Raw genomic sequence first — 142,782 nt, 5'->3', positions numbered from 1 at the left:
CAACTTTGCCTTCCCCCTGTGAGCCGTCCTGGGGCTCTGTGGGTGGTTCTCCCCTTCCACAGTGAGCAATAAACTCAGCCTTGTCTTATCAACGCATTGTTTTGGTAATTTGGGGGAGAGGATACTCAACAGAAAAGAAAAGTATTTAGAGGCAACTGTGTATGGGAGCCTGAATTATTCAGGAAGGTTGTCCCCTGCTCAAACTCAGTAGAATGATGGCGTAATTATTCTTTCTTTTTCGTATGTCGATACAAAATCTAGAGTTTGGGGGACTGGCCAGCATCCAGGAGATGACATAATACCTTCCCTCCTTGAAGGATGAGGTCACTGGGGCCCACAGAGGTAGGTCAGCAGGGGGCCATGATCTGAATGCGAGTCCTGCAGCTCCAGGCCAGATGTCCAGCATGCATCCCTCCTCTCGCTCATTCACTTTGAACAATCATTTACTGCAGGATGGGCACTCGACCGCCGAGGAGTGCTCAGAAGCAGGGTCACATTTTTGGCAAATTTGCCTCCTTTGCCCATTTCCCTTTTTAAAGCAGATTCATATTCTTTTCCTCTAGAAACTAGGAAAAGGGCAAAAAGCTGGGAACAGTCTGTGAGAACTGCCAGCTTCCAATCCCTGAAGTCTAAATACTTGGAAGGAACAGAGAAGACTACACATAGGTAAAGACTGAAAAATCTAGGAAAGGCTTTCCCTGGGCTGGTGTTGGATGGGGGGAAGATGAGGACAAAACAGGGTGTGGGTCCCAATGGGGGCAGCCTGTGCCCTGCTCTGCAAAGCCCACAGCAGACACCCTCCCTCCACAGGGAACGCCTCTGTGGACGGGCCCCAGAGAGGCTCCCAGTCTGTGTGTCACAAAACAGCAAAGAGCCCCCCATCCCTCCAGGGCCACGTGGAAAAGACTGAGGGACCTCTCAGGAGTGACCTGTGGGGCCCATCACCAGGACCCCATGCCCAGGAACCATCAGGGGCTTAGCAGCATTAAGACCCTGAAACTAAAACTAAATAAATAACATGTGGAATTGGTGCTGTGGGTAGACGGGCAGACACTCAGAGCCAAGGAGGCTGCAGGGTTTCTCCCCAAAACTGGCTCAAGAGGACCGTGTCCCCTCCTTCTAGACTCAGACCAATGAAACTCCCAACCAGCACTGGAGTAGCCACTCCACAGGAGAAAGAATAAAATGCTTCCTGCATTGGGGTTGTCAGGAACTCCTCAACAAAGAGAGGTCCTGAGCACAGCGATGCTGGGATGATGGAGGCCAGGATTGCTTCTTAAATAAGCCCTGATCTCAGTGTTTTCTGAGAGTTACCTAAATCTGGGAACAGGTGAGGGGGGGAGATCTTTCTGAAAGGGAGGGACAGGGAAGCACATGCAGCCTCGCTTCCTCTCTGTCAGAGCAGCGGATATAACCCTGGTGTGACCCCACAGGTGTTCTCCCTCCCCTGCTGGCTACCAGCCAGATCTCAGATTCCAGTCTTTTCTACCGCCCAAGAGGACTTTCAAAAGGGGAAAGAAAGGAAGGCAAGAAGGAGAGGAAAAGAAAGGATAATAAGAGAATGGAGATGAGGAAGGGGTGAGGGCTTGCCATCTCACGTTGGGGGATGACGGTCTCAGTGCCAGCCCTGGTATCTTCCCACACCCTCATCCAGAGAGGGAAATATTTCCTAGATGTCACTCAGGAGAACTTTCCTTCTCTCTTGGTGGCTGGAACTGGGTCACAAGGCTGAGAAGGCGAGTATTTGGCATTTTCCTCTCTTCCCATGAGAAATAAGCTCATGGCAGGAGGGAGTGAGAGAAAGGCTGTTGAGTAGGCCTTTCCCTGACTCCCTTTTGCCATTGACGGGGAAGCAAAAATCCAATAGAAGGAGAAAAACAAGTAACTCATTGTGAAATTGTGGCACCTGAGGCCTCGGGCCCATTTGGTCAATTCTTGCCATGGAGCCTTTCACAGGAGGCTCAGAGAGTTGTGTGCTGGGCCTCACCTTCAGGAAGCACCTCAAATTTAGATTTGCAAAGACCTCTAAATGAAATACTGAGAGGCACAGGCCTACATTTTACAAAGACGATGCTCAGCCTTCCCCTGAAGCTTGTCCCTGTCCTGGGTCACTCCAACAGCAACACACCAAGAGGCAGTTTTGTTCACAGATGCAGTGATCACTGTGTCCAGTTGTATTACAATGTTTCCTTTGTATTTAACAGGCTGCTCTGTTGGAGGCAAACTTTTCAAATAAATCCCGAAGTGTGTAATGCTGTAAGGGTTCTACTCTTCCTTTTCTAATTTACAAGACACCCTTAAAATCAGAGGGGACCCAAGTCTCCCTCAATCCCAGAGAGGTCCTGATACCACCTCCCACGGCCCAAGGCTTCTATGGGGCCAGAGTTTCTCCTGGAGGACACCCACACATAGAAGGAAAGCCCCACCAAATGCTCAGGAAGGAAGCAGTCACGGCATCATAACTGTTACAGAAAAAAATTATTCTGGCACTTATTCAAACAGTAGGGAAGACTTTATTCAGGACTATTATTGTGATAATTAAAACTATTGCAATATGGGAGAGAGATGTAGCTTAATTCTAAATACAGCAAGAATGAATGGGGATTTATAGCCCAGAAGCAGGTTTGGTGTACAGGTTGGTGAATGGAAAATTACTAAAAGGAAACATCACGAGTAGAGGGATTCTTGCTAAACAAGATTCCTGCTGAAGCAGCCAGGGTGGTCAGATATCAAGGGTGAAGTGAGTCTCTCTGACCTAACGCAGCAGGATTCTCGCGATAAGTGGGCTATGCAGACCCAGCAACGATGGGGCCTCGTCGAGAAGAGGGCTCAGAGGAACCTGACTCAAGTTCATTCAAGGAGAGTCTTTGTCAGTCGGAGCCACTTTATCCCAGAGGGTCCTGCAGCTCTCGTGACACCATAAGAATCAGTTCTCCTTCATGAAGAACTAAGAGGAGGAGAGAAGGAAGACTATCTGTATACCAACTCAGGGAATATTTTTAGCCCTGGCACTGTGCCCTAATTTGTTGGTGGCCCACCCAAAAGCCTTTCCCTGGCTCCCTCCTGCCATGAGCTTGTTTCTCATGGGAAGAGATGAAACTGCCAAATACTCACCTTCTCAGCCTTGTGACCCAGTTCCAGCCACCAAGAGAGAAGGAAAATTCTCCTGAGTGACATCTAGGAAATATTTCCCTCTCTGGATGGGGGGGTGGGAAGATACCATGTCTGGCACTGAGGCCATCATCCCCCAACATGAGATGGCAAGCCCGAGGACAGGACGCCTGCTGAAGATAAAGGAGGGAAGGAACCGGGGTCCTTGGTAACATTGCTGAGCTGTCGCACCGACCCCAGAACTGTCTACACCCACACTTCCCAATTACGAGTGAGCTAATCAAGTGGCCTTTTGGTTTAAGCTGCTCTCATGCAGGGGCCCTACAATTTGCCCAAACCATCTCTAATCCCAGGGCTGTGCCAGGATTTATAAATGATAAAGAGGCATCCAAGCCTTGATCGCTTCCTCCTAGTCTAGAAGTTTGTAGTTAAGGTGGGGAACCTAGATACATGTACGAGTTCAGTGTCCTTTAAAATTAAATCACTTAGAGTAGAATCAAGTTTTAAACTAAAAGTAACAGCAATTCCACTCCCAGGAATTTTCCCCTAAAAGAGTGTTCAAAGATAGCCACTGAATCGTAACACATGATAGGGAAAATGTGGTCATAGCCCAAACATTCAACAACAGGAGTTGAAATTACAGCCCATACATGGATATTATGAAGTCATTAAGATGACAGTATTGATCTATACTTGATAGGAATTCTCCACACAATAATCAGAAAAAAATTAACATATAATTATTATATAAATCCACTGTTAGGCAGAGAAACATCTGAGTCTAGATTAAATGTGAAGCTGTCAGCCGTGAGTATTACAGGGTGGAATTATGATTTTTATTTTCTTTACACTTTTCTGTGCTTCTGCATTTGTTGCAATGAACACATATATTTTTATAATAGTTCCACTAAGAATGTTTAGAGATGCGATTGATTAGTAAGACTATATGCGCTAATAGAATACAGTAAAGAGTTTTAAAAAGCATCTGTCATTTGCAGAACAACATGGCACATGAGGAGGAGAGTGGAGAATACCAAAAATAGATCCGCAGCCCCACATGCAGTCCAGGCTTCAAAGGGAAAATGATTCCATCCAGTTTTATGAGCTGTAAAGTATTCGTGACATATCCCACCCTCCCCAATGATATGACATATATTTAAGCAAAACATTGGATTATAAGTATTTGGCTTTATGAAAAAAAATTTTAAACAAAACTTTTTGTATCGTATACAGTTTTGACAGAGTATGTAATTCAAGCATTGTGAATAGCTTCTAGGAAATGCTTTGAAGCCTTTTAACTTGTGCCTAGGAATTGTTTGAAAAGTCTATATTTGACTTTTTGACACCTTGTCTATAATATAGAAAAATAATTCACACCAAAGCCCTTTGTATTTCTTAGAAGCAAAAACACATGAAAAGATCTCTCAATTTCTAGAATACTTCCAAATCATAAATAGTATTATCCGCTGAAACTCTGTGATATTCCGATAGACTTATCATTTACTTTGTGGGACTCTGACGCTGCCAGCAGCTTAGCTTAATTCCTGAGTTTGACCCTTTGTCCCAGCTTCCCAGTATATTGTAGCAGAATGTATAACATTCCAATATTCCTTAGCCTAGAACAGTATTAAAACAATTGTGATTACAGTTAACATTTGAGTACCGAAAAAGATAATGAAGGGGAGCAGATTGTGTCACCCCAAAATATGCCATCTTGGCATAAAGACTATTTTGAGCTAAAGACACCTGAAGAAGCCGATGTAAGAATGTCATTCTGACCTCCCCTTTTTTTTCCTGAAAGCAGGAGTGAATACTCACATGTGAAAGACACCTCCCTACACCAGGAGGAAAGAAACCTCATCATCACCAAAGCCAAGATAAATCTGTATAAACACACCTTAAGGTAACTTACCTTCCTTTCCTCTCCCCATATATCTTAGTTACTTTTCCACAACTGCTACTCTCTGTTCAACCTAGTATATAAGCATTTGGCCCGATCTGCTTTTTACGTCTTCATTTTCCTACGGCGGCTCCCATGTACATACGAAAATCTGTCAGCTTTTCTCCTGTTAATCTGTCTTATGTCAGTTTAACTCTCAGGACCAGCCAGAGACCCTAAAAGGGTAGAAGTTATGCCTCCCTTACAATGGTCTACATTTATTTACTAAAACTGTTGGCTGGGCTTACTGAGCCACCGAAGATCTGGATAATATTGATTCATTCCACATTCTTGGGGTCACTTCCAGTTCTGAGCTTTTGTTAAATTACTTAACTTTAGGAATCATCTCGCCAACCCCTCATGTAGCCATTGCTCCTTATACCATGGACCCAGGCATCAGACTCAAACCACTCCCACAATTTGCACAGGGGCAAATGTGCTCCTGTGTGTGTGTGCGTGCACGTGTGTGTGTGTGTGTGTGTGTGTGTGTGTTGCTTTACTAAAACCCAGTGCATCGCCCTCTCGCCTCTTTCCTCCCACCCCTCAAATACAGGAATTTGTCTCTCTTTTGTTGCTTAGGCACTGCTGGCCAGTGCCTTCAGTATCTCAACCTCTTCTTTATTCATCCAGTCAACAGATATTTAGTGAAGGCCTACTATGTGCCAGGCACTGTGCTAGATGCCAGGGGGAAAGTAATCATGGTCCCTAACTTCAGAGTTTACAGTATTGTGTTAAAGGCAAACCTTATTCAAAGAATCACACAATAAAATATAGTTCTTCTGAGTGCTTTTCCTTAACTTCTTATTTTGAAATAACTTTGGACTCACATAGAAACATCACAGAATTCCTGTGTACGCTTTGCCCAACTCCCTGCTACAACATCCCACATAATCACAGTACAATTATCAAAACCATGAACAAAATACTATTAACTAAGGTGTGGCCCTTTTTGGATTTCTCTAAGTGCTTTTTATGACACTAATTCTGTAGTAATTACAACAAGTATGGGAATAAATATTATCATGACCTCCATTTGACAGATGCAGAAACTGAGATTCAGAACAGTTCTATAACTTGCCAAAGATTCCAGCTTGCAAGAGGCAGAGCGAGGATTGCAAACCCAGGGAATCCAGCTGTAAGGCATCCACTCCTCACCACTGAACACACAGCCTTTCAACAGTAGCCAAGCTAGCCAGAGCAGGCTTTCTTGTTCAAACCCAAAAAACCCTACAATAGCACGACAATAAATGGCCAGGGACCTATTAGAAGAATTTATAACGCTTGGATGCCATCTTTAAAGCCAAAATATTTGCTTCCAAAATCAAAATTTGTTTCAATGGCCAAAGGCTTCCCAAAGGAAATTACTATTTCAATCACTGTCGAGGAAACGACGTCCTTTGGGTTAACAAAGGCTGAACTTTTAAACAGTTCCCTCTGGTTGAAAATAACTTTAGCTGAAACATTTTGACTCAAAAGGAAGTTTCTCTGTAAGAAACTATAAGAAATGCAGGTGCAGTTAAGGCACAGCCAAAACAAAGGCTTCAGCACACAGTGGCTTCCTGTCAAAATCATGCCGTTTCCAGTGGTCTCACTCCTACATAACTCAAAGCCAGATGAAATCTGCAAGAACAGATGTGCTTTGATCTGCTTTGCAGTAGAGAATGTCAATCCCACGGGGAGAGAGAAAAAAATTTGAATAAAAAAATCAACTTAATTAATTAATTAATTAATTAATTGCCTTATTATGCATCTGTGACATGTATACTTGTTACCAAAATGTAAAATTACTTAAATGACCGCCAAGCCCCACTTCTCTGATGCAGCACCACTGAGTTGTCCCAAAGGCAACTCACTTACTACAGGGAAGATTCTCGCTTTTTAAGGTATCACCACCAGCATTAACATTTCATGATTCCACCTACAGCAGAATCATTTGAGGCTATAATTTTGGTTTTCTCTCTGCTGTATTCATCCTTTCTGTGATTTTGAGCAGGTAGCCAGGCCTTTTGGGATTGCTTACTACCTGGATTTTGCAGAGCAGACAGCAAAAGAGGTTCAAATCAATGCCTCTTTTGCTTTTGGTTGGCGGGGAAACACAAGAACTAAAGAAATGCAGTGAAGAGATGTGTCTTTACAGGGTAATAAAGCAAAGGGCAGAAAAGAGAACCCCCCACCTGCAGTGGGGAGCCACGCATCTCTTTCTGGAAAGATCTGAAGGGACAGGTGGCTACTGGTGCACATAGGGGTGCTCGGTCCTAGGCACCAAGGCTCCAGGTCTTTTCAAGAGTCCCGTTCCCCAAATGTGGCATAGATGCAGCAGGAGCCTAAAGGAAACATGCAACTGAAACACAGGGGTCCCAGAGTGGCCAGTGGGACTTGGGACTGGTAGAGTATTTCAGAGGAGACTTTAGTGCTTCAAGTTTTAAGATTTTTGCATAACCTGGAGAAGGTAGGGTACTATTGGAGAGACCCAGTAATCACTGAAATGTAACTTCCCACCAATTCAACAGGTGGGATAAACCCAAGGTGACTTAAAGAATACAAAGAAATGTAATATTCTTGAGCATCTGAGTTTGTGGACTATCACTTACACCAACTGTACATTCATCCATCTGTTCACTTGAGAAATAATTACTGAGCTTCCACCATGCGCCACACACTGAGATGAGACCTGAGGACCGTGGTTCCCAGGCTCCCTGTGATCACACGGGCAGAGACGTCCATCCTAACACAAGGAGTGGCCGCTGCAGGACATCATATGGGTATCATAATAAATGACTCCTGTGGCACATATACTCTTCCACTGTTAAACTATGCATAATGTTATCAAGCTTCAAAATTATATGTGTGCAGCTCGGAATTTACTGCAAGGAAACAATCATGGATGCATGCAATGGTTTTGCTGGAAGAATGTTCATCTTCCTGTCATGTATAATAGCAAAACCCTGCACACGGCAAACAGAGGAGGTTAGTTAAATACATTACAATATCACCACTCTTTGGAACACTGTGCAGGTGTGAAGAGTGTGTCATATATGCTACTTTTCTAATTAAAAATAAAACATTAAACAAAAATACTTTAGGACATTTGATAACATGGAAAGGCATGAACAATGTATTAGTTTAAAAATTATAAAACTCTGAGCAAATAGGATCACATTTCTGTAAAACCATTATAAATATGTGTATGTGTAAGCACATGTGTTATGTATACAGGATACAAAGGAATAGGAGGACATACAACAATATAGTAAAAGTGGTTATTTCTGCCAGAGTTGCGTTATGACTTTTGTGAGTCTTAGGAGCTTTTGCCTTCGTGGAACCCTTCCTCCATTAAAAAAAAAAAAAAAAAAAAGTGTTGGAAATTATATATTAAGATGGCATTGGTGTAAAGACGAATACAATCTAGAATAAATTTATCCTTATATAGTCATAATAATTATATTTAGTTTTTCTTATTTTAAGAGAAATTAAAGTTAAAACATTCATGGTCCCTAGGCTCTGTGCCTCCTGGACCTATTAGATAAGTTAGACCTGATTGCTGCATGATGAAATTATTGGAAATTTATTTCCTTCTTTTTACCTCTCTTTATTTTCTAAATTTTCCATACCAAAGATTTATTCTTTTATTATAATGAAAAACCACTTGAACAAAGAAATTGGTGAACATAAATAAATGGCCCATGTTATGCAATGCTAACACAGAAAAGTGGCAAATGCAGCCTCTAGCGGCAATACCCTCCAGGGACTTTAAAGCATCCCCATTGGGTACAGCTTGGCATCCATGGTGCTCTAGCCCATCAGATGACTTCCTGCTACAACCAACCAACAACACAAAACCTCTGGTTTTCAGAACAAAGTAGCTCTCAGGCTTACCAAAGAGAAGGGGTCCATGCCCCATCCTTCACACACAAAGACGTACACTGCCAACCCACATTGGCTTTATTTCTCCAGGGGATGGAGATGGTTTGCCAAATTCCAGCACGCTCTCTGGCCCAGTCTGGCAAGTATTTAGACCAGAAGAGCAGGCTTTGATAATTATTGAAAGACACTAACCAACCCTTTTAGTTTCACTCATGGCACCAATGCATCATAAACTGCTGATCCTTGCCAAACCGTGAAGTTTGTCAAGACTTAACAGGTTTGATTTTACAAAGTCAGCCTTTCAAGTATGACTTTTAATTTATACTTTCACTTATCTATTTGTGTGTTGAATGACTATCGATTAAGTATCTACTCTGTGCCAGTCACTGTTCTAGGAGCAGGAGACACAGCAGTGAACAAGACAGACACAATCCCTGTTCTCATGCTGAAAGGAGAGATACTGAACAAAGGTGCAGAGCATTTTGAAAAGGGAGAAGCAATGGATGCATGGAGTATGTGTGGCAAGGGGAGTGTCCCCAGTCTAAGAAGTCAAGGATCCAGTTTCCCCAAGGAACGAAAGTTTAAACCCAGACATGGAAGGTAAGTAGGAGTGGGCCAAACAGGGAAGGGGGAGAATCAGGAAGGAGAATATGCCAGACAGAAGAATGTGCTGATGCCAGAATCTAACACTAGAGTCAGTGAGTCACTAAGAACTAAGGATGTCCAAAGGGGTTAGTGAGTACAGCAGAAGTAAGATTAGAAAGGCAGAGAGGGGCCAGAACATGAATGGCTACATGTCCAGTTAAGGGGCTTGGACTGCTGTCCTTTCTCCAATGGGAAGCCACTGCAGTCTTAAGCAAAGGGATGCTTTGTTCCTGTGTAGAGAATGGGTTGCCTGAAACTCCAATAATGGTCCTCGAGTCACTGGTGATGGTTGTCATGTAGCATAAACCCTATAAGACTTCAGCCTTGTTTAAACAACTGAAAGAAAGCAGGGATGGGCACTGGGACCTCTGTGCTTCCCATACTCTCCATCCAGCCTTCAGAACCATACAAACAAGTAGAACAGAATGGGGCAGAGAGAAGAATGCCATCCAATTTATTATACATCTTGATTCTTCTGGAATACGCGTATATCTTCCAGCTTTCTTTTTCTTCTTCCAAATTATCTTTGCTTTTCTTGGCTCTTAGAATTTCCATATGAATTTTAGAGTCAGCTCATCAATTTTCACAAAATAAAATCTGCTAGTATTTTGACTTGGATGGCACCGAATCTACAGATTAATTTGAAGTGAACTGACACCTTTGCAGTATTGAATCTTTCAACCTACGAATGTGGTCTAGCCCTCCATTTATTTAGGTTTTCCTTCATTTCTTTCAATAATGATACACTGTTTTCAGTGAAGAGATCTTGCATATGTTTTGTTAAATTTTTCCTAGATATGTGATTTTTTTAGGTGATTATAATAGGCAAATACTAACGATATCAATTAAATGAAATAACATCTGAGAAAAGTACTTTGCAACATATAAAACTTTACACAATTTTGAGATATTCTTTTTCACCAACAACTGAACACATCATTTTGGAAAACCAGGCTGTACATTCTTAAGGCATCTTTCCCAGTAGCTATTAATTAACCACCATGCTGAACTTATACAATCAGAACAGCCAAAAAGTGACATCAGAGGTCAATAGAATTACTGGCTTGGATTAAACTCTAAGAAAAAACAAGTTCTCAATCTGAGTTTGAATTTTACCCAACAGCCACCAGATGGCCTCAGGGGGAAAAAAAATCTCAAAGAACACATCATGTATCAACCCAAGGACTTAATACACTTGATGCAAGTTCTCATTCAACCCATGAGCTCCTGAACCCATTGCTAAAAATTAGCCTACACCAGCCCTCGGTGTAACTTCTCTGCCCTCCTCCCATCTTCACAGGAATTCTCATCTGTAGAACAAATTAAGGCCAGACCTGGCTTCTTCCTGGGAACACTCCCTAGCAATGCTGAGGCTCTCACTTTCAGCTGTCTGAGTCTGAATCAGTGACTCACACCCCCTTCTCTGAGCCCAGCCTCACAGGCAGGCTCTTGCACCTGCCAAACCCTGCTTGCCAAGACACAGCTCTGGTTCTCACTTCCTTCCTCTTTCCCCAGTTTGGATGAGAAAAAGGACAAGAATGAAGTCTTTGGAACATTAAGATTACTTATAAAACACAAAAAAGGAGAAAGACTTTGTGGTTACTTACCCCCACATAACTCTATTCCAATCTCTTGGATCCCTCCTTGATCAATATAGCAATAATCATTATTCACCAAATCAACAAATATTTGCCATGTGCCAGGCAGTGTTATAAGCACCCAAAATACAGCAATGAGCAACACAACAAAGTCCCATCCTTCTTGCAGCTCACATTTGTTGGGAGAGGTGACCATGCCCCTGGGGAAAATGGAGAGAGGCAGGAAACAGGACCACCAGTTGCAAATCAAAAAATTTTAGAGGGAGATCCAAGATGGCAGAGTAGATAAACACTGGGCCTGCTTCCTTCCACGAACAAATTAAAATTACAACTAAATTATAAAATAATCAACCTGGAGAACCATCTGAAGTCTGGCTGAACCAAAGTTTTATAACTAAGCATATAAAGAAGACACGTCGAGACTGGTAGGAGGGGCAGAGACGCAGAACTGGCTAACCCCAAACCTCCGGGTAGCAGCTGAGAACCAGGAGGGATATCTCAACCGCAGAGGTTCCCCCCAGAAGAGCGAAGGGCCCCAGCTCCACATGGGCCTCCCCAGCCCAGAGTACCAGTACCAGAAAAGGAGCCCCCACGAACTCTGCCTGTGAAAAAACAGTGGGGATTCCGACCATCCAGATGGGATGGAAGGCAGCAGGAAAGCTTGTGTCCTCTTAACCATCCCACACACAGACTTTCTTACTCCCAGGCACTCACCTTGAGCTCCAGCAGAGTGACAGTAACTTGCGGGGGTGTTGGAGGCCTAAAGGTGGCAGATGAGTTGTGTGGCTTCAGGAAGAGGTCTGGAGGACAGTGGGCATTTTCCCTGTGTGAGGTCTTTCTCTCTTGTAGCTGGCAGGCTGACGCCATCTTTCCTATGTTGAGCCCACCCCCTATGCTTACAACCAAATCTGAATCTGATTGGTCTGATGAGCTCCACAGCTCCACCATGCTGACTCACCAGGAACCCACCCCACTGAATTCCCCCAACGCCAGAGGCACTTTCTCCAAAAGCAGTCAGTCCTGCCCACATTGCTTTTTTTCTTGGAAAACTCTCAGAGCCCGACAGACCACAGGCAGGTGGCCTCAGTGTGCTGAGATTTTTGCTGAGTAGCTTGAGGCTCAGCACTGGCACTAAACCAGAGTCTACATTAACCTGGTGACCACAAGTCTTCCCACTCTAGTGATTCCCTGAGACCCTGCTTCACCCAATTTGCATACCAAACGAGGCTTTACCAGTGGCTGAACCTTAAGGGAGCCAGCAGGTGGCAGCAGGCCTCAGGCTGTCCCAGCATTTTGTGGAACTACCCCAGGCCTGGTACTGGTGGCAGACATCCTCGGTTTGCAGAGTGGCCTCTCCCACGTGTATCCAGGGTTAGCACTGGCAGCGAACAACTGCAATCACTGTATACCTCCTACCAGGTAGTCCTCAGTTGGTCACATGTAGTGTGTGACCTGAGCCTCCACTGGAACCCCTTGCAAGAGGCCCCAGAACCAACATACTTGCAGGTTGGCTTCATACCACAGCAGAGCACTGCCTAATTAACCCCACAAGAGACACACAAAGGGCAGTCTCAACAGGTATAAGGGCTCACTGGGGTGAAACCCACTCAGTGAGGTAAGCCCGCCACACAGCAGCCCATAGCTGTGGATGTGGCCAAACCGCACAGCCAATCAGTCTGAGGGTCAATCACCCACTGATGTGTCAATAGCAACCAAGGCCCAACTATAACAGGAAGGCACACACAACCCATACAAGGGACACTCCTGGAGCACCCAGTGCCGGTGACCAGGGAGACTGTGTCACTGGGCCCCACAGGGTACCTACTACAAAGGTCACCTGGCCAAGACTAGGGGACACAGCAGATCTACCTCATACATAGAAACAAACAGGGAGGCAGCCAAAATGAGAAAACAAAGAAATACATCCCAAATGAAAGAACAGAAGAAAACTCCAGAAAAAGACCTAAACAAAATGGAGAGAAGCAACCTACCGGATACAGAGGTCAAAACAATGGTTATAAGGATGCTCTAGGAACTTAGTGAGAACTTCAATAAAGAGATAGCAAGCATAAAAAAGGACACATAAACCATAAAAATGAACCAGTCAGAAGTGAAGAATACAATAACTGAAATGAAGAATGTGCTAGAAGGAATCACCAGCAGACTCAGACTAGACGAAGCAGAGGAGTGAATCAACAATTTGGAAGATAGGGTAACATAAAACACCAAATTGGAACAGCAGAAATAAAAAAGAATAAAAAAAAATGAGGATACTTTAAGGGGCATTTGGGACAACATCAAGCATAACAATATTCACATCATAGGGGAACCAGAAGGAGAAGAGAGAAAACAAGGGATTGAGAACCTATTTGAAGAAACAACAACTGAAAACTTTCCTAACCTGGTGAAGGAAATAGACATACAAGCCCAGGAAGCGCAGAGAGTCCCAAAGATGAACCTAAACAAGCCCACACCAAGACACATTATAATTAAAATGGCACAGGTTAAAGACAAAGAGAGAATCCTAAAAGCAGCAAGAGAAAAGCAGTTAGTTACCTACAAGGGAGGTCCCATAAGACTGTCAGCTGATTTCTCAACAGAAACTTTGCAGGCCAGAAGGGATTGGCACAAAATATTCCATGTGATGAAAAGCAAGGGTCTACAACCAAGATTACTCTACTCAGCAAGGCTGTCATTTAGAATCAAAGGACAGATAAAAAGCTTCCCAGACAAGAAAAAGCTAAAGGAACTCATCACCAGCAAACCAGTATTACAAGGAATGTTAGAGGGACTTCTTTAAGATGGGAGAAAAAAAAAAGTCAAAATTATGAATAAGAAAATGGCAATAGCTACATATCTATCAACAATTACTTTCAATGTAAATGGATTAAATGCTCCACTCAAAAGACACAGGAGGGCTGAATGGATAAGAAAACAAGACCCTTATATATGCTGCCTACAAGAGACTCACCTCAGGTTGAAAGACACACACAGACTAGAAGTAAAGGATGGAAAAAGATATTTCAGGAAAATGGACATGAAAAAACAAAAACAGAAAAATCTGGGGTAGCAATACTTATACCGAACAAAATAGACTTTAAAACAAAGGCTATAACAAAAGACAAAGAAAGACTCAGTAATCCCACTTTAGGGTATTTATCTGAAGAAACCCAAATGATACTTCGAGGGGACGTGTGTAACCATATGTTCACTGAAGTGTTGTTTACAATGGCCAAGATGTGGGGGCAGCCGAAAGGATAAAGAGGGGGTGGTACATATATACCATGGAATATTACTTGGTCATGGAAGGGAGTGGGTTCTTGCTACCTGCAGCAGCATGAATGGACCTGGAGGGAATTGTGCTGAGTGGAGTGTCAGACAGAGAAAGATAGATACAATGAAATTTCACTTATATGTGGAATCTAAAGAACAAAATAAACAAACAAAACAGAAACTCATAGATATAGAGAACATTTTGATGGTTGCCAGATGGGATGGGGTTTGGGGATGAGTGAAAAAGTTGAAAGGATTAAGAAGTACAAACTGGTTGTTACACAGTAGTCATGGGGATGTAGGGTATTTCATAAGGAATATAGCCAATAATATTGTAATAACTACCGTGTTTTCCCAAAAATAAGACCTAGCTAGACAATCAGCTCTAATGCGTCTTTTGGAGCAAAATTATTATAAGACCCTTATATTGTAGCAAAATATAAAAATATTTTGCTATAAAATAATTTACTAAAAAAATAATAATGTAATATAAAATCTTATATCATAGTAAAATAAGACCAGGTCTTATATTAATTATATTATAGTAAAATAAGACCGGGTCTTGTTAATTTTTGCTCCAAAAGACACATTAGAGCTGATTGTCTGGCTAGATCTTATTTTCAGGGAAACACAGTAGGTATGGTGTCAGATGGGTACTAGATTTGTTGGGGTGGTAGATGGCGGGGTTGGGGAACAGGGTGTAAAAGTGAAGGGAGTAAGAAGTACAAACTGATAGTTACAAAATAGTCATGGAGACATAAAGTAAAGCATAGGAAATATAGTCAATAATATGGTAATATATATGTATAGTGCCAGGTGAGTACTAGTCAAGGGGATCATTTCTTAAATTATATAAATGTCTAACCACTATGCTGTACACCTGAAATTTATATAAAATAATACTGAATGTCAACTGTAGTTGAAAAAAATTTTTAAGGGGAAAGGTGAAGGGGCATAAGAGGTTCAAATCTCCTGGTATAAAACAAATAAGTCAGGGGGACGTAATGTACAGCACAAGGAACATAGTCAAAAACATCGTGCTAGTGTGGTAGGTGTCAGACGGTTGCTGGACTTATCACTGTGATCACTTCTCTGGTCGATAAATGTTGAATAGCTATGGTATACACCTGAAACTAATATAATGTGGTTAGTTAGCTATATTTTAATAAACATCTTTTTAAAAATAAAATAAATTTAAAATGAGAAGCCAAGGGCCATCTTAGTTTGAGTTCCCCCAAAAGCAGACCCTAGCAGAAGGATTTGGGAGTTCAGTTGCTTATTGAGGAAGTGATCCCAGGAAGCAGAAGTGAGCAAGTGTTGAAGTGACGGAAGAAGAAATGTCATCGATAGTTCATTAACCAGAAGGTTACCACTGTGGGCAACTGAGGCTCAGTCCTTGGGGGACCCACATACAGACTTATGGAATGTGCCTCAAAAGTAATCCACTGAAGGGCTAGGAAGCTCAGGGGTTTCCCCACCAACTCCCATCCCTCGTTAATGGAGAGTCGCTCCTAGGGTCTTCACTCCCTGACACCGCAGGCAGAGAGCGGCAGGCGGCCACGATCACGTACAGGGATTGTCTGCAGGTAACCTCTGGGATGTGTTACGGGGAAGCGGACGGCACTGGCAGCAACTGCTAGTCCCAATCATCATGTTCCCTGTTATATGTCCCACGCCTAGTGGGGTTTCAGGCACATAGTAGGCACTCAATAACATTTGTTGAGTAATTGGATGTTTTATCATCTAAAGATGTCTTTAAAGCTATTCCAGAGTCAGCAGGGCAAAGGGCCCTGCACTTGGACTTGGAAATAAGTGGATTTGAAAGACATTAAGCTGTGTGACCTTGGACAAGTCGCTTTCCCTTCCTGATCTCTATCTTCACAGTCATAAAATGGAGACTCTAACACCTGCCTTGCCTGCCTCAGTGGATTGTGATGAGTCAATGAGAGAAACACCATGAAAGTGCTTTGGAACACTGGAACTATTTTCTTGTGACAAAGCCTGGAATATGGAATGAGATCTGAAAAAGCAGATTCTTGGTCAAGTAAATTCTGAGTCTGTTTCCTCACTTATAAAACAGGCACAATGATAATCAGGCCACAGCATGTCTCGGGGTGCTGTTCTGGGGCTCAAGAGGCAAGATAATGGATGTAGTGCGCTCCAATCCTTCTGAAACTCTACTGAAATGACAATAAAGGGATGTGGGTTTTTAAAGAGGGGATCTAAACCCATGATGACAAAGCAACAAGAAAGGAAATGAGAGCAACAAAATACTGGAAGCCAGTAAGTAGATGGTCAATTAGCAAATGCTTAGCTAAAAGAGAAAGTTAAACACTAAAATAATGCTGGGGATTGCCAAGAAGGAAGGTAGGGTGCCCCAAACATGGTCACCAGACACCTCTGGAAGTCAGAGTGAAGGTGAACTAAAGAACAGGAAGATGGTTGAAAGCCTTTTAAAAAAAATTAGAGCTCCAAATACCCGCCTCATCCTTGGCAGAAACTCTGGGGGTGGGACCCAGGAATCTGTGTTTTACAAGCCTTCCAAATGACCCAGGGGCCCTCTGGGGATTACCTGATTCCAAAGGCATGCACACTTACGGCTGTCATTCTATGGACTAGGCTATTTTACAACCCTGTAAGGATAGAAGTTCAGTTGTAGAAAAACTGAAAGTCACGCAATTTTTTCCTGTCCATAGAAATGCAAATGAATTTTGTTCCATAGAGATGCATCTGTTTTCAGATAAGATAACCATTCCTGTTTATTGCCCTATAGGATATTAAGTAGCTTTATATTTATTGGCAGATTCATTTCATCAGTATTACTGACTATATGTCTGTGCAAATTTTCCCCTTAATTGGTTTTAATAACTTAAGAAGCTAAATAAACACAATCTTTAACACAAATTCGTTGTATACATGTATAAGAGCCTTAATTTTACCTTTTTGAAAAGTACACTTTAGCACAGTGATTCTCAAAGTGAAGTTCCAGACCCGCTGCACCTCACCTGGGAGCTTGTTGGAGATGCAGATTCTCAGACCTCGTTCAGACCTGCAGAATTGGGAACTCTGGAGGTGGGTCCCGGCCCTTCGTGCTGTAAGGAGCACCCTGGGTTCTAATGCGCACTTTCAGAAGCATTGCTTTAGCACACTCATCAAATGCTGTCAAGATGCTGCTTTATTCTTGACGTTGTTGAAACCTTGGAACTTGACCATCTATGTGGTCTCTAACACAGCCTGTCTGTGACAGATGAGAACAAGCCAGGCCCCCCTTCTTTCTCATCTCCAGGGACGCCTGTCCCATCACCCATTCCCCGTGTCTCCCTGCAGCATGCAGTGATGGAACAAGGGTCTTTTGTAAGCCGGACAGACCATGAATGTCAAGATATCCTTGAGGGGGTTCATCTAGGGCCTGCTTGCACCTGCTGGTCTGACTGTAGCAGCTAAAACCCCCAAGCTTCAGAACTAATGGTCCCAAAGGGGCCATGACTGCAGAGAGAAGGGAGGAAGACAGAGAAAAAAATGATCTCAGAACCCAGCCCCAAATATTGTGTTTATTTATTCTCTGCCTCCTGCAATAATAGAGTGTTGTTTCATTGCTGACAGATGGAAAATAACAAGCCCATTGTGTGCAGCTCTGGAGCACATATGTCACCCATTTGTCTTGTGGCCTGACTGGGCGCTCTGCCCTGCGCACAGGAAGCCCTCCCTGACAGCAGCACACCACACAAGCCTGATAATTGCCCTCCACAGGGGAGGATCCGCCAGAAACACTGCCTTCCCTTCCTCCACACCACTGATAGGATGGGCAGAGCATTCTAGCTTCTCCTCACTCCCACAGTCCTAACAGCCCTTCACCGCACCCCAAGCCAGCTGCTGCCCATTGCTCTACTGGGAACTCACAGCAGGGGTACATAAAGCCCAGGGGGAAGCACCCTTGGGAGGCAGTAGAGCACAGTGATTAAGAGACAAGACTCTCAGTGAGGTCTGCGTTCAAATGCTGCCTCTACCACTTAGCAGAGGAGTGACCTTGCTTCCCCTCTTCTAGGCCCCATTTCCCCCATAGAATAGGGATGGTAACAACACCTTCCTCTAGAGGTGCTGTGAGGACTACATGAGTTGGTGATTTTAATAATAGCCCTTAACACAGAGCCACTCCCCCAGTAAGTTCTGGGTGTGTGTACTTGGTGGTGGTGGCTGATGATGAAATAGATTCACGAAAAGCCCCTGGAAAGGGAATAGGGGCCAGAGGCCAAAAATGGGCATCAAGTGGGGACTGAACTAATAGGCCAGAAAGGAGCTGGAAGGAGCTGGAACCTCACAATCAATGAGAAGCCCCCAGCGGGCACTACAGTCCCATGGCAATTTCATGTGGGTTGTCCTTGACCTTGTATGCTGACATAAGCCAGCCGCAGGGCCCGTGGGAAGACCAAATTGGAAAAATTAAGTGGAAGTTCTTTGTCAAGTAATCAAATGGTTTTCTTCATCCTTTCTTCGATTGCCTAAATCCTTGTCTTATCTACAAGATCCGCATAGGCCCAGGTGGAAGACCACCTTGTATCTGAAACCAGTGGTTTGCAACGGCAACTGATTGTCACAGCGGGGACCTTCCTGCTGGCCTTTAGTGGGCAGAGCCCCTGGATGCTGCTAAATGTCCTACAGTGCACAGGACAGACTCCACAACAAAGATTGTGTGGCCCCAAATATCAATAGTGCCTAAAGCCAAACATTGTTGCCTGGATTAAAACAGATCTCTCCCTCCTGTGTACTCTTCAGACACCTTGTTTGAGCCTGTGTTGGGGCACTGGCCTGCCTCTACCCAGTGTTGTAGGTAGCTGGTGGCCTCCTGGGACAGCAGAAAGGGCACAGGGTCTAAATCCTGGCTCAGTCATCCACTGGCTAGGACCCAGAAACAGTTATTTAGCTTCTCTGAGACCATCTCCTCATCTGAAAAATGGAAGTTAGAATCCCTATTTGCAAGGATATGGTAAGGATTGCATAAACCTGGCACATGTGCTCTAAATAAGTTACAGGGACATGTCTTACTAGCTACAGCCCAGGAGGCCGTAGCAATGTCTTGCTTATTTCTGCAGCGCCTGCAGCATTGTCGGCTGTTCCAGGCACATAGTAGACACTCAGAAATTGATATTAAACTAAAGTGTAGTCTTTCATGGAAGCCAAGTCTCCAGAAATAAATCCAGCCCACCTCATGGACCTAGAGTCCTACAAATGCAAGTGGTTTTGATTAGTGTTGAGGATGCACCAACATCTCAGCCTGTTTCTCCCTGTCTCCAAGTCTCGGGCCCTTCCCTTCAACAGGGAGGCTGAGATTGGCATGGTGATTCTTTGTGGGACCGCCCGAAGCCCTGGCCACTGCTTGGGAGCAACTACTGCAGCTTGGCCATTCCTGACTGACTGGCTCGATAACCCGCCACTAGCCAAACATCTGCTACTGTGCGTGGAGATAAAAATCAAAGGAAATGCCAGTTTCCTAATAAGAGGGATGCAAGTCTGCATGAGTATAATCTGCCTGGAAAATGAGAGGGGACATGACCAGATTGAACAGCGCCTTCCTAAATACACACCCTGTCCACACCCACTAATACAGCTCAGCCCCACCCTGAAACTAATACTGGAAGACCACCTCTACCCCTTGCACTTCAAAGCTTTCAGGGGCTCATCTACTGCCAGCTTCTCCCCTGCTAGAAAAGACATCAGGGACGGCACACTGGGCCAGGAGGGAGACCTGAGTGCAAATGTGGTCCCTGCCTCCAACTGGGTGTGCAATTTTAAGCAAGTCCCGTCACCTCTCTGAGCCTTAGTTTCCCATCTGTGAAATGAAACATGGACAAGAAGGATCCTTCCATCTGTGACTTTCCATGCTCTTTCTGTGGCCAGTCACAGCTTCACTCCCACATAGGCCTGCGCAATGTCATACCGACAAACCCCGATCTATTCCAAACCCAGCCCTTACTGCTCCTCCACGCCTGGATCTCCTATTACTGTAGGAGGTGGCCCCCAGAGAATGGCAGGGTAGGGCTACCTCCTTGACTGTCAAAGTTCTCTGGAATAAACACAATGAGTCCTGCCCCTTCCCAGCCCGCTGAGGCCAGGCCAGGCTGCCCAGGAAATATCAGGTGGGGACTCAGATTGCAAAGATACATGGCGACACAGACACTCTGCCAGCCCACAGGAATCCAGGCCAAGAATAGATAAGCTTCTACCAAGCATGCACCATAATTGCTAGGTGTCTAAGAGCTAATAGCTCCAGGTACAATACTGCTCGTAGCTGCTTCCTCCAAATCCCTTAATAAAAGTGATCCAGGCACAACCATTGAATGAAAAGAACTCCACTTAAGATTCCCTCAGCTGTCTTATGCCTGAATCCCCCTTCCCTCCAGGCCCCCAGCACTCTCACTGGGCAGTGCCCAGGTCACATCCGCTGCAGGGCTTGCCCTGACACTCAAAGGGCTGCATCTCACCTGCACAGGGCTTTCTTTCCTATGCGATCTAGAGCACAATGCTGCTATCAGCCAGCAGCCCTGCACTCTCGGCTAAGAGCTAGGCACAAAGTGGCTAAGAGGAAAGAACATAAACTCTACGGTTGGAATCCCAGCTGTACCAACACGGGCAAGTTATAATCCTTAACCTCTTTGCATCTCAGTTTGTTCATTTGTAAACTGGTGGCAGCAAAACTCACCTTGTAAGAGTGTTCTGAGGGGTTCAAAGAAACTGTATGTGAAGTGCCTGACCTACAGTAGGTGCTCAGGAAAGGGTACTATTTTTATAGGCATTTCACCCACTTGGCTGTATAATGCAGTTTCAGGCATGAAACACACGAAGAGCTTGAGAAAGAAACAATTTAAAACTAGAAGTTCTTTTGGCACTTTATTCTTAGTGAATTGGATTCCCTTTGGATTCAGGAAGAATAGACTTATTCTCCTCTAGGAATGTTGCATTTGATTCAGACAGGTGCAAAATCCATGGAGAACTCTGGTTTTGTCCTGAGAACCCCAGAGTGGAGGTCAGCCCCACGTGGATTTAGGTTTTCAGGTTACGTGAAGCAAGTCAGTTCACTGGTCAGACCGGATCATAGTGGTTCTCAAGCCCAGCTGCACATTAGCACCACCTGGGAGCTTTTCCAACCATAGGCGTGCAAGCCCCACCCCAAAGCAATTTCGCCAGAATCTCTGCTGGGTGAGGCCCGGGTATCACTACTTTTAAGAGCTCCCCGGATGATTCTAATGTGAGGTGCACAGGACAGGAACTCTCTAAGATCCCTCCCAGGCATCCTAGAGCCTACGGCAACGTATGATTCAAAATAGACACTTAGTATGTGTGTGTTGAATAAATGAATAAAGATTCTGACTCATCTCTTTGCTATTTCCATATTCACAATGTATGAGATAAAAGAAGAGAGTTGAATTCCAAGAATCAGTGCTATCCAATAGAAATTTCTGCAATGATGGAAATGATGGAAATGTTCTATAATCTATGCTGTTCAATACAGTAGCCATATGTCGTATGTGGCTACTGAGAACTTAAAATGTGGATAGTGTGAGAAAGGAACTGAATTTTTTATTTTATTTAATGTTAATTAAATAGCCACATATGACTTCTGGCGGCCATTTTTGACAGTGCAGACATAAGAGTGTACCTTTTATAAACACATCTATATCTGTGCACCCCCACATCCCTCCTTTACTAACAGTACCCCATTTTTACTTAGGGCAGCCCCCTGACCCCACTGCCTACAGTCTTTGGGGTCAGCTAGTGAAGTTGCCCTGCCCTTCTCCAGCCAAGAGGTAGGCCCAGGATCCAAGCTAAGACAACCCGACTCTCCTCTCAGGGAACTTGACTCTAGCTTCAGTGTCACAGAATAGAAAACTGGAGCAGATCAATACCAATGCTGATGTCCCGAAACACTGCATTCGTTTCCAGAACATTAGTCCAGAGTGTGACAATAACAACAGTGAGAGCCAATGGGAGCTAGGCATCATTAAAGTCACCTGTACCGAACAGCTCAGCTCTGATGTGCCAGCTCCTGAACTAGGTGCTTGAGTTGCCTAGCTTCCCTATGCATCATTTCCTCATCTGTAAAATGGTAATTTACTCACTCTACCTTTGTCCAGAGTTTTTGTGAAGACAGAAAACGATCACAAGAGCTTTGAGCCCAAGTAAGGAGTTACCCAAGTGTCTGTGAGAAGTGCTGTTCTCTCGGTGTAAGGGTGGGGGAATCATGGGAGGGTTCGATGCAGAACCCAGTATCTGGGCCCAGTTCATGACCTGTGGAACACCAGGCAAGACACACATACTCTCTGGGTTTTCAGCGTAAATGGGATTGAGTTAGACATATCCCTTGCCAGTTTCACTATTTTCTAATCTATTTGCATGCCTGTCCCACCTTGCCTGACACTTATCCGCTCCCACTTCTGTGAAAACATCCTAGAAAACTCTCTAGACTAGAGCATGCTGGACTTGAACTCAACTCATTTCTTCTTCCCCTAGCAACCAGGGAGTTGCCCTGGGTAAGCATTCCCATAGCTTTGTGTACTAAGCCTCTGACAAAGCACTTTATTGGACTCATGTTTAACCATCTTCTCCACTAGCTGACCACAGGTCTAGTAGGGCAAAAGCCCTCTTAGCCACCACTGTATTCCCCAGTGCCTAGTACAGAGCCAGCCACATGGAAGGTGCTCAATAAGTACTTACTGTCTGAATGAATACCCCAAGTCTATCTTATTGTTTGTCATTTCAGGAAATCCACAGTATTAGTTATCTAATGCTGTATAACAAAGTACCCCAAAACTTACTGGCTTAAAACAACAATGATCATTTATCTCTCATTTTCCGTGGGAAATTCAGACAGGGCACAGCAAGGTTGGCATGTCTCTGCTCCATGTCCAGGACCTCAGCTGGAAGATTCAAAGGCTGGGGCTGGATTGTCTCAGTTCCCCACCTATGGTATCTGGTGATTGCTGCTGGCTGTGACCTGAGAGCCTAGCTGGAGATATCAGCCAGAATACCCCATGTCGCCAAATTGTGAGGTGGCTTAGGCTTCCTCACAATATGGTGGCTGGGTTCTGAGGGTGGGTGTCCTGAGGAAGTAAAAGTGACAGGAGGAATGTCTCTTTTTCATGACCTACGCTTACCTTACCGGGTACACTACATCACTTCCACCACATTCTGTTCATTAGAAGCCACTAAGTCCAGCCCACGCTCCAGGGGAGGGGAAATAGACTCTTTCGAAAGGAAAAGTGGTAAAGAACTTGCAAACAGATTTTAAACTACCACAACCATTTCAGGCAAAGTGCAGGGTAAAAGCTAAGTGTCTGAAGAAGTAAGACTTCAGTTCAAATTATTAGCTGTGTGATCTAGGGAAATCCCTCTCTGAGACTCGGTTTCCCCACCTGTACAATGTACAGGTTTCAGTTGCTGCTGGTTTTTACATGCTTGGAGTCTTCTTGCCTCAGTGAGCATAAGAATCCCTCTTAACTAGCTTTCTTGAAGTCCTGTGACCCTTCCCATCACGGATCATCCTTGGTTTCTGACCATGGAAGCAGCAAGAGATTGTTATTGGAGCTCTGGGGACCGAGAAAGTTCGGACACCAGGGATAACTTTAAGAAACAGATGGGGAACCACTGAGAACCTCAAATTTTCCAAGGCCTTCCCAGTCCCAGCCCAAAATGGAAACCTCAGCTTGTCAGAGAAGTGGATGGTGAGAAACTCCGAAACCACAGACCTAAGGAAGCGGAATCTGCACGCCGGGGCCCAGGAATCTGCATTTACCCCCACGAAACTTATTCACACGAACTCCTGGTGGGAGAGAGGGGAGGAGTCTTAAAGCACACATGGCTGTCTGTCTCAGTTTAGTGAAGTTCCTCATTTATGCTCCCTGTTGGTGCCTTTTCCGCGTTACAGTTCCGAGGAGGGGGAGGGGACGTTGGGTCTCCGCCATCCTGGGCCCGCGCACAATGGGCCGAACTTGCACCTTCTTCTGGGCGGGCTGACCGTCGCCAACCATAGCGTCCCACTCCCATAGGTTCCAGTCCCAAGACCCTAGGGTGCAGCCTGCCCTCTGCCAGGGGCGCGGGGTCGCACAGAGCCGTGTCCAGGGAGGCGGATTGGGTGCGAACCCTGCGCACCCTGCTCCCACTGGTGCAGGTCTTGGGGTGGAAGCGAGTGGCTTGCAACACTTTCACTTCCAGAGGCAGTGACCCTAAGCTCCACACTTCTACCTTTAAGGAACTCGCGCGCCTGGAGGGCTCTATGCTCACTCGGCTGACAGAAGGGGAGGCTGAGGCCCACAGAGGGAAGTGACCTATTAAATGACCCACAGGAAAACAGACGCTGAATCCGGTCTAGAACCCCGGTCTTCCAGGCCATGCTCTCGCTGAGAGTCTCTGCGAGGTACTCCCCTTACGAAATTCCCGACCGCGGGCCTTCCGAGCCCGGAATCTCCCTGGAGTCTGCACACCGTTTGGTTCATTGTAAACTTCCTCCGCAGCTTTGCAGCATCTTCACGGTGCCGGGAGAGAAGGGTGAGAGAGTGAACGCCCCCCTCCATCCTAGACGTAACTTGGAGCGGAGGGATGGCCGCGACAGGCGGAGGACCGGGCGGGAACACACTGGCCCTTTAAGGGGGGGACCGAGCGCATGCGCGGCGCGGACTGGAGCCGAGCCGGGTGGGCGGCGGGCGGGCAGGGATTGCGGCCCGCGGCAGCCGGGCCCTGGGGCGACCCGGACTGTGGCGGCTCGAGCTTTGCCTAGCCGCGGAGCGGCGACCTGTGCGTGTTCCCTCGCTCTGCGGGATGCTCTCCCGGGACTCATGCAGCTAGCGCTCGCCGAGGCTTTATCACTTGCGTCCAGCTTGGTCCGCGGGCCGGGGCTGCGCGAGCCCCCGGACTTCCCCTCCCCGCCCCGCCGATCCTTCCTCCACCCCCTTAGCGGGGCCGCAGGATCCCTAGTTTACAGCTGCGGAGCATCCTTCGCCTGCCCCTGCCGCGCCACCGCCCATGCTGCAGCCAGTGCAGGGCGGCGACCCGGCAGCTGGAGCCCGCCGCCCGGTGACTTCAGCCTGGTCCCTGCGAGCCTCCCGGGGTGATCCCGCTGAGCCCCGGATCCCGAAGCGGGGGCCGCGCCCCGCGATGGCTCGGCTGGCGCCGCGCCGCACTAGGTGCCCGCCTTCTGCGCTCTGAGACGCGCCCGGCTGGGGACCGGCGGAACCTTGGCGCTCTCTCCCCATTCTGGGGGCTCCGCTGCAGCTTCCCGGGAGCTAGGGAACAGGGAGCCGAGACAAAGCCCACTTTGTGCGAGGAGTTGGCCCGGGGCGTGGAATGTGCGCGTCAGCGCGTGCCCCTTCCCCACGCCCCTCCAGCTGCGAGTCTTGGCTCCCGGACACGTCGCAGGGAAGAAATCGCGTCCCCTCGCCGCTCTCCGGTCGGAGGGTCCCGTTTCTGAGCTGATGCGGCCTGAAGTCGCTTCGGTCTCCCCTGGGAGCGCGAGCAGGTGTGAGCGTGCGGTATTTTGTAGAGGAATTGGTTCTGTCCAAAACTGGGGTCTGGGTAGCCCAGTCGGCGTGGGCACCCGTGCCTGGACCCTCTCTGTGGCCGCAGGTCTGAACTGTCTGGCCTCGGTTTCCCTCCGACTTTTCTTCCCTCTGCAAGCCCACCCAGACTGCTGCCCATCATTGTTCTCGCTGTCAAATGGGGGTGCTTTCTGAAGGCTGCCAAGTTGGGGTGTTCTCTTTATCCCGTTTATCAGAAAAAACAAGGCTTCTAAGACTAACCCCAGATCACCAACCTCCTCCGCCCCCCAACTTCACATTGAGGCACCGATTTCTTTTTCTTTGAATAGTATTTTATTGTACCGGAGCCACGCCCTGGTTTCTTAAAGGCGCCTTGCACTCTGTTTGGCCATGTGTTATCTCTGCAGCAGGTGTGTGGGAGACCTTCTGTGAGCCACCTATTTCTCCCTGCCTCCTGATACATCCTTCCACCCCCGTCAAGGACTTGGCGATGCCAGGGGGGAAGAAAGTGGTCGGTGGGGGCAGCAGCAGTGCTGCCTCCACTGTTGCCACTGCTGCCCCCTCTGGAGTCAGGCGTTTGGAGACCAGCGAAGGGGCGTCAGCCCAGAGAGATGATGAGCCAGAGGAGGATGGCGACGAGGACCTGCGAGAGGGAGGCGTCCCTTTCTTCGTCAACCGGGGTGGGCTGCCTGTGAACGAGGCCACCTGGGAAAGGATGTGGAAGCATGTAGCCAAGATCCACCCCGATGGAGAGAAGGTGGCCCAGCGGATCCGTGGGGCCACGGACCTGCCCAAGGTGAGGGGTGTGTTTGTGTTGTGGGGTTGGGGATCTAGGGTTTTCATGACCTTGGGGCTGAGAGAACAAAACCACACTTTCCTTGGTGAGGCCGGTGACCACTGGCATGCTAAGATTTAAAAAATACAGATAGGTTGTATTTGTCCAGAAGAACTTTGTCTCAACTGCCATGGAGGTGGTTCTGTGAGGTCCACGTGCTCTGTTTCCAGGCCCTCCAACTTTTTTTTAAAATGCCTATGTTTTGTGGGCAGTGCAGCAGATTAACTAACAAGTATATTAATGTGGCTTGACATCTTATTTGCTAAGGTAGAGAACTGGGTGAAGAGATAATGAATGACTAAGGAGGGCACAGGGCTTCATGTGTTGAGAAAATATTTTTATGCGTTATCTCACTGAATTCTCCAGCAGCTTTGTGAAGTGCAGTTTGGGGCCCCATTTTCCAGATGGCAAAGGTGAAACCTTAAGTCGGAACTGAGGGTCTCACAGCCAGATAAGGGGCAGAGCAGAGGCCCAATCTCCAGTCTTCGAGTTCCAGGTCCTCTGCTCTGTTGGACACTAGATCAGGGCAGTTAGAAAGGGCCTATGGAGAAGGGTAAAGTTAAATAAGTTTTCTGTGCACTGCTGGAAGTCCTCCATGACGGCTGTCTTCAGTTGTGGCATCCGTGAGGGCTGAGGCTGTGTCTCATTTGTCTTTGTCTTTCCAAAGCCTCCTGTGTGCCTGGCACAGAACAGGCACTTATATGTGTTTGTTCAATGAAAGGGTGCTTGAGACTTTCTGTGTGTACAGTGCTATGTGGAAATGCCAGTCTGATTTTTTTTTTTCCTATAACATTTATGGTTAACTAAAGAAGCACTCCCAAATGCAGAGGCCTGAAATTCCCAAAGAAAACCCCTTTGGACAGAGGTCAGAGCCCCGTCCTTAGTCCCGACTGTTCAGGTGACAAGGAAGAGGACCAAGGAGAGTAACAGTTCATGTGGATTAGACAGAGACAGGGGCCCTGCTTTGTTTTTACCAAGTTATTGGTAGAGCCATCAGAAATTGTCTTCTGGGAAACAGGAATGCAGAGCTTAAAGGTTGAGCAACTGCCTAATGTTTCCAGGGGAAATAAAATGAGGATTGATTTTAAAGGGCTACACAGTTGCCCTCTGTACTAACTTAGAATTTATTTAGCTAAGCTGCTATGGTTGGACATTGTTTCCAATAATTTACTCTTAAAATGAGCACTGGGCTGAACATTCTAAAATGTAAATTTGGGGTCCCATCTCTGGTTATTTCCTTGGGATAGATTCCTGGAAGAGAAAGTATTGAGTGAAAGGATATCACCATCGGTCGGTCCACACTGCCCTCTTACCTATAGCACCTTAATCAGGCCCTTCGACTTGTTGGAGCCAAAGTTTTCTCATCTGTCATGTGGGGTTGATTGTGGTGAAGATTAAATGAGAGGCTATGTTAAAGCACTTGACAAATTAAAGCCTCAAACCAATAGTGGTAGTTGGAGGTTCATTACCTTTTTCTCGTCTTTATCAGGAAGGAAAGGTCGGTTTCACGCAGAGCATTTGTGCCAATGAGGCCAGAGCCACACACGTCTCCCACATGAGCAAGTTGGTGTGTAGCTGGCGGCTCTCTAGCCATCTTGCTTATGTCTAAATCAGGCTGTGGAAGAGTGTGAATGGTTGCCTATAGGACTGTCACCATTCCTAGAGACAAATAAATAAATAGGCTCATTAGCAACTGGTCTGTAATGTCATCCTCAACCTTCATTTATAGGAAAGACACCGATGAAGGAACGAAGCTACTGTTGGTGGGGGTGGGGGTGGGGCGGTGTCATGACTGACAAGACTATGGTAGTATGGAAAGAATTTTGTGAGAGGATTGGGAAAATTGAAAACTTTCCCTTCTCAAACCACAGGGCAGATGTTGCCCATAGAAAACCTGCCCAAGTCTGTGTGGGGTTCCTCCTTGACCTTGGCCCAGAGTAGAAAGCAGCTCTAGAGTCTGAGAGGCATCAATGATTGTATCCCAGGGTATCAGCAGCAGAGTGGACTGACCATGGGGCTGACCCTTCCCCAAGTAGCCATGCCCTGGGATCTGGCACAGACGCATTCTTTGCGTAGGTCACACCATGGTGGGCCCAAGAGGTATTTTGTTGGTATAGCACAATGTTTTAGAAGACCACTTGAGCCAAAATTTAAAATTGGGAGATTTTACATAAGGATCCAGATTTTTGGCATCTTTTCAGAAAAATGAGAAGACCTGGGAACAGAGAATCTGTGAATCCACATGGCAGTGACAGCTGGAGCTGAAGAGTGGTTCCCCCTCCCCCAGTCTCCACCACTCACTCCCAGCCTGCCTTCCCCACATATGGCCCCTGCGTGGCCCCTGCAGGTAGTTGAGTCTGGGATCCCTGCAGTGTTGTGGGATAAAAAGAGAGCTCTGCAGTCAGATCCACTGTGTTCAAGTCCTGGTTTTCCCGTGATGGCTTATGTAAGGAAGGTATGCAACCTTCTTGTGCCTCAGTTTCCTCAAGTGTAAAATGGAGGTAATAACAATACCCATTTCCAAGGATGTTGGGAGGAATTGATGAAGTAAACACATGTGAAACAGGTGAGTGTGTAATTTGTACCCATAGAGCAAGGACTGAGGGTGCAGCCACCCCATGGAGCTTTGGAGAAACGTCCTTTAGGAGGATGGAACCAGTATGTTAAAGGGCAGCCATTTCTAAAAGGATCCCAGACCCAGGAACAGTTTGTGCTCCTTCATAAGAATCTCACCCTGATGGTCCAAGCTGCTGCCACTTTTAAAAGCTCAGTCAGTGGCCACTTATTCCAGACCCAGCTGCTCAAGGTCTTCTGACTATGGCACTGGCCACAGAGCTCCTGCAGAATACAAATTTGGACGTGGGGGTCAGCCTGTGCTGCCCGGTAGCTTTGGCACACACTGGGGTGACAGGGACCAGCAGCTGTACTTTGCTGTGTGGCTGATCCTGTCCTAAGGCCTTGACATGAGTGTCTCACTTATGCTGTGAGGTTGGTTCTGTTATGGTGCTCGTTTGATGAATGAGGTGTCTGAGGCACAGAGACATGGAGGAGCTTGATGCCAGACAGGGAAGGGCAGGGCTGGGATGTAGATGGTGGTGGCCTGGTTCTGGAGCTGGTGGTGGCCTGGTTCTGGAGCTGCCTCTTTCCACCTCCAAGCTATCCTGCTTCTTGTCCACACAGGCAGCTGCAGGCTGTCGCTCCTCCCCCAAGCCTCCTTCGGGTGCTGGACTCAAATGGAATCCAGCAGGGAGAAAGTCTGACTAGAACTCAGGACTTGAGGATAACGCTTGGCCTTGGCAGTGGAGGAGGAGTTGTCCCTGAAGAGGTCTGGGTAGCCTCTGACCCCCACTGTACCCCAGCCTTGGCCAGTGAGGAAGCATTTTCTGGCTTGCGGGTAGAGGTCAGGGCAAATCCAGGCTGCCAGTCCTAAATGAGCCTGGTCGTTCGGGCGTGCGGAAACTTACTTGGTGAGTGAATGGGTGTATGCTTGCACGAATGTTCAGAAGAGCAGCGCTGGTGCTGTCTGCAGTGGTTACCAGGAGCTAGCATGGGTCATGGAGCTGGCCGGACAGCTCCTGCCAGCTCGGCCTCAGAGATGGTGGCCTCTGAGGCCTCCTCGGGAATCCTAGGTCTTTTCTGACTCTTTTGGAGTCATTTCCTTTTCCCACAACAGTCAGTTCCCGGGTCCTCCCTCTGGATGGCAGGGATGCTCTCGTAGGTGCTACCTGGCACTGGCCCAGGGCTGGCTGTGGTGACTTTAGGCAGAGGACCTTGGAACTGCAGCTTGCGCCTTGTTTGCAGTGTCCCAGGGAGGGTGCGCTTACAGTGTGCAGCCAAAGCTCCTGGAAATCATTGGATGCCTTCATGTGAGGAGTGGCGATGAGCTGCCTGCCTCTCAGGGACCTTCCACCTGAGGTCAGGTGCCATGCTGTTTGTGGTGAATTGCAAAGTAATTTCTCTGCCACCCCCACCCCATATCCTCACACAGGCCCTCAGAGAGTTCCGGGGCCCATTTGGCACAGGGTGGTCAGGCAGAAAGAAGGAACCCCTCCCCTCCAATCCTGGGGCTTTTATCCCCCTGGTGACTATAAGTGATGGCACCAGTTTGGGCCGCCGTGTGATGCAAAAGGGGAAATAGCTTCTTCCAGACAGACAGACAGTGCTGTCAGCGTGGGGCACTGCCCAGACAGGAAGGAGGGGACCGGCGAGGTGCGGAGAGGAAGTTCACACACAGCTGTCACTCCTGGGCCTTCCCTCCCGTATCCCGGCCCTTCGCAGTGAGTAGGTGTCTGTCAGAGACTGACCTGTGCCCCTGGGCCATCAGCAGCACCCAAAACAGGAATGTGCAGTGATCACTGTGTCACTTACCTCTGGGTCAGAGCCCCAGCCACTACACCCACGTATTTAAAAGGCTGTGCCTCATGAGCCAGCATCTCACTGCAGGGAGAGCTTCCCCCACCCCAGCCCTACTTCAAGTTCACATGGGGCTCCTGCTTTACCCCTTCCCTTCATACACACCCCTTCCCACCAGACTGCTGCTCTCAACAGCACCCGCCTACGGGGTGGGCTCCGTGTGGGGAGTGGGTAGGACCTCTCTATGTGATGAGCCCGAGGCCACCTCACAGCTGGCAGTGCTGGTGGCCAAGGGGGAGCCCAGAGGAGTGGGACTTGTCCCTGGAAATCTGGGTCTTCTGCCCAAAGAAGTGTGATCTGTAACCCCAGAGGACCCTAGCTGATGCTCCTCTCAGCCTCCTCGGCCTCACGGACTTGTTGCCGTGAACTGCCAGGATTCGGGCTCCCCTGGACAGAGAGGGGGCTTGGGCCCCAAGGACCCACACATGCACAGTGGCCCCTTTTCCTGGAGACTGGCTGGTTGTTGAGGGGACAGCCTCAGGGCTCTGCACCTTCTGAACTCCCAGCAGCCCACAGCCTGTCAGCTCCCAGCCATCAGGAGGTACCTGCCTGACACCCCCACCCCTCCCCTTCATGGGCCAGGCACTGGAAAGTCTGTTCTGGTGGAGAGGACTGCCCAGTTATCTGGTTATCCACAGGTGTGGAGCTGGCAGGGAAGAGAGGTTCCTGTGCCTCCATGAAACCCCCCCAAAGTGGCTAGGCCGTGGCAGGTAGAGCCACAGTAAGACCTGCCCCAGAGCACATCCCTCTGTCCTGCTGCCATGGACTTACTCCTTGACGGTTCAGGTTAGAGCTGGAAGGCCTAGGCAATGTGCTGTGATGGGGGGTGGGTAACACCTTCTCCGGAGGGTGTGTTCACCCCGTACTGGGCCCTGAGAGGATGATACATCAGGTAAACCAATTTTGATCCAGCGCTTGAATCAAAGGAACCCCACACCAAATGTACTTAACGCCAATATTGACATTCTTGCTAAGCTTTGAAATGAATGAATATTTTAAATTCAAAACAGTCAGTGAGTCAAACCTGTGTTTTTCTAAAATTATTAGAGAAACACAAAATTGGAATATCAACATAAGCTCCAAATTAGGAATTTTGCCAAGTGCCAGGAGGGAGAGGAATGACCACGGTGGGGGCCTGACAGGAGCCTCTGGAAGGGGTTGCCAAGGAGAAAGGCTCAGAGTAGGAGGGAAGTGGGGAGGCCCCCTTGGGGTGTGCCTTCTCTGGGGTCTCTTCTGGGTGTGGGATGGGCTGGAAGCTCCAGGGTGAGCCTCCCTCTGTGACCAGAGCTCTTTCTGCATCCCCAGATTCCTCTACCGACTGTGCCTACCTTCCAGCCCTCCACACCTGTCCCTGAGCGCCTGGAAGCCGTGCAGCGCTACATCAGGGAGCTGCAGTATCCTCCTGGGGCCAGGTTCATGGCCACCATGTGGCTGCCATGCTGGTCCAAAAGCTGAGTGGGGCTTGTTGTTTTAGACTGGGCTGGAGAGTTGTCAGCACAGCAGCCTCATTTCACAACTCCAGGGGGGCCGATCGCATAGCATCTCTGCACAACTGTGTTGGGCAAGCCCAGCCTGAGTCTGCCTGGGTTATCAGAGGACTTTGATGAATGCCAGACCCACTGTCCGCCACCTACTTCCTCCATGTGATGGGGCAAATGTCTCCTGAGCACCCTGCTGGTGGGTGGCCAAATCAAGGTCCACTGGCCCAGACCTTCTCTGCTGTCCATCCAGCCCAGCAGAGATTGTGAGGGGAAGCTCCCTTGGGGGCAGTTTAAAAACCAGTCGTTTTAAAGTCAGTGGCGTGGGGGATACAGATGGAGGAGAAAAAGGATTTTATGTTCCAGGAGGTAACTTCCACATCTGGGAATGTTCTCCCAATTCTTCGCCTGTTTCTTCCCTGGAAGGAGGCCAGTTGTCCAACATGGAAAGAGCTGGACCCCCTGAGTCCCAGATTCCATGGTAGCCCTGCTCTGGGCCCCTGCACCCCTATGTCCTGCCCAGAGCTGTGTCCTGGGTTCTCTCCCCCAGCCCTTCTAGCTACAGGGGAGGCAGAGATGGAAGAACCAAGTCCTGAGCAGAGAAAAAACCCAGGCTGATTACTGAAAATTGGTTCCAACCCTTCCCTTGCCAATAGGGAAATTTCAGCCTGGAGAGGGGAGGCAGCTGCGCTGGACCCCCCACTCCAGCCTTCTCTCTCAGGTTCTATTGCTTCTCAGCTGGTTGGAAGACGAAGTGCTGCAGAGAGATGTCCAGAGTTCAGCCACTTTCCCAGCCCTGGCTGGCCTGGCTGCCTGCTCCACCACTCCCTTCCTGGGAGAGAAGGCCAGGGGAGAACAAGGGTAGAAGCCAGAGAGGATGAGAGAAAAGGTCAGAGAGGGGCCGTATGGGGGAAAAGTACCCTTCTCGCCCCTCCAGACGATCAGGTCTTGTGCATTCTCCAAGGTGCCTCTCGAGTGTCACTTTATGACGTCCTTACCCAGCCTGCTTCCTGGAAGTGCTGGGCCCTAGGGTCTAGAAGATGGGTCGGGGGAGTGGAACACACCTCTTCCAGACCAAACCAGAAAGCCCTTAACCAGCACCACAGGTACAATCACACAGGGACCCAATTCTTTGAAATTAAGAAGAGCAGACCCCTCACTGGGTAAGTACGGACATGCCCTGTCCCTGTCCACCAAGGTGGACAGTCCCCCCACCAGTTTGGGGCCCCTCAGGGGGCCTTTGGGTGGAAGCTGGTGAGGCAGGCAGGGCCTCTCCCCAAGGGAGCATGCTGGCAGGGGCATGTCCCCACTGCACTGTCACAGCTCCCTCCCTCACTGTGCTCCAGGCCCTAAGGATGGCATAAAGAGGGAGCTCTCACGAGATGAACAGCCAGGGCTTCTTGACGAAAAGGAAACCCCAACATCCATGCCAAGCTGGGAGGGTGACAGACAGCCCCCCAGTTTGCCTTGGTGATAACAGGGTGGTCCCAAGTGGATGTCTGTATATAAGCCTTCTCTTTTTTTTAATGAGAGGTGGGCCTAGCAGGAGAAAGCTCTCCCACCTTCTCTCCTTTCCTTGCAGCTGCCTGTGAACTCCCCCTTGTAGGGAATCTGTGTGTCACCCCATTTGCCTTACTGGACTTCTGCCCATTTAGTACAAAGTCCAGTGTCTGAGCAGCAGGGACCTCACTGGAGCAGGCAGAGACCTCACTGCATCTCTCACTTCCTATTCCGCCATGTAACATGTAGACCCCTGGCTCAATTTCTCCCACAGAAGCCCCGAGCGCAGAGGAAAGTGAGGAGTGAATGTCACAGCTGGGTCTGGGGGCTCAGCCCAAAGCTGTCCACAGGCTTAAAACCCCATATTTTAAAAAATAATGTGAATTTTACATCATGTTCCACACATGCTCGCTTTCTTATGAAAAATGCTTTAAATGGTTTATTAGCTAACTTTCTTAATTACCCCCTTTCTATGCCCTTGGGTGGAGTCCAGCCTCCCTCACCCCAAAAGCTTTGCTCTTGTCCTGTGGCTGCTGTGTGCTAGAGGCCCAGCTCCAGCCTCATTGGAATGGAGGCGTCTAACACCCTGGGCAAAGCCAGTGGCCAGGCTGCATTCTCAGACCTGGGGGCAGCGTTCAGTGAGAAGGGAGGAACCAGGCTCCAGGAATAGGCTGTCTTAAGTGGCCTGAATTCCATGCGCAGGAGCAGGCTAGGGAGTCACCAAGTTAACTGCCTGAGATGCCATGTGCAGGCCCCAGGCAGTTGGCCAGCTGAGGGGGAGCAGTTGCAACCAATTACAAGTTGTTCAGAGAAGCCGTGGTTGGATCAGGGGTGTCCACTGTGCTCCAGAAGGGACGAGGTCAATGCCAAGGTCCCCAGCATCCTTGGCATGCTGACCCACTGGCTCCCACACCACCATCACGGAAGGTCCCCAGCCCAGTGTCTGCCTGGGACTGCACGGCTCCCATTCATGCTCCCCATACCCAGAGGTCTTTGGAACAGGAGCCTGGGGTGGGAGGGGGAAGCGAAAGGGAAGAGAAGGGACCTCCTTGTCTTCAGTGGCTGCCTCTTCTCCCACCCCCTTCTGCTCAGGATTGGTGTGGGGGAGGGGAGGGAGGTGCTGGACCTGAGCTGAGACAGCTGGGAAGGGAGGAGGAGAGTCTGTCCTAGCATCTAGCCCACCTGCCCCTTCCTAACACACCCCCACCGGAAGGGGCTGAAGGCTCTGTCCTCATGGCTCTGCCTCCCTTGCCCCCAGGCTGATGGACCTGGCCAAGGAAATGACCAAAGAGGCTCTGCCAATCAAATGCCTGGAAGCGGTGATCCTGGGAATGTATCCTTCCTCAGCCCTGGGAGGCCTGGGAGGGGGGAGGCACACACTCAGCTCATCTGGGCCCCAGCTTCCCCTGGAAGGAGAGGTCTGAATGCGCTCCAGGGCTGTCCCAGCTCTCTCTCCCAGCAGTCATGAACTTGGCCCCAAAGTGAAGGGGCCTGAGGTGGCACTCAGTCCCTCATTCCTCAGTTGCTAACTTTTTGGGTTTACTGGGATGGGAAGCTCTTTTTTGAGTCATGTGGACACAGTGACCCTGTTCTCTGAACCCCAAATCAGGGCACGTTGTTTCACAAAGGCTGCTGTGCCATTTCCAAGAACCAAACAGTCTAGAGAAGCAGGTTGAATGCCCACGTGTTGGCATTTCCAGGACATGTTGATTTGTCCTGATGATAGATGGGAATTTTTGAAACAGAACTGCCTTTTTTAAAAAAGCAAACAGGGTTTCTCAGTCACTCCCACCCAAAAGGCAGAACTGGGGCCTAGAGCTGGGCCATCAGGGTAACATGGTGGGCAGGCAAGACCCAGTTAGGGCAGGGAGGGGAATCAGGTGTTTATGGCCAGTTCTCTGTCCTAATTGGTCCAACCCAAGATTTTTAGGCCACGGCCAGCACCTCCTTCATGACCCGACATTCCTTCTCCTTCAGGAGTCACGCACCAAAGTGGGGCTCCCACCCACATTAAAGGGGGGAGACTGCTCCCCTACCTTGAGATACATAGAAGGTGGTCCAGGCAGGATCACATCATCTCAGAGGCCTTTCAAGGGTTACCTGCTGGCTCGTGAGCAGGAAGAAAACAGTCCGCCATCATCTGGGTAGGGGACCGCCCTTGGTCACTGAACACACGTGGTGGCTGCTGTACTGCGTTTGTTCCCATGCCTCATCGTCTGCTCTCTGATTCTGTACTTGGCTCATCTCTGTGTCCTCAGCCACTTACTTACAGGGACAGTAGTAGTGCCTGTCTCACAAGGTTGCTGGGACAATTAAATGAGTGGGTGCATGTAGGACACTTGGCACAGTCTCTGTACATGGAGTCTCTGTACTCCAAGCTTTTATCCTGTTCATTTCCTTCTACCCATTTGTTCAAGAAGAGTTTTATTGAGTCACTATTATGTGCCTGCCTCAGAGCTGGGGCCCAGAGATACAGCAAAGAACATGACAGACAAGGTCCCCATTCTTAGAAATCTACATTCTAGCTGGGGAGACAGACAATAAGCAAGTAATTAAAGAAATAAGTAAAATAATTCCAGATTGTGGTGAGTGTGCCAGGGAGGAAAGAGAGGGGAGCAGACTTGCTTTAGAAAGGGAAGTCAGTGATGGCAGCCAGGCGTGACGCATGAGAAGGAGCCAGGCAAGAGCCGGGGGGGGGCGGGGACACAACTCCGGTCACAGGGAAGAGCTGGTGCAGAAAGAAGGTCCTCAGGTGGGAAATCCAGGTGGATGGAGAGGTCAAGCAAGTGAGGCGAGCCAGGTAAGAGGTTGGCGTGGGCAGCTGGGCCAGGCGGTGCTGGCCTCCAAGGCCCCGGGAACGAGCTTGGTTTTATTTGCGGGGCAATCACGGCATGTGTGTGGTGGGGTGGGGACGGTGAGAGAAAGAAAGGGAACAGAATTGTGTGAAGAAATGCACGTGTGAGAGAGACAGAAAACGTGAGAGAATGTGTCTGAGAGAACGCAGGGGTGAGGAGGAATGTGTGTGACTGACAGAAGGGAGAGGGAGAAGTGGGGATGGCAGACAGCGGGCCTCTCATCCCTGCTTCCGCCACAAGGACTCTGGAAAGTGCTGCAGTTTGGAGTGAGGGACTCACCATTAGCTAGCCTTTCGTGAGCCCTGCTCGACCTCACAGCAGCAAGCACTGATCACTGAGAGCCCTGCCCCCCAGAGATACAGCTTACTGAGCACTTACTGTGTGCCAGGCTCAACACTAGATGACAGGACATGGAAGTGAGCAAGACTGGGTGCCTGCGTTCAGGAGCCCCTCACACAGCCTCTCCCGCCGGGTGGGTGCTCCAGTCCTGCCCCTGCGGCCGGCCCTGCACCTTGCGCCGGTGGCTTCCTTAGCTGGGCTGACGTGGTCAGTTACCTCACCAACAGCATGCCCACCCTGGAACGCTTCCCCATCAGCTTCAAGACCTACTTCTCAGGGAACTCCTTCCGCCACATTGTGCTGGGGGTGAACTTCGGGGGCCGCTACGGGGCCCTGGGCATGAGCCGACGTGAGGACCTGATGTACAAGCCGCCGGCCTTCCGCACGCTCAGCGAGCTAGTGCTGGACTACGAGGCCGCCTACAGCCGCTGCTGGCACGTGCTCAAGAAGGTGAAGCTGGGCCAGTGCGTGTCCCACGACCCGCACAGCGTGGAGCAGATTGAGTGGAAGCACTCGGTCCTGGACGTGGACAAACTGGGCCGCGAGGACTTCCGCAAAGAGCTGGAGCGGCACGCCCGTGACATGCGGCTCAAGGTCAGTATGGGCGCCCGCCCAGCCCACGTGCGTCACGGCCCTCCACCATGGTGTGGAAATGGAAGGGCTGCCGCCTCCTGGTGGGGCACTCCTCCAGGGAAGGCCACTACCCCCCACCCCTCCCACCCCCGTTGGAGGTGATCTGAGGATCAAGGGAAATGACGGGTGGGAAATTTAAACCGTGTCTTTGCTCAAAGGTCTGTATGGTTGAGACAGTCCCCTCGGGTAGGCAGGCCAGGGAAGGCTCTGGAAGAAGGCAGCAGGTGAGCTGGGTTGGGTAGGGCAGGCCTTGGACACTTGGAAAAGGGCAGGAATAAGACACTCCAGGTGGACGGGACTGTGAGTAAAGATCCATTGGTGGGAAATCATGGCCTATCTGGAAGGAAGGTAGGGTAAGGTGCATACATAGCTCCTATATATCCTGACTTGACCCCTAACCTTCTCTCCCCTCCCACCCCCATCACCACCAGTTCAATAAAAGAAAACTAGAAAGAGGTCAGACCACAGGAAGACAATGAGATGGCTGGTATTTCTCCCTCTTTCCCACCCTCCGTGAGTGGGAGGGGGAGGGGCTGAGCAAGTGGGCTGAGCTGATGAGCAGTTTGCCCGAGCCTTACAGTGGGCAGTTTCTTGGCCTCTGCTTGGGCACCACTGGACTTGGGGTGCCTCCTGGGTGTTCAGCCCCTCCCCATTGCTCAGTCAGTGCTGTGCTGGGACTCTGCCCCTCCAAGCAGCCTGGTGCCACAACCATGATCTTGGCATTTTCACATCCACTGATGCTCCCTACAGCCCTGCCCTGGGGGACCCTACGCTGCCAGCCCCTACCTAATACGGGGCCTTATGTAGTGATAGCACCTTCCCCCAGGGCAAAAGTGGGCTGCAGCAAAAGTCAGGATATATAGGAGTGGTGGAGGCTATGTATGCACCTTACCCTACCGTTCCTTCCAGATAGGCCTGGGCATGGGCTGCTTCCCCAGCTGGCACGTCTACATCAGCCTGGCGTGGGTAAATGGCCCTTTTCTCGAGAGCCTTTTACAGTATCAGGAAAACTCAGTGACTTCCTCCCACAGCCACAGTTTCAGGAGCCACCTGGGACTGGGCAGCCCTGCTGCGGAACTCTGCCCTGGCAGCTTCAGCGCCTAGAAAACAGGTTTCGGAAGACCTGGAGTCTAAGGCTAGAGCAGTCACTTGGCTTTCTGGGCCCAAGCTGTGGGACTTGTGGCTCCTACAGAGCAGGACAAGCTCTGGGGGCAGCCCTGGAATGAGTCTTTGTTTCTTCTTCCCTACCAAGATTGGCAAAGGGACCGGCCCTCCCTCCCCCACCAAGGATCGGAAGAAGGATGTGTCCTCACCACAGCGGAGCCAGTCCAGCCCCCACCGCAGGAACAGCCGCACCGAAAGGCGGTGAGTGATGGGTCAAGCCCGGGGAGCCGGAAAACAGCTTTTCCTTTTCTCTCATCTGGATCCCTGCTTTTCTTTTCTCACCCCCCTCTTCTCATTTCCACCTTTCTCTTTGGCTCCCACCCAAGGGAAGTGATTTGGGGTGATGGGTTTGTGTGTTTATGTGTTGACACCTCCCAGCAGCAATTCAGTCCCATTTCCCTAGAGCAATCACTGGCCCACTGGTTATGGTCTCTGGGCCCCTGGTGCTGACCTAGAGACCAATGCAGAAGGTCTGAGGCGAGCCTATGTGTGTGGGGGGGGGGAGGGGGGGGGAGGATGGCCCTGCCAGGCAGTGAGTTCTCCAGGAAAATCGTTGGGAAAAGTGAATGAACATCACAGCTGGTAGAAGGCTTTGAACATAACTTTTGCCCCTACAAGTCTGTGGGGTTTGCCTATATTTAGATTGAAGAAACAGCCCAATAAAATGCGAGGCTGCACCTCTAATTTGTCTCCTACATGTCAGTCTGACTCTTGCTTTCAATATCATTGTCATTCCGGAGCCACCTCTCTGGTACGGTTCAGGAGTACCAAGCAGGCCTCCAATATCCAGCATCATTCACTTTGGTCTAGGAGGCTTTTTGTAGAGAACAGAGGCCCTTCGCAGAGATTTACATATTAAGCTTTTACAGCCAACTACAGCCAAATTAGCTGACGTGCAGCAAAGAGTAGGAGCCTATAAGCTGCAGGGACCACACTCAGGACAGCAGAGGCAGGCCAGGATTCCAGATACACACTTCCACTCGGATACCACTGCCGCATGTGGGGCACCTTGGAGAATGAAGGGGGGACGCCATCACGGGCAGCCCCTGCTTGCTCCCTCCTTCCCCGCCTCCCTGGACGACTCACCTTCTCCTCTTCTGCTCTCTCCTCCCTGCAGGCCTTCGGGTGAGAAGAAGCCTTCTGAGCCCAAAGCCATGCCAGACCTCAACGGGTACCAGATCCGGGTGTGAGGCAGGTGGCAGCACCCCGGCCTCGCCCACTTCTGGGGTCCAGGATCCACCTGCCAGAACCAGCCCAGCTCGTGGGGAAGGAAGGGCTGGTGATAGGGCAGGGCCGGGGGCAGCCGGAAGAGTGTTCCCCCTCAGCCACCAAGGCGCTGCCCCTCCCACTGGCCCAAGCTCCCTAACTTTGGGCCAAGAGGCAGTTAGTGTTTTATTTGGAGTTTTTAACTTGACAACTAAAGTTTACAGTATTTTGGAAACTAATGGATCTGCCAATGGCTGGCAGGCCAGTGCTTAGATCTAACTGCCACGGGGCTGAGTGAGGTGGGGTTGCTGGCTCCGCTGGTGCCCCTGCCCCTGGCATCTCTCTGGGATTTGGGTCCATCCTACTATGGGAAATCTCCCTGCCCGCTTGGCTTGGGGCAGGACGGGAGAGGAGTGGAGGTGTCCCTTCACTTCTACCTGCCCTGGCAGCACCTTGACCCAGGACAGGGAAGCGTGATAGGAAGCAACGTGGGAGACGTCTGTGTGGCCTCTATCAGGAGCTTGACACAGGTCACATCTGCCCCAAGAGCAGGAGCACATGGCCCAGGAGAGCCTTCATGCCCTTGCAGCACTGTGGACGGTACCATGTGGACGACACTGTCTGCTGGCACTCCTTGCGCTGGGGGCTGTAAGAAAGCCCAGGAGCAACAACTACTGGGGAGGATTGCCCTGGCCCCTACCTGGTCTTGCTTAGCCCAGCTCTGCCTGTTGCTAAAGTTGGGGCTCCCTGCAGAGGGGCTGGGCTTTGCCGAGGGCCCAGACTTACCCTGGGCTCAGCATACTGTGGGGGTTGAGCAGAGCTGGTGTGTCCGGGAACTGGGGCTGGGGCTGGGGCTGGGGCTAGGGTGGGACACTCAGGCGTGGGTCTGTCCCCTGGCAGTCCCCACGGGTGGGCACTGCTCTTCCCCCTTTTCTATCACCTCAGCCTTTGCTGGGTAAATGAAGCCCAGTCCGGGATGCTTGTGTCCCAGGCCCACCACCCGTCATTTAGCAGCCTGTTTAGGTTTGGGGGTTCGTGATGATCATACATAGCTCATCAGAGAAGAACCTGAACAGCTGGATTCTACACAGCCTGCCCATCGGGCATGAGAGACCTGGTGGGCAATGAAAGTTTCTGGAGAGAGGTTGGCAGAGCTAGGGGAAGGTTCTGGAAGTTTAAGCAGCAAGGTGGTGTAGGGCAAGGGTGCAGTGTGGCCCTCAAGGAGGGACAGAGCAGAATTGGGAGGTGTAAGTGAGAAAAGGATGTGGGAGAGAGTTTAGAATCAGGCTGCCTTGGGGAGTAGTGAGTTCCCCATTGCTAGAGGTATTCAAGCAAAGGCTAGATGACTACTTGTCAGGAAGCTGTTGAGGATTCAGGTTATGGAAAGGTAGCTGGATGAGAGGACCATTCAGGTTTCTTTTCACTGAGAGGCTATGATTCAGCCAGTGGCAGCTGTCGGTTAGGCTGCAGAAGGGCTGGTAGGCTGGAGGAGGGAGGATCAGAATTGTAAACTCACATGCCTTACGGGGCCAGGCAGGTGCTTAACAGGAAGACTGCAGGGCTGGGTGGGGATGGTGGCAAACTAAGGGGGCAGATATCCCATTAAAGCAGCTGCTGCTGCTTAGCTGGTCTTAGTGTAGGCCCCACTGTGCCAGATGGTCTGATTTTTTCAGAGGCCAGAACTCTGAATTTTTATGTGACGTATGCTGGTTTTTAAGTGTTGGCAATCAGTTCAGGAAATTTAAAAAGCTAATATGAAAGAGAATGCCAGTTTGTAATCTCTGAAATGGAGAGAGCTCGTGCTGGGAAGAAACCCACTGACATGCTTTGAGGTGGGAAGTATGACAGTTCAAGGCTCCCAGAGCAGGCTGGGCCAGGGCAGGGGCCTTGCTGCTGAGGCTCCCAGAATGGGCCACGGCCCCACGTTCCTCCTCCTAGCTCTCCCTGCAGACCAGAAACATACCCGAGACCCCTGTGGTTGCCATGTCACCAGAGGTTGTGGAGTGGAGAGTGCAGTTCTCGGCCTGCCAGGGAGACGGATGGTGCCTGGGAAGCAAAGAAAAAGGGAGGGAGGGAGATAGGATGCCTTTGCTGACCAATGTCTGTCAGGAAGCCACCAGCGGCTGGCTGCTCTTCAAACCAGCGGCTCTTGGCCCAGAGCCAGGCCCAGTAGGGAGGCCAGCTGGTCCGTCCCTTGGGTTCCTCACGAGTCACTGGGCCCTGGGGAGGTACTTAACCTGTCCCCAGCCAGGCCAATCTGAGGGCTGTTGTGACTCCTGACGCACCATCCCATCCCACCACCCAGGGTAGTGGTCCCTACATTTACCTGAGGCAGAGATGGCTCATTCTGGGGAGACAGGAGGCCTTTTGTGAGTCTGGATGTGGGTGCCTCATGCAGGCCTCTCATCAGTAGGGAAGTTGCTCCATACACACCTGTGGACCACAGGGCTTACGGGGAAGAGATGTAAGAGGGAGCTGGGAGCGTGGGTCAGAGTAACATGGGGAAGCTGCTCCTGGTACAGGAGCCTAGAAGGGTGCTCCAACCCACAGGTTACTTCCCCAGGTATCTCTGGGGAGAAGGAATCAGAATGAAGTCCCAGCCCCTATTGCTGTCTGAGGGAAGGAGCTAGTCACCCCAAACTGATAATCCCCAAGCACTCCCCCTTCCTGGCTGAGACCTTGGGGCTGTGGAGACCACCACAGGACACAGCGGTGCTTTTTCATTTATTTTTAACTGTTTCTCATATGTAGCAACCCCTCCTCCCCTCCTGGGCATGTTTACACAGGCTCTGCTCCCTGGGGCTGGCCTGGCTGCAGAGTTTCTGGGCAGGCAGAGAGGCAGGGTCTTTGGGCCTTAGTCACCATCCTCCTTATCATCTCATCTCACTTCCTGTGAGGGAAGGGGCCTGGTCTCTCCTGATGCAGGACTGCCTTCCAGCTTTCCGGGTGGTCTCCTCTGCTCCCAGGGGTAAGGGCTGCTATCTGAGGAGGGGTCAAGGTGGGTCAGGTTCCTTGTGCTCGGTGCAGGTCAGAATGCTGGGAAATTGGGTTCAGAGAGCTGGTCAGCCACCTGTCGGTCCTTTCCTTCCCATGGCCTCAACACAGTCACCCTCACCCATCACCCCAGCCACCCCATCCTTCTTGGGCCTGGCAAAGTGGGGAGAGCAGTAGTCCCAGCCCCAGGGTCCTGGGGCGCAGAGAGCCCAGAGGGAGCCATGTCTGCTTTCGGACCCTGTCATGTCACGCCCCACTCCTTCCAGCTGGGACTTGACTTCCTGTCTCTGAGACAGGTCCCGTCTGACCACCAGCCTGCCCAGGGCCCTGTGTGCACCTGGCTCTCCTACCTGTGTGGTTTCCTGGCTTAGCTGCAGCAGCATCCCCAGGCCTCTGAGTGCGGGAAGTTCGAGCCGGGCTGCATACTGACAGGGCTGTCAGACTCCATTGTGCTCCTTGCTCTCAGTGAGAAACCCACGTGAAGGGCAGGGCGGCCTCCGGACTAGTAGGGTGGGCGCAGGGAGGCTGCCCAGGCAGGCGGGGCTGCCGTGGTGCTAGCTGCAGGTCCATGAATACTGACCCCTCCCAGCCCATCTTGGTGCTCCGGAGCCCCAAGTCCACCCCACCCCCCTTTTTTCTCATTCACATCTGACCAGAGAAGAAACCTGGTGTGATTGGCCCCAGGCCTGATGATGGCGGACTGCCGCTCCCTTGAGTTTGTGTTGGGCTGCGTATTGTACTAGATTTTGTTCTTCCTCTTCTCCTCATATCAGTATTGCGCCTTCTCTTTCACTTTTACACTGTCTCATTCCTGTTCTCACTTTCCCCTGAAATGAATAAAGTCTCTCCAGCTCCAGTTGTATGTGGGCAGAAGCCACCATATGTAAGCCTGGTCTCCTTTCCTCGGGGAGCTGGGGCTGGAGCCCTCCCCAGCCGACACTGTCAGCTTCGAAGAAGCAGACGAGGCGAGGGGAGCCCCAAACCAGCCAACAGGAAACCTTGCAGCCCCTGCAGTCATGATGAAACTTCTGGGCTCCCAGACGGTGGACCCTCAGCCTGCTGGAGCCACGTAGCTCATTAGTCCTAATCTGGGAGATCTTTCCTGCTGGCCATAAATGAACCCCTTCTTCCTCACACAGCCAGCTTGGTCCCCAGAGGCCAGAGTATGCATTCCAGAGCCCCGCTCTTCCTATCCTAGTCCCCAGTGGGAACAGAGGGGGAAGGGGGAATGTTGTCCTGGGAGATGAGGTCATTTCACGAAACCATAGCAACAGGGATCTGAAGTCCCTTCTCATCACAGTCACCAGTGCAGAAATGATGGTGGTTAAAGCCACAGCTTTGGAAAACATGTCTGGTTCCATCGTCAGCTCTTCCTCTGCATCATTCCTCCAGCTCGGACCTCTTCCCATGTTTAAGACGAGCCCAAACAGTTGCAAGCAGCTTGCACAGAGATACCTTTTAGACACCGCACCATTTTTCACCTTTAACCCTTCCTCCCCATTTTCCTGCTCTCTTTCCATTCAGCCTGAGAGTAAAACCTAGACTTAGAAGAGGAAGTAGGATATTTCCTACTTATCCCAACCAATCCCCACAAAGTCCTAACTAGAAAGAAGTGCAGTTTAGCGCACAGCAAGACATTTTCAGTAACGGGGTGGTGATGTGTGGTAACTGGGAAGAGAGGCAGGGAACCCACAAACGTCTCGGACTGCACAGCATTAGAGAGGCAGTTTTGTTACTTACAGGCTTATTTAAATCCAGCTTAAACAATACAAAACAAGGTAACCAGAATTCAGGGCTAACTTGGATTATACACCTTTACACAAAGGCAGTGTTGTAATTTATACATTCAAGTCCAGCTAAAACACTAAGTAAAGGGTCTCGTGGGTAGGCTTCGGTGAGATGGGCTGACAGCGGGCCCAGGGGCTATTCTCGTGCACATGAGGGCTGGGTAAGGTCTGGGGCAAGAACCTGTCATGCGGCAACCAGGTTCAGCATAGACGTGCTTGACCACTGGCTTAGACTTGATGCAGAGGTGATGTGTCATGCTGGACTCCAGGACGAGCAGCACCCAATGGCCTGGGGCTCACCTCATTTCCTGCTTCCCTTCTGTCAGACTCACAGCATGTGCCTGCCTAATTTAGGTACACGACTAATTTGGGGTGGACCTTTGGATGCATGTAGCACTTCTCAGAGCCCTGAACATGAAGGGATTGAAGCTCTGCCACCCCATCTGCCAGATCTGACATCTTGACCACTATGTAGAGGGCAGTGGTGACAGGAAGCAGTGGTCATACCAGACTGGCCCAGATGCAGGCTGCCTGGTAATCTTTACTGTTTGCCAAGGGGATGAGGGGACCAGCTGCTAAGGCCTCTCAGGTAACAGAGATGGGCCACATCAGGTCAGCTGAAGGGGGAGCTGTCTGAGGCCAGTCCACTGGGGAATGCACCCTCCCTCGAACCTGCAGCCAGAAAGCACTTGGTCACGGAAAGACAAAACCTCCAAGAATTTAAGTGTGGAGACTCTACTCCTCTCCACGGCTGGGTGAGGCCTCAGGCCTTGGGAGCACAGGAGCTGACTAGGGACATATCCAGAAGGCAGAGTTCCCTTCGAAACCCATTAAATCCACATTCTCCTAACTGGGGCGAGATCTGCACCCTACGAGGCTCTCATCAGGCTGACCCTCACCGGGAACAGGTTTTTGGTTTGTTAGTTTTGTTTGGGTTTTCTTGCACATTTGCTCAGGAGGGGCGAGAAACAGAGGAAGTACACCAGGATGAGTCTGGAAGTGAGAGGTTACAGGTCAGCTCTCCCCGCTGGTGGAAACTAGAGGAGGTGGGTCCCTCCTTACTCCTGGGAGAAGAGAAGCTACGCTTTGTGTCCATTATGTAACCAGTCAAAAAACAGTCCTCTAGTTAGTAGCTACACCAGGGCAAGGAATGAAGTGAAAAACAAAAGGGAGTTTAAAAACAAAACCCAGCAGCCTGGTGGGGCGCTTCCCTTCTCCCTGGCCCACCCCCATGTGTCTGCCTTACCAGGTAACCTGTCTCTCCCACTCCTGGACAGGCTGTGTTATGAGGAGCTTGGGGAAGCAAGAAAAGTAGAGGAGCTCCTCAGTTTACCTACCTCTTTGGGATTTCTATTTCCTCAGATGTAAAGGTAATGTAAGCGTGTGAACCCCTGAACTGCCACGTCAGTGTCAGTGCTACCGCCTACTCACAGTGGAAGTAAAAGCACTGTGTAAACGTGATACAAGTGTTATGCAAATTGTACACGACTCAGGCTAATAGCGGGGAAACCTTCCAGGGCAGGAAAGGGGTCTCCGGGGATACTCCTCCAAGCTTAGGAGCTATAAAAGAACTCCCGGCCCACAGGCCAATCATCCAGCCTGGCTCTGGAGAACCACACACCCTCAACTCCCACCAATAATACTCTGGAATTCTTAGCATCCCTTGCTTGCTAAAGGCCAACCAATGCAATTTCAGACCTGAAAATCCCTCACAAGTGGAAAAGATTAATTTCCATTTCACCAAGATATGTGAACTGAAACACAGGGGTTAACTCACCTAGTCACTAAGTGACCAGGCCAAGATGACAAATGGTGTTCCTAATGCCAGCCTTTTTCTTTCCACCGAATCCCAACCCAAGTGGTTCACGCAGGCAGCTTTAAAGAACTCAGATTCTCAGAGACGGACTCAGAGGTGTGCAGTCTGGGCTTCTATTCAGGAGAGGCAAAAAACCACCCCTTTTTGGGGCTTCCCATGGGCATATGGGCTTGTGGACTTGCTGCTTAAGGAGGAAGACAAAAGTACCAGCAGAATGAGACCCAGGGAAGGAAGAGAAACCTTCCCAGCAACAGATGGCCCACAGCTCAGCCCTGGCTCCAGAATGCAGGAGAGACGATCAAAAATAGACGCTCAGCCAGAGGCATCTGCCGCGCACCATGCAGCTGCCACAGCTCTGACTAGGAAAACACTTCTCATCCCACTTTCCACACAGACTCTCCTGAGACGCAGTGTGGACTGGGGGGGGGGGGGAAGGGGGAAGGTATGGCGGCAGCAGACGGAACAAGAATGAACGCAGCTGAAAGAGCCATTCTCCTCTCGCTTGGCAGGATGGAGAGGCGAGCTGCTCTGCCACCAAGTCCGGGCAGGAGGCTTCGCTCAAGCCATTTCCCCCCCGGGCCTCAGCGCAGTGGGAATCTGCCTCGGTGACCAGATGGAGATCCCAACACCTTTTTCAAGCTCAGATTTAGGACTTGAGACCCCACCCCAGGATCAGTCTCTTCCTCTCTGCCCACCTCATTCTCCAAACCTTCTCTCCCCTGCGCCCTCCAGGGTCCTTATAAAATGACCAACAGCAGAGGGGGAAGGTAAACCTTTATTTAGAAAAGAGAGTTTAAATGACCATTTAAAACCCCCATTTCATTTCTAAAACAGAAACCAACAAGAAAACAAACAAAACAAGATCACCTAGCAAGCAACCTGCCTGCCCCCTGCCACCTTCAGCCATTCTTAAACGGCATTTCCTTTCAGAAGAGAATAGCGATGGGCCTAATCCTGGAAACCAACAGGGCACTGTCTTCAGACCATGTCAGGAGGTGCCCAGGGAGAGACAGAGTGAACGGTGGGCTGTAGACAGGCAGGCCCAGGGCTCACACAGACACATGTCCAGTGCCCAGGAAACAATGGTTAAAAACACACACGAATAGATAAATTCCCCAGAACCTAGGTATAGAAAGCTTATAACCTCAAATGCAGCAGCAGAATTCAAGCTGGATCTTTGGCTTTCAAAGCCCAAAAGGGAAAGAACATCCATCTCTGGCTAAATGTCCCTAAGTCCAGCCTCTCACAGACTCCTTCAGTCCTTTCTGGACACCAAGTGAGGCACCAGCAAGTCCAATCTGCAGAGGAGCTGGCCCAGAACACCCCAGCAACAAAATATTAAGGCATGAGGGTGACACGTGTGGGCACGGGAGTCCCCTGGGTGGGCCAGGTACCCCTGTGCTAGGAGACGGAGAGCAGAGGCAATGAGCAGAAATCCTCAGGCACTGTCACCTTGAGTCCTTGAATCAGTTTTGTCCAAGGTGACCTTTCTACTGAGAAGGTTTGGCCTGAGCTAAACAGCAGCTTTTCTAAGGAGAGAATGGGCGAACATGGAGGCAGCAGCCAAAGTCCAAAGTGGGAGGAGAGGACCGGAACACTGCTTCCGAGGTGTGCAGAGGAAGGAGAACCAGTCCAAGGCGGAGAGTCCTAGCTCAGCCCACCTGCTCTTCCCCTACTGGGATTTCCACCCTCGCCCGAGTTCTGCAGACTGCAGAGTCCACTGAGACAAGAGTTTCCTGAAGGTTCTTTCTCCTCATCCTTAAAGAGTTTTTAACCTCAAAACACTATCCCAGCCCACTGACCCCCCACATAGGGGTCCAAACCTTTGCCTGGGGAAAGGGACTAGCCCTAGAGAAAGTATGCCAGGCCTGCGGGGTGCTGTGGGCAGGGAGTGCCTCCCCGAGTCTGTTGCTCCAGGATGTGGGGCCCAGTGGTTCCCAGAGCCCAAATGAGTGTGCCCTGGCTGGCGTGATGAACGCCTAATGAAACATGGAGGCTGAAAGGAGAGAAGGCTCCATGGTCCTGTGCTACCTGGCATCACACAACTACCAGGTCATGCTCTCTACCTGCCCTCGGCCAACAGCCCCAGTGTGGAGAGCGGGCTGATCAGAGGCAGGCATGGCCACACAGAGCAGTCCCACCTTGAGACGACGCACACACACTACACACAGTTCGTATGTGTGTACTTGGCACGAAGGCTGGGCCCAGAGGTGATGAAGGCAGGGAGAGGTCAGATTAGAAGGTACCACCAAGAAACGGCCTAAAACCAAATAACCAATGAGATCAATAGCTCCCGCAACCCTGGTAATTAAAAATCAAGGGGGAGTGCTGGATACATGGAGGGAAGGCGGAACCCCTCTTCTGCCTCTCCCAGGGCCACTGAGTATGTGGCACCAGATTAGGAAGAGGTTGGGTGGGGCAGGAATCACGGGCGGAGAACATGGACAGGCCTGGAGAAAACCTAACCCAGGGAAAACGGGAATAAGGAGGGGGAAGGGAGAGGACGGAGTTTCTTGGCTCTAAGTTTCCAGAAGCATGGGATAGTTCCACAGTCTCTGATTCAGTGAGCTCTTCTGGAAGAGAAGCTCTCTTCCCCTGGGAGCCCTGTCATGGGGCGGTGACTTCCATCCCGAAGCTGGCCAGCAGGCAGAGGTGGTCTGAAGAGCAGAAGGGGTTGGGTAAGCCATTGGCAGCCCAGAGAATCTCTTCAGAGAGGAGGGAGAGACGGCCCAGGAGCTTGAGAGTTCCATCTTGATACAACCTGCGATCTGGGCACAAAGTGGAAGCCAGTGGGTAAAGCAGCCACAGCCCGGCTGCACAGGGCAAGCGGGGCTTGTGGAAGCTGTGCCTTATGGAGGCCGACCCCTGGCTGGCCACCCTCCCTCACCTCCTCCTGCTGCCTCTAGCTGAGACCTCATTGTCTCAGCTACTCCACGATATATCAATACATGAAGCAGGGTGGGTTCTGAGGACTGCCCAGGCCCAGCACTACAGATCTTCTCATTTTCCAAGAGAAACAGGAAATCCAGATTTTCCATATAAAATCTGATTTGTAAGCATAGGTGATCAATTTAAACATTTTAAATGACGTGCTTTAAACAAAATAGATGTGGGGCTGGTAGACTGTTACACCGTGACTACCAGTGTGGGGTGAGGCCACAGGAAATAGAGTTTCTAACCTAACCAAGGTCTTCACTAACCAGCTGCCTTTGAACAAATCCAATAACCTCCGAGTGCTCTATTTTTACCTCTGAAACAGGGATGGAGAGTGCTGTTCTGCCCACTTCTCTAATGCTACAAGGATAAGAAGAGAAAGCGGACACGTGGCCTAAGGGAAATATGACGAAAATGATCCGTGCCAGGTAGGAATGAAATCTGTCCCTTTGCTGGTCAAGCCCCAGCTGCCCAAGCCATGCCACCAAATGTCTGACCTACCATCAGCTGTTCCAAGGACTCGTGGGGTGGCTTCTAGGAACCCAGGATCCACCCACCAGACTTACCAGTTCTGTTCCCATTCTCGTAGGACTCAGCTGAGAAGAAGATGTAATCCACCGTCGTTCCAAGACCCAAGGGCATTGTAGTGACCTCTGGGCGGCCAAGCTGGGGCAGGAAATGCGTATATACCGAGGTCAGGTGGAGGCAGTGCCGGATGGTGCCTGTGGTCCTACAGGGATGGAGGGGAAGATGTCAGTCAATAAACATTACAGAATGTTTTTCAACGTCACTTTTTCTATGGGTTTTATAAAGCATTTTTAATGAATGATCTCAAAGAACTCAGTCTCAGCAAAAATTCCTTGCCATGCTAATAAGAGGCTGACAGTCTTAGCTAAAGTCAGCCTAGAAACGTTTACACTCAGTCCCCCCCTCTCACCTCGTGACACCTGGGCAAGTGTACCTAACATACCCCTGTCCGTGAGTCGGCAAGCTCCTCTGTGAGGCCGTACTCCCTTGAGGAAAAGTACATGGTGAGAAGTAAGTTTTTCATCTGCAAGGACCTGGGTGGGCCACCTCTGGCCTCTGCACACCTGTCTGTCCCTCCAGAAGCTTAGCAGGTATTAGGGGAAGAGAGAGCTCAGCAAAAAGAGCTCCCCCAAATTAGCCTCAGGAAAGCCAACGGGAATCTCTCTCATACACTTAGAGAAGCTGGAATGCAAGCTGAAGGGAACAGGAAGGAAGGTTACCTGGGGCAGACAGGCTCAGGCTCAGATGTGTCTTCCTCAAGGACTGACTCGGCCCAGCCAGCAGGTCGCTCTGTAGAAGATGGGAGAGAAAGAGGTTTTATCTTTCCCAGACAGTGAAGCGGGGTCAGAACCTTGCATCTTGAAATCTCCCTCAGGTCCTTGACTGGGTTGCTCCAGAAGGAAAAAGGGAAAAAAAAGAAAAGGTGAGGGGAGGAAGAAAAGAATGGACCAAAGTCAAGAATCTTAAGAAGGCAGGTAGACAGAGTCCTCGATCATAGACATTGCCTTGCTTGGCTCAGCACCTTTTTTGGAAATTAAATTTTTAATAGGTAATATAGTCACATGGTGCAAAAATCAAAATGTAGAGAAAAATATGAGTAAAAAAGTCTCCCTTCCACTCCAGGTCCCTTACCACGAATTCCCTTCTCCAGAGGCAACAAATGTTAACCAAATTTCTGGTGTATTCCTCTAGAGATTTTCTATCAGACACCATCCACTGTGTGTGTGTGTGTGTGTGTGTGTGTGTGTGTGTACGCACGCGCACCTATGTATGTGTGCACATACACCTGTATGCATACACATGTATGTATACATACCTATGCACATGCACCCATGTATGCATAAAGAAAAAATATACATATATGCATAAAGAAAAAAGACACGCATTACCAATATCAGGAAAGAAAGAGGGGATATTATTATAGATCCCACTGATTTAATGGGTGTGATGAACTGAACATTTGTGTCTCTCCAAAACATGTTGAAATCCTAACCCCAAATGTGATGGTATTAGGAGGTGAGGCCTTGGGGAGGTAATTAGGTGATGAGCGTGGAACCCTCATGAATGGGATTAATGCCCTATGCAAGGGATGCCAGAGAGCTAACATCGTACTTAATGGTAAAAACAACAACAAACAGGTCTTACACTTCTCTATTTCAAACTTATACAAAGCTAAAATAATCAAGACAAATAGATGAATGGAATATAACTGAGTCCAGAAACCTATATGTCCATGGTCAACTGATTTTGCATAAAGGGAGGAGTGAATGGAAAATGACTGCTAACGGATATGGGTTTCCTTTTGGGGGTCATGATCTTGGTGACGGTTGCACAACCCTGAATATACTAAAAGCCACTGACTTGTACACTTTAAATGGGTGAATTTTGTGGTATGTGAAATTAATCTCAATAAAGTTCTTTTTTTTAAAAAAAAGGTAAGGGAATGTTATAGATAACTTCATGCCAATAAATTTGATAATTTAGATGAAATGAAATATTCCTTTATATGTCTTACATTTTCCATTAAATTAATTCATTTTTTTCTTTTTGTTGCTATTATAGAGTTGTTTTCATTATATTTTAACAAATAGGTCATTATTTCTCTATATGAATACTATGGATGTCTGTGTATTAATAGCTTCTTTCCGGAATTATCATAATGCTTATAATAGTCCTTAGTTGATTCTCTAGGATCACCAGTTTTATAAGAGTATTAGCAACAAGTAATACTTTACCCCCTCCTTTCAATTTTCACTTCTATTTTCTTACTTATATTTCTATTTTCTACTTCTAATTATGTTGGCTGTTACCTCTGAACTCAGTTGAATACAGACAGTGATCAGGTCATCTTTGCCTTGTACCTGACTTTGCTACTAGAGTGTCTTCTTCAAGCAAGATGCTGATTTGGGGAACAGAGATAAACTTTTCTTTTCGGGCCCCAGGCAGCTCTCCCACTCCCAGCAGCCTCGGCGCCTACCTCCCACCAGTGGATCACTGCCACCACCACTCGCTCTAAGATAAATGTATATGAATGTCATAAGGGATTATCTATTATTTCCTTAATTTATGAGGGCTCTTTTAAAAGAATCTAGACTAGATGTTGAATTTTAACAAATGTCTCTTTGACAGCTATAGGATGCTTTTCATATATTTAAATAGATTTCATACATATATTAGCATGATAAATTATATTAATAGATTTTGCAATACAGTGCTATCTTTATATTTCTGATCAACTCCATTTGGTCATGGTATATTGCTCTTTGAATGTGCTGCTAGATTCTGTTTCCTAATTTTCTAGTTAAAAATTTTTTTGCATCAATATTCATAGGGGAGAATATTAGAGTCTGTAGTTTTCTTTTTCTGTGTAATTGTTGTCAGGTGTTGGTGTCAAAATACTTGCTTCATAAAAATAACTTGGTCCCTTTCTTTCTCTGCGCTCTGTAACAATTTAAATAGTAGTGGACAGCACAGTAGTCAGACCTGAAGCTGAAGCTGAAATATACTGCATGTCAACTGTAATTTTAAAAAAGTAAAATTACATACACACACACACACACACACACACACACACGGTCACGAGATGTTCAGTACAGCATAGGGAATAGAGTCAGTAGAATTGTAACAGCTATATACGATATCAGAGAGGTAGGAGACTGGCGGAGGGAGGGTTATCGTTTTGTGAGGGGTGTAAATGTCTAACTATTACATTGTTTTGTACACCTGAAACTAATAAAAAAAATAGTAGTAGAATTACAGGTTCTTTAAAAGGTTTGATGACATTCTCCTATCAATCTGAGCGTGATATTTTTGTGGGACTGCATCTCTGAAAACTTTTAAAAATTTTTCCCCAGGTGGTAGGTAGTCTATTTAGATTATCTCTCTCCCCTGCAATCATTTTTAGTAAATTACATTTGCTAAAATTAATGTATACAACTAAGTTTTCAATTTCTTTTACACTTAGTTGAGCAAAGAACCCCTTTCTAATCCTATGAATTCTTGTATAGCTGGGTACTTTTGCTTACTCCTCCCAAGCCCCCGTAAGTAGGTTGGCTAATGGACTTATCTAATTGACAGCTGTTTTTTTTTCACCCAAACCACCAATGCTTAAGAGTTTATTAGTTCTATTATTTTTCTGTTTTCTAAATTATTTTCATTTTTAGCTTCTTTCCTTCTGCTTTCTTTCAGTTCATTTGTTCTTTTTCTAACTAAGAGTTGGATGCCTAATTTACTCACTTTCATCTTTTCTTATTAATATAGTTCTATGATTCTAAATATGTTGTATAATTCTATGATTCTTTTCAATGAACACTGTTTTAGCTACAATCCCACAAATATATGGTATTTTCATTATTGTTATTTTCTAGATATTCTGCAGTTTATTTAAATATCATCTTTGACCCAAAAGTTGTTCGAAATTTTTTAAATGTCCAGATGATAGTATTTTCTTGTTGTTCTTAATTTCTGTTTTTACTGCATGTATGATCAGAGAAAGTTGACTATACTATTTCTGTGGTTTGAAAAATATTGAAGTTTTTAGGTGGTCTAATATATGATCAATTCTTAAGAATTTCCTATGGATACTCAAAAAGATGTCTGTGCTCTGCTTTCAGTGTTCAGAGTTTGATACTATATCAATCAGATTTGCCATACAACATGCTACTTATGTCTCCTATTCTTAGTTCTCTTTTATCTACTTGATCTACTGGGAGTGAGAAAGAGGAATTAAAACCTTCTACCCTTGAGCAGGACTGACACAAAAGTGTTTTTCTTAATGAGCCACTGATGTAGTCAATTATCAAAATTCACATTATAATAAATGCTGTTCTAAGAATTTTGATTAACCTTTAAATAAATGTTACTTTGGGGTGGGGGGGGAAACAAAAACCTTCTACCTTTAGTTATTTCTGACTATTATTCTTTAAAATGCTACAGTTTCACTCGGTGACTGTTGATGTGATGTTATTTGGAGCATAAATATTCATAGCACTAGTATCTTCAATTTGAGTCACCTCCTTTACCATTATGACATGCCAGAAAGATCACAGTGACCAGCAGGACATTGAAAATGGTTTCCCTCAACCCCAGGCTCTGCCCACACAGCACCGTGTACAGACAGCATTGCTCTGGCCATGGCACAGGACTCAAGGCCTCCGCATGGCCCACGAGACCACAAGAGCTCATGGGCCACAGCTGCCTCTACCTGAGCTGCAGCACCTTCCTGGCCCATTCAGCACCCAAGCCAGCAAGCAGCAGCCAAGCGAGGAAGTTGTTCTGCAAGTACTGCAAAGGGATAACAAGCGCTGTCATGCACGGGCCAGAGGAGAAGCTGGATGCAGAACTCTCCTGGTTAGAAAACTGATCAGACAGCCTTTGCTCTGTGGCCCTCTGGTCAGTTTGTAAGTAGTGCTTTACAAAAATCATCTCTTAGCGATTGGTTTTTTTTCCTGTAACGCACTTAACTGGGCACACGGTTTGTTGGTCGGTGTTAAAAGACCTGAAGCTCCAGAGTTCAATATAAACATGTAAGTGCTCATGTGACAGAAAACATAATAACCCATCTCAGTGACTTTATGAACCATACTGGAAAGAAATCATTAATAACTGAAAAAAATGTGTAATGGGGGGGACTTAAAATTTAGATACTCTTCTGATGAATTATTGCCTCACAGAAGGAGTTGGGGAGAGCACCAATCACAAAGTTTTTTATTATGCAACTGGGGGGTGATGTAGAATGCTCCGGTGCAATGCAGTGTCAATGTCAGCTTGTGGAAAAGTTAGGCCATCACTGCCAGGCACTGCAGCTCCTTTTGCAACTTGGATGTTACCCATTAAAGTCAGCGGCAGTCAAGCTGGCAGGTTTTGATGTGCACAGCTATGCTGGATGACTCTGGTGATGCACTGGAAATATTATTTGCTAGGACATCTAAACATATCCTCTAGAAAAAAGATTATATACTATGATCTCCTTATACTGTGCTGGAGTCTTTCTACTCATGGTCTAAAAATGGTGGTGGCTTTTTACATTTGGGGACTTTAGAAGAGATCCATCAGGAGCCTGTCTGCCCTCGGTGGGGGTACTGAACAAATGCAAGGGCATGTTCACAGTCTGTGGTGGACGGGTGAGTTTATCTAAATTTAACCTCAATTTTGAAAATACCGCTGTTATTTTGCATTGTTAGTGAACTGGGTATTTTCCCCCTATATAATAATTCTACTTACAAAGTGATTGTCAGTATATATTGTAAAGGTTCTTGGTTTAATTTTATTATTAAATTGAAATGTTTATGTTTCAAGTACAGCATTGATTTTTTTTTTTTAAATAACCTATTTTTAACAAGAAATTAATTACCTGTGTGGGCTCCTACTACTGTTTAAGATTTTATAATCTTCAAACACTGAGCCACTGCCTGCCTGCCTGAGCCCAACTGACACAAGCACTTATCCCAGTTCTTGTCACAATGCAGTCGCTCAGTGTATGGCAGCCTTCATCATTTATCATTGCTATTGCCAGTTATAATAATATTTTACCTTTGCAATTAAAAAAAACAGAGCCACTGAAATGTTCGCAGCTCTGTGCAAAATGCCACTCAAATTAAATTCCTACAAGAAAAAACAATTCATTGCTTACCACCACTCCTTCTACTATATTTTTTCCAGTCATTGCTTGGTTGTCTTAAGTTAGTCTTCTAGCATCTCTTCAAGAAAGGCTTTTGGTTGAGTATAAAATTCTTGAGCCATACCTTCTTTCCTTGAAGCCTTGCTCATCTGTCTTCTAGAGTTGAATGTTAATGTTAAGAAGTCTGAAGTCAACCTGATTCTTTTTACCCTTAAAAGTAGCCCAGTCTTTTTGGTTTAACTGCCCAAATGATTTGTTTACCTTTTACTTCTAGTAAGTTCACTAGGGTATCTCAGTGCTGATTCTCCGATGGCATTTTTTACTGAGACATGGTATATCCTCTCGATCTGAAGAGTCAGATCTTTTTGTCTTTGGAAAATCTTCCCTGAATCATACCTTTAAATATGCCCTTTGTGCCACTATATTGGTTTTCTTCTTGGGGAACTCCAATTATGCGTATGTTGAATTGCCTTATTTTCCACTACTGTCATTTGCTCTCTAGTGCTTTCTATCCTTTTACTTTCTTTTTATTTTGCTTTCCCCACCCTGCCCTCTGTCTTTTATCTTGTTTTCAGCAGTTATCTATTCTCTCTTGTGCTGCATCCAATTCTGTCTTCATTTTATGTGATTTTTTATTTTATTCCACTTCTTTCCTCAGCTTTGCAGCTTACATTTCATATTCTGATGTCTTGCCATGTGTCTGATCTTATTTTAAAAAGGAAATTATATTATTTTTGTGCTCTTATTTTATAAAGGCAATTGCTTTATTTTTTTATTTATGGGGAAATAAGCATAATTCTCATATGCTCCAAGGCAAGAAATTTTACCTTTGAAGTATTCTTTATTTGTCTTTTATTTTTCCTGTTCCTTCCACCTTTTTTTCTTGTAGTCTTCTAGTATGGTTCCTTGCAGTATTTTATGCTGGTTCCTTTTGGGCAGCCCAGCTGTGAATGAGCTGAGGTTTCTCTACCAGCTATTTGTACAAAGTTTATATAGGGAAAGACTGAGTATGCATTCCAAGTGACAGGAATTTTCCTTATGACACAGGGCTGTACATGAGTCCCTTTCATCTTCACTTCTCCCCAGCCAAGAGAGATATGCAGCTCTGTATCCCATCTTCCCTCACCACTTAAACAGACTGCTTCATGCAAGTATGGCTTGATTCCTTGAGCAGTCTTTCCTCCATTGCCTCTTAGGACCAAAACGGGCTCAGACAAGCTCCTGTCACAACCTGTGTATGCTTTTCTTGCTGATGAAACAATGATTTTGGTTTTGTGCCTCAAGGTACACTCCTCACCTTGGAGAAATGCACTCTGTGGTTCTTTTTAAGATCCTTACAGCCCCACAGATAAGTCTCTCCATACTTCCTCCTGCACCCCTGCATGATCTCCAGTGCTTCTTGCAGCTATTCCGCTTGTGTTGGGGTTCATGGTTCCAGATATCTTCAGATCTCCAGTTTCCTCAAAGATGGAGTTTACATTTCTTTTTTCCATTCTCCTTGTTGCTTTGGCATTTCAGAGACAAGAAGGGTAGAATGTCAAGTATACTCTGCTACGTTCAATCTGGAAGTTCTCAGTATGAATAACTTTTTATTACAACCAGGACTACTTTGATTTTCAAAGCCCTAGCATGCGGCTCTGCTTTCCTATATATGCTGTATACATACTAGTTCCTAGCAATTTAAGCCTAACAAGGTTAAGCGGCTACTGGAGGTCTCAGAGCTGATAAGAACCCAGGTCTTGATTCCTGGTGCATGTTCTTACCACACTGCACATTCATGCATGCAGAAGGCCACTGAACTCCACCGACCTTCCTTCTAAGCACACTTATTATCAGAAGCTGATCTTTAAGAATTATACCTAAGAAAGACTAAGAATCGCATAATTGACAGATATGGGGGTGGGGGGTGAAGAAGAAAGAAGACCAAGCAAACCAGTTTAGTTCTCATTACCTGGCTTAATGTCTGTCACTCCTTCCATAAGAACCAGTCCTACTGGTCGCTGACAGGCGATGTGGCAGAAGCGGAAACGGAGCAGGAAGTCTCGGCTATACTCATGTCTCTCTGTAAACCAAGAAAAGCCATACAGTGAAAGACAGGAAGAGGAGCCACATGCTGAGACCTCCTCAACATCAAGAAGCTTCCGGTGTAGGGACACAGAGGAAGTCTGGCTCGGAAGACAAAGAGGCTTTTACAACAGCTATGACTTAAAGTTGTCCGTTTCACTAGGTGACCATGAAGGGGTCAGTGAGAAAAACAAAGGAACTTGCTAAGATAATTGAGAAGGTTGCATTGTGCATCACTGAGATGCCAGCTTTCTCCCAAAAAGAGCATGGAGGCACAGCCAACCAAGAATGTGGCACATGCTCACCTGATGTCTTGGGGTGACAGGAGGTGACATATTGACAGCAATCAGTGATGCCCAGGGAGCTGGGCCACAGCGGGGCCTGCAGCTTCCTCTGGTAAAGCTGATGGGAGAAGTCTTCCTGTCCAGATACCTACAAAGAACGGGTGGGAATGAGGAAAGCGAGATGGAAAAAGGGAACAGCTCATGTTTTGGGACACGCGGACAAAAGGCACACACACATAATCATACACGACATACATAATATAAGCAAAATACGTAAGTCTCAGGGGAAGGTTAGAAATAAGGAGATAATTAAAACTTATTATTATTATTTTTTTTACTACAAACACTGAAATGTCCATAAGACAGGAATGAGGGGTAGGAGAGTGAGGTATGTGAATCAAAGAACAGAACTGTATGAACACGTGGGCCCCTGAGTTTCACCTCAGAAAAACCTTCACGATTCTCCACAGGGAACGTCAACTTTCAGGGGCTCTAACATGCAATGGGAAAAGGTTTATCCTAATCTTCTGGATTAAGGTCTAGCTTCTAAAACCTATTACTGGGAAACCAGGGATCAAACCAAACGGGAAATACACCACAGCACTTTACCATACGTACGTCACCATCCTCCGTCAATGAGCAGCGTAGGAAAGGACAGAGCATAGTAGGGGAAATACTCAGCAACATCAGTCATCTGTACACCTCCAATGTGTAGCACAATTCCCTTTATTTCATTTACTGACAATAAATATTTCAGTGCCAACTATGTGCAAGACACTAGCTAAGTGCTGGGGAGGCAGCAGTGAGAGACACACTCTCTTCACCCTTAAAGGATGTAGGTGTTCAATACGCCATCCAAAGTATTGGGACTTACGGGCCGTTTACTAGCTGTGTGACTGTGAGCGAGTTAGTTAACTCTCTTGGGTTCAACATCCTCTGTAATCAAGTGGGATGATACCACATATACTTAAGAATCTTGATAATAATAACCACCACCAAATTACTGACTGCTTCCTTTGAAGAAGGAACTGGAAAACACTTCATGTGAAGTATTTTATTTACTCCACCAAACAAAACAAGAAATCCTCTGAAATAGGTTCAGTTATATCCCCAGTGTAAAGATGAGGCAATGGGGCTTGAGGAAGGTAAGTAACCTGCCCAAGGTGGCACAGCAGGGATGTGACCCCAGGACTGTCTGGCTTCAGAATGAACGCTCTTACTCATCACGCCTAATGGTACCTGTCACGAGGTGGGCACTTAGTAAATGACTTTGCCTATTCCCTGAGCTCCTTAGTTAAAGCAACTTTCAGGCAGGATAATGCCTTTCTCTGCACACATGGCAAGCAGGACATTGCTGGCATTTGAGTAACCTCATTAAAATAAAAGCCCAAAGTGCGCTACAATAATTCAGTCATTTTGCATCCTTCCTCCACTGTGCCTTGCCAAAAGTGAAGCCATAGCTCGATCAGTAAGGGCAAACAGAGGAACAGGGAGATTAAGTGACTTATAAAAAATTATCACAAGCTGAACACCCATCAGCACGGCCAAATAAAGTATGATAAGCTATGAGATATATATGCTATGAATATTCAGCAGTTAAAGGGAATGAGATCCATGTATATGTCACCAAGTGGAAAAAAAAAGCGACACAAGGAAATGTACGGTAATCTACCATGTTTATAAACACACACACACGATAGACTATATGCCAGCTGTTAGAAGCAATCACAGCAGACTAGTAATGGAGGGCAAGAGCTCTGAGACCAAAGCACCTGGTTACAAATCCTGGCTGCACCACTAACAACCTGCAAGTAAGCCAATTATCGAACTTCTCTGTGCCTTCATTTCCCCATTTATAAAATGGAAGCAATTAAAGAAACTGTGAAAATTAATGTGTTAACACATGTAAAGTGCTTAAAATAGCGCCTGGCACACAGTGAGTGCTTAATAAATGTAAATTATGATTAAATTATCACAGGAACAGAGATTATCACTGTAAATGCATACAAAACGATCCGCAAGAATATTACCAAACTTCAAAGTTATTCCTTGACTCTCAGGGGAGAGGCAGGGAATGTAGGTAATAAAAGGCACTTTGGCCTTACTTTAGGGTGTTGCAATTCTTGCAAGGATGTTACTTATGTATTACTTATAAACTGAAAATAAATTAATGATAAAAACGGAAAGGATTCCAATATGCCAAAGGCACTCAAGCGCTCCTAACTTTCAGACTTTGGGGACAAGAAAGCAGGAGGGAGCCAGAGCAGGTGTAACCGAGGTCCCTGCCAGAGGAGCAGCACTGAATGCCAACAGCTGAGTCTCTCCCTAGGCCACACTCCCACCCCGCAGGGGCCTCCCCCATTTCACCTTCCAGGCCGGCATCCCATGGTATTGGAGCTCTCCGTCCCTGATGAAGTTGTAGAGAGGTGAATCAGGGACAGAATTCAGGTCCCCACACAAGATGATGGGGCAGTGGCTGCCATCTGACAACCTGGCCACCTTGTCCACTTCAGCCAAGAGAATGGCCATCTGGGCCAGCTTGACATCGCCCCGGCGTGGGTTGTACAGGACGTGCGTATTTGCCACACATAAGGGGGCCACTGCGACTTGCCCCAGGCCTTCTGGGACTAGTGGCTGCAGCAGCAACACTAGGGCCACGTTATCCCGGTTGAGGAGCTCCAAGCCAGGCCGGAAGTACTCCACGGGGCTGGCACAGAGCAGATGGAATCTCGTGGGCTTGTAGCAGACAGCACAGCCATCTGTCTTACACCCGGTCCTCCTCTTGTAGAAACAGGTAAAGCCTGCAAATAACACCCCGCCCAGAAGAAGGATCAGAGTCCTTGAAGCCTGCATGCCTCCAATCAGTGGCAGTAACCCAGCGTGTGTGCGTAAGGCATTGCGCTTGCCAGTCAATAAGGGGAGGACCTGCCCTTGCCAATTCTTTGGTTCTGCAGAGGTTCCCTTATAGCTTTAACCAGATGACCGAGAGGCTCTACGGGGAAGGACAAAGGGTATGAAGCAATATAAGTTGATAGGAAAAGCATGGAATCTGAAGTCAGACAAGTTGGTGTCCGAGCTCCACGACCTACCAGCTCTGTAGCTTCGTGACCTTGAGCAAGTCACAGAAAATTTGAGAACTTGTTTCCTCATTGTAAAATAGGCATAATAATTAATACTCAGCCTCACAGGGTTGGTCACTTCAAGGATCAGGGCCCAATTAGGGCACAATTGCTTTAAAATTGCAGAACGCTGCTTTCGTTCTCACCCGCACAAAGAAGGAGCTAGCTCACAGGTGAGACGGGGGACTTACTAAGACAAAAGAAAAAGATGGTGCCTTCAGGAGAGAGCAGACAGGGCAGTAGGAAGAAAGAGCAGAGAGCTGCATTACCCATCATGCGCAGGGAGGGCTCCAGCTGCTCCCAGTAGTGATCTTCCTGGACTTCCTGGAGACACAGGATCTGGGCAATGGACAAGGAAAGCCATCAGTCCAGAGTAGCCAGAGTGCTGAGTGACTCCCACTCGAGGAGCAGGCACAGAGGCCAGGTGGGAAGCTGCTATGGGCACTCCCCACAGGGCTGACTCTTCTCAGACAGCCACCCCCAGCAAGGACAGGCCCCGAGTTAAGCTGAGGAGACCAGACGCATGCTCTGGATTTTCCCAGTGCTTGAATCCCGCAAGTCTCCCTCCCTGCATAAAGGTGCTGGAAAGCGCACCTAGGGAGAGTCTTCTCACTGTCTGCCAGAACTCATTTACTCCAGGCAGGCAAGCTGCAGTCCTAGGCATGACTCCAGTCCTACGAACGGCTATGGGAATGCACTCATTTCCTAAGAGCGTTGGGAAACAGCCGAGGTCCAGAGCAAATGCAAGGTGGCACTCCGCCTAACCCCTTCACTCACGTCAGGGTCCCAGTGCTGGAATTCCTGCATGAGATTTGCAAAGCGATAGTTCCAATTAAGGATATCCGGGTGGCAATGCACATAGAGCTCGGAGCTCTGCTGCATCAGGTCCTGGGCCAGAATGTTGTAGGACATCAGAGTGAACTGGAACTGAGGGCCATCCCCTGCCTCCAGGCCCTGAGCATCTAGCTGAGTGGAGAAGTCCTCCCATTCTCGCCACAAGATTTCTGCAAAGGGGTGAGAAGAGGTGCACAGCTACATGTTACCCACAGGGCCTACCATCTCCACTCTTGACTCCGTGTGACTATGTCTGAAGTTCCTTTTTTCATAGTCCATGTCACCCATCCCTCGCTGTGGTGATTTGAACAGTGCTCTAAGGACATTCTCAGACTAGACAGGAAGCTCCACAGAGCCAGAGGCTACCTTGGCCTGTTCACCACTGTATCCCCAGTACCCAGCACAGTACCTAGCACCTAGTACATGCTCAATAAATACAGGCTGATCATTTCTCACTTGTGACAAACCCTTGGGTCTCTGGGGAATTATTCAGATGAATATGCTTAATAGTTACCTGAGGTTAAAGACATTTCTAGAGTAATCTCAGCCTTGGGTATTTCCTAACTCTACACCTGGAAAAGTCTGTAGGGTAGAAACCACAACGTGTCCTCTATCTCCCGTAAAGCATGGAGCTGCATAGTGGATTCCAAACCTACTTGCGCCACAGAACTCATTCTTCAAATTTTAATGGAAGCCCAATATGCAGCACAAATAAAACAAGTTATTCTGGTTGAGGCAGAGAGTGGACGCCCTCCACTCTCCACCCCCCCCACCCCACCCACCCAGAAAGCCCTTCGGTCACCTCTAGAGAAACAACAGCACTGAGAATCAGAACTAGGGTCCACTTTCTGTTCTGCCTCTAACCTAGTGATGTGACTTAGGCATGTCCCGCTACCTCTGCACCAGGGTTATTTCATCTGAAAGACCACGGGGCTGGAAGAGATGGTCTCTAAGGCCCCTCTGTATGTGACACGGCAAGATTCTCAGAAAAACACAAGGCAGTGGCCGAGCTCCCCATCAAATATCTTCTTTAGCAATCGCTCTGCCCACACACACCACAACCTACCACTCTGGCTCGCTCAGTCCGTTGTCAAGACTCACCATGATAGGGAATTTCCATTGGGGGAGGTTGCAACTGCTCCAGGCCCTCAAAGGACCAGATGGGAGCCTCTTCCTGGGGCACAGGCTCGGGTGCTATGCTCCAGGCCACCACTGCAGGGTCCTCTTCCCACTGCTCTGCAGCCAGGGCACCCATTGGGAGGACAGCACAGTTTGCATACTGGAGACCGGTCTGCATGGGGACAGCTGCCCACATTGGGCCCTCGACCTCTGGCAGTGGCTCCTCTCCTAGCACCTCAAGGAAAGGCTCCTCCAGGCTCTCTGCTGCCCGCAGGTCACTCAGCTGCCTGCTGGACCACTTATCCTCTGAAGCAGCATCCTGTTCTCTGGGATTATCCATCAGGAGTGCCAGGCTGCTCTGGGCTAGTCCCTTGTCTACGAGGGGACCCTCGCTCACAGTTGAGAGCACCTGGCTCGACGTTTCTTCTTGCCACTGCTGCAGCAGGCCCTCACGCTCCTCCTGGTCTGGGCCCCGAGGAGACATGGCAAAGTCACTCTCTACCTGAGGGGACGAGCTCTTTGCCAGGAGGGCACTTTTTCGACATGTGAAGAAAGCATCTAAGAAGAGAGCCAAAATACCATGTTATAAGATGACAGCATCACCCCAGCCACGCTCCTCTCCCAAGTAGAGGTGCATCCCATTCAAGCAAGAATCACGTGCACCTTGCTCGTCATTGTGTCATCACCAAGCCCAGCCCTTTTGGTGCCTGGAACATCGTCATCATCCGAGGGCAGTGTTCACTGCGTGCCAGGCACTGTTCTAAGTGCTTCACAAGTATTAACTAATTGATATGGTTCACGAGCTGATAAATGTTCAGTGCAGGAATGAAAGAATGGCTATCCCACATAATCTAGGACAGAGATGGTCATATATAACACACCTTTTTATCTAGAGGTTAAGACTCCTCTTAGATCTCTGGTTCTAAGAGCCACATTACATTAGAACCACAACATGATCGAGAATCAGAGCTGTGTGTTATGGCCTAGCACTGACATTAACAACACTATATGACCTTGGACAATGCCCCTAGTGAGATGGACTCACTCTTGACTATAAAATGGGGACAAGGGAAATCTGAACTCGGTAATCTCCAAGAGCTTTTCTAGTTCTGTAAATCCTCTAATCTATGAATGCATTCCAAAAGAAAAAGTCCTAAAGTGGACTAAAAAGATGTCTCAAAATCTATACAATTTGCTTCTTAACAAAGGTCTTTGGTCCTCTTCTCAAAGCTATTTATTCTACTCATAGACGTTCACAAACTTCATTATTAGCTTTCCCATTCCATAGCACAACAGAGGCTATAAATCAGAAGGGGCCAACAACTGACAGCAAGAGACAGCTGTCATCTCTCTGCTACAGCAGCCACAAATGACAGGCAACAGCCAAGAAAGCAGGTGGGAAAAACTCTAAAATTAGAGCCCCCAAATTCCAAGCACAGTATTTTGGTGCAAACACCCCCTACACACTAAATCGCTTAAGTTATGACACAGGACAAGTGACATGCACGATGCTGACCCTCAGTCACCAGCGATTCATTGTATCAGCTCTATTTTTTTTAAAAAGGCAAGAACAGTATCAGAATGGTTCAAATGTTGAAAGACACTATCTTATTTATGGCCTGTGTGGATTTACCTCTCTCTAAACCAGCAGTTTTCAACCAGGGGTGATTTTGCTCTTAGGGGACATTTGGCATTGCCTGGAGACACTGGTTGTCACACTGCGGGGATGCTACTGGCATCTAGTGGTTAGAGGATAATGAAACTGCTGAACTTCCTACAGTGCAAAGGACAGCCCCACAGCACATTATCTAGGCGCAAATGTAATAGTGCTGAGACTGGGAAACCCTGCTTTAAACCCAGCACTCCCTGGCTTTAGTCTCAGGAACTTGCTAATTCCCTGCTCCATAAGACATCCTCTATGTATACCAGGTGGCAGAGTTTCTTTGGTTTACATGTGTGCTGTTACTAGTCTTCAAATTTAGGTTTTTATTGGTGGTAGTGGTTTGTTTTCAGCAGCAGAATCGCAGAATCCTTTTATTTAAAGGAAGGAAAGGAAGGAAAGAAGGAGGGAGGGAGGGAGGGAGGGAGGGAGGGAGGGAGGGAGAGAGAGAGAGACTGTAAAAACCAAGTACTCAAAGTTAATTTAAGTGGAATTACTTTAATGGGGGGGGGGGGGGAGAGATGGTCCCTCTTCTGAGATCGCTAAAACAACAGTCTAGAAACCTCTGGACTAGTATATGTCACTAAGGTGCCATTATGGACATTGGGAGAGCTCCAGAAATGATAGCAACATGGTTAAAGGAATGTGCTTCAGCTCTCTGAAAACAATTACTTTTGTGGAGTTTCTCATTCCTCAGAGTAAGTACACACAGGCCATTCCTAAATTGAGGGCTCTCTATATTCTGAGTAGTGTGCTTAGCACTAGAGACACGGTGAGCAAGACAGAAATAAACATTGTGCCAGACAGAAATAAACATTTTATATGAAACCTATATATATATAAATGTAATATAAATTACACACCCAGCAAGGAAAAGCACAGAATGCACAGTTGGAGCCCTCATTTATAAATACTTCTTGGCCCTGTCCTGCTCCCTAAATTGTCAGAGAAGAGTCTGGGAGTTCTGTGGGGCCTCTGGGAGGAAGTGATGGTCACCTAAGAGCTTCGGGAATTTAAAGACCAGGAATGAAAAAGCGCAGCCAGATCACGAAAAAGTGAAAGAACAACTCTCTCTTCTCTCTCTCAAGTACCAGCTGGGCCTCCACGCCACTTCATCTCTAAGCGCTAAGTGCACGGGAGACTGCTTCAAAGCTGAGGTTTAAACGCGGCTCTGGATTCTGAGCATCCGTTTTTTCAACCCAAGACTCCGCCGACAGAGGGGAACCGAGAGGCAGCTGTGAATGGTGTGGAGTCAACCCAGGGAAAGACAGGGACGCACAGGTCTTTAGCCCACGGTGCCCCAAGGCCGACTGGCCCCTACCAGAGAACTTGGACATTCGCCTCGGCCCCGAGTTCCCAACCCTCTCCGACACCCCCAGGGCAGTGACTCAGCAGACCCCAGAAACTTTCAGCATCCCCGGAACCGGGGAGGGGCGGCTTCTGCCTCTTCCCCAGCCCCCCCTCCGCTTAACCGTGGCCCAAGGACACCAGGCTGCAGGCGTGAGCAGGGGGCCACCCACGAGGGCCGAGGGCCAGGCCCGGGACCCATGGAGACCAGGACTGGCACCGTGGCCGAGGGCCACCTCCCCACACTTCAGCACTGCTGGGGAGGGCGGATCGCACGCCGCCTCAGGCCCCGTGGGCCGGCCCGGGCCTGGCTCCCGCCTCTCAGCACGCGGGGCCAGTACCTGAGAGGGCACGGAAGAGGCGCGCGGCCGGCAGCAGCAGGTAACACAAGCACGAGGCGATCATGGCCGGAACCCGCGCCTGCACCCACCGCCCCTTCTCACCGCGGCCAGCTGGGTCTCCCGCAGCTCGGCCCGCCCCGACCTCGCCCCGCCCCGGGGCCGTCTCACGTACAAGTACCGCAGCGCTTCAAAAACAACTTTATTGGGAGCATAGGGATACACGGACGCCCGCACGGGCGGCGGGGGCGGGGACGGGGGGGGGGTGTTCCCATGGCAACGGACGCGGCCTGATCGCCGGAAGTCATCCAAGCGCCAAATTAAGTGCCTTCTTGAAGGCTCCACAGTATTACTCAAAAGCCACTTCTGCCACCTAACTAAGGGTCCACCAGATAACCTCTCCGCCCCTCAGTTTCCTCATTTGTAAAATGAAGAGCTGGACTTTCTCTAAGGCCTCGCCCAACTCTGAGTTCTATAATCTCACTCTTCTCAGCTCATAAAGAGGAGAGAGGAACTTCTTCCCCATGTTTCTTTTTTTCCTGACTCTACTACTGTCTTCCCCAGCTTAGATTCTAAGTCACAAAATGAGTCCACACCTTTGTCTTTCTCATCCTGTTCCAAAAGGGCCCTCTTTTACAACCTACTCTGTAAAAAAGAAGGTGGGGTGGGGACGGGTCTAATCAGTAAGGGAGTCGAGAAAGGGGGAAAAGAAACTTCCAAAATGGCAGGGACCAAGTCTGTGTCTTTGATTGGTTGGTTTTCATTAAGGTGTCTCTCTAGTGCCTACAACAGTCTCAGGCACATAGTAGGAACCAAATAAATCTTTGTTTACGGATTGAACAAAGCATATGTCTCTAAATTAAGGCCAGGACTTCTATTAATGCTACGCTACCCAAAGACCTCTTTGAGTCTCCCCCATCTCTCACCCGCAATCTTCTGCCCCCACTACCCTCTGAAGAAGGGAGGACTGTATAAGGCCACCAGTTTCAGTACCCTGTGTCTGAGCTGTGCAATTTTCAATTTGTGCCTGGAGCCTCGGTTGTTCAGGGAAGTCTTCTGGGGAGTCACCAGATCCAGGACCAGCTGGGTACATCATAACACTGAAAGGCTAAAAGGAAGAAGAAGGAGAGTTAGTACGGTGATCTTCCCGTTTTCCCTTAGCTCTAGAAAAGTGTCTGCCTTCAGGTGATAGCACTCATGCCTTGGCCTGAGATGAAGCAGAGACTCCCAGGGCCAATCTGAAGGTTGGGAAACCTCTTGGAAACTCATGTATAAATGTTACCTAAGGAGCCCCCAAAGCAGGCCCACTCCTTTGATGTGGCTTAAATAAACCTTCCTCGTACCTCCCTGCCATTTTGTCTCAATAGTTACCCAGAAGTCCAAGTTCCAAATCAGACCCTAAATCAAAGTACTTAGCTAGAGGCTATTTTTATCATTTTGTGAAATTAGGGTTTCCTTATCCGGTTGGAAAATGTCTTAAAAATATAAATTCCTAGGCCCTACTTCCAGGGTTTTAGCAGGTCTGGGGTGGGGCCCTTAAACACTGACCAAGTTATTCTCGTGTACGTTTGGGAACCTCTGCTGAAGGACCTAACCTCAACTGGGCTATTCAATTCATGTGTGGGCAAAACATGTCAGGCCAACTGATGCCATGTTCTGTCAGAGGCTTTTCCTGAGGCCAAGTAAGCAAGGCCGCCTTCTTTTTGTTTCCGGATCCATAATCAGCTCTGTTGAAAAGTGTGGGGTAATGTGAGCATCACAAGCTTTGGAGTTAGACCCCCTGAGTTCAGATGCTAGTTCTGCGACTTCCTACCCATGGAATTTCTCCAGTTACCTAATGTCTTGGAGCCTTAGTTTCCTCACTGTGCTTGACCCACAGTAAGCTCTCAAATACTATTATATTTTAAAATTTAGGCCCAAAACAGCTCTGGCTACTGCTAATGTAAGGTCATCTTCCACAATCCCTGGCAGAAATAAGGGCCTTCCAAACTGTAATATTACATTGCTAAGCGAACCATAACTGCAGATGCTACGAAGACGTGGCCTGGAGAAGTGCCTCAGGCTTCCCGGGTCAAAGGAACATTACAAGTATAATCTGTACTAACTGCAGCCTCATTATGTCAAAAATATTCCAAGAGAATGGAGGAGCCCCTCAATCCACCCCAACTGATAACAGTGGAGGCAATGATAGACCTCTGTGTCCACTGAATGGTTTCAAGAGTGCAGACCTGTCTAATTGGCAAGTTTTGCAATACGGTGAGAGGTTTAAAATGTTCTTTTAGAGGCAAATTGTCTGTATATAGGAAACGTAAGCCCTTGAGGGTTTAAATTTTACTTATGCCAACAGATACATATGGAAGTTCAGCACAGAGGCTGTCTTTATTAATTCATTGGTTATTATACCAGGTGGCATAATGCTTCCTTCCAGATTGCAGAGACTACTGACCAAGGCCCAGAGCAGTGCTGCCAAGGAGAAATATAATGGGAACCACACATGTAATTTAAAATTTTCTAGTAGCCTCACATAAAAAGTAAAAAAAAAAAAAAAAAAAAGCAGGTGATATTAATTTTAATATGTTTTATTTAACTCCATATATCCAAAATTTTAGCATTTTAACACATCATCAATATTTAAAAAGGAAATATTTTATGTTTTTTTTAAGAATGTTTTGTACTAACTCTTTGAAATCCAGCATGTGTTTTATGTGGACAGCACGTCTCAGTTCAGACTAGCCACGTTTCTCGTTCTCAGTAGCTATAACGGGCTAGTGGCTACATATTGAAATGTACAGGTTGAGAGGGCGCAAACAGCCTCTCAGATAGGATAGGTTGAAAAAATTGTCCATGTTTAACTCTTATAACCTGAGACCCGTACGTTCCTAGTAACTTGTCTTCTCTGAGTCTAGTGTTTCCTCTGGGATCTCAGGATGTATGGCTAGATATCCCCAGAATGTGCCAGATTGGTCTGAGTTGATGCATTCGTTCACTCACTTATTCACTAATTCATGCATTCATGAACTCCTTAGTGATTTATCAAGCACTCATCAGTGTCTTCCCCAGCCTCACCCCTGTCTTTTCTCGACCTCAGGCTCACGCCTCCTCTCTCATTGAAGACCCTAGCCCTGAACTCACAATATTTCCTACCTCAGGTTTTCCCATCACCAATGTGGATGAGCCATCCCACATCCTAAAAGGTCATCGTCACCTCCTCCTAATTGATCTCATTCCCCCTGTGCTTCAGACACCCTTGATGTGTCACTACTGGGTACTGCACCACCTTCGAAATGAGAAATTCACACACACACTCTGATGGATCACCCTGTGGTTTTCTGCCTTTCCTACTTGCACTTCTGCACTGTCTGTTCTTTAACGTTATCAAATCCCTGGGTTCTGTATTCTGCCCTCAAGCTTCCCCCTCCGTCATCATTTCTGTCTCTCTCCAACACGGAATCCCTATGACCCGTATATTAAATCACTCTCTTCCCAATATCAACTCTCATGCCCACTGGTCTTTGATTATACCTGCCTAGGTTCAGTCAAACCACTCGTTTTTCTTGGCTCTTACATCCGGGCTGCTGAGCACTGGTGCGTAAAATTAACAATCACACGAATTGGAGTGATTAGTGTGCTGGTCTCCAACCTCACTTCAGGCCTCAACCCTCCCCAGCAATCCTGTGTTCTTAATTAGCTTTCTCTCCCATTTCCACAATGACCATTCTTCTCAAACTTGCTGTCTTACTGCCTTCCTTCCTGCTCTCTGGAGATCATCTCCCTATCAACTTTAGGGAAAAAAAATAGAACCAAGTGAAAAATTCTCTACTCCCTGTTGCCACACCAACACACTGACCAGCATGCATAACCACCTTTACCTCTTTCCTTCCCAACACCATGGCTGACCACTGTGCTGGGTTTGGAGTTCCCATCCTTCTGCCTCCTCAGAGATTGTGCCCCTTAGGATCACCCCTCTTCTTTTCTTCCCTGACTCCTTCCATCAACATTTAAACATGCTCAAATTGGGCGGCCGGATGGCTCAGTTGGTTAGAGCGCGAGCTCTAAACAACAGGGTTGATGGTTCAATTCCCACATGGGCCAGTGAGCTGCGCCCCCTGTAACTAGATTGAAGACAACAAGCTGCCACTGAGCTTCCAGAGGGATGGCGGGATGGCTCAGTTAGTTAGAGCGCGAGCTCTCAACAAGGTTGCCGGTTCAATTCCCACATGGGATGGTGGGCTGCGCCCCCTGCAACTAAAGATTGAAAACGGCAACTGGACTTGGAGCTGAGTTGTGCCCTCCACAACTGGATTGAAGGACAACAACTTGGAGCTGATGGGCCCTGGAGAAACACACTGTCTCCCAATATTCCCCAATAAAATTTAAAAAGAAATAAAAATAAAAATAATAAACATGTCCAAATTGCTCCTATATTATGAAACCCTCCCTCAGCCCATGCCCCTCCCCCCAGCCATCCCTCCATCTCCTCACCTCTCCTTCACAGCCAGGCTTCTTGAAAGAGTTGTCTGTTCCTGCTGTCTATAGTTCCTCCTCTCTCTCATTCATCTTCATTCCACTGAAATATAGCTACCACTTTCATGACTCCACTGAAACTCCCTCACACAAGTTTCCAGTGCCTTCCCTGTTGCTAAATTCAATGGACTCTCTCCAGGCTTTATTATTTCTTGAATAGTCTGTAATTTTGCATGCCCCCCCTTCTTGTAAGATTCTCTTACCTGAGTTTCTGTGACATTCTTGTTTTCCGTCTAACTCTGTGGGCACTTTGTCCCAGTATCTTTCATTTCTGTTCCTCTGAACATCCCCCTTTTAATGATGGTGTTCCAAAGATTTCATCCTTGTTCTCTCTCCTCTCATTTTAAAGTCCTTCCCTGAGAAACGCTTACCACTCCAATGGCTTCAAGTACCATCCATATTCTGACAACTCACACATCTACATTTTAACTGCTTTCCTGGGCCACTGACACAGAAATCCTTTTGCCTGTGAACCTCTCCAGTGGATATCCCAGGGGTACCCCAAAGATTCAACATACACAAAGTTGCGCTCATCACCTTCCCCAACCATCCTCCAAAAACCACTGCCTGGCTCATCTTCCTCTTCTTTATGAACGGCACAATCATCTATCAAGTTATACTGGCCTGCTGCGTTTTCTTCTCCCCTTTACTTTCAGATCTGATTTATGCCCAAGTCTACGTGGTTTGTCCTTCTTTATATTTGTTTAGCCAGTCCGCTCTATCCCTGCAGCCACTCCTAACTGGTGTCGATCCTCTTCCTAGCTTCAGTCCACTCTCCAGCCTGCAGCCGGAGCGATCTTTCTACTATGCAAGTCACGCCAGGCCACACGCCAGGCTGCTTCAAACCTCCCTGCAAAGCCCCACTATTCTCAACTACAGGCCAAACTCCTTAGCAGAGCATTACAGGCCCTGCATCGCTGGCCTCTGCTCACCTCCCATCTCATCTCTCAGCTCTTCCTTCCCACCACCACTCTCCCCACAATGAGAATCACACTCCAGTCTCACCAAACTACGCGAGACTCCTTCAGCACACCATAGGGACTTTGTATATGCTTTTCTCTCAGCCTCAAATACCTTTCCTCCTCCACCGGCTCTACCCCATCCCTCTGCCTTCACCTAGTTACTGCCTGAAGGGCCGTCCTGTCTCAGCCTAGACATTCCTTTCCCGAGGAAGCCTTCCCAGATCTCCAACACCCCCACACACAGACACACCACTGCCCACAGTCTAAACCAGAAGTCTCCCCCTATTTGCTTCTGTATTGCCCGCCCTCGCTCTGGGCTCAACATTGTCACTGTCTACTCATCAGGACCCCTCAGTAAACTGTACTTCAGGAGGTTCACCACTCTTATCTTCAGCATCTAGCCCAGCACCAAGGCATTCAATGCATTGAATGAATGAATGAATGAATGAATGAATGAATGAATGATCCTTCTTTCTGAAGAGCTTCAATTTCATACAAAACCAAGCATAATAAAATCCAAACTTGCAAAAGTGGACACAGAATGGGGTATTTCTTTGCATTTTCCAAAGACTTTTGTTTTACAAAATAATTCTGAAAATGCCTTTCTTTCAAAGATTCCCACCCCTGTATTTGAAATCTGACTTGATTTACAACTATCATTACATAAATAAAAGCCATTGCATAACATTTGACATTATTACACCTAATAATAATGTCTTCTGTTTCTTTCTTTGTTGTCCTTCCTCATCTTGCTTCCTAATGTGGTTCGTGCCAACTTTCTTTCTTTGATTCTTTCCCCTCCATTCTTTCCCTTGGAGAACTAGGACCTTCAGTCACTATCATATGCCAATGACCATTGCATACAACCACAAACTTTCTTGTAAAGGACCAGATAGGAAATAGTTTGGGCTTTGCCGGCCGTAGGTTTCTGGAGCAATTGCTCGACTTTGCCTTTGTAACATGAAAGCAGCCACAGAAATACTTAACTGAGTGATCATGACTGTGTTTCAAAAACAACTTTATTTACAGAAATGAGCAGTGAAGCAGATTTGGTCCTCAGACTGTTGTTTGCCAACTCCTGAAATCTATCACCTGAGCCCTGACCTTTCTGAGCCACAAGCAGCAGTTACCCTGAGTGGGGAAACACCTTGTTATGTTCAATGAACAGCAAGGGGATCAGTATAGACAGGTAGCATAAGCTCTGCAGCCAGACTGGCTTTACTTATATCCCAGCTCTGCCACTTTCTAGCTGTGTGACCTTGGGCTAGTTAGTTAACCTCTCTGTGCTCAGTTTCCTCATCTATAAAATGAGAATACAAATAATATGTCATACTAGCATAAGAACAGTTGTTACACAATTTTAATGTGTTTATACATATAAAGTCCATAGAACTTATAAGTGCTGTATAAATGGCAGCTTATAGGATAGTAAAGTGTCCTTCTGCCTTGATCCCCACTAGTGGAAGTGTTCTAGCAAGAATATTGGCAATTAAGAAGGAAATTGTTATTCCCTTAGTATTTGGCCATACTTTGCCCCAGCTGACATTCTCTTTGACTCATTTCAAGTCAAAATCACAAATCACTCTTCCCCTGGGACTGTCTCTTTTGCCCCCACTGTGAATTAACTATAGAGTCAGTTCATCTCCCACCCACTAAGTGTCTTAGGCCTACCTCTCAGCACTATGGGAGCTAGTCTCATAAACTGGTAGTTTAAGAGTACAACAGTTCCCTTTCTCCATGGTTTTGCCTTCCAGTTTCAGTTAGCCACGGTCAATCAAGAATTGAAATATTAAATGGAAAATTCCAGAAATAAACAATTCAGAAGTTTTAAATTGCCCGCCGTTCAGAGTAGTGTGATGAAATCTCATGCCATCCAGCTCTGTCCCACCCAGGACATCAGTCATCCCTTTGTCCAGTGTATTCACGCCGTTAGTTACTTAGTAGCCATCTCAGTTATCAGATCAACTCTCACTGATGGCAGTGCCTATTCAAGTAAACCTCATTGTCAGAAGGTCAATAGTAACCTAATACTATGTCACAGTGCCTATGTCATTTACCTCACTTCATCTCATCATGTAGGCATTATATCCCATCATCGAAAGAAGGGTGAATACAGTACAATAAGATATTTTGATAGCGACCCCATTCACATAAATCTTATTATAATATATAGTTATACTTAATTAGTTATTGTTAATCTGTTACTGTGCCTAATTTATAAATTAAACTTTGTCATACGTATGTATGTGTGAGAAAAAAACATAGTATCTATAGGATTTAGTATCATCCGTAGTTTCAGGTATCCACTGGGGATCTTGGAACATAGCCCCATAGATAGGGGCTGTACAACATTTTGTTTAAATAGTACATCACATGCTGGTTATGTGGTTTCTGAAATACTAACCCCACAAAAAAACAAAAAGGATGCATATAGTCAAGTGATTTTTAACACTGATAAAAAGACAATTAAATGGAGAAAGGACAGTTTTTTCAACAAATGGTGTGGGAGCATTTGAACATCCACATGCAAAACAAATCTCGACCAATACCTCAAACCTTATACAAAAATTAACTCCAAATCATAGAAAAAGTTCTAGAAATGGGTAGTGGTGATAGTTGTACAACATTGTGAATATACTAATGATACTGAATTGTACACTTTGAAGAGTTAAAGTCATCAATTTTATGTTAATACAGTATATTTTACCATGATAAAAAAATTTTAAGGGACCATAGACCTAATGGAAAAGCTAAAATTATAAAACATAGAGTAAAACACAGGAGAAAATCTACATGAGCTTGGATTAGGCAGAGAGTTTTACTATGGCACTATAAAAAAAAAAAAGATAATTTTGATAAAATTTGACTCCATCAAAATTAAAATTTGAACTCTGTGAAAGACAGTGTTAAGAGTAAGAAGCTAAACCACAGACTGAGAGAAAATATTTACAAATCACATTTCTAACAAAGGACTTAAATCCAAATATTTCAAGAACTCTCAAAACTCAGTAAGAAAGTAAACAACCCAATTTAAAATGGGCAAAAGATCTGAACAAACAACAAAGGAGATATACAAATGGCCAATCAGCACATGAAAGGATGCTCAATATCATTAGTCATTAGGGAAATGCAGATTAAAACCACCATGAAATACTGCTACACACTTATTAGAATGGGAAAGGACAAACAAAACTGGCAGTATCAACTGTTGGCAAGAATGTGGAGCAACTGATGCTCTCATACATTCCTAGCGGGAATTCAAAATGATACAGCCACATTGGACAACAATTTGACAGCTTCTTACAAGGTCAGACCTATATCTACTACCGTGTTTCCCCAGAAATAAGACTTAGCCAGACAATCAGCTCTAATGCGTCTTTTGGAGCAAAAATTAATACAAGACCCGGTCTTATTTTACTATAAGACCGGGTCTTATATAACATAATATAATGTAATGTAATGTAATGTAATGAATGTAACATAATGTAATATAATATAATACCAGATCTTATATTAATTTTTGCTCCAAAAGACACATTAGAGCTGATTGTCCGGCTAGGTTTTACTTTCAGGGAAACAGGGTATGTGACCCAGCAATCCCACTTCTAGGTATTTATTCAAGAGAAATGAAAACATGTTGACACAAAAAATCTGTATGTGATTGTTTATAGCTGTTTTGTTTATAATCACCAAGAAGAAGAAAATACGATGTCATTTAGCAGGTGAATGGATAAAGTGTGGTACATCCCTACAACAGAATATTACTCTGCAATAAAAAGGTACAAGGTACTGCTTCATGTGATAACATGGGTGAATCTTAAATGTACTCTTACTAAGTAAAAGAAATCAGACCCCCCAAAAACTACACGTTGTATGATTTCATTTACATAACTCTGGATAAAGCAAATCTATAATGATGGCAAATGGAACAGGGATTGCCCCGGGTTAGGGTAGGGGCAGGGATTAATCATACAAGGGAAGCATGAGGGAAATTTTAAGATGCTGAAACTGTTTTGAATGGAAACATGGTGGTGGACACATGACACTATGCATTTGTCAAAACCTATAGAACTGTGTACCACAAAGAATGAACGTCACTGTATGTAAATTAAACAAAATCAATGAGGATATGAGGGGAGAGATGATATACAGGCTGTGACAAATGACTCTATGATATAACTGAATCAAATAATAACAACGAAGGGTATAGGAAGGAAGAGTTGAGGTAAATAACTTGGGATAGAAGTGTTTTGACTGGATATTATAAGGATAAACACACACAAAAAACTGCATACTAACAAACAGCGGTACCTAGCTGGTAAATTTGTGTCCAGGGATATGGTTTAGCAATTCTGAAACTATCTTATATGTACAGTTGACCCTTGAACAACATGGGGGTGAGGGGCCTATAACTTTTGATTCCCCAAAAACTTAAGTTGTATCTGCAAGCGATTGGTTCCAGGACCCCCCATGGATTCCACAAGCTGCAGATGCTTAAGTCCCTTGTATAAAATGTCGTGGATCATGCGTACAATGGCCCCACACTTCTGAGGACTTCCAACTGCAGATCGAAAACAGTACAGACATTTATTGAAAACAGTTCGTGTATACGTGGACCCACGCAGTTCAAACCCATGTTATTCAACGGTCAACTGTATATTAGAGAGGAGTGAATAAGTGCAAATATTATAGAAAATGAGAGCGGGGTTTCTTGAGGAGAAAGAAATGATAATTATGAAAAGGGGGAAAACATGCATGTCTCCTGTGCTGCTGACTTGGAGTCAGAAGTATCAGGACAGATTTACCGTTTTTGTTTAATATATATACAGATAGATGAATATAGAAATAAAAATAGATGTGGGTATAGAAATAAATAGAGACGTGTGTTATGCATGGATTAGTATACATACATGCATATATTTCCTAGCTCTAGCCTCTGACAGGGATTAGAAGCAGTGACAACCTAACTGCATGTCATCCCCAAGATGTAGGCTTCCATTCTCCTTGGAAAAGGGGTTGATTCCTGAGGTGCCACAAAGAAAGGAAGGGATCAAACAGTAAATAAAAGGGGGGAGCATGTCAAAAAGGCACAAGACCCAACTTGAATGAGCTCTCATAGCCAAAGTTGGAACCTGAACAGCAAAATAAATAATAGCATTATATGGTAACCCAGAGAATAAAATAAAAATCCATGAGCCCCTATTAATATAAACAATTGAATAAACAAATAAATGGGGGAAAGGGACCACTTTCTCTTACAGAAGAATACCAATGAACAAATGAAGAAGTATTATAAGAATTAGAAAATCACCATCAGAACACCACAGTAATAAATGTTGAGGCAAGATACATCAATGGACGCTAAAATTAGTGGGCAAATGTTTAAGCAGATCTAGGGCATTTACATAGTCTTAAAGTATCTTCTCCAAAATATGGGCTAATTACAAAAGGGAAAATAGTAACTTTACAGAACAGAAACCTGGAAAATACCTTGACCAAGTGACCAATGTAATACGTATTATGTATCCCTGAGATGCACTGAGAAGGTAACCCTCCCAATAATCCTGACAAAACACCAGACAAACCCAAACTGAGGGACTTTCTACAAAATATCTGACCAGTACACTTTAGAAGTGTCGAGGTCATGAAAGACAAAGACTGAAGATCAATATCATAGGTTGGAAGAGACTAACAGAGACATGGTTAACAACGCAATGTGGAATCCTGGATTGAATCCTGGAACAAAGAATGGACATTAGTGGAAAAACTGGTAAAATACAAATTCCGTCTGTAGTTTAGTTAATAGCATTTTACCCATGTTAATTTCTTAGTTTTGATAATTTTCCTGTAGCTATACAAGATGTTATCTATCATAAGGGGAAGCTGGGTAAGAGTATATGGGAACTTGACTATTTTTCTAACTCTTTTGTCATCTAAAATTGTTTCAAAATAAAAACATTTTTTTAAAAAGATATCTTGCAGTAATAGTGAAAATTTAAAAATAATAACATATAAAAAGAAGTTGCAGATGTTACATTTCATGATCTTTAAAAAGATATAAAAGTTTAAAATTATGGTCCTTGAACATTTTCATTTCTCCAGAATTAACTCATGCAAAAAAATATATTGCTGGTTACCATTATAAAGAAAAGCTCTGATTAAATCACATTCCTGTTCAAAAATCTTCAGTGGCTCCCTATTGCCTTTTAATTACATTCGAATCTATCCCTGAAATTTCTTTGGTCCTTGTGGCCACCATTTACCTACTACTCGTTGCACCCTGTACTCCCACCCACCCTGGGCTCTACTGCCTTCCTTGATCCTCCATTTCTGGAAATGACTTCCTCCAGACGCTACTTGTCTAGAGCCCATGAATACTCCCCAGCATGAAGAAACCTCAACCTCCCTTGAACTCCCAGAGACTCTCCATCACGACCCTTATCGGTGCCTTTGCCCAGTGGCTATTTGGAGTACCTTCCTCCAAAATTTTCTAATTTGCTCTTTGTACCTGAGACAACATGGTCCTATCTAGGCAGACCACTCAGAGTTTAGACCAAGACCAAATACTCTCTAGTCCCCATTTCTCTCCTTTAAGGACACTTTCACCAGTGTGGGGTTGACCAGATGATCCAAGGGTCTCCAGGACTCATGCCTACCGAGTTATCTTAGAAGTTGATCACTCCCCCCAGCCTGTCTGATATTTATTTCAAGAAACCACAAGAGATTGCACCACTAGAATGGTTACCATGCTGTTTAGGGTGACTTAAATTGTTTATATGAACAGGAGCTCGCCAAAAATACTTGCCCGGGACCCGCACACTCTAAGGGTAGCCCTGTCAAATTCTATCTTGTATCTATAATATGCCCTGAAAGGTTCCTGTCTAGATCATGTCGACATTCCGTCTCCAAAATGGTGGCTATCTTAGTGCCTTGTACATAGTAGATGCTCCACAAATATTTTTCAGAATGAATGCCTAAAGGAATGAGTAGTATCTCAGATTTATATATTTCTCTTGATCCAAGATTCTATGTTTTTCCTACACAAATTCCTAGATCTTCATCATTCTTCTGAGTGGCAAAAAGGGAATTTCACGTCCCCAAGCCCTTCAGTCACTGACCTGACGGTTGATGTGCTGCAAGCTTATCAAGAAGGAACAAACACGCCTCCAGATTCTCTTGACAGTAAACTGCAAGTGAACTTCAACTCCAAGACATGTGAAAACAGCCAAGCGTGGGAATGACGGTTGAGTAGTTTCAACTTAGGCAGCCCAGTAGTTTGAACTCGACAATGGTTTGGCTGCAACAAACCATAGTGATAGAACGTAAGTTTGTCGTGCTTTGCTTTTGATCTTCTACTCCAAGGTGGAGGACACTCTCCCAAGGGGGAAAGAAAAAAGGAAGAAGAACTGCATAGGAGAAAACGACTTCACCCATCACTGAAATATTTCGTACCTGAAGTACAACCACCTTGAGAGAAGAACATGGTGGTGGCTCTTCACGGTCACCTGATTAAGGGGCTTGGGTTTGGTCCTGAGTTAGAGGGAAATACAACACCTCTGACAGCCCCCCACCCCCACAGCACCTGTACACTCGCAGCCAAGCCTGGGCTTGGCCCCAGTGGACATATGAGAAAAGATCACTGCCAGAGCCACCAAGAGGGTGGCCAGACTGCTGTTGCCAGGTCCACGCACATTGATCACAATGACTGCATGAGGTCATGGAATGTTGAAGCTGACATGAAAGTGGCTCCTAAGTCACAAAGTCGTAGGCGGGTCGGCATCCTTTCGACAGGGCTCCCAGGAGCGATCCCATTCTCCCTGATGATCCCAGGAAGTAGTTACCTGTCCCAGACAGAGGTGGGGTCACGTTTATGCATGTCCAATTCCCACCAAAGCCCACTCTCCCCAGGGCTTGCTGGGATGGAAGGATAACTTTAAGCCCCCCTGGAATTTGTCTATGTGAGGGCAGAGTGCACAAAGTTTGAGACAGGGGTGAATGGACAGGTGTGCTTCTTAGGGAAGCAGTAGAAAGGTGGCAAAAAGCTGGCAGCATCCCCCAAGAGGGACCTGGCACCATGGACGATGACGAACCTCTTGAACACGAAACAACAGGTGAAAAGACATCCCATCTCTCACCACTCAGGCTTCCTCAGTATTACACCTAGTGATCACGTGGACCCAGAAACGCCCTTCCCTCCTCACCTGGGACCCTCTAGACTTGGGATAATGTGTTACATTGACTTTGCCTCAGGGCTTGCCAAACAGGGAGTGAGAGAGTTGAATGCAATGTTGTGCTGAAATTGGCCTCTACCAACTCCAGCCGACTTTAAATTTCATTTTTTGAGCTGGTCAGTGTCATGTTGGTAGTTTGAAATTAGCCATGTCGGGAACATTTACACCCCTGATATTGGCTAACACCATACATCAGGATTTCTTTTTTTTTTCTTTTCTGGAGAGCCAGTTAGATATTTACCAGTATTCCACTGGTTGGATGGAATTCTAAAATTGTTCAACTAATGAGAAAATTAAGACACAGAAAGTCAACACTTCTTCATGGCTAAGCTTTCTGGCTAAGCTGCTGTATATCTTATAAATCTTGTAACTGTCAGGCCATTAGCAATTCCGCCACATATCACACAGACCTGTCTTACAGGCTGGGAAATAAATGTTGGAGCTTGGGTCTATGGACAAGCACTAAGAAAGACACAGACCAGTGTGGATTCATTAGGAACCCCATTATCTTAGAACCTGGGTGGTCAAACTTGGGATCCCTGCCACGAATATTCAGCCCACCCAAAGTGTAGGTTAGTTAAGTTCTGACAGGCCACCTGGTGGTGCAGCGTGGCTTCCCCAAACCACTGCTTCCCGCTGATGTGGGAGGACAAGCTCTGGACCTTTGTGTGTGGCTTTCAGGCGCCCACAGCTGGTCCCAGATCAGTGGCCCAGCAGCAGAAAAACCACATTCAGCAAGTGCAAGGAACTGGTGTGAGGGAAGCTCAGGACACGTGTGTTTAATCATAGCAATGAACTTCAACCCCAGGGAGATTTTGCAAGTCCTTCCTTCTTCATGGTTATAAAACAAATGTTAGATTGGAAGGGGGAGAAGCGAGGTCAAATTCTTAGGAATCCAGTCATCCGTCCTGCTTCCTGGGACTGTTCCTGCTCTGGTTTATTTTTCACTGGACCCGAGTTGCCTGCCCTTCCCTCCCTGTCCTTCCCAGAATCACTGTCCCTGCCAATGAGGGAACCTAGGTATTGGCACACATCCTTTCTCCAAAAGAGTAAAACAGACTCTGAACCCCACCGAAGCCAGTAAGAAAGAAAAGAGGGAGCAAGAAGCCAACGTCCAAGGCAGGCCCAAAAAGGGGAATGGGGCAGAGCAGTGAGTCTCCAGAGAACACGAGCGGGGGTAGCACAAGACCCCACAGATTTGGCTGAGAGGCAGCAGTGTCGGGGAGGGAAGGCTTGCAGAATGGAGTCCCCTGGTACCTTGAGCCACTTGAAGTGGGGGGGACAAAGGCTGCAGCCAGGACCTGACACAGAGGAGGGGAACAGAGGTGTAGGGAATCCAGTGGTACTCCACCTGAAAGGCCAGCAGTTTTCATTTCTAGAATCAAGAAGATGAGTTTTTCTTCCAGATGAGACTGAAGCTCAGCCAGCACCACAGAACAGTGATGAAATGTTCTACTGTGAGTTCGAAGCTCCCCCGGCTGTTGAAAAAAATAAACCAGCCCGGGAGAGCTCAGAAACAGACCTTGAGATTGAAGGTAAGAGTGGGCATTCAGGGGTGACGGGAAAACTCAATTTTGTCCTCCAGCTGCAGAGATCTGGTTTCCCCAATTGGCCATGGCTCTGCCTAGCAGGTCGCCATGTTGTCCTGCAGAGGGAAGGTGACAGAAACACCTGTGCTTAATTCTGTGCCATGTCTTCCTCAAAGCTGCCCTGGTGACAGCAGCTGCAGCTGCCCCCATACTCGTGGTCTTGCTCCTAAGCCGAGTGGCCACATCAGCTTATTGAAAACTGAACCAGTAAATGAACAGGGATTTCTGGTGTTCTAAATGTTTCCACATGTGCATCTTACATCATCTTTGCCATAGCCCCAGGAGGGAGGCATTATCACCTAATTTGACAGAAGAGGAAACTGAGGCTTAAAGAGATTGTATGAGTTTCCCAAGGCCATGGAGAGCTTGCCAATGTGCGCTGATCCTATGTTCGCTCTGCTCTGCCCATCTGCCTCCTGTGTTCCATATACCAGGGGCCCCTGGAGTGTTTGTGGCCCATCCTGCATCCCGGTGACTTTCCCCTACTCACGTTAGAGTTCTTGTCCCCCATGGCCAATCCAAGCCCCGAGGTATGGGGGTTGGGGGTCGGAGGCTAGCTAAGCTTCAGCAACGACTCTCTTACTGCAAACAATACCTCCACCCTCTTCTCCTTCCCAGTTTCCCCAAGAAGGGAAGTGCCACAAAGAACACTTGTGCAGCTAGGCTTGAGAACAATGCTGGCCAGCCTCAAACGTCTCAGGCTGAGGCTAGCCCGGTGACCTTTCCTCTCCTGTGTTCTGGCAGCTGAGGGGTGGGCAGTGACCAGAAGCAGCAGAGATGCAAGGAAGTTCCTCTGTACGGTCAGCTCATAACCTCCCTGCCATGTCAACATGCAACTCTTCCTCCACGCAGACCTCCTCCCTGCCACCCTCTTACCCCTTCCCGGCATCTTGTTGCTCTTTCTCTGACTTCTTTTCCACTTCAAGGACACTGCGAATGTTGCTTTCAACACTGAATTTCACCTGGTTGGAGCAGGTGGCAGGTAGAAACACTGGATGTGTTATCCCAGACTCCTGCTTCTACTCAGCCCCCTCTTCACTCCCCACTCCCTGCAAGTGACAGCACTGTTACAGCTGCCTCTAAAATATAACCATAGTGAAGCTAGAAGGGATCAGCAGAATCCAACAGAGCAGAAACAGTGCCAAGGATAAAGCTGGGGTTACAGACGCTGCCTTGGCAAACAGGAACGTCTAATGTTTGAATTTGGCACCAACAACTCCGGGCTGGGACAGAAACTTGGGGCTCAGCTGCTCCGCTCCAGTGGCCCCTGCAGCTGGGGCTGAGACGCTGGGAATGGGGCAGGAGGGGCTTCCTAGGATGGCCTGAGACATGAGCTGGGGTGGGCATCGGAAGCTAGTGGTGGTGAGGCTACAAAAGAGGGAGAGAAGAGAGCAGAACTTGCTCACCCACCTCATGCTGTTTCTCACTCAAAGGTGATGTTGCACCTCAGGGGGCATTTGGCAAACTGGGGTGGAGGGCTGCTCCTGGCATCTCATGGGGAGACGCCGGGAATCCTGCTAAATCTCCTACATTGCACAGGAGAGCCCCTCACAACAGAGAATTATCCAAATCCAAATGTTAATCAATAGTGCCGAGGTTGAGAAACCCCGCTCTACAACCATGGCAAAGAGAAGGTCAATTTGTAACTGTGCCTGCAAAATCAACTTGCTTGTCAAGTTGTCCCATCACCAACAAAGCTCTCATTGTCCGCCTTAGAAATGTTTGGCGTGAGTTGGCAAAGGCCCTGGGATCTGGAGGAAAACTAGATGCAGGTTTGGACCCCAGCTGGCCATGGGAAGCCCTGCCATTGACGGGCTTGCCTAATGAGGATGCAGCTGCGGGGGCGTCTGGAATCCAGGCAGGCTCATGCCCACTGTCCTCTGCCCACAAGCCAGGCTGGTCTAAGCCTATGGAACAAAGGCCCCAAGAGGGTGGAATGGAGAAGCAAAATCCCCAGTTCTGTTAGCTGGCTTTAGCACTGATCAGTTCTGTATGCTTTGGGGCCGATTTGTCATTGGTAAAGTAGGATGACAGTCCTTTTTGGAGGACAAACAACAAGCATGTCTTTGAAAGAGGAAACTCACATGAAAGTTTCTTTCTGGCTGATTTGGGAGTCTATCCATCTTGCACTGATTTACCACCTTGAGAAGCCCACTCTGTCCTACTTGGACTTATTAAAGTTGGTACTCCTCCAAATCGTTAGTAATGCTTTACTTATGGCTCCCATTTTAACAGTGGTAGCAAAACTAAAACTGAAATGGAGACTCCCTCAACCACCACATATCACCAGCTTTTTGTCTGTTTGGCCTTTTGGAGCTGTCACAAGGTGGGCAGGAAACCTAGGCCTTCAGACATCCTTGGTGACCAGTCACTGAATGCAGCCAACCCAGGAAGGTGGTGGGGAGGGGGGCACACTGCTTCTTCTCCTAGGAACGTGTGGGACCTAAAGCTGGGAACCTGTCTCTTACCCAAAGGGAGACGTCCATTTGAGGCTTTCCGGAGTTAAGGTCTCCCTCTCCCATCGCTGGCTGACTTCCCAACTGGAGTTGCTCTCTCGAGCATATACCCATAGGGACGGGTCCTGAGAAGTGAACGCGGCCTGGGGTTAGAGAGGAGATAAGACAAAGGTAGAGGAGAAACCTGCCTTCATCCATGTGCATCTTTTCTTGCAGATACCGAGAAATATTTCACCGCCGGACAAAGGGAGCTGTACATGGAGGCCTGCAAACTGTTGGGCGTAGCACCTGTCTCCTACTTCCTCCGCAACATGGAGGAGGCCTGCATGAACCTCAACCACCACGGGCTGGGACCCAATGGTACCAAGGCTATTGCTATAGCCCTGGTGGTGAGCATGCCAGTGGGGGCACACCAAGCCTGGCAGAGGTGGGGGTTGACAGGCTGGCGGGCCCAAGAGTCAGAGAGGCCCCCATGACACCCAAAATGTCATCCTGCCCACCCTGCCCTAAGCTCTGCTTGACTGCCAGTTGATTTCCCCAACAGGCATGGACTTCCCACCAGGTTCTGGGAAGGAGGCTGCTAGAGAAATGGGCCTTGGAAATCTATGCTCCTTCTTATTCAGGAAGCAAAGGAACCAATCTGTGGGTCCAAAAAAATAGCTGGGCTAGTGCTTGAGCAAGAGCACAGCACAAAATATCATCCTGGGTCTCAATTCCAAAGCTCACCTTTGCTATAAATGGGTTCACTATCGAACCATTGCATTCACTGTCTGCCTTTTGCAATGCTGTAATTCTTAAGGGTCACATTATCGACTGGATCATGTTTTCCCATAGGAATAATGTTCTCTCTCTCTCTCTCTCTCTCTCTCTCTCTCTCTCTCGGCTTGGTATGAGTGAACAAGGATTTGACCTTGAATTCATCATAGTTTTATATAATTATAACTGATTCTATACAGAACTGACTCCCATCCCAAGAAAACAGAAAATTTAACAACTGTATGTCAGCACTACATTGTTTGTTCACTCAGGACAGTAAAGAGAAAGTTTGGTTACAATAGAAAAAGCATGCACTTATTTTTGGAAACATAGCAGCATCTGCATTTAGTACATGCACATTAAGAAATTCCATAAAATGTGAGATTGTGTTGCTTCTGGGGAGGGGGCGGAAAGGAAGGGAAGAACAGAGAAAGAACAAAGCCATCTTGAAGTTTATTGAGCGTTGAAAGACTGATTAATGAAATGCTAGGAATGCACCATTACCTTCTGAGGTTCATGGGAAAAAAGTGGATAATAATGATATTCTCTCAGGACTTGGGCCACATGTTTCTGGTGACAGCATTTTCAGTCCGGGGGGAGCTTCTTCTCCCTGGATTCTTGGTACCACATGCAGTGACAATTAATCACTGCGACGTTCTGCAGAACTGACGTTTCATTTATCTTTTGTCCTGTTTAACTTTTCACATGTTGTGTTTCCCTGGCTTAGACTAAAAGCACTCTGACAGCAGGGATCACATTTCACATTTCTTCATGTCTATTCCTCACCCACCTGTGTCCATGCCCTCGCACTTGGCAGAGTGCAGGCCGCTGGAGAGCAGTGACGTTCTCTGTTTATCTTATTTCCCCAGCAGGCAGCACAGAGGGTGACCAATAGATACTCGCCTGTGTAAGATGAATGTGGATGGATTTAGTGATCAGACCACCTGCTGCGCCCCACTGTGCTGGTCCCCAGAGTGACTCCAGAAGTGGTCATGCCACTCCTGTTTCTGGACACTGCTAAATGACGCCTAGACTGGGCGGCCATCTGAGCTAGCTGCTTTACCTTTAGCATAATGGAATTTTGCCCACCCAAGAGAGCTGAGGCCAGAAGGCGTTTCATGAAGGCGCTGGGTGGGCCACCCTGCATTGCAGTTACTCGAACTGTCACATTCTCCTTTTCCCTGGAGCCTAGAACGCCTTAGCACTTGCTACTTCTCTCACTATTCGGGGTGCTTTGAAAATGTTCACATCCAAAGATGTGTTTGTTCTCTGTGCCTTTCTGTACTGGGAACGAGGTGGGAAGGGAAGAATAAAAGTTTTGCTTAGGGCTAACCCTAGTTCCCCATGCTTTAATGCCAATCATTCCCTCCCTGTGGCAATGCAGACTAGTTTGGATATAGATATTTATTTAAGATTTAAGTCCAGCTCCTTCCAAACAGCCTTGAAGCAATGTCCTAACTAAAAGAGGGTACCAGATAAGCCTGAACCCTCAACTAGAAGAAAGGCTTTTGAGGGAAGCAGACAGAGCAAATGCTTTGTGCTTAAAGCCTTATGCTTAAATATCTTTATTAAATGTATCAAGTTCTTTTTCCTCTGGGATCAGGTCACAGGCCTCTCTCCTTGAGGCTAAATAGTTAAAATTTGTTCTCCTCCTTGCATCTCTTACTTTTCAGGGCTTTGTTTTAATGTCCCTGTTTTAAATTCCCCTGCAGAGCCCCTTTTCCTGGAGGTGTCCAGCAGAAGCATATTGCCCTAGCAAATATGCATATAAAATATGAGCATGTAGTCCTAGCCATCAATGGGACAGCTCATCTCCTCCACTGTTCTTGTTCCTATCTCCTCCTCCAGAATTGCTAGACTGTATCCCTGTACCCCTCTGACATGGCTGGGATGTTTAAGAGAGGGGATAGGTTCTGGGCAAGGGCAGTGAGCTGACTAGGTCACCAACCACCTCTGTCTTTCTCTCCCTCCACTTGGGGCTGAAGTCCAACACGACTGTGATCACCCTGGAGCTGGCAGACAATTGTATCATGGAGATGGGCGTCCTGAGTCTGATGGAGATGCTACAAGAGAACTACTACATCCAGGAGATGGTACTGTGTCCTGCTTTGCTGGTTCCTACCACCACAGCTGGCAGCTCAAAAACCACTTGAGATAAGCCAGAGGCCCCCGCCTGAGCCCAGGCCGGCCTGCAGGCTTTCTGCAGTGAGTCTGGGAGCCCTTCTCTTCTAGAAGTGACTTCTCAGAGGAGGGCCACGCCTCAGATGCTGGTCAATGGGACAGTGTGCCCTGTGGCTGTAGGTAACCCTTAGAAACCATTTCTGTCTGGACCTCAGAAGCCCTAAATAGATGAACTTCCTTCTACTGTATAGTTGCCTTAAAGAGAAAATTTAAAAAATAAAGACCTGAAATAATGTCATAAAGTACAATGTGCCTGGAGAGAGATGATGGTAATAGTTGCATAACAATATGAAGATACCGAAGACCACTGAACTGTACACTTAAAAATGGTTATGATAGTAAATGTTGTGTTATGTGTGCTTTGCCACAATTCTTAGAAATTGAAAAAAAAGGGGAGAAAAACAAGATAATAATGGCTGGTTTATATAAATTCCCTCCCACGAGCCTGAAAGGACTATGTCCATTTCTATCCCTACCTCTTCCTAACAGTGATTTCTGCTTCATGAATCAATGAATGGAATTTCCAATGATGATTTACTCTAAACTCATTTTCCAATAGTTTTATGCCAAACTCTTCAAATAAAGCTATCTTGGGTTTGGGGCAGGGGGGGGAATGTCACAATGTGCTTATCTAAAGTACCAGGGCTAAATTGGGGACTGGAGTGTCACTGAAGCTGAGACCAGCCCGAGGGCCTCCCAGCCAGGCATTAGAAAAGCAGAGCTCCTGTCTCCCTTCTCTCCTTTGCGTCACCCTAACCCTTCCCATCCTTTCACCCCAGCCCCCCTCCCAGACCTTACCCCCTCAGTTTAGGACTTAAGTCAGCCCCAGCCTGACATTATTTGTTAATGAGGGCCCTTCAGTGGGATTTGTTCATACATAAGTGTTTTCTTGCCTTTTAGAATATATCTGACAATGATCTTGGTTTGGAGGGAGCCAGAATCATCTCAGACTTTCTCCAAAGAAATGTCTCTTCGCTCTTGAAGCTTCAGCTTTCAGGTGAGCCCATGGAAGCGGTGAGAAAGGACATTGGGAATGAAAAGGAGAGAAGAATAAGGAGAAGGGCAGAGAAAATCAGGGTGTAACTGAACCTGACCAAGCCCCTCTGATTTCAGAGACCCTGCTAAACCTTTCCGGTCATCCGTGCCCCTTCTTCACAGCTGCACTGGCTTCCAGCTTTCCTGGACAAGCAACTTCTGACTCACTTTGCAACATTCCTTCCTCTGCTTTAAAGTCTCTTCCCCCAGATATCTCTGAATGACTCACTCTCTTAATTCATTCATGTCTCTTCTCAAATGTTATCTCCTTAGGGATGTCATCTTCTCGGACCACCCTGTCGCAGCAGCCCCTCTCCATCACCATTACTCTCTATCCTGCTCGCCTGCTTGGTTTTCCTTAATGGCATTTATTGCTACCTGACCCCCTACTATATACCTATTTTTAACTAGTTTATTATCTGTCTCACAGAAAAAATAAAAAGTCACTTGAGAATTCTAGTACCCACAGACCTGCCCTAACTCAGGTTTGTGGTTTGAATTTATACTATTCACAGGGTCCTAGAACCCCAAAGTCAAGAAATTAACATTAAAAGTGATCCCAGGCTGGCAACACCTTGCAGCATGCAACAGAAACAAACATAAAACCTCTTTGGAGGAATAACCCCTTGACCCAAGCTCCATGTTGCTTGGGATTCCCACAGATAAAGCTCTGTTAAAAAATGGGCTCACAATCCAAAACTGCAAAACAAGGAAACAAAACACCATGAGAGTTATCCGATTCAACAAGTGGCAGCATCAGGCTCCCAAGAACTTCAGAAAATAGAATCATCAGATACACACTGTATATTGAGTGACCATATAATTTATCCTCTAAACAGCAGAGGAGCACTATTAATTAAACTGCCAGCAAACAGATATCTTGCACCCAATTATAAACTATATTTAATATGATTAAGAAAACACAAATAAAAATATACGAGAACAAATCACTATTTTTTAAAAGATTGCCCCCTAAAATAGAACTTCTAGAAATGAAAAATATGTAATAATTGGAATTAAAGACTCAATGTATAAATTCAACAGTAAATTAGATACAAGTGAATAAAATTAGTGACCTGGAAGAGAGATAAAAGGATATTTTATATAATTTGCAGTATAGAAGCAAAGATACAGAGAAATAAAAATATATATATATTAAAAAATAGACCCAATATAATTAATAGGAGTTCCATGAAGGAGAAGAGAATGGATGAGCAACAGTATTTAAACAAATAATAGCTGACATATTTCCTGAGTTGCTGAATTCTAGAATTACCTAATTTTAAACATTGACTAGCTTTTTATGTCATTTTATTGCACTGGTACCAGACACAGCCAAAGAAGTATTTGTGTTTTGGTGGTTGCATTCATTCATTCATTCATTCAGCATTTTATTGAGCACTGGTTATGTACCAAGCACTGTTTAGGTATTAGAGATACAAAAATTATTAAGAGTTCAAAGGAGAGGGCCAGCCGGGTGGCTTAGGTGGTTGGAGTGCCTTGCTCCTAACACCAAGGTCACCGGTTCGATTCCCACATGGGCCAATGAGCTGCGCCCTCTACAGCTAAGATTGTGAACAACAGCTCTCCCTGGAGCTGGGCTGCCGTGAGCAGCCAGAGGTCAACGTGGGCTGCTGTGTGATGCCATGTGCTACCGTGTGCTGCCATGAGCTGCCATGAGTGGCCGTCAGCCAACGAGAGCTGCCGTGAGCTGCCGTGAGTGGCCGATTGACGACCGACCACCAGTGACCAACTGCCTCAGCCTGGGGAGCACAAGGCTCATAACACCAGCATGGGCCAGGGAGCTGTGCCCTACACAACTAGACTGAGAAACAACGGCTTGAACTGGAGTTGGGGAGGAGGTGGAAGAAGAGGGGGGGAAAAGAGTTCAAAGGAGAAATTTGGGGATAAGTCTCTGTGTCATTTATTTCCCAGAAATCTTTTAGACTGCTTAGACTGCTTAGCAGGGCCAGAGCTAGGGTAAGATAAGGGAGCACAATTTAAAGGGCACGAAATAGCTCAGGAACTAAGTAAATATCTTGATCAATATTTTTAAAAGTCAAAATTAAGGCAAAAGGATTAATAAATCTGGGGTGAACAATATCAGCACTATAAATGCAAAACAGGATCCAAAAGGGACAGATGGGGGTGAGAAGAGTAAGGCTTAGCCATGCAAGCACAGGGTCAGATCCTGCCTTTATTTAAAATTTAAAAATTTTGTTCATCACAGATGTTTTTGCATTGGTTTCGATTTTTTAAAATACTAAGCTATTACTCATTTGATCACTGAGTTTTTCAACACCCTAGATTTTGCACGCAAGACAAGTGCTTCACTTGTGCCCCTCTGGTCCAGTCATGCTGCTCAGACTGGATTAGCATTTTTTATAATGTTACAGACTTGAGGCACGAGGTTAGGGGTTGATGCCGCCAATGACTCACAGGGCATGTGTACCAACTCCTGGGACTCCCTGGACAGTCATGGCAGAAAGAGAAGGGGACACTAAAGAGGATGGTCAATAGTTGCCCTTTCTTCTCCTGTTTTCTTCTGTGTTCATACATTTGCTTTCAGTGCTTGCCACCATCTCTACGTCTGATCGTCCAAAAGGGGAGGGGATGGCAGAGCCAGTCCTATGGGAGGGTAAGGGAGCCCTAGTCTGCAAAGCATTGCTAACGCCCAACCTTCCATACAGGAAATAACTTCAAGGATGAATCTGCAGAGCTGTTCTTGCAGGCCCTGTCGGTAAGCAAGGGGTGGGTACAGCCAAGCCATGTGGGAGATGTCCCTGGAGCCCTGGGTGACCTGGGGGTGGCTCTGGGCATAGAGAAATGAGGTCACTTGTATGGTTTAGGCTGCTGCTGAGTGTTTGGGCCCTGGCAATGCTGACAAAAGCCAGAGCAAGTGGTAGGGCTGCTTCGATGGTACTAAACTCTCCCAGTTGCCATCAACAGTTAAACAGAAAATGAACCTCAGTCCACCCAATTTGGGGAGTATGGGAGCCCTCCACCACACTGTCCTGAGGTAAGTAAGGCATTTGCAGTCATATGGAAGATTCAAATTACCTCTCTCCACTGTTTTTTCTCTAGGTCAATTACCGAATTAAGAACATGGATCTCAGTCACAACCAATTCTCTGATAAGGGAGGGGAGCTCCTGGGACAGATGCTGGGTGAGTCCCACAGAGGGAGGGGGCCAGCAAAGGAGAGGGCGTCATTTCCTGTTTTTGATTGTTACTGAGTGCTCTAGTTATAAAAGTGATGTAAACCACACCCAAAGTACATTTCAAATGTGGGAAGTAAAGCTTTAAAAGGATTAGAAGAACATATAGAGAAATAACTTGCTAACCTCAGGGAGGCTAAGGATTATTAAATATGCACAGTGAGTATAAACTGTAACAAAAGTGATTCATATATTTGACAACAGTAGGTTTAAAACTTGCCTATGATAAAAGACATTGTGGGGCAATGTGAAAAGACAAGCAGCATTTGGGAGTAGATATTCGCAGCATTTGTATAATATAAAAGATTAGTATTCAGAATGTTGATAAAAGATCCTGTAGATCAATTAGACAACGCCAAATGAAATAATGGTCAAGGCATATGGACAGTGAAAAAAGAAAGCCAATGCCAACCTCTTTAGTAATTAGAGAAATGCAATTAATAAAACAACAAAAAGATCCCCCCTGTCATCTACCAAAGCTGCACAATTTTCAAGTCAGAGACTATCCAGCACAGTGAACACAAGGGAGAAAGAAGAACACTCAGAAGCTGGTAGTTAAAGGTACTTTGGAGAGCAATTTGACAGTATTTGGTACAACTGAAAATATATATATTCTAGGATGCAGCAGTTCTCGTCTACATATCTCAGAGAAGCTCTCACACATAAGAGAGAGCTGTCTGTAGAGGTTCATTGCAAACGGCTATAAAAGAAAAAAAATAGAAATAACCTAAACGTTTTTTATGGGGGGACACTAATAGTTTCTTCAAAGAAGAAACAGCCTTGCTCGGTTCTGGAAGCTCAGCCTTCCAGGAAGAAACAGAGCCTGGCGTATTTGAGGAACATGAGGGGACAGTGCGGCTGGAACAGACTGGGCAGGGGAGGAGAATGAGGGAGAGATCACAGAGGTGGCCTGCAGCCACTCATGTCAGTCTTTGTGGGCTTGGACACACACGAAGTCTGGATTTTCTTCATGTGATGAGAAATCATTGAAGCGTGTGACAGTGGGGAGTGACACAGTTTGAGTTGCAGTTTTAGGACTTCTGTATGAAGAATGCAACTGAGAACAAGAATGGGAGAAGGGGGGACAATTAGGAGGCTGGTGCGCTGGTCTGGGCAAGACAGGAGAACAGCTTGGGCTCAGGGAGCAGGTGGAGATGGAGCAGAGTGGATGGATTCAGAATGTATTTTGGAAGTAAAGTCAAAAGGACTTGTTGATGTGAAGAATGAGGGAAAGGGAGAGATAAAGATAGACTCATAGTTATTTTGTTTCAGCTAGTGGTTGGATGGTGGTGTCATTTACTTAGATGGGGAAACAGGGAGTCACAGGTATAGAGCAGCAGGAGTTAGGAGCCTAGATTTGCATTTTGGCCATGAAATGTTTGTGCTGCCCATTCCACGCATATGTGGAGCTGTCAGGAGGCCGATGGCTTACATGAGTTTAGAGGTTGGTCAGGACTGGACATATGTACATTTGGAAGCCAAAGGCATATAGATGTACTTAAAACAATGGGACAAGGTGAGATTGTCTAGGCAAGGAGTGTAGATAGAGAGGCCATCACACTGACCCTGGGTCCCTCCAACATTCTTAGGTGTCACAGAGGGGAAGGAGGACCCCGACAAGCAGTGCTCAGTCAGATAGGAGGGAAAGTGAATCACACAAAGGAATCACAAGGAATCACACAAAGGAGTATTTCAAGAAGGAGAAACTGGTCATCTGGGTCAAGTGTTGCTTACAGGTCAAATAAGATGAGTCCAGAAAAGTGACCACAGAACTTGGCAACAGGGAGCTAATTGGCGACTTCCTTGAGAAGTGCTATGTTAGTGAAGTAAGTGATTACAAAAACCTGGCTGGAGTGGGTTACGTTCAAAATGGGAGGCAGAGAAGTGGAAATGGCAACTCCACAAGCTCCACCGAGACAAGGCTGGAACAGAAAGACAGGTGACAGGGAGGACAGGAAGGTTTTTAAGGATGGAAAATGCTGAGAGAAGAAAAGAAGAAGAAACGGATGATGCAAACGGAGGAGGAGATACTTACAGGAGCAAAGTCCTTGAACAGACGGGAGGCAACGGCATCCAGAACAAAAATGGAGGGGTTGCCTCACAGAGCAGCAGGGACCTTCCATTCACTGAAAGAGGGAGGAGGCTGACAGTGGGTGCAGATAAGGGGAGGCTGGTAGCTTTTGTGGGGGAAATGAAGCTCTCCCATCTCATTGCTGCCATTTTCTCAGTGAACTATGAGGCAAGATCTTCATTTGAGAGTGGGGTACAGACTGAGAGGTTTGAGGAGAGGGGAGAAGGTATAAAATAGCATTGAGGAGAGGAGAGGAACAAAGGGTAAAAGAATTGTTGGGCAGCCTGAGTCTCCATTTGAAAACACTTATTTTCAAACATTTTAAACGAATTTTTGAAACAAATTTAAAGTGAGAAAACATTTTGTTTTCATCAAACTGTATATGCAGCTTTAAAAAATATTAATTATTATGAAAGTTACCAAGTATTAAGTGACGAGCATCCTGCTAGAAGGCATTTTGTATGAATCCTCACAACAACCCTTGCACAGGTTAATATCTCTATTGTACCAATAAGAAAACAGAAGTAGGAAAAGGTTAAGTAATCTGCCCAAGGCCACACAGCTAGTGAGTGGCGAAAGCAGAACGAAAATTTAACTTTTGTGGCCATTTAAGAGATGCAGGCATGCGAGGTATGACGGGTGAGGGAATTGGCAGGAAAGAACAAGGGCAAGAAGAGAATGAGGGAGAGAGGGAGGGAGAACGTTTGTCCTCAAAATAATGAAAGGTATTGTGCCATTTACTGAAAGTACATCCTGGTGATTGACACGAGACAGACATGATCAATACACAGTGCACAGTCCGTTAAAACAAAATAGAATAAGGTGTTTTCCCGGGCCTGAGGCCTAAAGGCAATTCCTCTCATTCAACAAAGCTTCAAGAGTGTTTTAGCATCTACTCCAGTGGTGTCCTCAGTATATCTGCCCTCCCCAGATGAAAATAACAATGATAATGTGTTTAAATAAGGTGTTTCCCCAACCCTGTGTAGTTGTAAGCATGAGTATCTTTAAGTTTGGAAACACAAATTCAATTTCTATGCAAATCGGCTTGTAAACAAGCCTCGCCACTTTCAACTGATTGTGTCCCTAAAGCTCTCTGGGATAGAAATACAGCCACCACTACTCTCATACATCCCCATGAAAAAGACATCATGGGATGAAATGGGCCATGCTCATCACAGCCTCCCTGGGGAAATACAACCGGTGTTTTCCATGCTATGTTCATCTACTTTAATACTTGTATGATATTCCACCAGATGGATATTCATGATCTACCTTCCCCTTCCCCTGTGAGTCACAAGTCTTATTTTTGTAAGTGGTGCCATGATAAACATCCACAAGCATCTAGCTCTTCTCATATCCTGTCTCCTTGGGAAGATTCTCAGAGGTGATACTGCCATGTGACCAGGCACTCACATTTTAATGGGAAAATATCTGTGACCAGATATTTGCCACATAGATTGTATCAATTTGCTTGCCCCCTGCAATACATGAGTATGATTATTTTACTTCATTGCTGCCAGCATTGAGAATCACCTTATGATTTTTGTGTTTAAATGGACAACGGAAAAACGTTACCTCAGTTTTTTACTTTGTATGAGCATTGAGCAATCCTTAGCCCCAGTGGCATGGATGCCTGCCAACTCTGAGAGTAAGTTTCTGGGATGTGAGGGATGCTAAGTTGACTCCCTCCTTCCTCCAGCCCTCAATGTAGGGCTCCTGTCACTGGATCTGAGCTGGAACCACATCTGCTCACAGGGAGCTGTGGCCTTCTGCAACGGTCTCCGGGTAAGATGCTCCCTGGCAGTGGTGTGTGGAGCCCGGCTGAGGACAGCCAGGGCCTCCAGTCCTGCCATCTTGAACCTCTTCCTCACGGTTACCACTGATGGGGCTATACTGAGCTCTCATCCACTGCTCTTCACATTGTTGGTCTCCCTCCCAAAATTCCTGGATGCACATTATTCTTTACTATAAATGCTGGGGCCTACGTGTCATCTCTGAGGGTACTTCAAGAGAGCAGTTTAATTATGGGATAGGGAGTGACCAGAACCCAAAAGGAATGAGTCTCAAGAGTACTTGAGACTCTGAGAGACCAGTTGGGAAAGCCCTGCAAAGATCTGGCAGAGATCTCTCATGGAGACCACTGATCTCTCATGGAGACCACTGAGCTCCTAGTCTGGACACCAACATGGGATAAAAATTGGGGCCCGTTTGGCTAGAGTTGTCATGTTTCAGGCAACCTTGATTCTGGTGCTCTTCTCCCCTCTCCCTGGAGGTTAATGTGACACTCAAGACACTGGATCTCTCCATGAATGGCTTTGGAAATGAGGGGGCCGCCGCCCTAGGGGAGGCCCTCAGATTCAACAGCTCCCTGGCCCACCTAGATGTCAGCAGCAACAATATCAACAATGAAGGGGTCTCCAAAATCAGCAAAGGACTGGAGTTCAATGAAAGCCTGAAATTTCTGAAGGTAAAGTCTTTACCTAGCTGGGAATGGGCTGTTTTGTGTGCGTGCGTGCGTATGTGTGTGTGTGTGTGTGTGTGTGTGTGTGTTGGGATAGGGGCAACAGGGTCATGGGCTGGATATTGCTAAAGAGAATCATTGGGAAAATCTACTTTGTGCTTCACATGTGTATATACGCAGCAGTCCCTCTGCTGTAAACCCAATGTCTCACCTGGTACATCCAGGTAATCATCTCCTGACTGGTCTTCGTTCCTTCCATCTGGGTCTCCTTCAGGCTCTTGAACATAAATCTGATTTCCACCCCAACCCTCTATGTACTCTCCTCCGGCCTAGATCCCCCACTGGCCTCCTGCTCCTCAAATCCAGTTCTCTCATCCCTGTGTGCTTCTCAGACCTCAGTTTACCCGTGTTTTCCCTTGCTCCCACCCAAGGCCTCCGGGGCCCCTTTCGCCTCCTTCCTCCAGCCAGTGCCTTGGCTCCTCTCCCCCACTTGCCTTAACTGCTTCCTGCCTCAGAGGGCAGCTCGGGCAGCAGTTCCTCAGGGAACTCTGCCAAACCCTCAGAACCCTTTTCACCCCTTCATGGAGAACTTGCCAGAGTTTCTCTTTATACTCTCAGTTGAATGACTCTCTGTCCCCGACTAGTGTGAGAGCTTCATGAGAACAAAGACTGTTTGCTGTTGCTCATTTTTATACCCCCTGTACCTGGCATAGCGCTGGGCATGTAGCAGGTGCCCAGTGACTGTTAGTAAATGAATGAATGAATGAATACATATTTCATTTTAAATTAATTTGCTTCTAGATGCTACTGTATAACATAGAAGCTTATGGGCAGTTGGAAAACGGATGTACGATGAGGCTGGCTTTCTGGGGCTCCTAGCATGAGCCAGCTCCTTACTCACAGCCCAATCCTTGAAAGTGGGCTCCATTAGTTCCACTCGTCAGATGGGAAAACAGGCTATGTGACTTGCTCAGGCCACACAGCTAACAGGAGGCAGAAGGAAGTCAACTCTGACTTTCTACTGCAACTCGGATGTCAGCAAGATATGGGGTGGCTTAGGGAGGACCATAGATATGGGGGTCCTGGTGGAAGAAGAATGGCAGTTAGAAATCCGTGAAGGTGAGCTGGCATCTGGGTGGACAACAACCTTAGAGTGCTAAGGTGACAAGAGGAAGTCAGATTCTGATGAGAGGAGGGGGCATGGTGACTGCAGACCAGACCAGACAGCCATCTAGTGACAAGTAGAGCTGAGCGTCTAGCCTGGCTGGAGTGGGACCAAGTGCCACTCAGAGAAAAGAGATTGGTCCAGCCTGTGAACAATTCAGCCTCTGTGGCCAATGAAGTCAAGGAAAGTTCAGAGAACCTGAATTTTAAAAGACTGAAGAGTTGCCTCAACAAAATGTTGGCAAGGGTTGTTCCTGGTTATTAGGATATAGGTAAATTTAACATTTTTTCCTACTTCTTTTTCATTTTTTTCTACAGTGACCAAGTATAATAAATACATTCTAATTTTTTTAAATGTTTTTAAAGAGAGAAAGAAAAAAAGCTTAAACTATAACTCTCAGTTTGGTCAGAGGTGGAGGCCACATCATTTTTGCCACCAGAATTATTACTCTCCACATCTGGCCCCAGCCCTCTTTTCCCTTATCTTGGAAAAATAATTCCCCCTAGGAGGTGAGTCAAGCAAAGAATTCTATATGCTAAGCCCTCTGAGAGCAGGGCTCAACTCTATCTTTTCTCACTGGAGTGCATTACAGCTGACACATAGTAGATGCTCAATAAAAGCTTTGGCCTGCTTCCTCATGAAACCACCCAGCTGAAAGCCTTCAATAATAACTAACATCCATCGGCTGCTTACTATGCACCAAGCACTCTTTTGAATGCTTTGCTTTCAAAATATATTTATTGAATGCTCAGAGCAGTCCTAGATGATAGTTCTACAGTGGTCAGGGAATTTACGCAAGGCTGAAAGCTAGAACGCAGAGCCACTGGGCTCCATGTTCCCCACTATAGCTTCACACCACATTTCAATGGTTCCCAGCACCGTTCGGGTAGTGCCCTGAGTGCTCAGCTAAGCTCACAAGGCTGTAGGTGATCTGGCCAGCTCTATGGCCTTCTTCTCTCGACTCCTGCTCACAAAATATTTGCTGTTGCCCAAACACCTCTGCTCCTCGGCACTTGTCCTTTTTGCTGCATCTTATTGCCTCCTCTGGTCCTTCCCCCGCCCCACCTTCTTCGTACCTCACTAACCCCATTCATCCTGCAAGGCCTGCTCAAGTGTCCCCTCCCCTATACGGGTTTCCCCTTTCCTTGCTCCCGCAGTACCAGCGTGTACCCCTGTCACTGTCATCACACTTCTGATGCCATTTGCTTGTTTGTCTGTGCCCTCTCTAGAACATAAGATACCTGAGGGCAGAGACCTTGTCATGTCTGCCTGTGCATCCCTCAGTGCTTAACCCAGAAACTGGCACATGGCAGGGCCCCAATAAACGTTGGATGGATGGATGGATGGATGGATGGATGGATGGATGGATGGATGGATGATGGATGGATGGATGGATGGATGGATGGATGGATGGACAGTGAGATGACAGGTGGGTAGATGGGTAGATGAACAACGAGATGAACAGGCAGACGGATGATTGGACAAACAGATGGACAGGGAGACAGGTGCTTACCGAGGAGTCTGGGTGGATGACAGATATTGTGATTTGATGGGAAGAAATGGAAGCCATGCTCTGAGCCAGTCTCTCCTGTCCCCATGTCCCGCTTCCTGTCTCGCCCCACCTCCCACAGCTTTTTCTGAACCCTATGAGTGTGGATGGGGCTACTTTACTGATCCTGTCCATCAAGAGGAACCCCAAATCCAAGATGGAAAAGCTTGACATTTCCGTAAGTAATCGAATGGTAGTTGCTCGCACTGGGAAGCAACCAGTTACCATGACCACTCTGTGTCAGCAGGCACCAATAGCTCCCTCCCTCACAGGCCCTCACACAAATGCTCCATGAAAATATCACTCCTTTTGGAGTACAACTCTGCTCTTTCCAGGGGTCCTTTCAACAGGAGTAGCCATTCACAATGTGAAATCATCTACCAGTTCCTGGGAACCCAGGACCTGAGCACCAGAGAGAGGGCCTGAGAGTAGAGATAAGAAAATGACAGAAACAAAGGCGGGAGGACCCCAGAACAGAATTGTTGACTGTCAGCTTTGCTGAGAGATGGCCCTGGATCCCAGAATGGTTCCAGAATCACAGGAGTTTTAGAATCTGAGTAGCAAAACATGGACAAGCTTTTATTTTCATTTCATAACTTAGCCTACTTAGAGTAGTATTTGAGAGTAAAACTCCCTCGATGGATGAGAAAAGCCTGAGGAAGTGACTTCACTCTGCCTGAATCATGCTAAAGGTGGTAGCTGATAATAACTATATCCTATGCTTGTCTACCATTTTATACTCTTTTTTTCTCCAAAGTAATTTTGTATATGTCAGCCTATTTGATCCTACTCTGGGAGGGAGGTAGAGCGTTTTGTGTCCCAGAGCTGCTGTGGCAAAGTACAACGAACTGGGTGGCTTAAACAATAGAAAGTTATTGTCTCACAGTTCTGGTAATAGAAGTCAACATCAAGATGTTGGCAGGGTTAGTTCCTTCTGAGGGCTGTGAGGGAGAATCTATTCTGTGCCTCTCTCCTAATGTCTGCTGGTGGTTAGCAATTGTTGGCAACCAGAGCTGGTTGTAAGGTACAGACCCAGGCACTGCCTTGGGGTTTCTGAGGGAACATTAGAAATAATGCAGTTTAGGCCACAGATGGCTTATAAATCCATGAGCTAAGATCACACTGGCATTGAACAAGCCTACCAGAACAAATAGGTCTGAATTAGCCTTTTCCTTCCCTTTTGTCAACTATGCTGCCATAACTCTAAACGGTACTGGAATTCCTTTGTTGTAGATACTTCTAGAACTTTCTCTAGAATATCTATAATACAAAGGGAAGGGTAAGTTTTCAGCCCTTAAGCACAAGTTTAATTCTTTAAAAGGCAAAAGATACCCAGAACCACACCTGAGGAATGAAGCAGGTTGTTGATGAAACCTGTGGAGGCCAGGTTTGACCAAAGCGTATTTCATAAAACACCTTTTCTCCTGTGTCCTATAACCCAGTTCTGAGGACACTTCACAAAGGGGAGTTCCCAATGCGTTTTGAGCCATGACTGGATGGTTGGAATGAGGGATCTTCTTCCAGGGCACCTACTCTGAAGACCAACACTGGTGTAGAAATCGACACTTCATGGCACTGGTTTTGGGACCCGTCTCACTACCCTGTAGCTGGGCCTCATCTGTCACACACAGACACTTATGCTCAGAGCTGAGATGACAGTATGTGACAAGCCCTCAGCACTCAACTAGAACATCTGATCAATCACGGGGGAAATGTACAAGTCAAACCACAAGCTCGGAGAAAAGGTGAACTTCCCGAGTATCAGAGCAGCACTGCAGAACAAACTGGAAAAGACAAAACGCTCTGACTTGGGCTTGGGCAGGCTGGTGGTCTGGGCAGGGAGATGGCACAGTGGTGATGCCCTCCTCATGATGGCTCCCCTCTCTTCCTGCCTCAGAATGTGCTGGTGTCCGAGCAGTTCATGAAAATGTTAGATGGGGTGCATGCTGTCCATCCCCAGCTAGATGTGGTATACAAGACAACATAAGACTTCTGTCAATAAAACCATCTTCCTGTGAACAAACCCTGTGAAACTGATCCAGGTAAGCCCCTGCTTTCCGTTCAGAACCCCCAAGGATCCCAGGAGAAAGCTGTCCTCTGGCTCCAAATCAGCTATCTAGAGTCTCCCCTCCCCCACAGGGTCTGAGACAAGGGATGTCTCAGACATGGCACAATCCCTGTGAATTTCGGATCCCTCAGCAGTGCTCCCCGACTCCCAGAGGAAGGGAGCTGCTGAGAGCTGGCTGAAGTGGGAGCGGCTTGGAACAGGATGGTTTCTACCAGCCAGGCTCCTCCCCTTTCCCTTGTAGGACCGAAGGCAAGTTACTGAAGCTTTCAGTACTTCAGTGTCTTCCCTTTTAAAATGGGTGTAATGATAGCACCTACCCCAGCAGGGCTGCAGTGAAGATTCAGTTCTATAATATAAATGAAGTGTTTAGAACAATGCCTGGCATATAATAAGCACCCAATAAATGTGGGCTCTTTCCAATAGCTGGTAAGGATGCCAAGATGCCCCTGTGGTCAGGACAGCTATTTGGTGGCTTCAGCTACAAAGGGACCTTCAAGTTCTTTGTATTAGTGGTAACCTGGCTCAAGCCTTAGGTTGTCTCTGGCAATCACAGGAGACAGAAGTAACAGTGAAAGTTTAAAAAAAAAATCAGAGAATATTAGAGCTGGAAGGGATACTAGGGCTCCTCGGTCCAATTGCCTCGCAGGGCAGCAAGCAGCCCCAGGCCTGGTGTTTCTGCTGCTGGCTGTCACCCCGAGGTGAAGGAGACAGACCCGCTGCTGGATGCAGACCAGTTGCTACCCAAGGAAGTGGGAGTGGGGATGATGACATGCAAGTGTGGGTTCTGCTGGTGTGTGCCCCTGGGGTTGCTCCCGGACCCTGCTTGGTCTGCACTGCACCGTAGCTTCCAGGATTAAATCCAAGAGCTCTTGCTTGAAAATGACTATTGTGTGAAAAGTTCTAGAAGGCAAAGTGGTATCAAGGATCTTTACAGGTCAGATGACCTCAGGTGGAACCAGGGGAAACCTGTTTTTCAAGGAAAGCAGGATACTCCAGTGAACAGGAATGGAGTTATCTGGTGCAAAGTGAGGGGCCCTCCCTTTGTTTAAAACAACACAGAGAAGGGATCTCCCAGTAGAGACCAAACCGGACATTCAGTGTGAACCATAGTCCTTCCCCTCAGGGGGCCAACGATCTGGTTGGGAAGATGGGACACATACAGTAACTTCTAATAGAGAGTGGCATGTGATAAATAAGAAGTAAGTGACAAGGCAGCAAATATCATCAGAATCCAAATTAGAGGTCATATAAAATGTGGCAAACAGAACAGGATGCTTCCCAGCCGAGAGCCCATCAATAGACAATTGGATAAAGAAGAGGTGGTACATTTATACAATGGAGCATTACGCAGCCATAAAGAAGAAAGAAATCTTACCATTTGCAATAACATGGATGGACCTAGAGAACATTATGCTAAGTGAAATAAGTCAGACAGAGAAAGACAAATGCCATGTGATTTCACTTATATGTGGAATCTAAATAACAATATAAACAAAAAAAATAAACAAACAGACACATAGGTACAGAGAAAAAAACTGATGGTTCCGGACGGGAGGAGGGTTGGGGAGCTGGGTAAAAAAGGGGAAGGGATTAAGAAACACAGCTGGCAGTTACAAAATAGTCACAGGGATATAAAGTACAACATAGGGAATATAGTCAATAATATCGTAATAACTACTATGTATGGTGCCAGGTGGGTACTAGACTTATCAGGGGTGGGGGAGTCACTTCGTAAATTATATGAATGTCTACCTACTATGCTGTACACCTGAAACTAATAATATTGAATATCAACTGTAATTGAAAAAAATAAAAATTAAAAAAAGAAAAGAAAAGAATGCTTCCTGCCAGAGGTGGGGTTGGGGAAGGTACTTGAAGAGCAGGAAGGATTCAGGTGAGCAGTGGCCAAGGGAAGAGTTCTGGAAACAGGAGTCCCACCAGCAAAGGCACAGAGGTGGGGCTGCATGCCGTGTGGGGGGGGAGGGGAACAGCCACATGGCGTCCTCAGAAGAGTCAAGCTGGAAAAGGAGGCTGGGGCAGGATGTAGCAGTCCTCAGATTGTAGGTCCGGAGTCCGGTTTGATTCCATAGGGAGGAGGGAGCCAGCACAAGTTGAGCAGTGGGTGTGGTATGAACCCAGCAGGGCTGAGGCATGGAAGAGGGAGATGAACTAAAGGGGCTGACAACCAATGAGGACACTGTTGTAGTATCCTAGAGGTGGGGTGACAACTTGGCTGGGGATGACAGTGGAAGTGGAGGGACAGATGTAAGAGATATCACTTGGTGAAGTCTTTTTAAAGAGTATTTTTAAACTATGCTAACGTAAGTGGAGCATCTCTAGCACTTGGAGAATGGTTAGTTGTGTGGTGCATGTGGGCGTGAGTGTGTTGAGAGAAGGGAGGTCTGTGGTGATAGGAGACAGCCAATGGTAACCCCACAACTTCAAGCCCAATGGACTAAAAGGAAGGTCGTGACTGCCAGAGGTAGGGACGCCCAGCAGGGAAGACGGGCCGCCCGCAGGCTCTGCCCCCCTCCCTAACCCCAGTGCTACCCAATCTAGCCCTTCCTCCTCCACTTTTCAAGCCCACTGAATTTCTCCCTATTCTTTTTTGTCAGCAGTTCTCTTAACTGCAGGCCTGTGCACACACAGGTCTGTCTGCCTGGAAAACCCTTTCTCCTGCCCTCTGTGCCTCACTCACTCCGATTCACTTTCTAGGTCTCTACTAAAGTGTCACCTCCTTGGGCAACCCTTCTAAGATTCCCTACTCAAGAGTAAATGCCCTTGCCATATGCCCCACAGCCCTCCGCTTTACACTTTCACAGCAAGACTGTGAACCCTCCAGGACAGGAGATTCATTGGAGGGTGCTTATTACCAGCACCTACCAAAGTAACAGATCAAGTTTCTTAGTTGTTGACCACAGAATCCACTCTGACTCGGTTAGGCGGGGAGGGATATATTACCAGACATAGACCACAGAAACATTGGGAGGGCTGAAGAAACAGACTCTTGGTTTAGATTCCAGAAATGGCTCCCCAAACACCCCAACTGAGTTGCCAGGATGACTGCTGCTTCTGCCAAGGTCAGGAAGCTGCCCAACCAGGAATCACCCACTAACTCAGAAAGCTACCCCCACAGCTGCCCACGGCCTGCTCTCTCCAAGTCAGACCTCTCACACGGAGGTTTCACAAAGTGCTTGGCAAAGTCCATCCCATTCTGACCCCTAGCTACAACAGAGTTTGGGGAATGTCCATTTTTAGCTTTCTAGCCTCTGCTTTTATAGAGAGGCATGCTATGAAGGAACCGGAGTGGGTGTTGAGGGCTCACTGTGGTGTGTGCCACGGCACTCAGTCACTGTTTGCAGAAACTGCAGGGTCGCCCCAGGAGGAGCAAGGGCTCCCAGCACAGCACCAGGCTCCCCAGCCCAGGGTTCCAGTGCTGGGGGGAGAAATCCCCATAATTTCTGGCTGTGAAAACAAGCAGAGATTGTGGCTGGGTGAGACAAGAGAGGCTCGAGTCCCAGGTGCTCCTCGTAAATGGACCGCCTTACTTACTTGCCAACAGACTCACTTGCTCTGAGCTCCAGCACTGGGGCAAAAGCTTGAAAGGTGACGGGGACTTCGGGGAGGAACTGCATTGTCTGGCCTCAGGGTGACGGTTGGAGGGGCAGCTTTCTCCCAGACAGAGGAGCTGGTAGAAACCGTTTTTTCTTTGTTGAGCCCTCCCTCTTCCCTCATGCAGACACAGGCAGCGGCCAATTCTGAGTATCCACCAAACTGGCTATGCCGTTGTCTCCACCCTGGTGATTCTGAGACCACGCCCCCACCCAACTTTCAGGTGCACCTGAGCCGCTTCCAATGGCTTTTTCGTACAAACTGCCTACATTGGCTCAAGCTGCAGACTTTCCTAAAGTCTCTCAAATGTTCACAAAACCCAAACAAGCAGCATCTGGTTTCAGCATGTCCCATACCGCTGGCTGAGCAGCCCCAAGCCCGGAACTAGTGGCCGCCAGCCTGGGTCCGTGGCTTGGCCTCTCAGGGCACCTCCAAGCACAGCATGGGCGGCCATCTGCAGATTGCTTTGTGGCTCATGCCAAGGGGCCCTGGGCAGGGCACAGACTGGGCTGAAGTTGGCCTACAGGGGGTCCCTGGGGCTGGTATGCCCAGTGGCCAGCTTGGAACAAAGCTGGAGCATCACCCGCCACCTCCAAGGATGACACACCACAGGGCACACTGGCATGAGAGCCCTGCTAAAGCAAATCCTGCTCCACGGGGTCAGTCCCTGAACGACAGCCCCTTCCCTGAAGACACGGGCAGTCTCACAACCGATGAGCCCGAGGGTCAGTCCCTCTTACTGATGGGCAAACAGCAACCAAGGCTTAACTTTAACAGGAGGACACACAACCCACACAAGGGACATAGAGCACCTGGCTCTAGTGACCAGGAAGACTGTGCCGCTGGGCCCCACAGGACACCTACTACATAAGGCCACTCTACTAAGACCAGGAGACATAGCAGCCCTACCTAATACATAGAAACAAACACAGGGAGGCAGCCAAAATGGGAAGACAAAGAAACATATACCAAATAAAAGAACAGAACAAAGCTCCAGAAAAAGAAGTAAACAAAATGGAGACAAACAACCTACCAGATGCAGAGCTCAAAACATTCGTTATAAGGATGTTCGGTGATCTCAGGGAGAACTTCCACAAAGAGAACTTTCAAACATCAAATGGAGACAGAAAACAGAAAAAAGAACCAGTCAGAAATAAAGAATACAGTAACTGAAATGAAGAATACATCACAGGGAATCAACAGTAGATTAGATGACGCAGAGGATCAAATCAGTGATTTAGAAGAGAAAGTAGCAGAAAACACCCAAACAGAACAGCCAAGAGAAAAAAAGAATCCACAAAAATGAGAACAGTTAAAGGAGTCTCTGCAACAATGTCAAGCTTACCAATATTTGCTTCATAGGGGTACCAGAAGGAGACGATAGAGAGCAAGGAATTGAAAACCTGTATGAAGAAACGAAAATGGAAAACTTCTCTAACCTGGTGAAGGACATCGATATTCAAGCCCAGGCAGCACAGAGTGTCCCAAACAAGATGAAGCCAAAGAGGCCACACCAAGACACATCATAATTAAAATGCCAAAGGTTAGAGACAAAGAAAGAATCTTAAAAGCAGCAAGAGAAAAGCAGTTAGACTGTTAGCTGATTTCACAACCCAAGCCACTTCCAAAGGCTTTTTCATGCAAACTGCCTGCCCGGGCTAGTGCTGCAGGCTTTCCTAAGGTCAGCCCAGGCCCAGCAGTTGATCTCCACCCGCTCCTGTCCCAGGCATGCCCTCAGATGTCTATAAGGCACCCTGGCTGGTTTGGTTTGAGCTCCAGGGGCCACCTTGTCTGCATTTCATTAGATCTGACCTCCCCCATCTCATCTACACTGCACCTGCACAGTGGGCTGCCTTTCCCTGGATCCCAAGGCCGGCCCCACTGTTTACCCTCCTTCTCATCTCCCATTGGCTCACTCATCCACGCTTCAGTCTCAACCACCTGTTGCTGGCGTTGGGACCAGATTCTGGGGACACAGTGCTCATAGCAGATAGGAGGTGACACAAGGGAGCAAAGGGTTAAGCCTTGACATAGTGAGAGAGGTAATGGGGTGTGTACCAGGTACCACAGCAGCCCAAAGAAGATGTGTCACTCAGGCAGGGGGTGTCCATAGACATAAAAGAGAGGACAGAGGGGCAGCAAGTACCAAGTACTGAAGTGTGAGCCGAGCACGGTGTGTTGGAGATCTGTGGGTAATTGACCTCGGTGGTAGTTAATGGGGTGACGCAGTTTGTGACTTAGGCTGAATTCCTTGACGAGATAGAAAAGGATTATGATAATGGTAACAATGATAACCAACACCGTGAGTCCTTACCATGTGCCAAGCACTGTGCCAGTCACCAGACAGGCACAGGTGCTGCATTCTCATTGAGTGCAACAGCAGTGCTAGGATCACCCACCCCTGTGCTATAAATGATGGAACTGAGCTTTAGAGAAGGGAAGCACAGGCGTTAAGTGCTCACAGCCAGAAAGGGACAGCAGTGGCCTTTGAACCCAGGTCTACGTGGTTCTAAACCTGCTCTACCTCGTTGGACCTCCTCTCCAAAGCCACAGAACCCCTCTGGGTCTGCCAGTTGGGACTCCCATGGGGTCTTGCAGCGTCATATCTTGCAGTGTCCTTAAGGGGCTTCATAGAGGAGACCCCGTCTGGTCCTGCCCTGCAAGCCTTCTCCCAATACCTCTGTCTTCTGCCTCGATCAGCATCTCCCATGGAGAGAAGCCACAGCACAGACAGGAGGGGCAGATTGACCCTTCTGTAAATCCTGCTCTTGGTAAGCATGGGGCCATACGCAGGGCTCGCAGTCTCCAAGTCTTTAGAATAGGGTGATAATCACAGCGCCCAAGAGGGTTTTGTAAGGTCAGGTGGGGACAATGCACTGAAGAGGTGAGCACGTGTCATACAGCAAGGGGACCCACCCCTCGAGATGGCTCAAGCTTGCACACCATCATCTCCCACTCCCCATGCCTCTGTCCTGAACCTGCCCATCTGCCCTCCTGAAAGTGGTGCCTCTTGTTCCTTAGGATGCTGGTGGGAAGTGCCCAAGGCAGGGGTCAAGAAACCAGGTTCCAGGTCCAGCAAATCCTTCTGCTTTGCGGATGAGGTCAAGTGGCCATCAAAGAGGCGATACTGGGACCTGGGCCTCTGAGTTTCAGGAACTGAGTGGGGGGCTCTCATGGGCACCTCAAATTGCCCCTGAGATCACATACTGCAGCTCTATTAGTTCTGACTGAAGAGCAGAGTTGTATTTTTATCGTTGCATGAATTTCTGATTTTCATTTTTTGTTAGAAACAATATCTACTTGTAAAAATTCTGAATACAGAGAAGTATAGCAAGGAGAAAATGAAGGGCCCCTTTTATCTCACTCCCCTCCCACAGCTCACTCTGCCTCCCAGAGTTACCTCATGAACTATTTCAGGTGCATATTTCTATATCTTTTCCCACATACTTGCAATCAAGGTGTGTGTGTGTGTGTGTGTGTGTGTGTGTGTGTGTGTGACATAATGGTTAAAACATGGGCTCTGGAGCCAAACCACCTGAGTTCCAATCCCGGCTCCACTCCTGTGGAACCTTGGGCAAGTTACCGAATCTCCCTACACCTCACTTTCCCCAGCTGTATTATGGGACTAAGAATAGTACCCATGGCATAAGAATTTTTGAGGATTAAGTGAATGAATGTTTATAAAGCATTTAGAACATTACCTGGCATGTGTTAGGCTCAGAGCACACATATGTTTTATTATATATTACACATATATTACACACACACACACACACGCACGCACACACACAGTTTCTTATTTATCATAAATAGATGCATACCAGCACGTTTCTCTGCACTTGCTTTGTCTTACAGTATATCTGGTGATCTTTCCATGTTAGTACATTTAGAGCTATCTCAGTTTTTTTAGCTGCCACATGGTATTTCATAATATAGAAGTCTTGTAATTTAATCTCATTTTTATGGATATGTAAGTTATTTCCAATGCTTTGCTACTACAAATAATACTGCTACCAACATCCTTTGTATACAGTGCTTGCAGACAGTTGTTGTTTCTCTAACATGGGATCGGTGGAGCAGACCCAGCTGGGCCGAAGGGTGTGCACATTCTGAATTTAAATCTATTGCCAAACCCTTGTCAACAACTTAAACCAGCTCTTTACTCCATTCTCATGCTGACACCAAACCTTACCCATGTTCGGTGCTCTGCCAAGCTTAGAGATGGGTTTACAAATGACCTCGCTTGGAGTTGAGCTTGTCTAAACATTCTCGTTAATCAGCCATGAGGTTGCATTGGTGCTCAGCATTATCTCCTTACCTTTCAAACCAGTTTCTTGAAATGGTGAAGTCATAGCAACAAGTCTGGCCTGGAAAGAAGTCTCAGCAACAGAGAAGTCCTGGCAAGTCGGACGGTGGCAGGGAGGAAGCGAGAGCTGGCTGAAACCTCAGTGGACACTCACCAAAGCTAAGACTGTCAGCGAGCCAATAAAGCCTGGCTTGGTCTTGGTGTCTCTAGGCCGCTGGTGGTGTGCCCTTCACCAGGGGAGCACCCACTGGTTTCTGCGACTACCAGGGAGAGCGTCCTTGGCGGCCTCTTTAAGAACCACGAAAACAAATTGGGAATGCAACGGGGTTGCTAGGTGGCAGGAAAAGAGCAGTGGGGAGGAGGTCAGTGCACTAAGTGGTCGTCATAGTAATTGTAAACTGTGTCAAGGGGAGAGATTTCCGAGATGCCGGAGGCAGTGGCAGAGGGAACAGATGCTCAGGAAATGAGGACAGGGCCCTTTAGAAACCAATGCCCAGGGGTCACGTGGACAGAGCCCAGGATGGGAGAGAGACCTGGCCTCTAGTTGAGGCCCGGCACTGCCTGGCTACCTGAACTTGGAGCTTCATGGCTCCACCTGAGAAGTGGAAGAGCTGCAATTAAGGCTTTCCAGTCTGTTGCAGGGCCCTACCATTCTGCATTTCTTTTTTAAATTCCTTGGGAAACTGGGGAGACATGAAGAACTTAGCAAAAGAAGAGCAAGAATAGTCAAAACAGCATACGCGGAGCAGGGGAGACAGTGGGGGCTGGTGGTGGGGGGTGGGTAGCTTAAATGATTTTCATTAACCTTGGCAGTCTTTGCGGATGGAACTGTCTCGTACATCTCTGTAGCACCGTGTGATGCCTGGTATATAGTAAATGCTCAATAAATACCTATGGCAAGAACAAACACATTCACCTGGCAATTGTTTGGGGCAAGTGGTGGAAAATGGGACTGTTTGGGCGAGCTCCAGGAGCTCACACTTTAGCGCACCAGTGGCGTGCCAGAATGGCGTCTAGGGATCAAGTCACCAGTCCTTGGGTCTTACTTTGCTGCACCCAGGCTGGGGGCAATGCCCTGGGGGCAGAATCATTATTGGAAATAATTTATGTCCCCCTCCCCACAGCATATTTCCTCTCCCCTTTCCCTTCCTCATTCAAGGGTTTATCCTGAAGTTGAACTTCCATTAATTGGGTGGTACAGGGGCTCAGAGTCAAAATTAGGATGATAAAGAGAAAATCAAGAAATGTGATAAGGAGTTTGTGGGATGAAACTCACGTCTACCACACCCATCAGGGTATGTAGATGTTTTTGCTCCAAGTCCCCAGTAAATCAAATCCATTTGAAGTCACGGACCATGTCTTTTACGTCTATTATAATCCATAAAATTCTCCATCAGGTCTAATCGCTGCTGGGGTCTGAGTGGAACCCTGAGGATAATGAGGCCATGAAGTTCAAAATTTGTTATGGACTGTAGGTTATATAGATCAATAAAAACTGCAAAGGTTTCTTTTGCATAAAAATGAAAAGGCAGCAGCTTTTTAATCAAACGTTTTTTGCTTTGGTAGCTACTGGGGAATGATGGAGATAGGGAGAAGCTAAAATTGGCCCCCCACCACCCCAGAACCTCCAGGACACCCTTTGACGCTGCCATCCCCAAGTAAATAAAGGGCCTCCAAGCCAAAAACCTGCCTGCAACAGCCCTGGAGCCTTCCCACTGCTGGAGTAATTCCTACTTGTGGCCACTAGGTGTCAGGTCATCTCCAAAAGTCCTTGTGAGGGCTGTTCCCTGAACTCGCACTGCTTCCCCCTCTGCAGTAAACTTTCTCTGATCTCCCAAAATTCTGCCCGCCAGGAGCCTGGCATGACATCTGAACCCCAAAGGGCCAGAAGCCTGACACCTAGGCAGACCTCTCCAAGGCTTATTGTCCTCATTTCGAACCAAGTTTACTAACAGCTACTTCCTTGTGAGGAAGAAAATCAGGCACCAGGTAAAAGCACCAAAAACATTCAGTCCCTCCCCACCCCCCACCCCGCACCAGACAGCCCAGCCTGGAGCTGGGCAAGACCAGAAGAGATGTGCTCCATGTTTTTTTTTTGGGGGGGGAGTTGGGGGTACTGCACAATGCATGCCACGCTCTCTGACAGACGGCTGCCTCACACTTTATCAGCCTGCCAAGTCTGGAGGCCGGCAGGCAGGAGGACCTCAGCAGGAGCTCAAGACCAAGGCAGAGGTAGAGGGAACGATGGTTGAGAGGCGCTGGCCCACAAGCCCAGCACTGAAGGGGATCAGTCTGCATCCGGGAAACAGCGCCCTCCTGCCACGCCCAGCTCAGTGCGGCCTCATGCACTCTCTGTATCCTCACAGTGACCTTGTGCAGTGAGGTGTTATTATCCTCATTTTACAGTTGGGGAAATGGAGACATGGAGAAGTTAAGCATCTCATCTAAGGCCTCCTGCGAGGAAGTGGCAAGGCCAAGATTCAGACCCAAGATTCAGGCGATATGGCTCTGGCTCCCTGAGGTCTTAACCAGTGTGCTTCCTGCCCCCTCTGTGGATTCCATGCAGCTTCCTATCAGCAAGGGGGAGGTTAAATGCACTTGCTCTGTTTACATCCTTTCTGCAACAAAGTGAGGAATAACTGCATTGGTAAGCACGCATGAGCTCTAGGCCAGGCTGGACGGGCCAACGGCAAAGCAGATGGTGACACTCTATTGTGGCCAATTTCTCAAGGTCAGGTTAATATGCCCTCCCCATCGCTCTGCATTGCTCAGAAATTGTACCAGGAGCGATAGGGTGGGAGAAGAGAAGGAAACGTGTGGAATATCTCTGTGTGCCAGAATTGTAAAGCGGTTAAGCATGCAAATTCTGGCACTTGACTGTTCTGGGTTTGAATTCTGTCTGGCTTCATCAATTTCCAGCTCTGTGACCTTGAACAAGTCACTCAACCTCTCTGAATCTCAATTTCCTCATACATAAACAGAAATGATAATGGTACCCCCTCCCTTGTAGGGTTGCTGTGAAGATGTCATGAAATTTTGCATGTGAAACACTGAACCCAAGGCCCGGCACACAATAAGTGCTTAATATAAACATGACCTTCCTACAGTGGAGTTCCACTCCTAAGAGGGAGAGGTGCGGGGAGCTGTAGGTCCAGCAGGGCACATCAGGAGCCAAACTGAGCAGCCATCTTTGAAACAGTCCAATACTGGGGTCTTTGAAACACGGATGGAAGCATTCCAAAGCCATTCAGGCTTTCGTTTAAGGCTTGCATAAAATCAAATGAATTTTTCCAGAATCTTAAGAATTATAAGGAGGTAGGAGGCCACGAAGAACAGCTCTGTGTGGGCAATGCAGGGGACACAGTGGACACCTGGCATTTTTCTTGGCTGCTGAGGTCTGAATCCCCTTCCTGGGCTGGGGATGCCCCACCTTACAAGTTTCAGGAGGGGCAGCTGTGACTTGCAACTGGGACACAGGACCATGCCTACACCAGACACTCACTCTGGGCTAGATTCAGGAGCTGGCGTCCCAAAGAACCAAGGCCACAGGGAATTCCCTCTGGCAGCTGTGTCATTACAGCTGGATGGAGCCCTCACAGTAGTTGGATGCTGGTGGGCTTGTTCAGGGTCCAGGACCTGTGGGTCAGTGGTGCAAGCTGCATCCTCTGGTGTGTGGCCGAGGTGGCAGCTGCGGTGTCCTCAGGAGACCAGGCTACCTTGTCAAACAGAGGACTTGAGATTAGGTTTGTTTTGTTTTGTTTTAAACAAAAGAAAACAATGATTGGCAAGGCAAGCTTTTGTCCTAAACACTGGCTGCCTACCAATGGCCTTGAACTAGAGAAGAGAAACAGTTCTCCTTCCTGAAACAGACATCCTGGAGGGGAAGGGAAACCGAGGACAGCTTGGGGGGCGGGGGTGAGTATGAGGGGATAGAGGGTGTGGAGGGGGCACCTGGGGCCCAGTGGTACCTTTTAAGGAGGGACTGTGCTGTGACACTTTGAGGGCTGTTTTTGTTGCTTTCCACCTCGTTAAGGAGTCTTGATGAATTGGTGTGGGACTGGCGGACTGCCTGCTGTGGTGACTGGATGAATGAGACAGAACTCCATGAGTGCGCACATGTGTTATGGGAGAATCAAAAACATAATGGATCTTTTTCCCAGTTTCTGGCCCCAGAGCTTTAAAAAGCCTTGGAATTTCCTGAAAGGAGTATCTGTTATGCTAATGAGGTGACTCATGGTGAGCCCCTAGCTAGTTTCTGGATGGGGCTGGTCACCAGAAAGACCAACCACTTGAGCAGAGGTTGGGACTTTCAGCCAACAGAAGGAGAGGGGGTTGGAGATTGAATTCAATCGTGCAGCCAGGTCAATCGGTCATGCCTATTTAGTGAAAACTCTAGACTCCTCTAGGCTCAGGGTCACTTCCTGGGGTGAGAACACATCCACATGTTGGGAGGGTGGTGCCCTGACTCCACACGGAGAGGGCAGAGGGCACGGAAGCTCTGCACTCCCTCCCAGATCTTGCCCTGTGTGTCTCTTCATTTGGTTGCTCCTGAGTCATGTCCTTTATAATAAAACTGTAATCATATGTATAGCACTTTCAGTGACTTCTGTGAGTCATTCTAGAGAATTATCTAAATTGGGGCGGGGGGGGTGGGGGAGTCATAGGAGTTCCCTAATTTGGAGCTGCCTGGTCAGAAGTGCAGGTGTCCTGGGAACCCCATTTGCAGCTGGTATCTGAAGTGGAGGTAGTCAGTCAGTGGGAGGACTGAGCCCTTAACCTGTGGATTCTGAGACTAACGCTGGGTGGTTAGTGTCAGAATTGAAATGCAGTACACCCCAGGGGGTGTCACCTCAGGTGCCACAGAAGTGGAACAAGTGTGCACAAAAAGCATGCTCAAATTTGAATTACAGAGACATGGTGTGTGTGCTCGAATATGTCCCTGCCAAGTAAGAGGTTGTCTGTGCCCAACAAGAGTGGTTTGCCTGTGTACTAACCCCCAGACCTCCCTGCTCTCTTTGCCAACATCTTACCAGCTGGGCTGCAGCAGGCACACTCAGCTTGTACCCTTCTCCTGGCTCTACCCCTGTATTGCCAACAGAGAGCGCTCCAGCCTCACAAGTCCTCCAATTGTGTGTGCAGTGTCAGCTCTAAAGGGTTGGGAAAAGCACAGAAAAAGAAAAAAGGAGCCCAGACTGGCTCTGGGAAATCAAATTCATATCAGGTGCCTGAAAAAGACAACAATGCAAATGGCTTAAGGGACACAGGTCACACGGGAGAAAACTTCTAGGCCAGAACTCTCAACATGCCTGGGAGCAGGTTTCTTCACTAAGGGGCAGACCCAGGTTCTATAGGGGCTGAGCTTATCTAATTTTGGGACCCACATTTTAAAAATACCATGTTAGGTATAGAAAGTGGATGCTCATTTAAAATGAGGGGGGAAATTACAACAAATGACACATTTTTAAAAATTCAACAATGACATAAACCTCAAATCCTCCCAGGGCCTTGGAAGGGGCCTCATCGAGTGAGGGTCCCAGCAGCTTGTGTCTCCTCACATTCTCAGTAAGGCTGCTGTCATGCAGGGTCCCTGGTCCCCTACTCCACATAAGAATGCAGGATAGGGTGAGGCCAAAAAGGAACACCCACGGAGCCATGGATAACGGGTTCAGACCACTATAGTCTCTCTGGCGGCTGGTTTGCAGATACAGGACACAGGCTCCACGTGATGTGCAATCCGCTATCCACTTCTCTGCCAACCAACCAACCCTCTAGTGTAGCCACGGCAGTTATGTTAGTGGCTAATGGCTATCCGGTAACAGCTGATGGTCACCCAGCCACAGCGGATGGCCGTCTGATTACAGCTGATGGCCATCTAATAACTGAGCCAGCACCTTTCCACGTGAGGCCAAGAACCTGGAAACTGCTCTCTGGGACTCTGTCCCCACACTCCACCCCTCCAGAGTCTCTCCTCACAATCTACTCAACAAGCATCTTCCGCAAGGGGCCCTGTGTCAGGAACCAAGCTCATGAGAAAAAGTTTCAGTCCAGTTCAAGTAATGTCCCAGGGGGTATCCCTCGATGTCCACTTACTTTCTGGGCACAGCCAGGGTTCTCGGGGTACCGTGCTGGGACAATAGTGGCTCATAGCCAAGGTGCTTACAAACTCTTGACGGCAGCCGGACGAGACACAGGAAGCAAACATCCGCCTGCACCCCAACATGGAGTCCTCCTGCACCACAGTCTCGCTGGCGGCCGAGCGAGACACAAGAAGCAAACATCCGCCAGTTCTACTACATAGTGATATGTTCCCAGGCGCACAGTCAGACGATCCATCAAATCGTGTATTGAAGGTACTGCAACGTGCAAAGGTGGCATCACCTTATTTAACTCCCTATAGTCCACAGTCATTCGCCAGGTCCCATCTGGCTTCTTGACAGGCCATACTGGGCAGTTAAAGGGACTGTGGGTCGACCTCACAACATGTGCCTTCTCCAATTCCAAAATTGTATGACCAACCTCCTCCTGCCCTCCTGGCAGGCGGTACTGTCACACTGTAACCACGTTTGGGGCTACGGCAACACTTGAGGAGGGTGGTGAGCATGCCCGCGTGTCACCGCTTTCACCACCCGGATCCGGAGACAGAACTCTCCCACCGACGTCTGTAAACTGAGGCCATGTAGCATGTCCACTCCTAGAATATACTCCAGAACAGGGGAGACATAAACCTTGTAGGTACGAGGGGGAAGCCTACCTCTACCCAGTGGTAAGGAAACGGTTTTTACCATCACAGTCTTTCCCCCGTAGCCATCAATGCAGATTGCTGGTCTGGGGAACAGTTCTGGGTTCCCATAAACAAGACTGCAGTCTGAGCTGGTGTCAACTAGGGCCACTTTTGCACATTAGAAGGGGACCAATGTATGGACAGTTCCATGTGGGGCCTCCGGTCCCCGCTTGTCCCCTCTGACCGGGAACCTTGTCCCCACCCCTGTCCCCCAATCAAGCTGAAAGGAGTCTGCCTTAAGCGGCCACATGAAGTCCTGGAGGGACACGGGTCACACTTTCCTGGACTTCCCCTTTGGGCTTCGCTGGAATTGCTGTTCCGGACACAACTATTTCCAAAGTTCCAATAAGAGTGCGTTGGGTTGTCAGTTTATTTTTTCCTGATCGACCCCTGCTGCCACAAGATCAAGCCACATCTGTGCGCGTTACTCTCTGAGGCCCGTGACCTCACCCTCTTGCTTTTGACTTGGGCTTCCAGGCCTTGACTTCTCGGACCTCATGTCTTAACTTCCCTTGCCGCTGGCTTTCAACATCCCCCAGGGTGGCCATGGCAATGGTAACTTCATGGATCTGCCACCCCACATAGGGCGTAAGAATGGCAACCAAGGATCCAAAAGCACTCCCAGGGGCAGTATCCAAAACCAGATCTCTCAAGCTGGTTGTAAACCGCTTGTCATTGGCCCCCGCATATTAGGGTTGAACATAGCGTGTTTCATACCCATTTCACGGATGATTTGAGTAAGTTCAGTATATGACTGCCATTGACTCACAGTGTCTGGCAGCTCGCCAGCCTGTCCCCATACTGTGCGTACCACAGCAGGGAGCCACTCCATTAGAGCGTGGTTGCCCTGGGCTTGGGCCAACCTATGGGAGTTCTGTAACCTTTGTCGCAGGGTTGGATGCCCAGCCATGGAGGCTAGCTTTTCCATTTTGCCTGGGGAGCAGAGAATGCTGTCTGCCCCCTCATCCTATAATTGCAGCAGCCGAGCTGGGAGCGGCTCTCTAGGGTGCTGTCGGCACCGCCTCCCCAGCTCCTGCAACTCAGTGGGAGTGTATGGGGTGTAGGTTGTGAACTCAGTCACAGCTGGGTTGCCGGCAGCAATGCCTCCATGGCCCAGAGGGTGCTCATGCTTCACCTTGTGCAGCACGATGGGCCGGGCTTGGGGGTGGGAGCTACATCGCTTCCACTCGCATTGTCCGCCTCTGCCTCATACTCTCCACTGTGGGGCTCCTCCTCCAACAGGCGGACGTGAGCTTCCAGCGCCTCCCACCGGGACACCTGGTCCGGCACCTGGGCTATTCCAGCAAGTGTTTCCTCCAAGTTACGACGCAACGCGGTGAGGAATATCCAGTCCACACCGTGGCTGTACCCTTTGCCTCCTCCAGCAACCGCTCAGCCAGAGCCTGCAAGGCCCTCTCCACACTGGCCGGAGAGCCATCCATGTCCTCCCACCCCTCCTCGGGGGTCCAACTCCTGAGAACAATGGCTACCAGGCACCACACACTGTGTGGGGGCCACACGTCCTCCTGCCCAGAGTCAGACTCCTTTCCTACCTGGTCGGAATCCTGCTCACCATGCCAGGTATCTGAATGGGTGGAGGCCTCCGTGTAAGATGTCTGCAACCCTTGGGGCCTACGGCAGCAGCAGACTACCAAAAGGAAGGCGATGCCTTCTATAGCCAAGAGAGTGGTGTGCCATCTGGAGGCTCGGGTCTCCCAGGCAGACCCCACCTTGCGTTCCCGGTGCAGCTCCTCATGGGCCTCCTGAAGCTGAGCTTTCAGACATATAAACTGTTCCGTTGCCCCTTTGGGGATTCTGGCCGGTGCTGTACCCTGCTCGCTGCACCATGTGTCATGCAGGATCTCTGGTCCAACTCCCCGCATAAGAACACAGGATATGGTGAGGCCAAAAAGGAACAGCAATGGAGCAATGGATAGGGGGGTGTCACACAGGAGACCCTGAGGGGTCTGAGCTCCCGCTCCCCACATAAGAACGCAGAAACACCCATGGAGCCATAGGTAGGGGAGTCATACCACTATATTCTCGCTGGCGGCTGGGTTGGAGATACAGGAAGCAGGAGCCACACTGTCTGCAACCCGCCGTCCTAACTGCAATCCACGCTTGCCAGCCACCATCTTCTTGCTAGCCCCCATTTGCTTCTAGCATAGTCATAGCAGTTATATTAGTGGCCAATGGCTCCCTGGTTACAGCTGACAGCCAACTAGCCACAGCTGATGACCATCCAATCACAGTTGATGGCCATTTACTACCTGAGCCAACACCTTTCCACGTGAGGCCAAGAGCCTGGAAACTGCATTCCTGGGGTCTGTCCCCACAGGGGGTCATACCACTATATTCTTTCTGGTGGCTGGTTTGGAGACACAGGAAGCAGGAGCCACACGATCCGCAATCTGCTGTCCGCTTCTCTGCCAACCAACCAATCCCCTAGCGTAGCCATGGCAGTTATATTAGTGGCCAATGGCTAACCGGTAACTGATGATGGCCGCCCAGCCACAGTGGATGGCCATCTGATTACAGCGGATGGCCACCTAATAACCGAGCCAGCACGTGAGGCCGAAAGCCTGGAAACTGCTCTCTGGGTCTCTGTCCCCACAGCTGCCCCGTCTCCATCTCCTCCAGCAGTGACCAGACACCTTCCTAATGCAGAGTCCACTTTGCTTCCTGAGCCTATCCTGCCACAAAAACAGGCTGAAAGGACACACCTTCCAAGGGTTCTGCCCTGTGAGCTGCTTGTCTCATGCCCCATGCCTCTCCTCACTGCTGTCCTTGGGGCAGCCAGCGGCAGTCACACCATGAACATGTGTGGGACGTTGTCTCTCCCTCTCTGCCACACCAGTGTGGGGGGGTCACTGCTGCCTCTATCCCCTCTGCTTTTTAAGACGCTTAAGGCAGTTCTCAGTATGTTCCTTCTTTGAGTCCTGGCTTCACAGTGGGTCATTGATCCACTTGGTCTTATTTCAAGACTGAAACCCACAGCCCCCAAAATGCTTTTGCCAAGGGCACTGTGACGCAGGAAACAGCCCCTTTTGAAATTCATGCCATGAGACCAAGTGAGGCCCCTGAGGGTCTAAGTGTACACGGAGAAGTGAAGGGACCAGAGCCCTGGGCAACCCCAGAACTCTTAATGAGGTCCATGAGGAGAACCAGCAAAGGGGACGGAGAGGGGGACACCATCAAGGAGGAGGAGACCACAGAGTGTGGGGTTCTGGAAGACAGTTGAAGAAAGCGGCCAAGCAAAAAAACTCACCCAAAGCCTTTCCCAAGCACGGTGTGAGTAGGTGGGCAGCACAAGGAGAGCAGGGCACATGTGAGGTGACAGAGGAAGAAAGGGACCGGGAGGGGCCACTCAATAGCATGCATCTCCCTACATGGCCCCACTTTTGTTACTTGCAGCCCAAAGCATCTTAAGCGATAGAGCCACCCTCCCTGTACACAGCATTATTCTGTGTGTCCACTGTCTGGTGGCACATGGCCCTCCCTTACTGGACTGTGAGTCGGGGGCTGTGTGCCCATCTGTGGATTTCCATGCTTGGCCCTGAGCCTCAGAGATATTTGGTGAATACACTTAGAGGATGGAAGAAAGAGTGAGTGGATCCCTGCGCTCAGCAGCCATGCTGTGGGGTTTCCTGAGAGCCCCTCCAGCAGACAAACCGCCCAGCAGCCTGCCAGGGCCTGGATATAAATACGTCTGGGGTGAACACCCACAGATGGGTGGGACATCAGAGGCTGAGGCTCGAGCAAAACTGAAAGCAGACGCTCCCAGTGCCCTGGGAAGGCTGAGGACTGAATTGCTCCATGGGTCAGAATGGAAGCACACTGTAAATGCCTGTGTTTCTTTCTGAAAAGGCCTCCTTATTGACACATACCAGCTACCCAACCTACACAGACGCAGACTCTTCCAGCTGCCAGGCCCCTGCTTTACAGGGCTAGGTAGGCAACAAGTCAGCCAGGAATCAGCTGTACCAGTGGAATCTCCCGTGTAGGAGGGCGCTGGTGGACCCCTGAATGGAGGTGTGGAGGGTAACAGGGCCTCATTCCCCCTCTCCCCAAGCTCCTTCCCTGAAGCCAGCTTGAGCTTGGCGCAGAGCTCCATTGCAGTTTGCTACAGGGACCGACCCTCGCCTGGCAGAAGTTTATCACGGGAGCCCTCAGGTGAGAGGGAAACTATTTCCCAGTGGTTAGGGCCGCAGGCATGGCATCAGGCTGCCTCCTTGTGTTGGAATCCTGACCCAACCCCTTCCTTCCTTCCTTCCCTCCCTCTGTTCCTTCCCTTATTATTTATGGAGGACCTACTATGTGCCAGACACTGTGTGTGGCTCCAGGGATACAGCTTTTAGCATTGCAATCGGCCAGACATGAATGCAAACCACAGCTGTACTGGATGACGTGAAGCTTAAGCCCTAAGGCAAACACTAAACAAAAACCCATGCAAACATAGCCATTATAATAACTTCTGAGAAGGAAGAGCACGATGGCTCAGGGACGTGGCAGCGGTGTGAACGGGAACCAGTTCTTCAGTTAGTCTGATTCTCATTATGTAATAATAGGTCCCATGGTGGATGGCTTTGTGAGAACCAGTGGGACACTGCACACAGACCACTCAGCCCCTGGCCAGGCCCTGCCAAAGTGTTCCGACCAGAAGGGGTGGTGGGTATTACCGTCCCTGAAGCTGGTGGCAGGCTCGAAGACTGGGAACGGGGCTGCAGAAAGGACTGCCCTGCACAGGCTGTGGCCTGAGGTGTCTGCCAGGGCAGAGCAGCAGCTGCTCTCTGGTCTCTGTTGGGCCCACCTTCCCTCTGGCCTGACATTGCCTGGCAAGTGGACCAGCACCTGCCTGTTCTCCCTGATGGCCCAGCTACCACTGCCAGCGTTACACAAAATTCCCAAGTCATTCCTGGACCCAAAAGCCCACCAGCCCCCTGGCTCAGGGGGCTGAACAGCCCCAAGAGCAGTCACCCTGCCAGGTGGTGGCTGAGCCAGCTGCTGGGCAGCAGAGACAAAGAACAAAGCAATCAGACTTGGCTGCGTGGAGGCCTGGTCTGGTGCTGGCAAAGCAACCCTGAACTCCCCCGCTCCTTCCCCTTGGGAAGAGTGACACAAATGGGGAACAGGAAGCCAGGGCAGGAACTTCTCTGCCACCTGCCACCCACCCAGAGCACGGGGGTTGGCACACCATGGGCAGCTGGGGGGAGTCCTAGATCCAGGCACGACCCCTAACCTCCCCTGATAATCTGGGATGGGTGGCACTGCACAGGATGGAGAGGCCTCAGGCCTCCCTGCTGCATCAGTTTCTCTGGGAAGAAGGTCAGGGTGAGGCATCAGACACTGGCCACCGAGGACAGTGTAAGATGTGAAGGAGCAGAGCGGGTGCGTATCTGCCCGGACCCCCTTCCAGCCAAAGTCTCAAAGACATTCTGTGATCCAGGAGAGAGATGGGGTGGGGCATAGGAGGGCCAGGGGTTTTCTGGGAGCAGGGCTGGTTTATGGGTACAACCTATGCAGTCACACAGGGCTCATTATTTAGAAGGGCCTGGAGTTTGGCTTCATGCTCTCTTGTCATTGTCTTAACAATTCTTAATAATTTTTAAACAAGTTACGCAGCTGGCCCTGTCTGAGGGTGTGGGCATTTATACATAAAGGGCCTTCCTGTCTGGGAAACAGAATTGGAAGGTGTTGGAGCGGCCAACCTATCATCCGCTGCCCCTCCCCCCTTGCCCCACCCCCACCCCTCCCCCAACAATGCCAGTGAAGGTGAAGAAACTGGAGAGGCCTCCTCTGGACTTTGGCCAGTTGGGGTTTGTGTTTCTGGAAGGAAGAAAAGAGAAAGAACAGCCCTGACCTCAACAGGATGCATGTAAGGCCAGGAAGAAAGAAGGGGAGGGGGCCAGGGAGGACGTGGCCCTCCTTCTTAGGCCCTGGCTGCCTCTTGCACAAATGGGGACTGGGGGGCACTGATGATTCCCTTCAGCTGGAACTCACCACTGGAGGAGACTGCAGTTCTGAGGCGCACAGACAGAGGGGAGCTGGGAGAGGAGGGTGGAGGCCGTGAGGCCTCAGAGCCAGGAGAATGGCTCCTCCAGGGCCTCAGCCAGCTGGGCCAGCCCAGGCCTGCTCGGGCTTCTGGTCTCCAGCCAGCAGGTAATTCAGAAATTTCTCCAGAATGCTGCTAGGACCTGCTGGCCTTGCTCCTGCGGCCTGAGCCAGCCTGCATGGGCTGGGCAGACTCCTGGTTTCTACCTCCCACAGGCCAGCCAGCTGCTCCTGTGGCCTCCCCCCTCACTCACAGCTGGTCCAGGGTCAGACAGTGCCGGGAACAGAGCTGGCAGGTGGGGAGCTGGCCCTGCGTCCCTGGCCAGGGCTGGCAGGATCCAGGCTTCACAGAAGAGGGTGAAGATGGGACCTAACCCTGTGTGTGTCGGGGAGGATGGGGAAAGGGGTGAGACTTAGGCTTGTGTGCCTGGGGCTCAGCCTGCAGCCTGGCCTGGGTCTCAGAAGCCAGGCCCAGCAGAGTCTGCACTCCCAGGCAGAAACCAGCCAGGCCAGGTGGGAGCCAGGAGCCCTGGGGCAGGACCTGTCTCAACACCCCCCACCTTCTGTCCCTGAAGCTGAGAACTGGGCCACCCAAGACTCCTTCCTCAGCATCTCCCAGGATCCTAGGTTACTAATCCCCTCACCACTAAGATGCAAATATTCCTGGGAGACTCGACTCCTGGGCCTTCCTTCAGGCTTTCATTCCTCACATGTGTGGGAAGTTTGTAGCCAGCCAACCTCAAGTAAGACCCAGAGAAAAGGGCATGGGAGGGGATTTGGTGAAACAGGCAGTGAAGACTTCCTTCTGCAGGGGAGGGGGATGGGAATAGGCAAAAAGGTGGGTGAACTTACCAGTTTCAAACTGTGTCCTGGCAGGCTTCCCTGATGTGGCACCCCCGCCCTTCACAACCACATGCCAGTCATCCGTTCCCTCCTCTCCCCGCCTTTCCTTCTTCTCCCAGCACAAGCCAGCATTAGGGCTCCCTTGGGCCCTTATACTTCTAAAGCCAGGACAGTTTCAAAGCCTCTCACAGTTTCAAAGATTTGCCAAGGCTACTTCTCTTTTGCTGCTCTGCTTCCGTGTGCCCTCCCATTGTCGCAGACAGGAAAACCAAGGCTCAGAAATGCTAGGGGAGGTCAACAGCTAAGTTATAGAGTCATAACCAAAAGGCATGGCTTCTGCTGCCAGCCTCACGGAGGGCCTCCCCGGACAGAGCAGGAAGGGCACAAAGCTCAGCAGAGCTTTGGAGTCAGAGCTGGACACAGGGCCTGGGCCAAACACTTGCCATCTCTTAGCTGTAGCTTCTTACCATTAAAGGGGGAACGAACAGTTCCCTCCAAGGGTCACTGTGCGCCCAGACTTCACTGAAGGGCTTGGTTCATGCCTGGCTCAAAGGAAGCTGTCACTCAGCTGATACTGCCCACCCATAACCTGAGCTGCATCCCCAGCTTCCCACGGCTCAGTGGCAATTCCAGGCCAGATTCTCAGACTCGGGGTGCTACCAAGCTAGAAGGGATCAGGAAACATCCCTGGAAGAGCTCCCCAGGCCCCAGCTGGAGCTCTGGCCCCCCAGTGCAGTAGAGGCAATGTTTTCCTCTCTTGCCTCTCCTTGGTCCCATGTCCGGCTACCACAGAGGAGGATGAAAGGTGACCTGTTTCTGAACTCTGAAGGCCCCAATTTGAGTTGCTTTCCATTGTTGAAAGAATCTAAAAGTATCTTGACTCACTTTCAGGTCTACCAAATCTACAAAAACTGCAGAACACAAATCTTCATTCATCATTTTCTTTAAGAATAAGAGTGTCCCCAGGTTCCTCTACATCTGCAGGGCCTTGGAGGAAGTGAAAGTAAAGCACAATTATCCTGGAGGACAACTCTGCCAGCTGCTCCCACCTGACCAAATGATCCTTCCCTAACATGGTCCCAGCCTGAACCTCTGACCTCCACTGCTCCCACGACCACCTGCTGCTCCCCGATTCCGATTCCCCAAAAGCAGAGATTTTACCTTGGCTGTGTTCCTCTCTTGCGTTGACCTCTGTTCCTGCCTGAGGCCTGACTCTTGGCCCCAGAACTCCAGCCATAAGCTGGGCAGACAGAGGATCTAACGTCCATGCTGTTGTGAATTGCCCAAGGTTGAAGGTGGGGAGGACACAGAGGGACTCAGAACACAGGCTCCAACCCACAGGCTCAGGGACCATCAGGTATTTGCCCTGGGCCAGGGGTCACCTGGTTTTGTAGCCTGTAGGTGTGGGAGGCTGCAGATCTTGTTACTCTTGGAGATGAGTGGCAGGGACCTGGGGATTCCCCACCCCTCACACACACACAGGTACACGCACATGCACACACACACAGGCACACAGAGGCGTGCACACACAGAGACATGCACACACACACACAGGCACATACATACACATGCATACATGTGCACACACACACACATTCACACACCTGCTTTGGAGAGAGAGGATGGAATCACAGGTTCTGTCAAAGTCTTTAGAGCTTACCTGGCCCAGTGCCCCCATTCTACAGATAAAGAAACTGAGGCTCAGAGAGGAGAAAGGCTATGTGTCAAAGGTCACACAGCCTGCTGTCCAGTCTTTAGCTTCTGGACACCTGGCCAGGTCACCAAATAATGGGCAATCCGAGCCCTAGCTTGCCTTTCCCTGTGGCCGGCGGTAGTGGCTTTGTGTATAAAGCTTGGAAACAGCTGATAAAATGGGTGTTCTCGTCCTCTTGGTGGCACAGTATTCATGTTTGGCAGCTGAGAGGTGGAGAGTGAGACCGGGCTGGCTCTGTAGGGTGCCCAGGAGCTGGGGTGAGCAGGGAACCCGCTCAACATCTGGAGGTCCCCCAGGCTCTGTGATTCAGCAGAGTGCGGAAACCTTGGAGGGGGTCCCACAGACAATGAGAGCACAGAGGCATCGGGCAGGGAATTTAGACCCTCAGTAAGTGAGCTGAGGAAAGACAGAGGGCACAGACTTTGGTGTCAGAACGACGGGGTCCGAATCCTGACTCTGCCACTCATGGGTTTCCATGAACTTACCCTCACTGCGTCTCTGTTTCTTCATCTGTAAGATGGGAACAATTGTACTGACCTCCCAGGTTGTGGTGAGGCGTAAACGCTGTGTGTGGTCCTCAAGTGAGATGGTGGATTCATGTGTGGTCATTTGTCAATTTGTCATGGGGCTGCCCACAACCCCCTGCAGCCATCACTAAACCTCTGGGACTGGCTGGGCTCCCAGGGCTACAGCCAGAAAGCAGGATGCTGGTCCCTCTACTCTTGGTTATGCAAACATCATCGGGGCTTCTAGTGTCTGTCCCCCAAAAGATTCAGCCCAGCTAGTGGGGAGGTGAGAAAGTCCAGGTACATTTCCCCACCCCACCCCCAGCCTTCTTCCTCCCTGACCTGGAGACCATGTTTATCCTGGTGATTGATGGGAAAAGGAGCAAAGAAAGGAGATAATTAGTCTTGCCTGATCGTATCTCCCAAATCATTCCATCTTTAACCTATAAAAAAATATATAAGAGCTGCAAGTTTGACATCTTTTTTTTTTTTTTAAAGATTTTATTGGGGAAGGGGAACAGGACTTTACTAGGGAACAGTGTGTACTTCCAGGACTTTTTTTCCAAGTCAAGTTGTTGTCCTTTCAATCTTAGTTGTGGAGGGCGCAGCTCAGCTCCAGGTCCACTTGCCGTTGCTAGTTGCAGGGGGCACAGCCCACCATCCCCTGCGGGAGTCGAGGAATTGAACCAGCAACCTTGTGGTTGAGAGCCCACTGGCCCATGTGGGAATCGAACCGGCAGCCTTCGGAGTTAGGAGCATGGAGCTCTAACCGCCTGAACCACCAGGCCGGCCCCAAGTTTGACATCTTTATTCATCATCTTGCAGCTCCATGACTGAGGAGTGTCCTAGGGTTAAATCATCAACTAGTACTCACCTATCATCACAAACCCAGCAAGAGGCACTGAGTGTAAAACTTGCAAAAGCCAGAGCTGAGCATTCAGAACCTGCAGGTTTTCTCCTGCTGTGAGCTTGTGCCCAGAGCCAAAGTGTGAACTGCTGAGGGGAGAGACTGAGGGCTGCCTCCTTCCTCTTCCAAGGAAATGATAAAGACGCTGGTCCCTCTGAGCCCTGCCCCTTCCCTGTCAGTCAGAAAGAGCTGCCCCAGCTGCCCCAAAAGTGTGGCTTTCTGTACCGCCCCCAGCCCGCTCCTTTCAGAGAGACTCACTTAGATCCTGCTCTGGGCTCTTCCTCCCACTCACTGGGGTCCTCCCCTGGTCCAGAATATGAGCTTGGAGTGGGATAGGTTTGGCTTCACCTGCTTTCTCCACCCCCCTGTGTGACCTTGACAGGCTGCTTAAAACTTTGTAAAATGGGAGTAGTACTCACACTTTCCTCTTGCGGTGGTGAGAATTAGACAAGATAATGTGTATAAAGTGCTAAGCAGAGTGCCTGGCTTAGAGTCCAGAGAGGGTAGTTATTTTTATTCTTAATATCATTGTCCCCATCAGCTCAGGGAAACAAGTTCATAAACTGCTCCCTAACTGAGCCACTTACGGGAGACCTGCAAGGCCGCTGTCCAGATACTAACCCAGGAAGAGGCTCTAACACTGGGCGCTAAAACATCGCTGGTCCTGCAGCAGGACTGAGAAAGCATGTTCTCCAGCACCTCTCCAGTAAGAGGACCTGGGAGGGGGGAGAGACCCTCTTGCCAAGGAGGATGCTAGATACGAAAGCTGTTTACTGACGCACCTTCCAAAGATGCTGTGATCACTGGCAGGGCATTTGTTAGTGGAGAGGGGTCAGCAACCTAGGGCAGGGCCCAACTCCCCAGGCGGGTAAAGGAGAAACTGAGGCTGCGGCCAGCCTCCCCCCCTCTACTTTGTATCTCCCATGCAGGGCTCAGCCTCTCCCCCAAAGAAATGTTGAACCAGGACTTAAATAACACAGTGTGGAGGCATTCTGAACTAGGAACGTTCCAGGACACCACGTGTCCCAGCCAGGCCCTCCTTCCTTGCAGGGCCTTCTAGCAGACGTGCAATCGGATACCAAGACGGGGAGAAGTCCTGAAGTGGGGGCTGGGGGCTGGGAACACCCTTCGGATATCTTCTCTGGACATTTCACCACTTGGTTGTCTGGGGCTCTTCTGGAGCAGGGCTGCTCAAAACTCGGGCTGGCGCCCTTCTGCAAAGTGCTCGCTCAGACCCAGGATGAGATAAGTACAGAAATTGTCAGCGAGCATTGAGATCCTTTCAGAGCAATTCGAGAGAATCATTTTATGTCAGTTGAATTTAATAATAAAAACTTTTGGCTTGTATTTTTATATGTCTCTTTGTTCATTTCATTTTTTCCAGCCATTCTTTTGTGTTAGATTTTACAAAAGAAATGGCCCATCCTTGATGGGAAATTAAAAAGCAAACAATTGGGCCTCGACTACAGAGAGTTGGAAAAGCTCTGCTCCAGATGTCTTTTCATCTCCGTCTCAGCAACCTTGATGTCAACATAGTACATTAAAATGTGCCACTCGGGGAAATGGTGCACAGAGGGTGCAAAACACCCCATCTCTCACCCTCCACCCCAGCAACGTGCCTGACCCTGGTTAGTTCCAGTTCACAGCTCCCCTTTCCTACCCTGGAAACCATAGGACTTTCTGTCTCCACCACTCATTTGGCAATTTAACTAATTAAAAAAAATAATAATAATTGAGTGCAAGGCTTTGAGCTATGAAATTAAACATGCTCACCCTCAAACTGGCCTCCTGTGGCTACTTTTTAGCCCCAGTTTCTGACACAGGACTGCTTGTGTATGCAATCCTCCCTTCCTAGCTTTGAGGCTCCTGGGGTGCCAAGCCCACCACCCACCCTTCTGCGCACCCACCCCCTGCTGAGCACAGGGGGCTGCAGGAGGCAGATATACAAGTATCTAAACAGACCCAGCAGTGGAACTGCCCAGGGGGTTGGCAGCGGGTGGGGAAAGGGAGGAGCAAAGAAACTTCTCTTTCTTCCATGTTCAGTTCCAAGCACCAGGGCTGTTTTCTTGTTTTAAAACATACTGACTTTTTTAAGTCATACACGCACAAGATAAAACATTCAAAACTGACAGAGAGCAGACAATGGAAAGGGGGGGTGCCGTCCCCCAGCCCCAGGACCCCCCTTCAGAGGCAACCACTCCTCCCCTCCCTTTAAAGATGTTGTCTGCATCTCCCAGCACTGTTGTGCAGCCCTGTCCCACTGTTTGCACCCCACGCCCTTCTGCACTGAGCCTTTTGTTTTCACAGATCATGCAGCCAGCTACTGTTCTCACGTGCTCTTCTCAGAACCTTCTTTCTCATAGATCTAGAGCTGGAAAGTTCCTCCAAAACCTGCTCTTCCAGAGATGCCCAGATGGGTCCTCAGGGGCAGGTGCCTGCCTGCTGTTTCAGTCACCTGAGACAGATCTGGAGTACACCCCCAGCCAGGGGGTAGTGGAGGGGGCCTGGAATTGGTATGTCTTGAAAACTTCCCAGCCTGGGAGTCTCCTGTGAGCTTCATGCCCTGTCAGATTTAGAACTGGCTGGTTGTCTACTCCTCTCTAGTTACAAGTGAGGAAACTGGCTCAGGGAGAGAAAATGATTGCTCAGGTCACACAGGAAGTTAGTGGCAGGGAGACCCCCAGCCTGGGGTGGTGTGTGGTCCACTGCACCAGGCCTTAGGGCCCGTCTTAGTTTCCTAGGGCTGCCATAACTGGGTGGCTTAGGACAACAGAAATGTATTCTCTTGCAGTTTAGGAAGCCAGAAGTGCAATTCAGGGTGCCGGGGGTGGGGCGGCCACAGTCCTTCTGCAGGCTGCAGGCAGGACCTTCCCTCGTCTCTTCCAGCTTCTGGTGGCCCCAGCACTCCTTGCCTTATTGGCTCATCACTGCAGTCTGTGCCACACAGCCTTGTCCCTGTGGTCTCTGCGTCGTCTCATCTGCTTACAAGGACACTAACCACTGGATTCAGGGCCCAGTCTAAATCCAGGATGATTATACCTCAAGATCCTTAGCTTATTATATCTGCAAAGACCCTATTTCCAAATAAGGTCACATTCTGAGGTTCCAGGTGCACTTAAATTTGAGGGAGACATTATTCAACCCACTACAAAGCATTCCTTCATAAACAGCTCCATGGGGAGACTAGAGGCCTGTTTGGGGCTGCCAGCCTCCAGCCTTACAGGTTCCCGGCGGCCTTAAACCTGGGGCACTGGTGGACCCAGAGGGGCAGCTTCAGGCCAGGAGCTGGGCATAGTGACCCAGACCCCTTGTGCCAGCTTGGCACCCCCACCCCCAACTGCTGTAACCCCTTCTTCTGAGAATTGCCCCAGCCTATTGTAGCTGCCTGGTCTGAAATACTGGTTATTTGCACACAGAGGCAATGATTGAATGATATCGGGGCAAAAAAGGCCAGTCTCCTTGCCTTTGGAGGGGACAAACTTGGTGGTGCCACTCACACTCCAGAGCTCTCCGTGAAAAAGGCTGAGGCAAGACCCAGCTGAACCCACCTGTTCGCCAAGCGTCCTCCTGCCCCGCCTGCTGCCCTCACTCCTTTACAAGTTCACCTGACATCCTTCCTCAAAATCTCTCTTGCATGATAGCACCTGCCTCAGACTCTGCATCTAGATAACTGGACCCAAGCTCATAGTGAGACAGCGAGAGCCTGTGTGACAGGTAGGGGAACAGAGATGGTGGCTCTCCTTCCTGAGTCAGCAAACCACCCAGCCCTCCACCTCACCCAGCCCTCTCTCTGCATTCAGTGGGTAAGCATTCTTTGGGCACCAGGCACACTCAAAGAGGAGAGGTGGGGTGGGTGTGGCAGTGGAAGAAGGGATAAAATAAATAGATATCACCATGGAGCTTGTATTATGGAAAAAGATGCACAGACGTGAGCCAACTTGAGAGCGATTACAGAGCCATGTGTTTGGCATGCCAAAAACAACCAGCGTCTCTTGCTTATCTCTGGAACAAGTCACAAAGGGTTTCTAAGCAGAAATTTATTTCTAGGTACCCTCACGTCCCACCCTCCTCCTCACATTGGCTGTACTCTCTTGGCTAGAATACTAGGAGAAGAGGGTTAACAGGCCAACTAGAGTCTGTCTGCAACAGACCCCCTGGGTTGGATAGTTAGTTAGTTAGTTAGTTAGTTAGTTAGTTAGTTAAGGAAGGGGAAACTTTGGGGTAATCCAGGCAGAGAGAACAACTTAGACAAGAGCCAAAGAAAGCATAGTATTGAAGGAAGTGCCAGTAGTTCTAGAAGGAGTGTGAAGACAATTGTTGGAAATAAAGCTTGGGAGTGCAGCAGAGAGACCACATGTAATGTGGAGGGCCTTGTCTGCTAAAGGAAGGAGTTAGGACTTCACCTTGAAAAGTGTGGGTAGCCACCAAAGCACTTTCAAAGGAAAATTACTTGATTGGATTTTCATTTTAGAAAAATTACTTTCTCAGTGGTTTGAAGGGTATTAGTTATTAGCGCATGTTATTTTTTGCTGCATATCATTACTCCAAAACTTGGCAGCTTAAAACATTGACATTCATGACCTGACCTGGTTTCTGAGGGTCAGGAATCCGAAAGCAGCCTAGTTGGGTGGTTCTGGATCAGGATATCTCCTGAGGTTGTAGCCAAACTGTCTGAAGGCTTGACTGGGGCTAGAAGATCAGTTTCCAAATTGGCTCACTCAGTGCTGTTGGCAGAAGGCTTCAGGTCCTCCCTACCTGGGCCTCCCCTAAGGGCCACTCACAATATGTCAGCTCACATCAAAGCCAGGAATCCAAGAGAACAAAAAGGAAGCCACAGTGCTTTATGACGTAATCACATACAGCCACTTGCGCCATCTTCTGTTGTTTGAAGTGAGTCGGTAAGTCCAGCCTACACTAAAAGGAGAGGAATTAGCCTCCACCTTTGGAAGGCATATCAAAGATTTCTGGACATGTTTTAAAGCCACCATAGGTGGTTGGTTAGCCTACCTAACCAGCAGGAGACTATAGGAGTATTCCAGGAGAGAGAAGTCATGGCCTGAACTAAGGCAGGGGCGGTGGGAATGCAGAGGAGCAGGCATCTTGAAGAGATACTATGACAGGATGGCTTCTATGTAGTGGAGGGAACTGTGATAGGTCAGGAGCCAGTCGGCAGGAGCAGCATGTGTTCAACAAGCCTTTGGAGGCAGGACCCCCGGCACACAGGGGTGGCCTGAACAGCCTCCACCTGCAAATAGGAAACAGGTAGCGGGCAACCAACAGCCACCAGAAGGGTTTGGATTGTGGTAGGTTTCTGCACAGCTTGGGGGATAGAACCAGCACTAACGAGGCTGAAAAATTCCTGGCTTCGTGTAGGGCAGACCCCTCTACCAGGCTCCAGGAGCACAGGACCCAGGCCTAACCAATGGGGCACTGTGTGTCCTTGACCACCACAGTTGATCAAAAGTGGGCATTTTTGCTGAATGATTAGAGAAAAAGTACCATCTTGCTGCTGACGCAAGTCTGAGTTGCTGATAGCCATCTGTCCACCATTTAGTGAAAAACTGCCTGAGAATGAAGCCTACCCAGGGAAAAGCAGCACAGAGAGATGGAAAGAAAGAGGTTCCTGATGACATCATCTGTGCACCTGGATCCAGCCATGCCTGAAAACAGCGCCCCTAAGACTTTTAGTTAACTGAGTCAATAAATTCCCTTTGGGGGATTTTATGTCACTCATAACTGAAAGAGTGTTAAGCGACACACGTTCCTGGAGATAACAGCATAGAAGTGGGAGACACAAAGTCAGAATAACCAGATTATCCATCCAGCCATCACCTTCCAACCTCTGGGATTCTCCTTCCAGGGCTAGCCTAGAGCTGGTAGTTGTTTTATCAAAGGAGACTTTATTCCCTTACGTGTGCATCTGGAAAAAGGCCCAATCCTGCAGACTCATAATTAGGAGGGCCATGTGATGACGGGCTGAGCCTCTCAGGTGCTCAAATATGCAAATGTCATCTGGTTCAGCCTTTATCCCATCCAGTGTCTCCATCCAGCCCCAGTGAGGGCCATCCAGTTTGTGCTCAAACTCTCCCATGGGTGAGGACGTCCCTGGCTCACCGTCAACTTTTCCATTGAGCTAAGAACAAAGAGCATAGCTAGAAGGCTCTTCTTCCATCTGACTGAGCCAGCTTTTGTTTCCCTGAAGCTTCCACAGTCCCTAGTGACATAGGAAAAGTCCAAACCCCCTTCCAAAGACAGTCCTTCAGGTCTTTAAGGAGAGCTGTCGTGTCCCTTTTTACTAATAGAGATTGAGTTCAGCTGCATAAAACAGAAACCAGACGTCAGCGGCTTGACCAAATGCAGAGATAAATATTTCTTTACAGTACAATAGGCTGGGCTAGGCAGCCCAGAGTTCGTGTGACAACTCTATGAGGCCCTCAGTGTCCCTGTTCCTTTCTATCTTTCTGCTCCACCATCCTTAATAGGTAGCTTTTAGCCTCATGGTGGCCTCACAGTTGCAAGGTGGCTGCCCCACCTCCAGGCTCCAATCCATACTCCAAGCAGGAAGAAAAAAAGGAAAGCAACAAGGAAACAAAACTTTCCCAGAAACACCGGCAGATTTCCATTGATGTCGCATAGGCCAGAATTGTGTCGCAAGGCCTCTGCTAGTTGCAAAGAAGTATAGGACATCTTTTTGTTTATTTGTTTAAATCTAGACTCACTAGTGCCTCAGATAAAATAATGGTGCTGTTGGTAAAGAAAAAAAAGGGGGGAGAATAGGCATTGGGTAGGCAACTAACAGTTGCTTCAAAAGCTTTCTGCAAAGTTCTTTTATGAGGAGGCAGCATTGGAGCAACGCTGAGACCTTGACGTGTGTGGGGGGTGGGGTTAAATAGACCCCAGTGCCCAGTCCCCACCCCTTCCTTACCTGTGTGATTTAAGAGATATTATTAAGCTCTTTGAGTTCCTGTTTGCTCGTTTGTTTAAAGAGGATGAACGTGTTTTTCTCAAGGATTTCTGGAGTGATTAGAGCACCTCTGTGCAAAGCAGCTTAATATTTAGACACTCAACAAATGTTAATTCTTCTCTTACTGCCTGTAATTGCTCGTCATATGACATGTTTCTGGCTCCCTGGATCTACTTTAATGTCCCTTTTAAAATGTAGCTACAGATGGAACACAAAACTCCATCGTGTCTCCTCAGCATGGAGGATGATGGGGCTGGTTACCGCCCTCACTCTGGACACCGTTACTTCCTTCTCACGCCACCCAGCTGACTTTGGGGGTCTCATGAGCTCATGATTGTGGCAGGTATGGGGAACTCTGCACTCACTTCTCCTCCCCTCGGGCTCTTGGTCCATCAAGAACACACCAGAAGGAGCTGAGCAGGGGCCTGCCCTCAGGGCAGCTTTATTAACACAGAGCTGGACACAGAATTGGCAGTGTCTCTCACTCCCTTCTTAATTCTAGACTCTGCACAACCCTGACGTGATATATCCTCCAATCAGAGCCAGAGAAACTAGGACCCAGGAAGCAAGGGCCTGGCTGACCAGGCAGCCTGAGAAGGCCTGCTCAGTCTGTTTGATCCAGGGAGGCCAAAAGTGAAACACCGGCTGCTCCCCCCACCACAGCTGAGATGCAGCCATCCCAGGAGTGCCGTGCTTTCCCCAGGCTATCCAGTCAGATTGGTGGCTTTGCCTCCAGCAGGGAGGAAATTGAGAAGGGTGGTAAAGGAGGATGTAATAAGCCAGATAATGGCCCCCAAAGATGTCTATATCCTCATCCTCAGAACTTGTGAATGTTACCTTAATGGCAAAAAAAAAGACTTTTCTTATGCAATTAAAGATCTTGAGATGAAAAGATTACCCTGAATGATCCAGGGGGACCCTATGTTATCACAAGATTCCTTATAAGAAGGAGACGAGAAGGTCAAAGACAGAAGAGGAGACAGAATGATGGAAGTGGAGGTTGGAGTGATGTGCTTTGAAGATGGAGGAAGGGGACCATGAGCCAAGAAAGGTAGGTGGGCTTAGAAGCTGGGAAAGGCAAGGGAAATGATTCTCCTTCGGCCAAACCAATGCCCTACCTTGAGTTTAGCCCCAGAAGACTCATTTCAGACTTCTGGCCCCCAGAACAGTAAGAGAATAAACTTGTTGTTTTCAGCCACCAAATTGGTAGTAATTTCTTATACAGCCATGATAGGAAACTACGAGAGGGGCTGGGAAGAGAGGGGACTGTAAGAAAAGGGGAAGAAGAAATTTTCCCAAGGATGCTGCATCTGTGGTCACCCAGGACTCCCAGGGCTGTCCATGAGCTCACGCACGTCCTTCTTCCCTGGGTCAGCCAACCAGATGTTTCTTCCACCCTTCAAGGCCCAGCTCAAACATTGTTCCGTTATGTAGCTTTTCCTGAGTTAACAGTGACCTGGCAGAGTTAGCCGTCCCCTCTCCCTGGCATGCACAGGGCACTCTGTCTATACCATTGTTCTGTACGTCCCAACTCAGTACTGTAGTTTTCTGTCTGTGTGTCTGTCTGACTCCCTCATCAAAGCGGGAACTCCTTGGGGATTGGAGCTACAGTAATTTCTCCTAAGTGTATGTTGGATTGAGGAGAATTTAGACTTGCCCTACTGTGTGTCTCTGCTTTCATTTCAACCCAGCCCAGCCGTCTGCAGCTCAGCACCCAAAACAAGTGCTCTCCCTCTGTATCTTTGACAAGCTCTCTTTCCATGTGCTGTCTTGGCCATCAAGATAAATGTCACCATGGACACCTAGTGTTTTATTTGCATACCTACAGTCAAAGTCCTTCCTCAGGAATTTTGAATCAAAACCAAGAGTTTCTGGGGCCGGCCCGGTGGCTCAGGTGGTTAGAGCTCCATGCTCCTAACTCCGAAGGCTGCCGGTTCGATTCCCACATGGGCCAGTGGGCTCTCAACCACAAGGTTGTCAGTTCAATTCCTCGACTCCCGCAAGGGATGGTGGGCAGCGCCCCCTGCAACTAAGATTGAACACGGCACCTTGAGTTGAGCTGCCGCTGAGCTCCCGGATGGCTCACTTGGTTGGAGCACATCCTCTCAACCACAAGGTTGCCAGTTCGACTCCCGCAAGGGAAGGTGGGCTGCGTCCCCTGCAACTAGCAACGGCAACTGGACCTGGAGCTGAGCTGCGCCCTCCACAACTAAGACTGAAAGGACAACGACTTGACTTGGAAAAATGTCCTGGAAGTACACACTGTTCCCCCCAAATAAAGTCCTGTACCCCTTCCCCAATTAAAAAAAAAAAAAGAGCAACTTTAAAAAAAAAAAAAAAAACCAAGAGTTTCCAGCCCAGGCTGGTGGCTCCTTTGAATGAAAGACACGTAAATCCAACTGCTGTTGTTTTCACTGGACATTTTCTACAGCAAGTTCTGTACATCCCAGAAAGCAGGGCTACAGAGGAGAGGTAGGAAGCAGATGGCAGAGGCGGGGGAAGGGCTCTGTGCTCCCACAGGGCCCCTGGCCCTGGTTGCAGTGCATCCTTGAGGCCCAGTGGCAGGCATGTCCTGGAATTTTTGAGATACCTCTGGAGTCTTTCCAATAGAAATACATTTCCTGTTTTGCTTAGCTCAGCCAGAGTTCATTTTCCATCACGCGCAACCAAAGAAGTCCTGAAAAATTTGGAATGAACAAGCCCGAGCCAAGAACAGAGTGTTGGCACATCGTGTATACAGTGCGTTCCCAAACCAAATATGGTGAAGCCTTGCTGACCCAGAGGTCACAACCCCTTTGCCTGCGCAGAACAGCGTGGAAAACCCAGAAGGAGGAAAGAGGCCTATTCCATCAGCCTGGCTGCAGGGTGGGGGCCAGGAGGCACCAAATCAGGGCGGGGGCCAGTGGAGTGAAGCACGCGGAGTAGCTGTGAGTTGGAACATGGGGAGCAGAAGTCAAAGATGCCAGGATCCAGTGGCCAAATACAATAGACAAAACCAAAGAAGAGAAGCAGGCCAGAGTCCAACCAGGAGGGAGGAAGGCACCCTTCGGGCACCAGAGAGCCCCGACAAATGTCCAAGGCCAGTCTCTTCTTGGTGTGTGGACACCCCTCTTGAAGGCCCAGGACCCTTGTCACTGGCACCTCCCCACCTTTGCTAGAGCCACTGAGCCCCAATCCAGCCTCAGTCAGGCCCACAAAGCTCATGCACTTGAATAATAGGTAGCCCATGGCGCTGGGTTTCACATCTCATTCCTCTTCTTTAGGAACCAGTCCTGGCAAGCTTGGTTAACCAGTTTCCCAGCCTACAATGGATTGGAAACCCCACATAAGAAATGGGGAGAGAGGTGCAGCCGGTTGGCTCAGTTGGTTAGAGCACAGTTCTCAGAACACCAAGGTTGCCGGTTCGATTCCCACATGGGCCAGTGAGCTGCACCTTCCACAACTAGATTAAAAACAATGACTTCACATGGAGCTGATGGGTTCTGGAAAAATACACTGTTCCCCCATATTCCCCATGTTAAAAAAAAAAAATGAGGGGAGAGAAGCTCTTAGAGGAACCATACAACAGCAGTCAGAGCTACTAAGCCACAGCAGGGCTTCTCCACCTCGGTGTGAATGACATTCGGGGCCAATTAATTCTTGTTGCAGGGGGCTGTCCTGTGCACTGCAGGGTGTTCACCGGCACCCCTCTACCCACCAGATGCTGGTAGCACCTCCTCTATTTGTGTCAACCAAAATGTCACCAACGTTGCCACGTGTCTGTCCCTGGCAGACAAAATCACCCTGGGTGGAGAGCCACTGTGCTCCAACAAGACAGTGAGAAAGTTAAAAAATATTCAAAAGAATCAAAACAGAGCAACAGCCTGGGCCACTTAGTTACGAGAGAGGGCCCAGCATCTGTCGGTGCCCCTTCAGGGTAGTCGCTTACAGCAGAGAAACCGCAGTCGCACTGTGCTTGCCGCTGACCCAGAGCTCCCCCGGCCTCCTGTCGAGCCTCGAGCCTCGTTACCACCCTGATGGGAACTCCCCCAACGGGACAGAGTGATGCTGACCACCTCACTTAAGAAGCCTTGCCTCAGAAAGAAAGTGGGGGAAATGTACCCCCAAAGGGTGACAGCACTTCTCGAGGGAGGATGGAACACAGGGGACGTTTTCTTCTCTTTAGCATCTTTAGTGCCTGGCACAGAGTAGGCTCTCACTAACTTGACTTAAATTCGATTTTAAAGGTTTCTACACTGTATTGTTTTTGGACTAATTGGGGAACGGATGTTTATTCCTTGTCTGATGATATCCTCTAAATACTTGGAGGCCCATCTGCCATCCCACTTCCTTCTTGAGGCCACACCTGCCTCCCCGCCCACCCCGGTGTTTTCTCCCAGGGCCCTTTCTCACCTCTCCCAGCACTTTGATCCCCTACACTTATCAGGTAGGTCAAGAGGAGACAAGAGCATCTTATCTCACTCAGAGCCCTGCACGTGGTACAGACAGGCAGACAAACAAGGTCACCATGGGCAAGCCTCATCTCATTTCTTGTTTGCAGTGCAGGCCTCTTCTCCCTCGCCCCTCAAGGGGCAAGGAAAATTAAGAGCTGACCTACAGAATCATAATTAGAAAAGACAGACTGAAGCCTGGCAGCAGGGGTTCTCTCAAATCATAGTCTCTTTTTTTTTTTCTCAGAACATTATGACCAAAAACCTAAAACTGAGTTAGATTAACTGCTGTCTGGCACCTGCCTAGGGGTGGTTGTGTGTGCACAAACATGTGTGTGAGAATGTGTGAGTGTGGGCATTCTCGAGTGAGTAATTAATTGAGTGTGGGAGGACCTGGAGGAAAGCTCCGTGTGTGCACGTGCACACAGGACCTGTATACAAGTTTTCTACTTGGGTTATTTAGGGCCTGCATTTTGGTTGTTGGAAGCAGATACCATGGCGGAGAAGAACCAGGGGCATGAGCCTGGGCATTTCATTCTGCAGTGGAAATGGATGCTGGGATTACTGACGCCAGTAGCGAGACAATGGGAGACCTGGCTCAAGAAACAAGGCTCCCCAAGCTAGTCCAGGGCAGGCATGGCCAGAACTTCGCATAAGGACAGCCCTGGAAAGAACGGCCCATGGAGGGTATGTGAGGCTCCTGGACCGTGACCGCTGTCCAGGAGGGTCCCATCTCTAGACATCAAGGTGAGGGAACACATAGCCCCTCATGGGCCCAGGGACTGAGCAGACCTGACACTCACCTTGGAAGAGGTGAATGGGCAGTCATTCCTGCAGGCCCAAGAAATTCATATCTCAGGAATTCCCAACAGCTCTTCCCTAAGAGATCTGATTTGATCCAAACTCAGTCATGGAAGCTGGTGGCCTGGTCACCTTAGTCCAGTCCCCACCAGCTGCTAGTGTCCAGTCCAGAGTCCTCTATAAGCTCTCGTTCCTGCAGCTGGGAGACAGCTGGGCGTCTGGCCGGCTGGGAGGCAGACTTGTACACTGAGAATGACTGTCCCAAGAAGACCTTGGGGCAATCTTTCAGGGTGGCCAATATGTACAGGGAGCCCCTGAACAAGCAGAAAAAGGTGCAGCAGAGAAGGGGCCGAAGATCCACATTGAGAAAATACTTTGGGCGACGTGTCCCAGGCCCTGTGCCAAGCACTGCGTCACACGCCACTCTGGGATCTTCAGAGCAATGTCCAAGGGCACTGGGGCATCAGACGACTCAATGGACAGATGAGCAAAGTGAGGCTCAGAAACAGGAGGTGACTTTCCTGATAGCACACCGCTATTAAGCAGAGAGCCAGGATTCAAACAAGGTCACGAATAAGGTACAAAATGTCCAGCAATCGATAGACTGGTTAAATAAATCATGGTTTATTTATGGAGTGCTGGGCAGCCATTGACATTTCTTGGTAGAAGAATATTTAACGACCTGGAAAGATGTTCAGGATACACAGTTGGGGCGGGGTGGGGACGCAGGTTACGAAACAGCTTGCGAAGATGGGTTGTAAAAAGAAAATGCAGAGGTATGCTTTCCAAGGAAGAAACACCAAAATACTAGCAGCAACTTTCGCCGGATAATAAGAGTAGACCTGATTTCTCTTCTGTGACTTTGTCCATTTTTTCTTACAATGATCATTTTGTGGCAAAGACAAACTTGACAGAAAGAGCCCAGACTGTATTTCTATCAGGGGAAGGGGCTGGAGTTAAGACCCACACTGCAATGCAGGATCCTGGGGCTGAGCCGGCTGGAAGATGGGGTGGACAGTAACTCCCTTCCTTGGAACACATAAGATGTTCTAGATGGGGCAGCAAACAGGGGAGGCGGGGTGCCTGCCCTACCTGTACCCCTGGCCAGCTCTGCGTGCACACTCGATTGAGTTCCACTCTGCTTCGGGTCCTGAATTTGCAGGGCTAGGGGCCCCAGCCAGCTGGGGGCAGGCGGGGTGGGGAGAGAGCAGAGTTGGACTCGGTTTATCCTGGGTGCACATGGAGCGGGTGCAGAGAGCTGGTGAGAGCTGCTTAAATTGTGCCTTCATGCTAAGCCTTCAGTTTAGGGGACGGGAAGCCCTTTGTTCGAAAATAACAAGAGTGGCAGTACGAGTGCAGTCATCTAGAATGGTGGTTCTCAACCCGTGAGACCCAACAATGCTCCTTGTCAAACATTTTATAATACTTTGTAATAACTTAACAACCTGAAAGTAAATTTGTCAATCATATAACCTACCTACAGACATAATATTTTTAATCAATCTAATGCCCTAACTGTATTATAAAGAAAAAATAGTTTATAATAAAACCTGTATTTCGATATATGAATACTCAGACATGGCTGCAATAAGACTACAGCCTTCCCAACCACCTCCACCACCACCGAAGGCACACAGAAATTTCCAAAACCCTCCCTAGGGAAGATTCAACCCCGAGACCCACTGATTAGAAGAGTAGTAGCTGGCACATAGTGAGTGCTTTCTCTGAGCCAGGAACCCTCATTCTAATCTCTCTCTATACATATGTTTTCTCCCCCCACAACACTATGAGGTAGATACTCATTAGCCCCATTTTACAGATGAGAAACAGAGGCCCAGAGAGATTGAGATACTTGCCCAAGGTTACACAGACAGTGAGCAGGGGAGCTGGGATTTGAACCCCAGGCAAACTGGCTTTTCTTGGAGAGGGGTCTCAGCCTGAGGGAACTGGATCAGAACTTAGCAGCACTGCCCCAGGCGCTCTAACCTGCAATGTGTCTCTACCTCAGCATCATTCATATTATGGGTTGGATAATGCTTTGTTGTGAGGGCTGTCCTATGCAATGTAAGATGGTTAGCAGTGTCCCTGCTAATAATCCCTGCCCATTAGATGCTAGGAGCATCCCCTCCATTAATGACAACCAAAATGTCTCAGACATTGTTAACTGTCCCCTGGGGCAGGGGCAAAATTGAATTTGAGAGTCACTGGGCTAGAGTAATCGAGGCAGAAATCTAGAGAAGACATAATGTGAGCCAGGTCCTGAGATATGGGTAGAGTAGCTGGAGCTAGAGAAAAACGGGCATTGTTCTGAGGGCGAGGGACGAGAATGCCGTAGGTACAGCAGGAAGTGGGTGGTCATACGGGAACATGTGAAAGTGGGTCCGCCTGGCCGTGCACACAGGGATAAAGAGAGAAGCTGAATCACACGGCAAGGCGGGAGAGGCTGCCTTCCTTCCTGCCTCCTCTCCTGACTTCACGTCCTGCCCTGGCTGAGGACCCCTGGTTAAGACGGCACCTGAAGACGATTTGGGTGAGGATCCATGTTGATCGGAATTTACCAGGACGTTCCAAGGATGAGCCCACTTCACCTCCCTAGGAGGTTAGCGTGACTTTCAGACCCTCCGATGAATCACACAGACACACGTGAGGTCCACCTCCCTATTGTGTAATCTCCCCTCATTCTGAGCCAGTCTCCCAGCCACACCTTCCTGAGAGACATTTGCAGTTTCCTTGGCCTCAGCAGGCAGAGAGGGGTATGGGGTTCCGGGCCTATAACCCTGAAAAGGGCAAGAAGCAGGGGAGAGAAATGCCTTGAACTGATTTAAGTAGCCTCCTGCGACACCTTCTCACCTCCTGGCTCTCCACTGAGCCCCTCTGGAGGAGGAGGAGATTCTCAGACAGCCCTTTGGCCACTGCACTTGACTTTTCCCTGGAATAATTAGAGACGAAGCCAGGGATGACGTCATGCCTCTGCAGGAGAAGAGAGGGTGACTTTGAACAAGGCACTTACCTTGGCCTCAGCTCTCTCTTTGTCAAGTGAGTTGGGGTGGATTTGACAAGTTTTCACATTCCTGCACTGACATTCTGATTTGAAGATGAAAGTCCTCTGAGTGTGGCAGCCATGACTTTGCATACCCAATGCACTTCCCCTCCTCCTCACTACATTCCCTGCAGAGCTTCTCTGACACTCCAGGAGGTACTGATGCAGCTCTCAATCATGGTGTCCTACCCCCTTCCAAGAATGTAGGGGTGGGCAAGTGTTCCAGGCTGCCCAGTCAGAGGTCCCTCCCTATGTTGGTTGGTTCATTAACGGACATGGTCCTAAGCATGCCAGGTAAGACTCTTCCTTAAGACCCTAATACAGAAAAGACAGAAATGATATTTCCAGGGACTTATTAGCCTGGAAAAGTGTGAGTCTAAGGCTGCCAGCTGTCATCTTCCTGACACAGGAAGAAACCCATCTACAGGAAGCCAGTATACAGAGTGAGACAAAGCAGGGAGCCCAAGGAGGAGATAAAGCCCTCACGATATTGTTTAAACCCCTGGATCAAACTGTGCCCGAAACTGTTACCTGGTTGTGGGTTAATAAATTCCCTTTTTGTTGCAGCTTGTTTAATTTGGGTTTCTGTAACTTAGAACTGAAACGAATACAACCCTTCAGCAACAGGGCTATGAGAGGGGCATTGAGCCTGTGGAGAGGTAGACTCTGCCAACTTATCCCTCCAGGCACATCTCTCCTGCCATGTGCTTTGACAGTCTTTCAGCTTCAGCCTGTGGAGCGTAGCTCTCCTAACCTAACCAGTGCCATCATGCACATTTTTCAAGCTCAAATTTGATAGCAGCCTTGAAAAAGGCTGTCCTTGCCCCCAGCCACACAGCACCCCAGGAAACAGGCAAGTGGAATCTGTTATGCACAGCCTGTAGCAAGCTCTCCCCACAGATGGAAAGCAGGGTACTCAGCATGGGCTCTGCACTCAGCACTTGCCCTCATCATAGGAGGTGCATGCAGGGACCCAGTACACCCGGCCAGGTGGATGCCTGGCAGGGTGGAACTGTCCTTCTCACTGCCTGAAGCTGCTGACTGGGAAACCAGCCCCGGCCACAGGGCCAAGAAGAGTCTGACTCTCCGTGTCACTGGTTGCCATGCCCACCACATCTGCGTTCTTGGAGCAGGGTTCCACTCTGCTGTGGATGGAACTGTGTCCTCTCCAGATTGACATGTTGAAGCCCTAACCACCCCTATGACTGTCCTTGGAGAAAGGCCCTTGGAGGCCCTTCAGATT

The 142,782-nt window shown here is 48.3% G+C and overlaps 3 protein-coding genes across 10 annotated transcripts; 2 read left to right on the top strand and 1 right to left on the bottom strand.

The window, feature by feature from the left end:
* The first annotated feature begins 24,851 nt into the window (after positions 1-24,851).
* VASH1 (vasohibin 1) lies at positions 24,852-44,228 on the top strand. Of its 2 annotated transcripts, none has more exons than XM_019733482.2 (8): positions 24,852-24,969; positions 26,363-26,751; positions 32,509-32,597; positions 33,788-33,844; positions 35,440-35,514; positions 37,588-37,969; positions 39,261-39,373; positions 40,290-44,228. In XM_019733482.2, exons 2-8 carry the CDS (start codon positions 26,446-26,448, stop codon positions 40,360-40,362), a joined length of 1,095 nt encoding a protein of 364 aa, XP_019589041.2. In that variant the 5' UTR covers positions 24,852-24,969; positions 26,363-26,445; the 3' UTR covers positions 40,363-44,228. The 2 variants fall into 2 exon arrangements, with proteins under 2 accessions (XP_019589041.2, XP_019589042.2); XM_019733483.2 differs by lacking the exon at positions 24,852-24,969 and adding an exon at positions 25,105-25,936.
* A 3,504-nt stretch (positions 44,229-47,732) lies between these two features.
* On the bottom strand, positions 47,733-138,902 carry ANGEL1 (angel homolog 1). Of its 7 annotated transcripts, none has more exons than XM_074327169.1 (12): positions 138,502-138,902; positions 79,925-80,103; positions 68,314-68,428; positions 63,958-64,533; positions 62,800-63,026; positions 62,292-62,361; positions 61,271-61,704; positions 58,925-59,051; positions 58,507-58,617; positions 51,157-51,226; positions 50,476-50,639; positions 47,733-49,743 (listed from the first exon to the last, which is right to left on the bottom strand). In XM_074327169.1, exons 3-12 carry the CDS (start codon positions 68,414-68,416, stop codon positions 49,583-49,585), a joined length of 2,043 nt encoding a protein of 680 aa, XP_074183270.1. In that variant the 5' UTR covers positions 68,417-68,428; positions 79,925-80,103; positions 138,502-138,902; the 3' UTR covers positions 47,733-49,582. The 7 variants fall into 7 exon arrangements, with proteins under 7 accessions (XP_074183270.1, XP_074183271.1, XP_074183273.1 ...); XM_074327170.1 differs by lacking the exon at positions 138,502-138,902 and adding an exon at positions 123,187-123,289; XM_074327172.1 differs by lacking the exon at positions 138,502-138,902 and adding an exon at positions 109,515-109,650.
* On the top strand, positions 82,005-109,662 carry LRRC74A (leucine rich repeat containing 74A). Its single transcript, XM_074327174.1, has 11 exons — positions 82,005-82,572; positions 85,299-85,471; positions 87,824-87,931; positions 88,920-89,016; positions 91,745-91,794; positions 92,139-92,220; positions 96,041-96,126; positions 96,614-96,808; positions 99,599-99,694; positions 101,414-101,558; positions 109,527-109,662. Exons 1-10 carry the CDS (start codon positions 82,485-82,487, stop codon positions 101,501-101,503), a joined length of 1,065 nt encoding a protein of 354 aa, XP_074183275.1. The 5' UTR covers positions 82,005-82,484; the 3' UTR covers positions 101,504-101,558; positions 109,527-109,662.
* Positions 138,903-142,782: the final 3,880 nt, after the last annotated feature.

This window comes from Rhinolophus sinicus, linkage group LG03, assembly GCF_036562045.2.
Source record: "Rhinolophus sinicus isolate RSC01 linkage group LG03, ASM3656204v1, whole genome shotgun sequence".
In the NCBI taxonomy this organism is placed as follows: Eukaryota; Metazoa; Chordata; class Mammalia; order Chiroptera; family Rhinolophidae; genus Rhinolophus; species Rhinolophus sinicus.
Note: the sequence above shows the minus strand (reverse complement) of the source record. Positions and strands in the feature narration are given on the sequence as shown.

Excerpts from the sequence above, each read along its gene's own strand:
- LRRC74A (XM_074327174.1), top strand. The coding sequence starts at position 82,485 with ATGTTCTACTGTGAGTTCGAAGCTCCCCCGGCTGTTGAAAAAAATAAA. Across the intron at positions 89,017-91,744 it reads CTTGAAGCTTCAGCTTTCAG|GAAATAACTTCAAGGATGAA; the intron begins GTGAGCCCATGG and ends CCTTCCATACAG. Across the intron at positions 96,809-99,598 it reads AAAGCCTGAAATTTCTGAAG|CTTTTTCTGAACCCTATGAG; the intron begins GTAAAGTCTTTA and ends CACCTCCCACAG.
- ANGEL1 (XM_074327169.1), bottom strand. The coding sequence starts at position 68,416 with ATGATGTACCCAGCTGGTCCTGGATCTGGTGACTCCCCAGAAGACTTC. Across the intron at positions 64,534-68,313 it reads TTGCACAGCTCAGACACAGG|ATGCTTTCTTCACATGTCGA; the intron begins GTACTGAAACTG and ends CTCTCTTCTTAG. Across the intron at positions 62,362-62,799 it reads TCCAGCACTGGGACCCTGAC|ATCCTGTGTCTCCAGGAAGT; the intron begins GTGAGTGAAGGG and ends TCCATTGCCCAG.
- VASH1 (XM_019733482.2), top strand. The coding sequence starts at position 26,446 with ATGCCAGGGGGGAAGAAAGTGGTCGGTGGGGGCAGCAGCAGTGCTGCC. Across the intron at positions 37,970-39,260 it reads CCCGTGACATGCGGCTCAAG|ATTGGCAAAGGGACCGGCCC; the intron begins GTCAGTATGGGC and ends TTCCCTACCAAG. Across the intron at positions 39,374-40,289 it reads AACAGCCGCACCGAAAGGCG|GCCTTCGGGTGAGAAGAAGC; the intron begins GTGAGTGATGGG and ends TCCTCCCTGCAG.